This window comes from Ptychodera flava, chromosome 8, assembly GCF_041260155.1.
Source record: "Ptychodera flava strain L36383 chromosome 8, AS_Pfla_20210202, whole genome shotgun sequence".
NCBI classification, from domain to species: domain Eukaryota; kingdom Metazoa; phylum Hemichordata; class Enteropneusta; family Ptychoderidae; genus Ptychodera; species Ptychodera flava.
In genome coordinates, this window is record NC_091935.1 from 5293408 (window position 1) to 5437586 (window position 144179).

The window sequence follows — 144179 nt, forward strand, 5'->3', positions numbered from 1 at the left end:
CATTCGAGATCAGTCAACAGACAGCACAAACAACAAACGCAAAAATAGACTAGACAAGATACATTTCAAAATCAACAAAGAAAGACAAGATGCATCGCCTGTGAACAAACATATCATATACAGACCTCTCTGTGTACAAAGAAAGAAGTGATGTTCACTCTTGCATGCAATAAATCTCTTCAACCTGCTGATAGTATAATATTTCTATTGATTGCTGCATTTTTATACAGATAACACACTGTACAATCCAGCTTATGAGCATGAAATCAGTACCCTTGATATACTTGCAGGATGCCCCCACATTATAAAATTGCTTGGTGTCATAATTGACGGTGAGTAAAACACATATTGAAGTTACACGAGAACACTTCCCAAACTCCGTATATTTACGATACAAACGACAGAAAAATTCCTGCTTATTGCCAAGAGTTTCGGCTTTACTATAGTCAGTGAACCGTGTGTAACATTTTGACTGGTTCCTAAAATTGTTGATCTTGATGTACCCAAGAGAAGAAAATTGCTCTGGGAGCCGCTTTTCGGGCGCAAGCAAAGCTCTTACTTCCTTATTGGTACTAAAGTACGGGGCACTTAAAATGTTTGATTTTATTAGCTCCGCTGTCAGCGACGCGGAGCTTATCAAATAGGTTGATTTTCCGTCGTCGTCCGTCGTCGTCGTCCGTCAACAATTGCCTTCTCCTCTGAAACCGCAAGTCCGATTGCTTTGAAATTTTATATGCAGTTCACTTGGGGTGACCTCACTTAAGTTTGTTCAAATCGTGGTGAAATTTGCATATTTGTATTTTTGGGGCATTTTTTGGTGTTTTTGGTAAAAAAATCTTCTTCTCTGAAACCGCTGGTCAGATTGCTTTGAAATTTAATATGCAGTTTACTTAGGGTGACTTCAGTCAGATTTGTTCAAATTGTGGTGAAATTTGCATATTTGTATTTTTAAGGCAATTTTTGTCATTTTTGGTGAAAAAATCTTTAAAAATCTTCTCCTTCAAAACTAACAGTCAGATAGCTTTGATATTTAGTACATATGTCCCTAGGGATGATCTATTTCAGATTTGTTATTGTGCAGAAATATGCAAATTTGCATTTTTAAGGCAATTTTTGCCATTTTTGGTCAAAAAATGTATTTCTCAAAAAGTACTCAACTGATAGTTTTGAAATTTGGTATACAGGTTTGTATTGATGAACTAAGTAATATATATTGAATTTCTGATGAAATCTGTAATGTTGTATTTTTGGGGCAATTTTTGCCATATTTGGTCAAAAAATGTGTATTTCCAAAACTGCTCATTTGATATCTTTGCAATTTGGTATACAGGTTTCTACAGATTATTTAATTGATATTTATTGAAATTATGATGAAATCTGCAATTTTGTATTTTTGGGGCAATTTTTGCCATTTTTGGTCAAAAAATATGTATTTCCAAAACTACTCATCTGATAGCTTTGAAATTTGTTATACAGGTTCCTAAAGATTATCTTAATGATATTTATTGAAATTATGATGACAATTGCAATTTTGTAATTTTGGGGCGATTTTTGCAATTTTTGGTCAAAAAATGTATTTCTCAAAAAGTACTGGTCTGATAGCTTTGAAAATTGGTATAAAGATTTCTACAAATGAGCTAAGTAATATGTATTGAATTTCTGATAAAATCTGTAATTTTGTATTTTTGGGGCAATTTTTGCCATTTTTGGTCAAAAAATGTGTATTTCCAAAACTACTCATCTGACAGCTTTGAAATTTGGTATACAGGTTTCTATAGATGAACTAAATTTGATCTTTTGAAATTATGATGAAATCTGCGATTTTTATTTTAGGGGCAATTGTTGCCATTTTCAGTCAGAAAATTTTATTCTCAAAAAACTACTCATCAGATAGCTTTGGTTGACATGTTCTTAGGGATGATCCTATGTGATATATTCAAAGTATGTGAAATCTTCAATTGTGTATTTTTGCAGCTATTTAGCCACTTTTTTATGGCCACTGCATTGAGCTATCAAAGATTTCCACCTTCTTCATCAACATGTGTCAAAATAGTTATTCTCCACATAAACCAGCGGAGCTATATCGGCCGATAGGTCGCTTGTTAAGATAACGATGACGAATAGGTTCTATCACAGACAAATATAGACAGACTGGAAACGCGGCATGCCTTTTGTTCCATGGTCGTCTCGGTAGACTATTGGCTTTTCATATTAAAATGAGCTTCAGAGGTGTTAAACTTTTTGGAGGCTTTGTTTGTGGTGATAATTGCACGAGATTATGCGAAAATACGACGCGATGGCATCGTACTGCCAGTCGCGTAGCAACCATAGTTACTTTGTGAGCTCTCAGGCCAGAAACACTGCTTCACGCCAATCAAAACATAACACGCCAGCAGTTTCATAAACATGTCCTTCCTTGACGCACGTGTAAAAGATGGTATGACTGACCGTAAACCATTGAGTAAAACCAGACAGTATCGATTAAAGACTTTCAAATTTGGTTCAAACACACTCATTATATATTCATAAAATATTAGAGGAATGTTTAAAACGGTAAAACTCACTTTCCTGAAGCTCAAAACACTCCCGTTTTCGCCAGCACGTCAATTCCGCTCAGCACCACACGACAACAACAACACAAACTTTGCCGAACATACTTTCGCTTAACAATTGGCGAAAATCCGAAAATTATCGAAGGATGCATGGTCGGCACTCTTCGGAAAAGAGAGGCAAGAGCAACCTGAGGCGCGGCGAACATGGATGGGTTACGTACCCACTTCACGCCTTAAACAATACCCGTTGCGAGTCTGTTTCTATGATTGTCTGTGGTTCTATGTATTGAATAAAATATTTGTGGTTATTCCTTCAAATGATTTGAAAGTTGTAAAGTTGCAGATAAATAGTACAATCGATGTTCCTCGATGTTTATAGAAGTCCTTTGAATACTCAAACAGTATAATTTATGAGAAGAAAATGCATTTTAAAAAAGCTAATTTACTTAGAGGGAATTTCAAAATAGCTTGGAATTACGTACTTGGGTGATAAGAAAAACGTTTCTGGCAACAGAAAATGACGCCACCTGCATTTATTACAAACATTCTCCGATGATATATTTTGCAATAATATAACCCAATACGACGTTGACTGAGTCACAGTCAACATCGTCAGTGTTACTGCACTCCCATAAGTTGAAAAACTCATTCGTGACTGCTTGAACACTCTTATATTGCCTTTATCGCTTTTCCCGTCGAAGAAACTGCACAGAACGCTAACGGTAGGTTTTTTCTCGGTACAGTATGTACGGGTCGGTACAACTATTGGTAGTTTTTACACTCAACGTGTTCTGTAAGTGAGAACAGTGGACGTCGTATTGAGTTAAATTGTTGCAAAATCTATCAAAGAAGAACGTTTGCAATGGATGCAGTTGGCGTTATTTTCTATCGCCAGAAACGTTTTTCTAAACACCCAAGCACGTTGTAATTCCAAACTATTTTGAAATCCATTGTGAAATGTTACTGCAGGGGAGAAGAGTATTATCACAGAACTAATGACTAGCGACATGTACACTATCCTCAAGAGCCTTCGTCAAGAGAACGACTTCTCTGCTACCACTGGCGCACGACTACAGAAATTTTGTCTTGAAGTTGCAGAAGCCCTACAGTATATGACAACAATGAAGGTGATTGTTGCGACAAAACGCAAAACCGACGTTCAGTTCTAAATTTATCAATTAACTTTGAGAAATGAACATCTGACTTATATAAGAGGGAAGTTAATCATTGTAAGTATGAAAGTCACATGTCGAAGGATCCAAGACAGCTACATTAAACTGGTGCATAAATTCAAAAGCTGTCCAAATTTCAATCGGCAGTAACCGTTATAACTTGAGGGTTGCTATATTGAGTAAAAGCTGCAACAGTTGTTTTAAAATTGGCCAAATTTGTTAAATTAATTAGGAGCAAGGTCACTCCTGTGTTGAATAAAACCAAATCATAGAATTGTATCATCCGAGAACTCTTACAGCTTTGACAGAGGGGTCGTACTCCCGAGTGATTTTCAGCATCGGTGGAGAGGAAGTTCAAGTATAATCCGCCATAATTGCTTTTGATAAGTGTTGTTATGATAATTCCTAATCAGGTTTCTCTAGACTACTAAATTAACAATAACCATAGCCAAATCAATACGGGGGCTCAAACTTACAAAATATTGAACCCATAAAAGTTTGTGTAATTGCGAGGTATCCTCTGACATTTCTTGACAGGAATGTCTTTTCATTCTTTACTTATAAAATTTTAGCGTTTTTTCACCAGATCGTACATCGTGATGTTGCTGCTCGAAATGTCCTGATATCTCATGATGATACGGCTAAAATTGGTGATTTTGGACTCGCAAGGGATATTTACCAAGACTTAGTGTATCAGAGACATCCATCACAGGTCGGTCTTGAACATTTTGCTTATTTTTATAGCAATTGCGAATTGACAAACTTTCATAATGAAGCAGAAGTTATGACAGATCTTAACGTCATTTGTGTCACTTCAAACATGCATCACTTTTCATCTTTCAAACTGTAAACCCTACAACATAATGAAGATTCCTCTTTGAATTCTAGATCACGACTAAAATTCTTCTTCTCTGATGCAGCGTCATTGCAAGGTTCCGGTCCGTTGGATGTCACCAGAATCGTTAACAGAGAACATTTACACCCTATCTAGTGACATGTAAGTTCGCTTTGTTAGTCCCCACGGACACCGTCCGGGGGGACTTATAGGTTTGGTCATGTCCGTGCGTGCGTGCGTCCGTGCGTCCGTGCGTCCGTCCGTGCGTCCGTCCGTTCACGCAGATATCTCAGAGATGCCTGGAGCGATTTCATTCAAACTTGGTACAAGGATTACTTCATATGTCATACAGATGCACGTCAATTTGTTTTCTGATACGATCCAATATGGCCGCCAGGCGGCCATTTTATTACGATTTTTTCATGTACAGAGCCATAACTCAGACATGTTTCAACCGATTTTATTCAAAGTTGGTACAAGGACTTTGACCAATGTCATAGATATGCACGTCAATTTGTTTTGTGATACGATTCAATATGGCTGCCAGGCGGCCATTTTGTTACAATTTTTCATGTACAGAGCCATAACTCAGGCATATCTCAACCGATTGTATTCAAACTTTGTATCAGGACATTGACCTATGTCATGCATATTCACGTTGATTTGTTTTGTGATACAATTCAATATGGCCGCCAGGCGGCCATTTTATTTCATTTTTTTTTTCATGTGCGCCATAACTCAGACATGTTTGAACCGATTTTATTCAAAGTTGGTACAAGGACATTGACCAATGTTATACATATTCACGTCAATTTGTTTTGTGATATGATCCAATATGGCTGCTGTGCGGCCATTTTGTTACAATTTTTTCGTGTACAGAGCCATAATTCAGGCATATCTCAACTGATTTTATTCAAAGTTGGTACAAGGACATTGACCTATGTCATACATATGCACATTGATTTTTTTGTGATACGATCCAATATGGCCGCCGTGTGGCCATTTTTTAACGATTTTCCATGTCCTTAACCATAACTCAGACATGTATCAAGCAAATTTATTCAAAGTTGGTACAACGACATTGACTTATATTATACATATGTACGTCGATTGGTTTCACGATATGGTCCAATATGGCCACATGGTGGCAATTTTGTTATGGTTTTTTTCATGTCGAGAGCCATAACTCTGGCAAGTCTCAACTGATTTTATTCAAAGTTGGTACCTGGACATTGACTAATGTCATACATATACTTGTTGATATTTTAAACAGTAAGATCAAATATCGCTGCATGGCGGCGATTTTGTTACGATTTTCTCATGTACTGAGCCATAACTCAGACATGACGTGTTAGGATAGTATGAAAAAATGTTTTGCAACATCCTGTCAACTAATTCCCAGTTGACTCATTTAATGACCTTTAGGATAGTGGCCTACATTGGTTTTATGTTTTCATCACCATGGAACTCATTCTTGGTCATTGAGTACCATCTGTATCAAAGTATTTTATCACAGACCTAATGAAGATGACTCTATCCTCTCTGCGGACCTGTAATCAAAGTACCCATTAACAAGTGGGAACTGTGTCATCAACGAAGACTTGTTTTTTCTAAGCAATGTTTAACGCACTGTCACATATCTATACTATATCGATTTACAAGTTAGTTACTGTTGTTGTCTAGACTGTAAATATCCGTGAGAATTATTCTGCTCAGCCAATATTTTATTCTTTCACTTAATGTTCATTTTGAAGAAAACTTATGATTTTTTCTTTTTATCGAATTTAGGTGGTCCTTTGGGGTGCTTATGTGGGAGGTTGCCACATTAGGTAATTGATATTTACATAAAGTGACGTAATTTTTCTTACACTAACAATAGATAACCGAGAAACCTTCTCGACAGAAAATGAAATGTTTTTGGTCAAAGTGAATTGCGACTTAATTACAATGTATTCCCAGTTTATATTTGGTGTATCACAGTTGGTAAGACCTACCACAATATCGACAATGGACAGTTTGCGATTTCGGAGCAATGACAATACAATGGTTTAATTGTATTTCCAAATAATTTTGAAGAGTAGGGCGCTCAAGCAATATACATTTAGTCACCTGCTTTAACATAAAAGCTTGCAGTCCATGCAGAACTCAACCTAACTGTACATGTGTATATGATGTGTCTTGCAGGTGATATGCCATTCTATAATATCGACAGTGAACAGCTGGTTGAACGGTTAAAAGCCGGCGATCGTCTACCAAGGCCTCCAAACTGTTCTGAGGATTTCTATGAGTTGATGAAGAAATGTTGGCGTTTGGACCCAAAGGATAGAGTAACAGCAAATGTGGCTGTTCGAATTCTCAAACACTATATTGCTTACAAAAGGCTCCCTGTTGCTTGCTAAGGTGATTGTCGGAAACCGTAAACTTCAGAGCCGTTCTCCAAAGTTAGAAAAATGGAGCTCCAATACATTAAACCTCTATATTGCAAAATATTAACATTTAATTATTAACATATTTTTGATTACCATATGTATGTATGTATGTATGTATGTATGTATGTATGTATGTATGTATGTATGTATGTATGTATGTATGTATGTATGTATGTATGTATGTATGTATGTATGTATGTATGTATGTATGTATGTATGTATGTATGTATGTATGTATGTATGTATGTATGTATGTATGTATGTATGTATGTATGTATGTATGTATGTATGTATGTATGTATGTATGTATGTATGTATGTATGTATGTATGTATGTATGTGTGTAAGTATGTATGTATGTATGTGTGTGTATGTGTGTGTATGGATCTATGTATGGATCTGTGTATGTATGGATGGATGGATGGACGGATGGATGGGTGTGTGTGTGTGTGTGTGTGTATGTATGTGTGTATGTGTGTGTATGTGTGTATGTATGTGTGTTTGTAGGTAGGTAGGTAGGTGGGTAGGTAGGCAGGCAGGTGGGTAGGTAGGTAGGCAGGTGGGTAGGTAGGTAGGCAGGCAGGCAGGTAGGTAGGTAGGTAGGTAGGTAGGTAGGTAGGTAGGTAGGTAGGTAGGTAGGTAGGTAGGTAGGTAGGTAGGTAGGTAGGTAGGTAGGTAGGTAGGTAGGTAGGTAGGTAGGTAGGCAGGTAGGTAGGTAGGTAGGTAGGCAGGTAGGTAGGTAGGCAGGCAGGTAGGCAGATATAACTAATGTACTCTGTGTATATTTGAGTATGCGTGTGTGCGCGCAAGTATGTAGGCAGTTAAGTATGATGATCTTGTATCTAAAAATGCAATTTTATATCTTACATGCAGGTATATTTAACCTTTCTTAATTTGAAGCAAGAAATAAATGTCAATAATCTTATTTATCATCAAATGTAATGTGACAATATGAATTTCTGCCATGTTGGGAATTCACTTACATGGTGTATGTATATTGAGTATTTTGATTGAGTACACTTGATAATTTCTATTAAAATTAATGTCAAAGACTTTATCTTTTATTTTCACAATATTTCTCTGTATTTTCGTAATTTAGTTAAAAATTCATGATTCAAGCTAAAACATTACACAGTGTTTAATTGTTCTAGATTTGGTATGTATTGTATTTTTTTGCTAAACCAGGCCGTGTCATTAGAAATATGAAGCTCAAAATAATGTCACAGTGGCAATAATCTGATTTAATGTCAAGTCTGATGTTAATGTACAAGTTTTTGCTACGCTGGGAATTTTGTATGATTATGTTAGATTGTTTTGAGTTCTTGATCTTTTACTATGTAAAAGTGTTCGTATTAAAAATTTTGTATTTTGTTATTTTAGCAATATATGGCCATGGGAACAACTTACAGCGTAATTTGTGTGCTTCGAATGAGTATTTAGACTATTCAGACAATTCTATAGCAACCGAAAGGGCTAGGAAACAAACGTATGCTGTTAGCCAAATGCGGCCATCAAATGTTTCTCTATTATATAAACAACATAGCCCATTAATCCATTTTTCTCGTCGCAAAAATAAAGGGATTTCTCTGCTATCACAGTAACTTTCTGTTTTCGAAGACACGGCCAACTCTGTCTACGTTAGTTTTTCTCTAGCATTACGGGAATACGCTGACGGCTTGTCCAGGTAACACATGTTGTCCGAACTGTTAGCCTACTCGGCAGGGCAATAGGTCCAAAAGCTGTAACTTTTAACTGTTATTGTATAGTTGTTTCTTAGCATGCATCAGTGCCGAAATGGTGTATCCCATTTGACCCTAGCTTTCTGAAGCAAAACAGCTTATGGATGAGACTTGTCCTCACGTCATATCACAGGGCACTAGCAGGAAGACACTGTCGTCAGAAAGTTATACGTCATCTAGGGCCTACTAGTGCCGGGAACTTCTTTGTCATCGAGTGGCAGGTCATAAGCGCGTTTTAATCTTTTTGTAAGCTTTGCAACTCGTGTATTCATTGACATTTCACTTTTTGCTTTTTTCGCATCGTTATGTGATCTATGCCTTTTAACACGATGTATATATATACCTAATTATTGTCGAATAATCAATATAGGAGTACCGAACCCAGAGTACCAGTTCGTCTGTGTTCTTCCCTCGACCACTACAATTTCCCTTCGCGACAAAGAATTGTAACGCCACATTAAAACAAAAAGATCTGAACATTTGGGATCTTGTAAAACACACAATGCATGCCTTACATTCGGGCAAAAATGCCCATTTTATATTCCACCGTGGCAGTGAGTTACCCTCGACCTGCGAGTAACGAGAAATCATGAATCTACTCTGTAGTAGGTTCATGGTGCACTGTATTTCGCTATACAACAGGGACTAATGCCGGGTAACGTGAATACAGAAACGATGGAATATGACACACACTGTTGGCTCCTTTCAGTCTTGCCTACTGCCCTCCCCTGTCTGATTATCTGACGCCTTTCGACAAAAGGAAGTATTGGAAATGCCAAATATAAACTACAAAGCATCATTGACGTCATAAAGTCACGCAACAACAAGCTGTTCAGTTATACAAATTCGTTCCTATGTAGTGAGAAGCGAGCCAATAATAAGATGTAGCGTTTATGTCTAAAGCTAAACGAAGGTCCGTAGAGTGTGTCTCGCTTTGAGAGTACTTTTTTCAGGGTCAAAGGAATGAGTTATATTGCTAAAAGCACAAGCTACGCTGGCTTACGCATGAATGTAAGCACTTCAACCTCGAAATTTCTTGGGGTAAGTCACCTGTGACGCTGGTGTGGTGAAGATTAGAAACAAGGATTTTTACACAGTAATGAGGCAAATCAAGTTAAGACAAAAATACATTTCGAGCAACAAAAGCTCGTTGTTGAATGTTCTTTTCAAAACTGTTACAGAGAAGAAATTGTATGCTCTTTTTCTTGAGCAATTACCAAAAGTGCGTTCCCATAAGAGATCCACATAACACGATTGGAACTAATTTTGGATAATTGGATCTTCATATTTTTCAAGTTTCTCAAAATTGTTAGGTGCCCTATAGCTGAATCTGGCAATATTACAAACTACTCATAAAAACATGTAATTAACTTAAAAAGAAAAGCAGATGAGCTTACATTTGCAGATCAAACTGACATTACTTCACCATCCAATTATCCAAAATTTGTTCCTATCTAGTTACATAAAATTCCAACAGTTTATATATACGATTACTTGCTATTTATATATATATACGATTACTTACAAGGAGAATTCCCTAAAACTAAGATACTAAAAACTACGATAGTAATTTGATTTTTTTATCCAGGCCACCAGTTTATAGCACTTCGAGCGTGAATGTATCCACAGTCCCTCCATCATGACTATGGTTTATCGTATCAATCATCAGCTCTTCCACGCCGAGAATTTATCACATTGCGCCATCAACGTTAAAAGACACAGGGAAGTAGGCAGCCTGCAATCCATTAACGATATGAGAAGAACATTTACTCAAGGCGAGCTATATGAAGTACTCTAGATTGTGTGGACGACAGTGGTTTACACCATTGCTTCGCTCAAAAGGCTAGTGTTATGCTGAGTACGATAGGTCCATATAATAAATCGTCATATCAAAACCTGGAGTTCTTCAAACACCTGCAAACAGTAAACCATAGACATATGCTACATGTAATTCTGTGAATACGACCTCCACTGATTAGAAAGAAATTAAACATTACTTTGTTTACTTGTAAAATATGATGCCAATAAAAGTGCTCTGTCTTTCAGACATGTACTGGGCAAATAGCTATATTTTGGAATGAAGCACATCAAAGTCATGTTCACTGTTTGTCATTTAACTAGCTTTCGGCGACCATCATTTCGAAAGTTCTGGAACAAGAAGCAGTTCACCTTTCCATTTATATTGCAAAGTTCTCCTTTGCTTTTTTCCAAAGAATGGATAAAGTCGGCACAATTTTTTAAAAGTATGAACACGATTGGAACTAATTTGGGATAATTGGATCTTCATATTTTTCAAATTTCTCAAAAGTGTTAGGTGCCCTATAGCTGAATGTTGCAATAATACAAATTATTCATAAAAAAATGTGTAACTTAAAAGAAAAATGATATGAGGTCATATTTTCAGATTAAATGGACATCACCTCACCACCCAATCATCCAAAATTAGTTCCAATCGTGCTTATGACAGAAATACTTTAATTTTCAAAATTACGTAGGATGTGCAAGGACACTGAATAAACCCATTGAGGGCAAAACGAATGTACATCCGTGTGCTTCTCTCAATGTACGTCAATTAATGACTCCAAGACGTTACACGATTGCCAATCTGAAAGTATAAGGCTTAAAAAATTGTTTCTGGTCCTTGACATTCGCCAGGCCCTGTACTGATAAGTATGTAACCAAAAACGGACACGGCGCCCAGGTCCTGAAATGACGCGTGCGCTGACCAGAAACAATTTTTTTTTTTTTTTTTGGGGGGGGGACTAAGATGAAATACTGCTAATATCACGATCACGTGTCGATGAAATTTCGGCCAAAACTGTAATTACTTAGTCTGGTGGCACATCACGAATCTGTAAATTGTACAATTTTGAATGAAATCACACCGCAGTACAAATCTCCTTAAAAGCTTGGTCGCAATATGACGACAGAGTTTCCCGATTCGAACATAGGCTAAAGTAAGTACATTCTTTGCTTTGCTTCCCTGTAAAATTCCGAAAGGCATGTGGGCAAGCGGTTACATAACCAACACGGAAAATACCACAATATTTGATTTCTTGGACTATATGCTTCAAGAGGGTACCGTTCCGGTCACCACATATTCAATGAGTCAGTGTAATTAAACTGCTATAAAATACTAATGCAATGTACAAGTCATAGCTTGCTTTTACGACAGCCGCATGTCGTCAAAGACGGAAAATTTTGTAAGGAAACTTTGTTTTATTCCGAACAAAAATCCACACCCGCGTGGATGTAAAATAAAACATTTACTTCCTTTAACATAATGACACACTTTTGATGGTACACAATGTGAATCAAATCGAAATAACTGTACAATAGAACATCGCGCACGAGTTATATTTGCTTCCCCATCATAATATGATTTAAGGTAGGAAAACAAGGAGGTAAGTTTTCATGGCGAACGGATTCCAAAGATTTCTTCATTTTGATGGCACCAGAGTACTGTCGTGTTTTTGTAAATCTGGACAGAACGTTTGGTTTCGTACACGTCATCCAGGTTGTGCACCATCGTATCTGAACCCATAATTATAGACTTTTGTTTCCGTCCATTATTACGCGGGATTTTAACAGTTGTTGCCAAACTCTCGTCTCAAAGCTGACACGTTGACATTGAATACTGAGGTCATTATAATTGCGGTCATCAATTCCGTAAAAGTATTGTGACGTAATGAAACTTACACGGCAGCTTCGTGACTCATAAATCCATGTGAACATCACAGTCACAATCATTGTCCAGTACATTAAGATGACGTGTTTCTGTTATCCCGACTAACTCATTTAGAACTCTTTAGAGACTCAAGATTTGAATAAATCACGTAGGTTTTTTCCATTTTTTGTTTCTTAATGAGCACCACATTAAAATTTAAAGGTAGAAACGTCCTGACCAACCTATCATATTTCCTTTGTTACGGAAACGCAGACATATTTTGGTCGCCTGAAAAAGACTGCGTATTTTTCCGAAGCATATAATATTTAATATGGATTATGAATTGTTCTCATTTTTTGTGAACTCTTTTATTTTCACCTGTTATTTAATAAATCATTATTTGCTCATGATAGCGATATCTCTACTAACGTCTACTACCGTAATCAAAAACACAGTATCAATATTGCTAATATTTTAATTAAAGAATGACATTCCCGGGGCTTTAGGTTTGAAAACTTCTCGCGGTGTCAGTGTGGGAGTTTAAACGACTGGCACGAACCGTGTAACGGTCTTCAGTCGGCAGAGATGTCACCCCCGCGGAAATCCACGTGAGAACATTAATCACAAAACAGATGCGCACAGGAAGAGAAATAGATAGCCAAGACGTTTGCAGAGCTACATAAGACGGTGGATCTGCACGTTGCGCCGCTCCTTGGGTTTCTCAGGTAAAGGTATGTCATATTAATGAACAACCCGTCTGTGCAACGTTTTGGAAGTCTGCATACGCATATTTGTTCACATGTACCAAAGTTTCATATGTACATCCAAGGTCCCTCCACAAACGTTTGTGGAGGGACCGTGGTACATCGATCATCAACGGAAATTATCGTAACGAAATTTGGTTCTTTTCGTGCGTTTGATATTTTCATCGACCGTTAAAGTGTCCGGTAAACTGACTTATTTTTCTAGGTTAACTACTTAAAATTAATTCTGATTTCTCCTAATATAGCCATCTTTACTGTTAACCATTCAGCTGGTCCACGATGAGGGTTCTCTTGGCAGTCTTCAGCTACTTTGTCTACTTTGCGCTTGCGCAGAAAGACGCCAATACATATGGGGGCAGGCAAGCAATTGTTCACCTCTTCGAGTGGAAGTGGACCGATATTGCCGCGGAATGCGAAAGGTAAGGGGGCAGAAACTGAACACTTCGCAGAACACATTACGTATTGTTCGAATTTTACCGAATACACATATTTTGAATGCCACCACTTTATCTGTTATACCTGAGGCACAGCATGGAGGTAGGAAGGGACACCAATGAGCGAGGGTGACAATCAGATAAAAAAATATTAATAACGCGCCAAAATCAATAAGCACGTTATTCTCAGAGGCACGGTTAAGCCAGTGTGCATTATGCCTTGGCGAACAAATGAGTCTTTAATTCACGCTTGAAGCTGATAACGTTGGATGCTTGTCGAATGTCACACTGTAAGTACCGTTTTCGAAATATTTCATATCATCAATTATATTCAGGTAGTAGTCGAAGGGCAACACGTCATCAGAACAGGAGTTACAAGTGTTTCCGCTTGCAAATGGACACTCCTTCATTCTGGCGAACTTGAGGTTGTACATGTACTTTGAAGAGTGCCATCCTGCTTCAATGCGTGGGTTTCGCCCTATTACCACATTCACTGGTTGTGTTGCGGTATACCTGCGATCTCGCTACGCGCTTTGTCCCCCTTTTTGTTGCTTCTTCAACAAACTTTCGCTCGCACACTTGTTACGCATGCTTGTTTTTCACGTCCGTCTCAACCGATGATGAGATTGACCGACGTAGATTGAAGTAACAGTTTACATGAATATGCTTATAACTATACAATAGCAATACCGATGGAGCTAAATGCAAACTTACGTGTTTGATAATGTTGATACCCGAGGTCTGACTCGGGTGGGGAGGGGTCGGTTAGCGAAAATATCACTGCTTAACTATTAAAAAATCAAGGTATTGAGTATGTGGACTTTAAATTGTGCTTTAATGACGTCATTTCAACAGATTTCTTGGCCCAAAGGGATTTGGCGGCGTTCAGGTTTCTCCACCAAATGAGCACCGTATAATCTATTCGCCATCATGGGGTACCGAAGTGAAGAGACCCTGGTACGAACGCTACCAACCCATCAGTTACAAACTGACCAGTCGAAGTGGTTCGGAGGCTGAATTCACCGACATGGTACAGCGCTGCAACAGTGTGGGTGTTCGGATATACGTGGATGCAGTTTTCAATCACATGTGCGGAGAAGACGCAGGTAAGGGACCGAGCACAATTAACGGCAGGGGGGGGCGGAAGAGAAAATGGGGGGGCCACGAAAAAAAATGAGTGTTCTTGGGGTGGGCCATGAAAATTCCAAGGAAGGTAAGGGGTGGGCCACCAAAATTTTTTACACCATGACAGACAGAGAATATTTTTCAGCATTTTTGTTCCTTGTTGAAGCTGGAGTTCCTTGTTAAACTTCTTGTAGCGTGATGAAATACCAAGTCTTGAACCTCACAATGCAGTTGTTCTGTGTAAAATCAGCAATATTATGATTAAAATAGCACAACACAATACTGAAAAGTATATTCCCTTACAAAACTGAACTGCCTATTAGCCAGTCCACATAACTGTGTGGAACAGGTGGCATGGCTATTTGAGGGAAAATAGGCAGTCCATAGCAGCCCAACCTGCCACATGCCAGTATTGGAAATACGACATGTTAAAATTTGAACATTCATCACAAGCTATGCATGTGAAATCAGGCTCAGCCATGTGAAGTAACCATTCATTAGCAGTCCTATGAATTCATGACAGAAGGGAAGATTGTCAATGGATTGAATGGTAGCTTACACATGTGGCAGTAAAAATTTAGACATGCATTAATAAACTCCAAGGACTGACTTGTTTGTCAATTCTCATGTTTTCATATCCCTATTGTCTATTTAATTTAAATAAATTAGGCAGCACTCATGTGTAGAGTTGTTTTTACTTGAGTTAAGTTTTTCAGGTGAAATTACTCATGTTTGCACAATAGAAATGTCACATGGGTCACATGCACTGGTTACCAGTTAAATTGTTCTCAGACTTAAATATTAGTGGATACAGAAGCAACGGTTTGCCATTTTAAAGTGACAGTGTAAAGCTGTAAGTTTTGATTTTGTTAATATTTTTGTTATGTATTACTTTATTGGTTCACAAATTTAAGTTGAATTAGCTCGTTAATATTATCAATACAACCAACATACACTTTGTGTGCATGCATATTATAAAAGTCCACATGTTATTGTGTTCAATTAAAGTTTAGTCCAGACCAAAATGTGTTTACCAACAATAACAATGCTGACTTTACATAATACAGGTTGTGAACACTGGACATTTGAACGTGTTTTAGAAAATAGAATAACATTTGCAATACTGGCTAACATGATTTTGAAAAGAGAGAAAAAACCTGTAGTCGATGTACGAAGAACAAAATTTCTGCCAAAATTATGAAGTTACAGACTATCCCTTAAATATAGTTAGAATTAATTTAATTCATCTCCATTCAAAAAAAAGAGACCAGGATTTTCAGCATAAACCAATGAATATGACAAGAGGGAAGTAATGCAGATGGCTGCGAACGTCTGTGAGTAGTAAATTAAATCAGATAAATCAGCACAGATCAAATTTTAAACATCGTTTATTTTTATTTTCAAAATGTGAAATAATTAACACATGTTCACCGCTAAATATTCAATATGATCGGAACCTGCATTCTATTGAAAGGTACTCACATGGTTGGATCTGTCAATAAATTTTGTCAGATCATCACACAACGACGAACACACTTGCGACGGTTCTGCATCTGCCATTGTAAAACTTTCGCGATCACAACTTACATAAAACTTAATGGAACGCAGTACAGGTACTGTTCATCCCCAAACCGTTCAAAAATCGAGCCGGATCGACTAACGGTTCTGACGATGTATGATGTCGTGACTTTGGAAAGAGTTGCGTTTCCGGTTCCGAGAGTGGACGGCACGCAACAGGGTATGAACGTAAGGGTCCCGTAAATGAGTATGCTGGAATTTAACAAGGCTGATCAGTATTGCAACGGGGTTCACTTAGTGTGCTGGCTTAGTGTGCTGGACTTCCGTATTTTAACTGATCTCTTCATATAAAGTCATTTTTGCTTATTAGAAAAATCTAAAAGAACAGTTTACGCGTACTTGAAATGTCAAAATTTTGCGACGGTCACGACCCTTGACCTTTCGAATTTGAATTTCGTGTTCCCACGCGATCGTTATCGGACACATTATACGTTGCATCTCTCAAATGAGATAACGCATAGTTTTTTCAAGTATTAACGGCTGTTCAAATCTCCAGCTGAATTACGAATTATGGCTGATTTCTCAGTCATTTCTTCCCCCAGTGACGACACATTTTTAGTCAAAACAGCAAGTGAGTTAGGTCTATGTATGTTTCGGTGGGCATGAAGGTATATTTCCCCGCGACGTTGTTGGATGCAGTGACCGAGATAGCAAGTCGCCGTGGTGGACGATAATTTTTCATTGATCCGGTAAGTATGTGAAATGCATATTATAAAGGGCAATTACGAAATTAGTATGCCTTATAGAGAGGCTTTTCTCTGCACATTGATGTTTCCCTGGGAAGCTTGGCTTTGTATATGGCCCGACATTTTAACCTGAGCTTGAGGGCCAGTGGCAACAACTAGTCAAGTCAATACAACGTACACAAGCCCAATACATTTCTAGATATGTTACACTTTTAATGTGTTAATTTTGCACTCGCAAAGATGCATGTAAAAAATTCCTCTATGTGTATGTAACAAATCACACACATGTTCTGAAACTATATTGTAAATTTGTTGTCTTAATAAATGTTGCTATGTTCATTCTCTTCTTTCTGTTTCATTTCAGTGTGCATATCAGCCAAGGCCCAAGAAAAATTCGGCAAGAATAATCATGACCTACCTAAAGAAGTCTTCAATATCAAATTTCAAAACAAAATAGGACATGAAAGACGAGACTTGGCCAGAGCTAAATGAACTCTTTTAAAAACTAATCTTTGACTAATCACTTTTCACTGTGTCTATGAAATTTGTTGAAGCCAAAAATTTATTAAATTGGTCTTACAGATATATTTTGTGCTTTTTATTTTGAACGTTTGGAAAGGTGAGTCTGCTTGTGTTTGCTGTGATCAGGTGAGTCTGAGTTGCTTTTAACTCTGTTTGGCCTGTCTTAGTTTTAGGCCAAATATGGTTAAATTACATCTCTAACCAATTGTATCATATAATACATGTACACTAAAAGAGCCTGTGTAAAAAGTACTTGATTTCACTGGAATTTGATTTCACTTATTTGATATTTGCTTACACCTTGCAAACATGCAAATGTAACAATGTTTACCAAATTCGTAACAGCAACATCAATAAAAGTAAAATCTGGTGTCAAATCAGTACTTTTCATGGTGCTCTTTTTCTGCCAGGATGACCCTGTCATTCATATGTGCATTCAAAATAACCATTCGTTCACATACATGTGAACAGTTCAAAATAACCATTCGTTATTCAAAATAACCATTCGTTCACATTTATGTGAATGGCTAGCTGAAATGAATGTGTACTGCCTAACTGCCTATTCCCTATGCACATACAGTTAGCCATGCCAACTAGCCATGTGAATGCTAATTTCACATGGTACTGACAGGCATTCCTGTTCTATAAGCTAGCTGTAGGTGTTACAAGCAGTAAAGCTTGAACATGTTATTTTGTTTATTATTTATATATTTATTTGTTTATTATTTATTTCAAGAATGCAAGAATGTTGTTTTCACTAAAGCATATATTAAAAGTTATAAGGATTATATATATGTGTACAACTTTGTACCTATGTAATCTTTCTTTTTTTCGGGGGGGGGGGCCACAAAATTTTGTTGCCGGTGATGGGGGGGCCACTAAAATTTTTGCTGGTGTTTGGGGGGGGCCTGTAAAAAATTTTTGCACCACATATTTTCTCTTCCAGCCCCCCCCCTGCCGTTAATTGTGCTCGTTCCCTAAGGACAACATTCCCGATAGATTCAGGTGCTTCACGTTCATATGGCATACAGGCACTTTTTTGATAAATCGTATAATGTGAAAATGTCGCTTGCCACTGTTTAGTCCTCGCATCGACAATATTTATGGTCCACCCTCGGAGTAAACGGTGGATGTTCTCATGTGTTCGTTCATCGTTCAAGCTTCAGAGATAGAGCCGAACGACCAGTGAAGGAGCTTGACCCCAGCTCCCACTCTCGGCTGCAGTTGCAGAACTAACGTAAGAGATGTAACCTCCATAAATGTAATAATCTCCACAAATGTACTATCAACCACAATTGTAATAAAATCAACCACAAATGTAATAAAATAGTCAACCATTAATGTAACAACCCGCAACCACAAATGTAATAAACAAATTAACCATAAATGTAATAAAACTCAACCATAAATGTAATAAACTTGAACTTGCATATGTGATCATTTGTTTATCAATGCCCTGAGTAAATAATAACTTTAATAAGACTAGTGTAATGTTATTGCATACTTTCCTGAAACTAGGTTTCCTTTCCGAAACACAGAATACTTTGAGAACGCTATCAGAAAACGGCGAGGTACCGATCAAACCGTTAGATAATGGAAGTAGAACAGCAGTTCTAGACACTGATAATTACATAATAAGGAAGCGTCAAAATAACTCGTCAACCAGTGATACCACACAAAGTTTATGACAGATGACTCAAAACAATAACAGAGAAATATAAAACCTTATAACAGAAACTTCCGACACAAAACATGTTGACGAGAACATATATTTCAATCTAGTAAAAAACAATACGAACACTACCTTGAACACAGTAGAACAAAATTAGACATCCTGGCATCCCTACTCCCTAGTGAAGGAACAAACATCAAGTCGGACAACATAGGAATACAGACACTCTATCGATTATTCCACACAATTTATCCACTGAAGACGAATTTGAGGCGATTTTATACTTATTTCGGATTTCCCAGTGAAACAAGTACTTTCAATATCGTTTTACTAAAACATGTGGTTTGATTGTGAATAGGAGAAATACTATAATAATGCCTTCAACGCGTATACCGCGTAACATACCCGTTCTTTCATTGTCCCCATATTCAGGTAATGGTCAAGGCATAGCAGGGAGCTCCTACGACACCAGCAGTTACTCCTTCCCTGGCGTTCCGTACGGTTCAAATGATTTCAACAGGCCCCAGGGAAAGTGCACCAGCGGCAGCGGCCAGATAGAGAACTATAATGATGCTGATGAAGTGCGAAACTGTCACTTGTCGGGTTTAATGGACTTGGATCTGTCCTCATCCTACGTCCGTGGTAAGATTGTTGACTACATGAACAATCTGATTGACATTGGAGTGGCTGGCTTTCGTGTAGATGCCTGCAAACATATGTGGCCGACAGATTTAGCGGCAGTATTCGGTCAACTCAAAGACCTCAACACCAATTACTTCCCAGCTGGGTCAAGAGCCTTCTTCATTCAAGAAGTAATTGACCTAGGTGGCGAAGCGGTTTCGGCGACAGAGTACACAGGTATTGGCAGAGTGACCGAATTCAACTTCGGCAAGTTTATTGGGGAAGCTTTCAGAGGAAGAAACCAACTCAAGTGGTTCGACACGTTTGGAGAACCCTGGGGCATGCTTCCAGACGGAGACTCGTTGGTTTTTGTCGACAACCATGACAACCAACGCGGACATGGCGCAGGCGGTTTCAACACGATTCTCTCATTCTTTGAGCCTAAACTGTACAAGATGGCAGTGGTATTCACCTTGGCCTACCCTTATGGATTTACTCGCTTGATGAGTAGCTATGACTGGGATCGTCAGATTGAAGGAGGGGTGGACAAGAATGACTGGATTGGTCCTCCCCATGAAGGAGACTACTCAACAAAAGATGTTATTATCAATGCCGATGGCTCTTGTGGTAATGACTGGATCTGCGAGCACAGGTGGCGACCAATCACCAATATGGTGGCTTTCCGCAACACTGCTGGTAGTGAAAGTCTCGCCAATTGGTGGGACAACAGCAACAACCAGATAGCTTTCTCCCGTGGAAGTAAAGCTTTCATCGCCATCAATAATGATTACAGCGCCCTCAGTGCTACACTAACTACTGGTCTGCCATCAGGCCAGTATTGTGACATTATTCATGGTGACTTTGATTCCAGCACGGGAACATGCAGTGGATCGACAGTCACTGTTGATGGGAGTGGACAGGCCACAATCTATATTGATAACAATGATGAGGAACCCATGATCGCGATACATGTCGATGCAAGGGTAGGCGAAGCAAGTACCGGCATCCCTATCATTACCAATAATCCAACCAACGGAGTGACAAATCCCCTTGTGACAAACCCCATTATGACGGCAAACCCTGTCACTTCTGCACCACCATCAAAGGGATGGCAACGCACCGTGGTATTTGTACAGAAAGGAACAAGTAGCGGGCAAGATCTCTTCCTTCTCGGCGGCATTGGTCATGATGTGCGATCAGGTTGTACAGACGTGGCCTCCCTAAGTGCATGTGCTCTACCAATCAAGCACAACATCGGTGGTACAAACGACAAGTACAATTCCTGGAAGACAAATGATGAACACCTCGACTGGTATGGTGCTGAGAAAACCCAGGGTACCTACTGGGGAACAGCCGCTGCAGGGTCACCCATGGTCTGGACCACAAATAAGCAATCCCATGGTGCCAATGTAGACAGCGATGGGTATGGTTACACACCACTAAACCAGTGGGGTGACCACTACTGGATGTTGGACATTGACATGGACTGCGATCTTACCGAAAGTGGATGGTTTGAGCTGAAAGCCTATTTGCAAAATGGCGATGGTTGGGAGAGTGACCGTGCTCAGTACAACACTTGTACAGGCTCTGCTGGTGGCAGCAAGCCATACTCAAGTGGCAATCATTTTGCTCGGTGTGGATACATCAATGTCTTCAACTTCAATGACAACAGTTGCATTATAAAACAATTTTGATTCATTTTGGTTAATCCTACGATCAATGGACCAGTCATTTTTACAGTGGTTTGCATCAAACTGTTGGCAATACGGGAACTTGACATGCTGTCTAAATTGGGGAGTTGCCAACACTGTCAGGCATTAATTATTGTCTAGGTACTAATAACAGTCTATGACAAAAAAATAAACACCACAAAAGTTTACACATTGTCTGGATGGATGTCATGAACAGTCAAAACAACACCACACATCAACACAAATCCTGCTCAGAATGCATCATTTGCAAACCACTGTTTGAGCACATCTGGTGGTGTTGCTTTGATAACATCAGACCTCCTTCAAGACGATGTTTCAACTTTCGCAAAGTTGATTGCTGTACGGTCAACTGAAACCATTGCTAGAGGGTAATTACTCCTGACGATGTTGGCCAACTCCTCAATTTAGACAGTCTGTCTAGTTCACATATTGCCAACAGTTGAACACAAACCACTGTAATGACTTCTATGCCTTTTTCACTGTGAAAGATTTTCACTGTGAAAGATTTCCACTGTGTGAACTTTCAATTTTATCGTTTGGAAAAAATAATCAATAAAGATATGGTCACCGGGTGGTGATGTAATGAAATGCAGTCCAGTTGGTTTCACTTAGTAATTATTGAACACTGCAAATAGAAACTACACATATAATGATGCTATATATACAACTAATCTTGTCAAAGGTTCTGTATATATGATTGAAAGATCTAATTCACAATGGATAGGTGTGATATTTTTATTCAAGCAAACATCTGAATAAAATCGCCATTGTTTTTGTGAATGTATACATGTACACTGCTTCATTTCAATCAGTCTGCATACACAAAACTATATCTCAAGACAATTTGCTGCCAAATGAATATCATGGCAGTGGTTTCACAGAAGTAAAAAAAGAACTACTGTACACACCCTCTCTTCGAAAATTCCACCTTGAATTTGGCAAGTTTTTGAAGCTCATCATGTTGTGGACTTATGAGTGTCTTCGCGTGAATACAGTAGTGGTCATATGAGACACAAAATAAATCTTAAGTCAATTTTCTGCCAAACTGGCCTTCTTAATGTTGACTACTTTCTGCTGATATGTGGTACTGGCCATGCTCAACATTGGTACATTCAGTTTTATAAATATTCCCTGTAAAAGTGAAATGATGCCGATGGAATTTTCTGTGACATGAAATTTCTAGACTCAAGCAATCATGAAAAGTTGCCTGATCATTGTACTAAAGTAATCACTATCCATAGATGTCATAATATGCAGGATTTCAACACTTTGGTTATGTATTCCTGAAATATCACTGAAGAAAGAAACATTCTCCTTTATACTGCTGCCAAATAAATCTCTCATCTTTACAACTGCTTCATTGTAAAGCTAAAAAATACTTAGGCATCTTCATTAGTCTTTATGCTCTGAAGCACTGGTTGATTTGAATTTGAATTTGAATTTGGATTTGAATTTAGAAAGACCAACTAGAAATACTTCTGCAATGATTCTCCGAATGTTTTTCCTATTTCTTCCATGACAATGCGACACTGTTTCTCAACTTCTTCATTCTCATCTGTGAAATCAAAAGATTGAGATTTGTTACCAACAAATTGTTGGAGACAAAAGTCGACTGAGATGGATACGGCAGCTGATGAACTTTAGTCTCCTCCGGCTCTTGAAGTGACCAAACTGGTTTTTGAATAGCATGGTTTATTTGAAACGAGGAGACAGATACAAGGTCATTCTAGAATGGATGATGCCATGTGGCACTGCACCATGGTGGAGCTGTCTCGCATCAAACACTGAATGTTGTCTACCTCACATGGCAATAATGAAACAATTTTCGCAATGTCTGAATTCCCAAATCATTAACAACGTACAGGATTTTAAATTAATGTACTCCTTGTGTTCGAAACCAGATGCATTCCTTTGTTAATCATCAAAACAAAATTATGGTGATTTTGTTGCACCACACTTTTCAGAGACAGACTTTTGATTGTTGGTTGAAATACATGAACCAAAGTCCTTCAGTCACTGTGACTGAATAATGAGGTTTCAGACAGCAGTGTTTCATATCTGTAGTCATGCCATTTAGGTCTGACCTCAACTCAGTACCTCTTAGTCAAGCTCAATGTCATGAAGAATCATTGGGCAGCAATACATAAAATTGGTCAATCAGAGGTATTTTCAGTTCATGTCAAGTTGAAATGGAAAAGTATACTTTCAGCTTTTGGATGTTTGGAAGTTGGTTCTTTGCAGTGGCCAGCGAGATTTTTACTTTGAAAAAAAGTTTCTGGTGATCTTCACAGACCACCACACTAAAATGTAAATTTCAAACCCTGACGCACATATAATTGTTAAGAAAGCTAGAAATGTAGTGTGGCAGTACAAGGGCATAATGTGATCAGATTTTACTGATATGTTAACCACTGGAATGGTAAGAACTTGAGGCCATGAAAAATACTGCCAGTCCCACACCTTGGCCCACTGGATGTCAACTCCTTCAGATATGCAATTCTCTTATGAGTCACTGAATCAATTTCAATTTGAAAAGGCCCCTGGTTTTGCGTGTTTTCCTTTGCCATGTAATAACCACAATGAATGACTATTTCAATAAAATCAAATTGACAAAAAATAATACCAAAGCCAGCAACTTTTTAAGGCTCTGGGAAGGGAAAACCTGACTGGCCCGGTGGAAGAACTGTGACCTGACTGAACTTTTGATGTCCAAACCCTACCTTCAAGCAATTCAGCCAGGAATGGAATGGTCTCTGGAACCAATATCTGAAAATCTTCCTTGAGTCTGTGGTGAATTTCTTGCAAGACTGTCAGTGCAGCAAACCTCACCTATACATTAACGAAATAAAAAGGAATTATCTTAACATTCAACGTTTAACGAGTGAAAGAAAGAATAGAGTTCCTCACACTGCTGTGAAGTCTTTGTTTTCCAGTAAAACAGCACAACTGCCACAATAGCATTACATTCCCATTAATGTACATAATTCAAAACTGTTCACACAAATATCAATATGTGGAAATAGCCATGTCATTTAAACCTCATTTCACAAACTGTTAACCTCTCCATATCTACTTCTTTCCAAAAAACCAACAACATTGATATAAAATGTAATTGTGAAAAGACAGAGGCTCTGAGTATGGCTTCACTTTATGAATAACCAACCATATGTGTGTGTGGATACGTGTAACCTACCTTTGCGGAGTCGCTTCTTGTTTTCAACAGAACTTGGTAGTTTAGCGGTTTCCATGACGAATCATCACCGGCCGCAACAGCCAGCTGACCTATACACTGTGTCAAGTGAGATGCAATTCTTTCTTGGTAGGCCTCGGCTCCACCTTGCAAGTTTTCAATCTGGTCATCAGGGATAAAAAAATTTGCTTATAAACATCATGGCATTGTAGTGAACACAGATGACACAGAGGAGATAGAAAGTACGTACCTACTTTTATGGACAGAAAATCATCCCAGCCCTCATACATGTACTGTGCCAACAAAAATTGACAACACCAAGCGCCTTGAAAAGCTATCAAAATGGCAGATATGTCAACCACCAGGCCCTCTCTCACTTACAAAAATGAAATCTTTCAGTACACATTATTTCATGACATATCCTTTAGTCAGCCTAGTGCGGAGCACATGCAACACCTATAACTACTTTGAGAGATTGCGTTGTTGAGACAGTGGCACCTGAATATGGCATAGCACGCACAATGATGTCAACATACTCATTCTTTAGCACTCTAGCATCCCATTGAACGAATTATTTAATCTGTACATTTTGGGTCAAATTTATCAAACTCAGTTATCTTAGGACTGTCAGGTCTCTGTTAATTCAAACATGCAAGACCATACAATACATGTATCTGTACAAACAACAATTTTGTATTTTTGGTATCTGAGAATTTCAGCGTGCACAACAGTCACATACCTGGTCAACAAGTGGTTTCATCAGACATTCAAACCGTTCCCTGTTTACAAAGCCTTCAGTATCATACAGGAAACACTTGTGGAGACAGTCAATAACATACTGCAATAGCAACACAGATTTCACTTCACTTGACTCGTCCTCTCCAAAGAACAACTCATCTGTAAAGAAGAGCAAACATGGATCAAAGCGTCGCCTTGGATACAGCCAAGCAGCAAGCCTTTTTTTCAACTTTGTGCACATCAGTGTACTTCATTAAGTGCTCTCTTACAACTTGTGGCTGTCATCAAATATGTTTGCAAGTTTTTACCTCAACAATAGAAACTGTGGTGCAATATTTAAGTTCTTTTAGTATCCTCCCTAGCTGTTCAAATCTCTCTCATACTCCAATCCATGTGCCTGTATGTGCTCCAACTTTGACAGATGTTGGTACAATTTCTTCAAGAATTGAACTTTCTTCTTGAGGTGTAACACAGTTTAGAATGGTGAAAGGCATTTATCATAAATATTAGTTTTGTTAAGAAATACAGTATTGTCTGTGACACACACATAACTGCTAACAAACTTTGGTCTGTTTAGCATCTTGCATTTATAGCTATATTTGATTGCTGGATCCACATCCATGCAAAGTGGCCTGTTTAAACACTACTGTAACTCTACCCTATCAAAAAACAGTCCCATCCTATCATTTACCAAACTGATTAAATGCATGACTTTGGATTGATTTACAACATATAAACTACGTAACAACGGATGAGAGTGGAAAGTACAGCTTCAAACTCAGGAGACATCAAAATGTGTGCATCTTTCTTCTTGCTGGCTTTAATTTCATTGGTTCAATGTGGGATAACTGAATCTAGGCACATACACCTTCAGGCAAAATGCCTGTCAGGTAGAAATATCCACACTCTCAAACTTTAACATAGCTTTTTGGTCCACCACTTACAGGGCTCATTGTGGATCTCATGGAGTAACTAGTTTTTAAAGGCTTACTTTTGTGAAAATTAAACATTTTATTTTTCCTCATACAATGAACACAGGGATAGCGGCCATTTCCAGTATCGGTAAATATTTGGTAATTTGTTTCTCTAGTACAAAAAATTTTCAATTTGACCCTTATTCTGTTTTTATTTCTCTGTTTCCAGGAAAACACCGATATTATTTACAAAAAATCGCAGCAAAGATTATTTCTGCTAAGGAAGCTGAAAAGCTTCAATGTCAGTCAATGTATACTTGAACGAGTTTACAGAAGTCTAATAGAAAGTGTGATAAGCTTTAACATCGTAACGTGGTATGGAAATCTCACTATAAGAAATAAGCTTAAACCTTAGTAGTGTAATCAATACGGCAAGCAAAGTTATAGGAACACAGCAAATTCCCTTATCAGTTTTATATCACAATTCCATGAATAGAAAAACACGTTCAATTCTTAATGATAGCACATATCCACTTTATAGATTGTTTCAGAAACTTCCATCTGGGCGCAGATATCGAGTGCCTAGAGCTAGGAGAAATTTTTACAAACATTCTTTCATACTGTCAGCAGTATCTATTTTAAACAACACAGAATGAGTTGAACTCAATTTGAAGTTTTTAACCACTTTTTTGTTCAAATCACTTTCATGTGCTGTTGATCAGCAGTGTCTTTGTAATTGTGTTTTTTTTCGCGTGCCATTTAACTTTTTGTATTTCAATATATTGTGACTGTGTATTATTACTGCGAGTGATAGAAAGACAATTTTCCATTTTTTGGACAATAAAGTTATTCTAATCTAATCTAATCTCATCTATTCTTGGTTTTGAAAGGGAATGATTTAAAGATTCCATACAAAAAGTGAGAGCAAATGTTCAGGTCTTTCAATTTCGAGGCGCATACTACCTTACCAGTGTGAAAATACCATAAAATTCTTCACTAACGTGGCACTCCATTGAATGTTTATGGAGTGTCAGATCAATTTTCTAAAATACAACCCCATACAATTTCCTTCATTTACTTGCTTTAGATATACCTTCTATAAAGATACATTATGGACTTAACAAAAAAGAAAGACAGCCAATAATCTATATAACATTAGACACAAAATCTACTGAAAAGTGACAACACTAGAATACAAATTCTCGTGTTCAATAAAACTTTCTGACCTGTTTTTGAGGTATTGTTTTCATCTAGCAAACTGGCAGAATGTTTGATGATGTGTCCCGCAAAGAGAGTGAACAGCCCTTTCAGTCTATCTGCAATGTTGTCCGTCAGCCTGTAGAATGTAAGCAGTCTGTCCTTGGCTGTGTCGGTGTGGGTGGCCCAGTCATACAGCTGAGAATATGGAATAAATGATTTCGAATGCATGAGACAAAACTAGTGAAAGCTTGTCAGTAATTTAAAATACATATGCCAGTAGTTGACTTCTAAGTCAAAGTGTGGAAAAATTTGAAGAAAATAATCAAGTAACAAACTTTACACCATAGAAAATGTCCATGTTGTAATGTGATTATCTTTTTTTTACAAGATACATGAAAACCAGGGGTCTATCCCCCTCCCTCCAACCTCCCCACTGCTATATACAAGACCTACATTTACTTTCCACTACCTTACATATGGAAAGGATTAATTTCAACATCCTGAATAATTCAATGTTCATGAATTATGACAAAAATCATACATGATAACCATTGATAGACAATCTGTATATCTCTTAGAACTGTAAAGCAACTCAAACTGCTGAAATTGCCCAGATTAAGGCAAAAAAAGTTATGATACATTCAAACAATCTGTCTCTGCTTATGATCATAGGAGTTAGATGGGTTTGTTGTAAATTCAAGAGCAATGGATGTTCTACAGGTAAGGCTTGGCAGCCACAGCATCATTGATATCAGCAGTGTTTTCTCCAGGTGCAATTGTGTAAATCCCTGTACCTTATCAACCCCCCCCCCTTCAATTAAACATAAATGCACATGTCGCCCTCTAACAATGAGGCTTAAGATTATGATTTACACAGAGAATTTGTAGCAGCATTTCACTTCATGACTACTGTCTATGATGTACCATAACATAGTTGATGTAATCCACTATCTGTAGCCACAGTAAAGTGATACGAGCTTTCTTTCTCCTGCAGGAGACGATAAAGCTGAAAACGTCTTTTATTTGATATTTGATCAATGCTGTAACCTTAATATGCTAATACCTTGAACAAAACCTTATTTGCATAACTTGAATTGCATAATTTATTATAGTCCTCCTCAATATGAACCAACCCCCCCCCCCCCCCTTTCACTTTCCAAGCAGAGGGCATCCCCCACCCCCTTGTGAGAGAAATCTGGAGAAAACAATGAACAGAGAAAATGCTGTATGAAATCCAATTACTTTGTTAACCTACATGTATGCATATTGAGCTGGAGATAGAATGATTAAATGTGCAAGTTTTACACATGAGAATCCAAAGGAAACATTTTACTTCTACTCACCTTGAAAAACAATGGTTTAAATGTGGCCTCAGATGACTTAATGACAAGAGCTAAAAATGCCTGTATGACATCGCCTTCGATTGAAGATACCTCTTCGAAGCTTGCCTGCAATGATATGAACATACATTATGACAAATGCACAACTTTTATTTCCCTATCATGTACTTGTACCAACCAATCAGGTTCTACAACATTCTCTTCCACATTTTCCTGTAAGGTGATCTAACTCTGACACAGAAAACAATACTGCCATCCTCAAAAAATAGGTGACGAAAAGGGTTATGTTATGCTTGGCAACAAAATCACCCCCTTCCCCCCCACCAAAAAAAAAAAAAATTCTCTGACTTCAAAACTTGCTGAATTATCCATGAACAGTCCTTTTCTTTCTTTTAACATAATAAAGCTCAAAATGTTAGAAAACGTAGTGCTGCGATGGTATTTTACCCTTGGATTGCAAAGAGCCTAATATCTACTTGATTTCCTTCTACCTGCCTGTGAAATTAAAAACCCACCTATCATAGAAAACAAAACTAAAGTTACTGTACACGTTTTAATTGAACATACCTGTCACATCTAATTTTTGATGATGATTGTGTTACTGTTGTACAACATTGTTTGGATGACAGTTTGATGTATTGTGCCATAGATCAACTTCAATTCAATTCAATTCTATTACATTTGTCTCTGCTGTACCTAAACATTCTTACACCAGGACATCAGGACAGATATATAAACTCACACAGACTTACAATACTTTCCTGATCTGCTGCTTGTGAGCACTCATGAAGTTTTCACATACCTGGCACAAGACCACTAATTCACTTCCAGGTTCATTACCCATGAAGATAGTTCGGAAGAAAAAATAGTGCAGACCTTGAAGTTTTGATAGCTGCTTGGATGCTTATTTAGTTTGAACTTTAATGTTAAGTATTTTTGTAAAGATATTTTTCTGCCTGAATCAAAATGCAGACTGTTGTGAATAATGGCTGAAGCATTCTGTGGTAATATGTGGAGTTCTGAGGCCATAGAAATCATAACAATACGCCTGAATTTTGTCAAAAACACCACTGAGGGCGCTATTTTCATCGCTATCTCAAAGTTTTCGTGGACTTGCCCACACAAAAAATTCATCAGTAGTCAAGCTGACATTGACCTAACACCTGTCAAGAGGATTCGTGCTGCTGAATGTTTTAAAATAGGAAAATTGAGCTCAACCGCTACTGTGGTGGCCCATGGGAAATTAATTACTGGTCTTGTGCCACCTTTTTTTGTACAAACTTACGATTTAATGTTTCCCTTAGAACTTAACATTGGACAGCAACACCGTGAATTTCAATTATCAGCAAATTTTACAAAGTTTCTGTTTTGAATAGTTCCAAAACCTGTACGATAACCCCTCATTTTCAATTTTTGATTTTCAAATAGAATGGTTTAAAGTAACCCTAAGCAAAGTGAACGCAAATTGAAAATCTTAGTTTTGAGGTGCATGGTACCTTAACTGAGTTACAATATCAATGTATATCAACTGGTTCCTATTCCTATTCACCATGACCCACAATTATTATGGGATCTCATTTTGTAGCTTGGTTTGACACTGACCTGGGCATGAGATGTTCTGTAGTCAAAAGCTGTTAGAAAGAGATTCAAGATGCTGGTTTGATGAGCGATGAGATCTTCCTTCTGCATGGAGGTGATGGAATCTCTAAGCACACACATCAAAGGACCAATGGAACGCTGTATAGGAATAATAAATGTGAGGTCATCACTTTTCTTTTGTAATCATTACCTTGGTTCACTTACACACAATGTACTACAGTACACCCTAGCATTTGCAGTGTTTTTGGAATAATTATTTTTGATGAGTTGTGAGAAGGTAAAACTTCATGTCAATGACACTGTCGCTCTCATACAGTTTACACCACAAGCTCAAAAGTGTGTGAAAACGGTGAAAATTCTAAAATCCAAAATTTGTCGCTCCCATACAAGTCTTATACATTATGAGGATTTCATCAAAATTTGCATATATCTACACTATATCATCATCAGGGACTTTGTGTTAAAGAAATTTTAAAGACTTCTGATGAGTAGTTTTGAATATTAAGATTTTTTACTAAAATACACAGAATTATTCTTAAAAAGTGAAAACTTTGAGATTTCGTCATAATTTCAAGACATCTGAACTTGATCAGGCATCATTTCTGACAATGTTGACTGTAGTGGAAGGGTGTTGTTTAGAGGCTGTGAGAGAAATATTGAATGATACTCTGTGAAAGAAGAACGCATAAAAACGGTGTCACTGGGGCTTTAACATGTACTGCTAATGTTAGCGTTACTACAGAGCCTCCTTCCATAGTAAGTATTATAAATAACTTGTTGAATGACTATGTAAAAGTAGATGCTATCTTCTTGTCAATTTGTCAGTCACTTTTGAATTACTGTACACATCTGTATATTTTCATTTTTTTTGCTGCTGAGCACATTACCATTATCACAGAAAATCTGACAATACGGTAGATGCCATACAATCAACATGCTATGAAGTGTCTAACACTGAAGAACATCTTCACTTACTGCATTAGTTTCGTAAATGCTATGGTAGCACTGTGTGATGCACGGCAACAGAACCCTGGCTGAAACTGTGCTGGATAATTTCTGACAGATTGCTTTGAGTCTCAAACTTAACGGGGAACTCTCGTCTGTCTCCATGGACGACAGAACTGCAACCTGTATGAAAAGCAAAAAAGGTCAAGCGAAGTCGTCACTTTCGAAAATTGACATGTACAATAGCATTTTCTGCTTAACCTCTGTGATTTTGAATTTAACGAGTGAAACAAATGCTTCTTGTGATATTTCTTTTTTTTTTTTTTTTTTTTTTATATTTTATAATTTTATTTCGGGAGAATTAAGTTTAAACAGAGATCAAAAAAAAGGACGCTGATACATTTACAGAGCAATAAGTACAGTTTAGAGACAAAAAACTAAACCATGGCATTACAGTTGAGAAGAGACTTTCCCAAGTTACAGATGCTTTACATTATGTTTCAAAATTTTCCCACTTCAGTAAAGCTTTCTCAATACAGTTATTTCTTTTGGAAATATACATTTCAACTCTCTTCATGATTCGCACATTTGTTTTCACAATATTAAAGGATGGGATCCTATTCTTTACCTTGCAGTCGTAAATAGTCTTCTTAGTGACAAGAATTAGGTGATTCAAAAGTGAGTTAAAAGATGCATCTCCTGAGAGAATTTGTTTGGTCGATAGAGTAGGAGGTGCATCAAGTGCAGAGCCCCATAGGAACAAAAAGGTTCTCCATAAAGTTTGCACACATTCACATTCTACAAATAAATGAAGAATGGTCTCGTCAACTTTTTGACAAAAAGTACACAAGTTACTGTTAACTCTGGGGGATTCATACGAAGCAAAATACGGTTTGTATAGAGGATATTATGATTTAACTTCCATTGGAACTCTTGTAATTTTGTTTCCATTGTAACTTTAAATGGCAGTGCAAAGATATGACCCCACTCATCTTTATCTACAGTTAAAAATTGTGAAAAATACAGAATACTCTTTGGGGGAATAACAAAACATGTTGTGAAAAGTTTTCTAATGGTCTTTAGAGCACATTTTGTCAGTGGCATAATTTTGTTGCTGATTATTACACTAATAGGTAATTCTGGTCTAATTACTTCAACATTACATTTCTTCCATTTCGATGGAATTGACTGTAAAATACCTTGCCATTGTAAAAGATGATTAAGATTACAACCCATATCTGATAAATCAATCCATGTTTTTATATTATTATAACGGTTAAAGATGTCTACAATATACACTATACCCTTGTGGAAGAAAAACTTATCAAAAATTGACTGATTGTTGATACGGATTTCTTTGTTGTTCCAGATGATTTGTTGTGAAATACCAAAGTTATTACAAGGGTTTATCTCACTCCAAAATTCCAGCATTTCTTTGAAAAAACCTGGTAATTGAACAGGGAGAAATTTTACACTGTAATTACATCTGAAGATGAGACTGCCACCAAGTGGTTGTAAATAAAAATCCAGAAAAAGTTTCCACGGTAATTTTGTCTCTGAAATGTAACGCTTAATCCATGAAATTCTAAAAGCTTTGTACAATGCAAAAATGTCTATCATACCTATTCCCCCTTCTCTGATATCACCTATTAATGAGTTCCTACTGACCCTATCTGGGCCATTCCAAATAAATTTGTGAATAACACTGTTAATTATTTTGATATCTGAGAACATGATAGTAATAAGGTTGAAAATGTACAGAAACTTTGAGATTATCAATGATTTAACTATTTGGATTTTACCAATTAAAGTAAGCCCTCTGGATCGCCAGTGGCAGAGCAAACGAGAAATAGAGTCGAATGGACCTTTAATATTTTTTTATAAGCAGAAGCATGGTTATATGAGAAGAAAATACCGACAATTTTAATTGGGGTGTCAGGCCACCTTATACCAAAGAGTGCATCCTTTCTATGCCTCCATTTACCGAGCCACATAGCTTCCGTTTTGTTACGATTTATAGAGAGACCAGATGCTAAATGAAAACTGTTTAAAAGAGAAAGAAGATTCACAGCAGATACTTCGTCTGCCAAAAAACATGTTAAGTCATCTGCAAATGCAGCATTCTTGATTTCCTTGTCAAAGATACTTATACCATGAATATTATCATTTTGTCGAAAGGCAGCTAAAAGTACTTCCAACCCAATGATAAAGAGAGCTGGAGATAAGGGGTCTCCCTGACGAACACCTCGCTGTAATTCAAAATATCCTGTTGAAAGGCCACGGTTAAGTACACAACTAGTTGGATGTGAAAAAAAACATGTATCCAATTTATAAGAGAAGGGCCAAAGTAAATACTTCGAGAGCTTTATATAAAAATGGCCATTCTAGGCTATCAAAAGCCTTTTCAAAATCTATGGCCATTAGAATACCAGGTAAGTTTTCCATTTTTGTGTACTCCATAATACTATCTATAATTCTTACACAGTCACCAATTTGACGACCCTTTATAAAAGCAGACTGGGTCTCATTTATGCAAGATCTTGTCTAAACGTCTAGAAATACATTTTGCACCAATCTTGTAATCAACATTTAAAAGTGTTATGGGCCTCCAGTTTCTAACGAAACGCTTATCCTTTCCTTTTTTTTCAATGAGAGTGATAACCCCTTGTTTCTGACTATTTGACAATTCACCATTCTCATACGCTTTGTTTAAAGCATTAACCACATAGCGACCTATAAGAGGCCAGAATTTAACATAAAATTCAACAGACAGGCCATCATTACCTGGAGTTTTATTAAAAGGCATACTAGAAAGGGCCTGTAAAGCTTCATTGTAGGTAATGAGGCCATCACAAGAAGCACTGTCTTGATCAGTTAATTTTGGTAACTTAACCATATTGAAAAAGTCACTTATAGAATCTGAATTCTCAGAATTTTGTTTACTGTGATAGAGTTTTGAATAAAATGACTTAAGCTCTTTTGAAATCTCTTGAAAGTCTGTAATCCTTCTTCCTTCATCATTGATAATTTGGGTGATGTGGGACCTTTTAGAGTTGGCTTTTTCCAAACTGAGAAAATACTTTGTATTTTTCTCCCCTAACTCATACCAGTTGGCTCTGGAACGGATTATGCTACCTTCAACAACATGATTTAATTCTATCTGCAATTCCTTTCTGATACCTTCAATATCATCTCTGATTTCATAGAAGGATTAGAAGCTAGTGCTATCTCCAGTAGAGTAAGTTTGGACTCAAGATCTGAGATATTATCTCTCCTGGCTTTAGCTTTTTGTTTCCCAAAACAAGAGAAGCAGACTTTATTGTATTTTAAGAAATCCCAAATCTGAACAGGATCCTGTGAGTGATATTCATCTACCCAATTTTCAAAGTTGCTGTAAATAAGATTGATAAACTGATCATCCAGAAGAAAGCTGTTATTGAACTTCCAGTAGGAACGTCCTAGGCTGGCTCGACTATCACCAATGGAGAGTGTAATTGCAGAATGGTCACTATAAGTGCAAGAAATAATACCTGTATCTGAGATAGCTTGCTGCAGAGAGCTACTCACTAAGAAAAAGTCTAAACGACTCTGAATTAACTCGGGACGCAGCTTGTGCCATGTAAAACGGCTTGTGGATGGATTACGGACTCTCCAAATATCAGAAAGATCAAACTTGGCGCACAGCTCATTCAAAATAGCTGCTGACTTTTTCCATGTAGTTGGGTTTCCCCCTTTCCTGTCTAAATTAGGATTGATAGTCATGTTATGATCCCCTCCCCAAATAACTTCTCTATCTGGTTCTATTTCCATTGCATGAAGCATTTCAGTGATCTGTGAAAGATATGAAACATGCTCAGTTTCATTATTTGGACCATAACAATTAATGAGCAAATAAGGCTTTTCAAAAATATCAACTGAAATTATAATAATTTCTTACTGGAAATCACATTTGTCTGATAGGAAAAATTGACCTAAAAATACAACTATAAAAATTTCTACACAATTTGAAGAAGTCTAACTAAAGTTACCTTACACAACTTGCATACCAAATCTCCACCAAATCTGACATATGGTTACATAGTTTTAGCAATTTGCAGGATTTTTCCTTTTTTAACCTCATTTGCATATTTCTGACACTGACACATTCATTTGAACAAATTTACATCTCCACTCCCAGGTGCACCTGTACACCAAATACTGAGATGGTAGGTGCAGCAGTTTGGAAGTGTTTGAAATGGACGGACATACATACGGACTACGGACTACACATACATACAGACATACAGACACCCCTGACTTACCATAAGCTCTCTTTGGTATATATACATATACCAAATGTGCGCTAAAAAACATGTAAACAACATTTTGTAGGTCAGCTCTGACGAAACCAGTTCAGGTCACATTTCAATCATCTGACTCGCCTGTCATGTGACCATAAGGTGACTCACCTTTGTAAGAATGTCCAGTAGGTATGGGCTGAGAAAATGGGGTAGACCTTCAACAACCTTGTGTAATGCTGTCACAGCACTAAGCAGGAACAGATCATTGCTGAAAGGAATAAAACAGGACACAATGACAACTTATTTTCTGTCTTCTGTTGCATTCAAGGATAACAACATGCTTGGGAAAGGCAGTATTCCTTGACAAGTAACAGTGAATCTTTAATGTAAAACAATCATGAAATGCATAGAAGAGAAGAGACTGACGATCAAATATAGTGAGAGTATCATGAAGTCTGATGATAACTGAACAAAAAGATGAAAAAGCAAGTGATCATGTGGAAAGTAAAAAATGGCAAGTGATCATGTGAAAAGCAGAAAAGGAAAGTGATCAAGTGAAAAGTAAAAATGGCAAGTGATCATGTGAAAAATAAAAAATGGAAGCAACAGTCTGGCTGAATTACTTGCTGCTTGTCAACATCACATGGCTTCACCTTTGAACGAAAACGGAAAATTCACACGTGTGTATACAACTCGTGTTTTAGTTCCGCTGACATACCTGGAACGCTGTTCATGAGAGTCTAGAGCATCTAAGAGTGGCGGCATAAATCTGGCCAGATATGGAATGCAGTGTGCTTTAAGAATACTGCAGAGTTCAGCAAGACACAGCAAAGCACTTGCAGCAACCTGCAAAGAAAAATACATCAAAATTCTGCATGAAACAATGAACTCACAGCGTTCACAAACCTAGTATTAATCCTTGCTTAGATTCTGCTCTAACTTTCAAAAGTTTAATTCGGGAACATATGATTTTACTTTGCCTGGGTGCATTTTGCACGGATTTATTCATCTTTACAATTAGCAAACACTGATAATTGTGCCCTGCTGAAGTAATCATTCTTGCTGTGCAAATTCATATGACTGATGCATGTGCACAGCATCAAGGTGTTTCCTTTAAACTGGAATTTTGATGAGTCTCAGCGATTAAAAATATAGATTTTGAATTAAAATATGCAGGAATATGAAACATAAAATGATTTAAAGATAAGAGTTATTTTGCTTCCAAACATTGTGAATGGTCCGATTTTTGTCATGAATTGCACAATCTCCAAAGAACAATATATCATAAAACAATCTTTTGTGGAATGTTACACAACTGGATGAAAAACAAATAGGTCACAGGAAAACGAAATAGGAATGTTGTAATGTTCATCTCCTGACCTGACTATTTGTGGCTTGATTGGTAAATATCTGGGTGACCACTTCAATGGCTGGTTTGAACTGCTGTGGGTGTTCAGTCCCTATCATCCTACACAGCAACTTCAGACTGTACAGGGCTGTTTGCCTGTTGACGTCCACTTCCTCGGCATCGCCACAGACATCTTGTGTCGCCTTTGCAGCAGAAAGCAGCTTGTCAATCATTTTCAGAAGCAGTGCCACCTGCAAAGGAAGAAAACAGAAGATTAAATACTTCCTCACTTTTCCTCCGCAAGTTCTACCTGAGAGAAATCCAATGCCCCTACACAGCAATATTGAAAGTTGATTAATTTTGAACAGGCCCAGGTGCCATACCAGATAACTGCTATATGGAAAACCCCTACTGGTCTACTGATCTGCATTCTTGCATGTTTTACAGTGTATATTGACTGATATATGGTGTCAATACACACCATAAAACATGCATGAATGCAGATTAGTGGACCAGAACAGGTTTCAAGGAAACCTTCGAACTAAATGCACATGACTCTGTATCTCAACCTAACCAAAGACCCCCCTAGGTTACTGGTGATAAACGTAAAAGGGCTGTGTCCATTAATCTTCAATCTTGCCATGAGATACGCAGTCTCATGACCAGTAGCAGGTTATACATGTGCATGTGTTTGTCATCCACATTTTAGACAACATTTCTAATTAATTTCAATAACTCCAGTAGAATCACATCAAATGGAATTAAATGCACATTGCAACAGTTCCTGATTATGTGAACATTTCTTAAAATTCTGCGATCAACGCTCACAGCAACTCTACTTCACATTTAAAACAGTACTCTTACATTCTTCATAAAGAGAACTAGGTCTGGTCGCATTATGCTACACATTTTATTAACACAATAGAAATGCCATTGACAGAGATGTATGAGAGGAGGAGAAGGAGCATGCAGTGTCTGCGGAACAACACAGAGATATGGGAGGGGCAAGCATGTTGAGGGATAGATACTACATTACCTCATGATGGTTGAATGGATCCCTCTGCTGGGCCAACTTATTGTTCAACAGTTCCAATGCTTTCCTCCGCACTGTGGTGATGTCATTTTTCATCAACCCAGTGACAACTTTGATGAACACTTTCCTTGGCAACAAAGCATTTACCTGTACATAAGTGGTAGATGAATACATCCTTTCATGAGCAACACTTCTGAATGAACATTATGCTTTTGCAGACACGGTAGTGCAAATAAAGCTAATCAACAGGACGATTGTTTATATGGTATCTGGGTAATTTCAAACTGATATATTTCACAGACAATATGTGGCACATGAGGTGATATGTCACAAATTAAAAGTTTTGTCAGTTCTGCACTATTAATAATAGAGAGTTATCTTGAAATAAATAAATGAAATTCAAAACAAAAATATCTTTAAAAATATACAATTTCTGTGTTCGAATCCCACAGTGTGCATTTTTTAAGTCTGTTACTTTCACGGATTCCGTCCAACAAGCAAACATGGCACACATTTTAACAAGGTGGATGATTCAGTGAAAATGACCAGTTTAGCAAAGGATTACTCACTTTGTCCAGGATGTCATAAGCTCTGTGAAGCAGTGCTTTCCAAAACTTCACAGTCGGTTTGTTGTGATTGGCTTCTAGGGCCCGTGCAAGGCTGGCTATGTATCTCAGATTCTCCTCCAAAAGACTGCAAAATACCAAAAACACCATCTTGAAGTTGATTTGGGTCAGCAACCATTATCCAAGCAGTTTGTTTACAATATACTATATACAAATCTACTATGAACTTAATCAAAAAAGATGGTTTTCTATTTTCTGCTTCCCTTACTTTCAAAGTACAACCAAGTAATAATGGCATTTGTTTTTGACTAATGTAACTTTGGTTTTACAATAAAACGGTGTTGTGTTTGGTATAATTAATTAGAAATTAACTAATGACAGCAAATACCTTTGGTAAAGCACCTTCATCTTGCTGTTTTTATTATCAGATAATTCTGCCACCTATTAAATTAAACAAAAAGACATTCAAAGATTAGGTACATGTATTGCTGCATGTGAGTTTCTATTGTCACAACTAGTTTTATATGATCTACATTTCCCCAATGGAGAAACTGACAATGTTTCAAATATGTTACTTCGAAGTGCAAGCACAGCCGAAGAGTTGCACATTGGGAATGTTCTACATTTAGCCTGGGAACTCTTGTAGAATGTGTTGATATTTAAACAGAGCAGAAAACAAAATCAGACTTGAGTCTTATTCTTTTGAATGTTTCTCTCCAAACATTTACAGTGAATTTCAAAATAGCTTGGAATTACAACGTGTTTGGGTGACCAGAAAAACATTTCTGCTGATAGAAAGTAATGTCCACTGCTTTTATTACAAACGTTCTCTTGAGATATATTAACCCAATACGACGTCCACTGTTCTCACTTGCAGAATATGATCAATGTAGGAAACACCAATTGTTGTACCGACCTGTACACACTGTACTAAAAAACCTATCATAGCGTTCTGTGCAGTTTCATAGACAGGAAATGTGATAAAGACAATATACGAATGTTCAGCAACACTGACAATGTTGACTGTGGCACAGTGAATTTGTCTTGTGTTAAATTGATGCAAAATCTATCGAAGAAGAACATTTATACTGAATACAGATGGCGTTATTTTTTATCATCAGAAGTGTCGATATCTAGCACGTAATTCCAAGCGATTTTGAAATTCACTGCAATTACTACTGTGTAAAAGAAGTACATGTATACATCTATATGTACATGTATATTGCAAGCAATTCATCTGTAACACTCATTAACAGCTGACTATTTAACAATGAAAAGTGACAGCCTTTGCCCAAAATGCTTCAAAAACAGCAATACTAAGAAATTTTAAAACAGAAATTGTCTCTATTATTGATTAAAAACGTTTCTAAGTTGGTCTCTCTTGGCTACCACTGCATGCAAATTTACTGAATTGCCATCAAAATGAACAGCAGAGGTTAGCGAGCAGTAAATCAGCAATGCTACTTTGGAAATAATGGCAAATTATTACATATGTACCACAGTTTACTTGCATCGAAGCATGCGCATACTACCAGTATTTGCACTGCAGAGCAATACTAAAAACATTATGCCATTTCTTTATGGTAATGAGTATTTACCAATTTTAACCCGGAACTATTTTTGTTTGTAAACACAAAAATTATTGTCTATAAGATTTCATTTCACTTTGATTTGGTGCTAGTTATCGTAAAATGGATGGCATTACCAATAAAAATTACGACAGAGAAAATTGCATGTCCTTATCTCAGAGTGAGGATGATTTTTATTATCCGGAAGAACACTTTGTCATCAGTGAAGCAAAAAGACAATGGGCGACGTCGGCGCAGCCACAGTTACGTGTGGTTTTGATTCAGGGTGGGGCAGAGTGGCCATGCATGGCCACCCGTAACTGTGGGCGCAGTGGAGCGAATTAAACAGTTAACATCTTCAGCTCAGAGAAGTTATTGCCAATAGTCTTCTCACCGAACATTCCCTGTTATCAATCTTTAAGAATAGTTAGAACGTCATTTTTTGCGTGCAGTTTACTCTGTGTCTGTGTGTCCTACACACTATTGATAACTGTGAGCGCTTGTGTGCCGTGGCGAAGACAGAAATTTGATCGTTTGAGAAGTAGCGTTTGCCGTATCTTACTCTTAAAATTCCAGTAAAAATCTTTAAAGTGATATTTGTATTGATTATTTAGAAGAATTTCACGCTAAAAGTGTGTAAAGTTCTCTTCGTTTGACTATCTATGGCTTATGTAAAGTTGCGACATATGTGTGAGCGATGGCGAGCAGAATTTGAGCTCTCCGTCGTGACGTTCCTCTGAGGTCATCCTTGATAAACAAGTAAACAATACTTAGCCAATCAAAATAGAGGGTGTGGCCGATGAAAAGTGAAAGCTGATTCAATGCCTCATTACAGTGATGTCAATGTTATATAACTCCGCAGAGTCATGCTAAGATTTATGAAGTTGCGTTAAAGGATTTGACACACAAGTAGTACACAATACTAATCGTCGATTCTCTCGCTGAATGATGCAAATGAAAAATATAACATATGTAATAATAACAGAACCCCATGACCTGTGAGAGCAAGCGTGCCGTACTAGCGGTATTTGCGTGAGTGCTGCAGTGTATTCGGTTGTCATTTCACTCACTTCGCTTGTGAAAGGACTGCCACCGAATACACTGCAGCACTCACGCAAATACCGCTAGTACGGCGCGCTTGCACTCACAGGTCATGGGGTTCTGTCATATTATCAGCAATTCTTCAACTTTGAGAGCTGCACATCAACATGAAGCACCCTCACTCGACACAAGCCAATCTCACCTGTCTGATGAACTCTGCACTGGACAGTATGTGTGGGATGAAACTGACCACAGTATACTTCAGCTGACGCAGCTGCTTGGCAGTGTGGCTATCAACATCAAATATTGGATGACTTTTCTGTCCGGGTGATGTCTTCTTTCTGCTAATCATGGTAGTCGTCTGTGGTTCTGAAGGAAAAAGAAAGCTCTCCATTTTTATGAATGAAATCAATTGATCTCTGCAATAGTTCTTTTACCGGTTCCAGGATGCACCACGCTAAGGTATATAAAGCGTGCATCACTCACTGAACTTTCTAGCTATAGGGATATGCAGCCTATGTTACTCACAGAACACCATCGCAGGTTACACCTTGACCAATATTTTAGTCCAAAATGGATACAAACAGAGTATTTTTTCAGCATTGTAAATTTGTGTTATTCTTGTAGAATAATCTATTGTACACCACAGAATTGGTATGTTTTTGTTGTTTTGAGTGTGTATACGGTGTTTGAGACAGCAACAGCGATGCATTGTGAGATAACCAGGAAAAGGTCTATTGCATGACTATATGTAAGTTGTATCTTTGCATGTACTGTACATATCAAGTATAGAGTGAATGATACATGACCATTCACCTTTGATGAGTCATTATCATCAGATTTCTATACTTCAACCTTTCACCCCTGCATCCCTGTGAACAGGTCCACGATCATCATTGATAACAATAGGTCTAGACCAAACCATGGGAGTAAAAGGGTTATTTACGATACTTATATTGACATCTTCAAGCACTTGAGGTGCATGAAACAATTCATTATACTCACAAGTGTGTCATTCTCTCAAACAAACTGACACAATACAGTGTAAAAAACTGTTGGTGAACAATGATAATATATGTTCACACATTTTTTTTCCTGTAGGATGCCTTGATATCTGATTGATACACAATAACCGAGCAGACTTTAGAAGTCATCCAGTGGAAATTTACTTTCCCAAAGTTTAATTACTGTGGTGTCAATGACCATTACACCACAAACTCAACACTTTGGTAGAAAGTTCACATCAGCACAGGAGTGAGAACAAAACTGAACTTCCTGAAGTCTGTTCAGACATTTAAGGAAAAAATAAACAATCATACATGCTACTATCTACATATTGAAATCTTGGGAATTATTATTCTGTCTTGACTTACTGTCCTCTTTATCCTCCGGAAGTGTACTCAGGTATTTCAAGATCGTTATCATACTAGACACCTGAACACTTGGTTTATAATGTTGGCAAATTGCCAGACAGAATTCAACGTCTCTGCTTACTTCTGACTGTAATAAAAACAGAATAAATAACTTAGTATGAGAAAAGGACATCACAATGGAGTTCAGCATTGTTAAATAAGGAAAAAGAAAATCACTTACGATGGAATACTACTTCACTCAACTGCACGATGTATAAATATATATCTACAATATAAACATGTAAACAATCAGAAGCCATTTGATTTCTTATTTCACAAAAAGATTTTGGACCAACCCTATTGCTGAAAGGGGTACAGTTTGAACGATGTAAATGGTGATAGGGTGGTTGGAATAACTCGTTCACTATTAGTGCTTTGTGTAATCCCATTTTCAAAGGGTAAATTTTGCTCAGAACTGAACCTATCTGAACGTCTGCAAAGTTCGAAGGTGCTAAGGAATGCACTTGGATAACTAAAAGAATACATATGTGAATACCATCAAACAGCTGTTTTATGATTCAACATTGTCGACTGCAGATGGAACGACAGCAGCAAATTTCAAATGTCTACCTTGTCTTCCAGGGCATCAGAGAGGTAGGACTTCTTGCACACTTGATTAACAAGCACCAACATAACAACCATCCACAGGAATCTATTGGCACCCAAGGTGTCTATAAGTTGACCAAACACAGGCAGTCTGCGATGTTCTGGGATGTGTGGCAAAGCATCGACAAACACCTGAATCACCATGGCAACAACATCCTCAATGGTGCCACCTCCAAGTTTATCTTGCAGGGTCTCTTTCTCACTGGCCTGGGAAGAGAAAGAGGGAATATTTGGTTTTCATGACAAATAAACCAAATCTTTAACACTAAGACATTTAATTTTACAGAGTTTCATCCATGTTTGGCTTACAAACAACTTATCTTATCCTCTTAAATCTATCAATGATTCCCTATGATGTCTTTCTGTATCATGTTCCTCTATATTTACTCCCTAAACACAGTTTCTCTGTGAAATGCCCTCTCTTATTTGTTCATATATTTCATCCATACTGTTTTAATATCTTATGGCCTTGTAGCAGTAGTTTGTCTTGCCCTGAGACTAAGCTATGGACAAATACTCGGGTTTATTAATCAAAAATAAAACAGATATCATGCAAACTTTTTGTCAATTCAGCCTGTAAACATCAACAAGTTGCACCAACTACAACTCTCTTCATATGGGGACAGTTTTTAAATGTTGTATTGAGCGTAGTATTATCTTGATATCAACTGACACTGCAGAAACGTACAGTAACTTTGTTTGCTGATGCAGTATGGATCGATCACAAATTCTACACAGAAACTGCAAGCACAGGATTGAAAAGCCGGTATCATGTACGCATGGCAACTGTGTCAAGTTTAAGTAGCTTCGTAATCTTCTGTGTTGCTTTGTAATGTCTCAGCGCACAAACTAATTTTCTATTTGAATCTTTATTCAGGTAGATTCCCACAAATTTTGTCTCCAATGCCAGTATCACCGGATCAAAGCTCAAAGATTGACAAACCGTCCCGGCATATACCTTGATCAACACAGGTATGATGGTCACAACAATCTTGATGATAACTTGAAAGCTGTATGCGTCATCTTGTCTCAGTAAGTTGGCTCCCATGAATGTGAAGATGGACATGATGTTGTGCAATACATGCTCCTGTAAGGGGAAAGGAGTAAGAAATAAAATGCTGGCTTAAGTTATGGATCTATAAAACCCTATATTCATCATCTTGTGAGTCATATGTTTGGAAATCTCTACACTGATTCAGAGTTGAAATTGTCCATTTTCTTGGGGATTACATCGACACATTAGGGGCCGTCGATAATAGAAGCTGACGCACAAGAAACGTAATTCCTTCGTTTTACTTGAAACCCCGTCCCTCCCCTTAAAACGACAGTTCTTATGCGAAATAATTTCGTATTATGATGCCATTTCTGACAAACCCACTCGCATCTCTCCTATCCACATGCCCATGAAAAATACCGGAAGTGCACATTAATTAATAACCCTCCACTTTACGTGTTTCACTTTATAAGTCAAAGAACATTTTAATATATGTCGCACGTAGGAAAATGTTTTACGTGCATGTTTCACGTTGAAAAAAGCATACAAGTTTTATTTTATATTTATGTCTTTTTTTGTCTTTTCTGTCTCCGTATTTTGTGGTCATTCTGTTCTCGATGAACGCGAAGGTAGTATTGTGTTCTCGCTACAAAGTCCCACTTCGAAAACAATATACAAAATCCTTATGCGATTTTGACGCACACAAAACGAAATGAGCTTTGACCCCCTCCCCCCCCCCCTAAACGAAAGAATTACGTTTGTCGCGCGTCAGCTTATATTATCGACGGCCCCTTACTCAATCACATACTGTAAGGTTCACATAATGTACTGTTCTGTAAATTTTGTTTTGGCGTAGGATATAACTGACACAACTGAATTCTGCTTGACGCATTTATAAGCATTTTATGGTAAACTGCAAGGCTTAGCTTGCAAATTCATCATCCACTTCTAGCAAACACAAGTATGTTAAATTAATATCATTACTGGCTATGGAAATGTATCAAAAACCAAAATTTTGAAAAAAAAAGTGAAGATAAGATTGTTTTTAAAACCATCTCTAAATCGTATTTAATACTTGTATTTAATACTTGTATACAATATTGTTATTGAACTATGTGTCTTGGAGACGAGATATTTCAGCTGACACAATCAAACTCACCTGGATTATGCTTTAAAATCTTTGTGGTATAATTCACTTCTAAAACAATTTTATCACTCAATTAAATTACACATACATTGTATACGGTAGTACAATATACATGCATGCACACATGAAGGAAAGGATTATAACTATATATGCATGGACTACCAAAAGTTGGCAAAGGAGTAAATTTAAGATCATGTCTTTACCATGATTGATACGAATCAAAGGTAGGAGATCAGGTTTTTTAACTTACTGGGAAGAGACCTGCTGCGAAAGCCAGTAATAACATTGCATGGTGGTGAGTTTGGGGGTTGTCAGACAAGCGTATGCATTGGATGACCATCTCCACATTAAACTGTTCCTCACTTAGTACGTCTGGGGTAAAGAACAAACACAAGATTGGTGCTGATAGATGTAAGTGTCATGAGAAAAACTCATTTGTTTACAAGTCATGCAGTCTTTTGTCTTCGCAGTTGTATAACTTAAAATACATAGTATGTCTAGGGTAAAGAACAAACAAGATATGTTGACAAGCGTCATGAGAAAAACTCATTTACTTGCCAGTCATGCAGTCTTTTGTCTTTGCAGTGGTATAACTTAAATTATATCATACCAGTATATTGATGGCGCAAATGCAGCGATCTGATTGGTCGAGACGCGAAAAGAACCGTGGTATATTGGCGATATACCACGGTTGGCATACGCGCGAGCTCTCAGCTTGAGCAAAAACCCGTTTTTGATGTTCCATGCCAGAATTTCAATATACTGTTATGATATGATAGCAATAAATCACACCCAGCGATGGTATACCACGAGATTTTGACCGTGGTATACCGTTGCTGGGTGTGCTTTATTGCTAAAATACATTATGCAATGACATTTTTAGATGCAATAGCTACAAAATGGCAAAACAGAAGAACCAGGAAAACCTAACACAAGGATAAAACTGAAACCCCATATCAGCTTGATAAGTTAAAGCAGAATTACAGCAGTTCATCATTTTGAATGGTGGGACACTTTACAGTTCACTTGAAACTGCAACAGCAATTTGAGAGATCTGGCACAAATGAGACTGGCATTGGCAATGAAAAACTCTCCACCACAGCAGGGCACACATATATCTCTACTGTTACATAGTAGTGTTATCAACAAAATTATTTGAAGAAGTTAATCCACATCTCATTAGGTTTGCATGGAAGCAAATGAAATTTGTGGCAGTACAGGAATATTATACATTGTAGATTTTTTTATCAGTGTACACATACCTTTCGGAAGAGGTTTATTTTCTGGTGATAATTTTTCACAGATTCCATGTATACAACCAAGGGCAAGCTGTTTTATGTACTCGACAGAACTTTGCTCAGCCGTGTCTATGTCAAGACATCTGGAAGAAAGTACATATTAGATGAATGAATGAGACTGCCTAAGTAAAATTTTAATATTCACTGAGTGGAATAAAAATCCTTTATTATATTACCAAAATTCTATCTACACTGTCCTTGTTAGAGAACGCTTTTTATCAAAAACAATTTGGTTGACATGCATCAAAATTTTAAAGTAAAAGGGTTGACCAATTCACCCCTAATTCTGTGTCAACATGTCCGGGAACACCAATGATAACAATGGGAATGGGCAAAACCATGGTGATAAAAGGGAGCAAAATATTGTGTTCTGATACAACTATTAGTTCTGTTTCCATGAGATTGGAAGATTTATCACCAAAGGGCACTATTTCCACTTTTTTGGAGAGTGATTATTCATTCATGAAATGAAACTTTGGCAGCAGATATCCCACATCAACATGAAACATCACATCAATGTATAAGCAAATATTAATAAGCCAGTGAAAAATGTACAAAACAATCAGCTGAAAAGATGAAGTGGGAAATGAAAAAAACAAATTCACATAATTTATTTATGAGAATGAGTTCTAGGCTCACCCTTGCATTTCATAGAACAGAGTAAAGAGCGCCCTCAATAAATGGACTTTCAAGTCTACGATTCCACCATACAACCCATGAACCTTTCAAATAAAGATACATATCACCTGTAAAACATATTATTATTCATCCCCCATCTTTGCATGTGCACAGCAGATTAAAAGCTGACTGAAAAATATGATGGGATAGAATTATGGTCTGGTGTTGGTGATTACTGTTCAGGCATACAACATAAGAATATACTTACTTTGATATAAGGTTGAACAGTGAAGGTATCAGAAGCTGACAATTATTGATTTTCTTCTTGTGCTGCAAGAACTCCAGAATCATAGTAACTCTTTTCCAATCTCTTCTCTCGGTGATGGGTTCTGTGTTTGTTGAGGGTTTTTCTTGCCTACAGTGAAATAGGAAAAGGCATTCAATTAGAATGACAAAAAAAAATTGAAAAGAAAACGAACTAACATAGTTGTTGCATGTGTTTTATTGACTGACATGAACCAACAGACATGATATAGGTCCTTGTGTGTACCTAGTTACATTTCAACTGGGAAACAAAATGTGATCTATACAGTAGGTTTATCAATGGTAACTGGAGATCAAGTATCAATAGAGGCTTACCGCTTTACTCTCTTGACCTGTTTAACGCTGGTCACTTCTGTGAATGAATGAATTTTGTTCAGTTCTGTGATTATCTGCTCTGCCTCAAGACGTAACTGAAATGAGAAACATTGCTCTGTAAGTGACAGAGAATTTAGTATCACTGCTGCTTTTTTCTGCTGCAAACTAGTACAAAGGTTTACCTATGCTCTTTTTATTTTTCATGAGTTAGTTTCAGGGTCATTCTTCCTTCATTGCCACAAAAGGGGTCTTTAGAATCAGAATAGCAAGGCTCGTGTCATTTTCTTGCATATCACGGGGAATGTTGTAAGGTTTGTTGAAGAGTAGAATTCAGCAGACAGGGTCTTCTATAACTGATTACCAAATGATTGGACAATAGCTATGTACAGTGAAGTGTAACACTATAGCAAGAGATGGAAGCGGCACAAGTGATATGAATAATCTCTTTCAAGGTGACCTGTTTCTTTGGAAGTATGGGTTTCCAATTAATAAGGACAACTTCGGAGGAAGAAATTTGTTCCTCACCAGTTAATCCCATCAGGAAATTTACAGATTTAACAGAGTCCCCAGTCGATGTTACAGACAGTTATCAAATGCAGCCGTCACAAGTAATGATAATCATAGGAGTGTTATCACTGAGTATTCACGAGTAAAAACATAGGATATTGGAAAGAAGACACAAGAACATATTTCCTCACTAATATAGAGCATTGGCAAAAAAGCAACACAGTACATGGAAAATTGTCATCAACAGGCATAAATTCTGAATGTACATATGTGTGGCTGGCCGTCTTCCTGCGTCTTCGCATAGCTATGCATCTCTGTCTGACTGTATCCATATAATCACTAGAAATAAATGGGAAAAAATATTGAATCATTGTGTTCAATCTTTTAAAACTTTGGCAGGAAAAAAAGGCAGGCTTACCCCTTTCAGAGTCTTGTTGATGTTGGTGGTGGTGTCTACAGTCTGACTGTCAAGGCCAAGGTCAAACAACTTACACAACAAAGTTTGCTTCAGGGGGTCTGCTGGCAAGGCAGTGAAGAATTCCTTTGTGATCTAAAACATATGAAAAAGAAGGTGGTGAAAACTGTGATGAAGGAACAAACACAATTAGACCGCATACACGAAGGTGCAAAGTGTTTTGACCCTTTCAACCCAATATCTCTCTCTGGAGATCCCACTTTCACCATAGGAAACAATGGGATTGGTTCAAACCATGGACGTGAAAGGGCTAATTTTGTAAATGTAAGGAAAGTCTTATACACAAGAATGGATACTTTTTAGTTGACCTTGATAAAGATGATACATGTCTGTCATCGGAACCTAAATTTCAAAGTCTGAACCTAAATTTCAAAGTTGTCCATTTTCCTAACCACTACATGACTGTGTTCTGGTCTTTGTTGACGTGATTCCATCATACACTGTATTAGCAAGCTACACTCACAAAATTCTGGTTTGACTAGGTTCTGCAAATTATTTAAAAACAAAGATTCACATCTTCCTTGCGATAAAACATTTTCATTTTAATACCATACAAATCCTGTACACGAACATCAAAAATGACAGGATGTACATAAAGGTCACAAATAGGTCATACAAATCTTGCTACCCTCTAGTAACAGCAAAACAATCATAACATGAGATGCTTACCTGTTGACAAACAACCTCCTGGGGAGATACCACTGATGGGCTCAAACCGTGTGCAAGGCTCAGGGCTCTGAAGAATAACAAGGCTGCTGAGGGAGAGTTCCGTAAAACTTCAACAGTTTTCTCTGTGTACTGCCGCAAAATACAATTAAAGACTAAAGCCTCTCCTTGAAGCAGTTTCTTCTCCAGTTCAGCCTTGTCTACAAGTTTTTCTAACACCACCAATAATTTAGTCAAAATCATCTGCAAAAGAACAAATTCATTACTGTATTATTGTTATGTTTGTCTATGAAATATTTCATGCATTCAACATCATCTTATTCCAAAGCAGAGAGCAAATTCTCCTACAAACAGTACATACATATGGACTATCATGCCCAAATGACAAACTGGATTTTATCTATGTAACAAGGCATATTTGAAGTGACTATGTACAGCAATGATAAATTTGTGTGTAGTTTTGCAATTACATCATCCAGCAGGGCACTTAAATGTTTCTTTCACCTGGCAATGAATTTCAGTGTGTACAGTAAATCTTTAGAAAACATGAACAAATGAACAACGGTGCTCACACGTTAAATTGTTCTTTAGTATATAACACTGATGCAATAATTTTTTTATACCTAAGTTTACATGTATTTAGTAAGCAGTGAGAGACATTGTTATGTTCTGGCTTGACTGGATATCACTATTGCTGGGCAAAATCCAAAAATACATCTTTGTAATTGCAGTCCTATGCCACACAGATGAAATTGTATATACACATGTATACTTTTTACTTTTGTATTTTGTACACAATAACACTGATAGATAAAAACATTAAGACATTCTAAGTTGTGTGGCCACACACATTGGAACTTCTATGTACCATCCATTGTAGTGGCCACTACAATTATTTTCTCATATCTTTTAATAATAAGTTCCAGAGAGCACCATCTCCAGAACTAGTTTATAGATCACCATTTTGAGTGCCCAACTGGTGGCGAAGAAAACGTATGACAACTTGTTACCATAGAAACATGACACATCCTTTCATCCCTCCATTCTCCCTATGGCGTTAACCAGGCAAGAGTAATCATTAAAACATTGGGGGCCGTGCCAAACTTGGTGATAAAAAGCTTGAACCAGAGAACTAAAGCAATGAGCATTTCGTCACCTTGTTGTTCACATCTGCCAGGATGTCCAGTAGTGTCCGTTGAAGATGCAATGGTGTTTCTTCATCAACTATACAGTCCAGTAACCAGTCTAGAGTCGTCTCCATTGCAGGACGCTTGGCTCGACTCTTGGACTTTTTCCTGGGTGTTGGAGTCGCAGGACTGTAGCTGTCCCCAACATCAGAGAATACAACTCCAAGGGCCTTAGAAGTAAAATAAAAGCATTACAAACTTGTTGAATTCATTTGGTTCAATCCTTTCATACCAAATGTGTTTGTACATCAGCCTGCCTACTATATTGAAAACCATGGAATGTACCAAGTCTGTTGGTGGAAAAGTTATTCATCATACAAAATTTCAGATATCATTCTTAAAATAGTGTTCAACAGTGTTTCACCATGTTAAGGTAGAATGCACCTTTGGTACAGATATTCAGACTCAATTTTTTTCCAAAACGTTTCGGAACTACCACTTGTGGGGGTTAATTTTGAGACTCCTGGTGTAAAGTAAACTTTTCATCATCTTAGTTTTTGAAAAAATGTAAAATTTGATTTTTCCTCACAGAGTTTACACCAGAATAGCACCAGTTGGAATTCAAAATATTGGTAAATGCTGTTTCTTTGTAGCTCTATCAGCATCATTGAACAAATGCTGTACCAAGAGATGGCATGTAGACACTGTCTAATACGAAAAATAAGCCTTGTTTGTGGAAATTACATCACCATGGTGCTGATGACACACTTGCCTTAAAATTTGCATGAAACCGATCTTTCTTGTCGAAACATGAAACTGATATTTCCGGACTACTATCATCCACTTGCTCATGAAACATTATTGCTATACCAGTGGGGTTAAGGAATTTATGAAAATTAAACATTTCATAATAGGCGTTTACAGTACCATGAATATCAATATCTTACTGTCCTTACCTGTGAAAGGTGATTGGGGTCTGCTTTGAGTTCCTCTCTCCGTTCAACCAGTTTCTGTATCAGTACCATATATGGTTGGCCCTCATTTGAATATGATTTGTGGATGGTCCTGAGACACAACGAAGCGGCTTGTCTGATTGGCTGAATGGGACATGACAGCACTCCCAGCAGAGAAGGTACAACTGCAACAGCAAAAGATATCACCGTCAGTTTTGTCTTTTTACAATGAATCTGATAAAAAGTAAACCACTGGGTGCATCTCCCTGAGTGAGAGATGAGACATTATGATAAGTTTACTACTTACATGTTATGGGAGTAAACAGCTGCAATTTGAAATATATCCTGTCGATGGCAAAGTCTTAGCTGATGTAGACATGGAACTAGATAAGCAGTGGGCTGAGAGATGGTAAAAGGACTCAGTACAGAACCCTATTTACCTGTAGAGTGCTGACCACACAATGGATATCCATCTGCCTCACTAATGTTGCTGAAACTAGCATTCCCAACATGGAGAGCTCGCAGCTGGACAACAGCTGACGCTACAGGTCGGTCCTTACTATGGCACGCCCAGATGGAAGACAAAAAATTCCAGAGTCTTGGCTTTTCTTTGAAGTGATGCTAAAATAAGAACGTTTCAATCCGCAAGTCTAGTCAATTTTTCATCTTGTACGTCTGTAGGACAGTAAAATTTGTGTCAACCACAAAGAATTGAATAATCTAATAATAATAATAATCTAAACAATGAATAATCTAGTGATTTAAAGTATTGTCACACATCCAAAGCCACCATGTATATCTGAGTATATTTGCTGATTACTCCTTAACCCTTTGAGCACCAAAGTCCAATTTTGTTACCCATATCAAAATATACACCAGTCAATTTTTTTTCGAATTTTTGCTATAATTTGATAAAAATCTGAAGCCAATAAAACATGACACTCATTTGGTGCAAAATTGTCAAAAAATTACACAAAATTCACAAAATTGGTAAAATGTTGCAACGATAATTTTGGTGGGGAAAATTGCATCACTCAAAGGGTTAATGTTTTTCTTCATTTGGGAAAGGAAAACATGAGTGATGTAATGACCATGTCACCACAAGTCTTCTGTGAAATATCCAATGTTGTTTGTTCACATGAACAAGTCCATACAGACAGAGCAGACAGATACAAAACAGTTCTGACACAAATCAAATTATTTGTTTTAAGAGGATGGACTTGACCTCTCTGTATGTGATAAATCTGATTGATTTCATCATTCAAGCATGAGAGAAATTACAGAATTTAGCTGCCAACAAATTGGAAAGATGCACTCACCTCTATAAAAGTCTTCAGCAAATTCCTAAACGACGAAACACTGCTTGTCCGTTTACTGTCAGCTGACCCCGAGGTCAATAGGTCAAACAAGGTCAACATGATGTGACTATACATCCCTTCATCTTCTTCTCTTCTGTCAAAGCGCCACCATCTTTGACCTAAAAATGGAGGATAACCAGGTAAATGATACACTACAGACCCATTTGTGTTTACTTACTCTTTACAATATTCCTAATATTCTGAATTTTCTTACTGAGTGAACTAGTTCACAAACTGCCAATCACAGCATGTTGCAACAGCACATCGTGTAAAGTAATGGCCATAGGCTTTGTCTAAGACCAGCTTAAAATTGACAACTTTTAGGATTTCTCATTCAGTTAGATGAAAGGTCACTAGAAACCTCTTTATTTCAGCAGCCAATTGGTATACCCTCAGGGTATTTACTGAATAAACAACACAGTTTGATTCAAATTCTATGTTTGATGTGCTCAGTGAATAAGTACAAGTGTGTACAATTGAAAAAACTTGGACAAAGCTAACAGAAATTGTATAAATCTCTACTATCAAATTAATTTGATTGTTGTATTATCAGAATCAATTTGATCATTATTGTGATTTTAAAAATTTAGTACTGGCACATACAACACATTGATTGACTTCATAGTGGACACTCAATACAAGAGTTCTACGAGAATGAATAATAAATAGACAATTTTCAGATCAAATATTGTGAACTTTCTAACAACATGTTGAACTACATGTACTAGGTCATGGAAGGTTAATGCCACAATCGGTATGAAGATCAAACAACCTAAACTAACTTCTAAGTACCTTTCATAGACTCAGGAACACTGATATGAATGAGAACGTGATGAAGAAACCAGGAGATGACGGCAACGGATTCAGGACAGCCTCTTCTCTTTGAATGTTTCTTCTTCAGGATTGTGAGAACTTCGACATGGGCTTGGTATGTTGACAGGACATCTGATTCCGTCTCCTTGTCATTGTCACTGTCTGCGTCATCATCATCTACAGTCTGTAAAATGACAATTGATGTCAATTTCAAGTCATACAGGATATGTCAACACTAGAACCAACATACTTTTACTCCAAAATTACAACAGTGCAACATTTTCAGCAAACAGCAGAAGACGATGCTCTTCAAATGCCATTTTGTCAACAGACTGATTCTGTACGTACCAGACATCACTGTTATCCTTCAATGCTTCCATCAAAATTTCAAACAACAACAATTTTTGAGCTTTTATCCTACAATGTACTTCTTTGCACTGACATTTCAGTTCGCCTTTAATTTTGAAATACATTTTATACACTGTACTGTAACTCCTGCTTTGATGTAATGTCATAATTTTGCTCCACTTGTCTTGTTCAGATGCCTGACATGTGTATTTACAGTATCCTGTGCAAATGCTTGGCGACTACCATCGCAGTCACTGCATGTATACAGAACATGCAATTACCTTTGAACCCTGACCCCTGACCCCTGTGCACTATGATTTAATACTGAGGTTCACCTCAAACTGGGGTTCAAAGGGCAAGTACTTGTACTTTGACCCTCCTCACAAAGACTTCAGCAAGTACTGATGAGAACCACATCAATTTTGCAGTTCCCTTTTATAAAGCAAAGCTGTATACACAGTCAGATCTTTTGTACTATAATAAGACACTGTACTGATTAATAATGTTTGTAGCAGACTTACAGGTCTCTTTGGTTCAAAGTTGACAACTTCTTTGACATCTTGGCTCAGTGCTTGCACCAACATCATGGCTGTCCGGAGTTTGAGGTCATCCTCTGTTGCTATGACAAGCAATTGGACTCCAACGAACATCAGGACGTATCTTGATCTGGCACTGGTTGTTGGGCTGGTGAGTTCTCTTGAGAGCATCTCCAGCTTTATGGATCAATGTGGATGGAGGTATAATATTTTATTTTAAAAAAAGTACACCGAACGTTATTTTAAGTTTCCACTTCTACAAAAATGTACATGAACAGATACAATATGAAAGATTTCAGATGTCAAAATTTACCAGATATTTGTAAAATTGTAGATCACCTTAGTGGTGATCTAGCATACATGTACAGGGTTTTCTCTCAACTGCACAATTGCACAAATTGCGCATTTTGAGCCACTTTCTGCCCTTTAAAAGTTACTGACAGTGCAAAAATCGCGCACAAAACACAGCAAGCAAATACACCCATATGATGGTGACCCAAGCGCAAAGTGTAGTGACCTGTGAATTTGTTGTTGTTTCTGCCCCTAAAATGTCAAGTCTGCCCCCTAATTTTGATGAATGGGGCAGAAATTGCCCCTTTCAGCAAACATGCAGAGAAAACACTGCATGCACAACATCGCATTCTCAGTTATTGTACATGCTTTACAAACTTCTTACACTGTTCTGATTTTGCTAAATGAGAACTCTTCACACAAATGTAAGATTTCCCTTCTTGCAAACAGAATATGCAACACATTATGACTTATTATAAATATCATACCACATAATTCTTTTCTCCCTATTTTTGCCAAAATTGAAAACAATTTAAGGGGCAAAGTCGCATTTTTTCATGAATTTTGTTTGATACAAGATACTTCTTATATTGTTTGACATGTTGAAAGATACTGAATAAATGGGTGACCATGCATATATTTGACCCTGGTTTTAGACAAATTAAATGAAACCATCGCGAAAATGAATTAATGGTCATGACCATTAATTCATTTTTGCGATGGTTTCATTTATCGTGTCCGAACCAGGGTCTAATATGGTCACCCATTTATTCAGTATCTTTCAACATGTCAAACAATATAAGAAGTATCTTGCATCAAACAAAATTCATGAAAAATGGCCGACTTTGCCCCTTTAAACTCTGCTAAAATTAAGCTAACACAATGCATAAATATGGAATTGTTTAGCAATAGCGTACCCCTCCTGGCCCATAATTGATGAAAGAAAACTGTGCACGACACAATGCACTAGATGAAACCATGCAGAGAGCAAAGTTTGCTTGACTCCATTGTGGACTGACAGGAGGTACATTATTGCTATTATTTTCTATTTTTGGCGGTGCCTGTGAATTTGTAGATGTAGAAAACATCTGACACCACAACACTGAATAATCTGATACATTATCAGTGATAATCTCGGGAGATGGCATCAAAAAAAACAATGGCATTGATAAAGCTTATATAAAATTTAAAATAGTGTATGATATTGTATCTGAGAAACAAATCTTAAGGCAGAATATTAAATAAATAAATATTATGTTCCCAAATTTACCGGCCATCCACACATAAAAACAATACAAGAACAAAAGAGATTGTACTCACCACAGTTGCTCTTTCTTTCTCTTTCATTTTCAAAATATTCCTTGCCAGAGTTTCAATAACAGCATGATTGATTCTAGCCATGGCTTCTTTATCTGTAGCAGTCTTCACAGACTTGTACGCTATCAAGATAAAGGGGTTTTCATCATTATTGTAAGCACAGCTACCTGTATAATTACATGTGACCATCTGTCGATGCGGACTGGGATGGTTCCTGAGACTATCTGACAAGCAACATGCAAAACCTAAATTGTCTCTTGTATTGATCACTTTTACATTCATAAAAGAGGAGAAAACAGTGAATGAAGAATAAGAATCACAGTACGACACTTGCAGTGTGCCTGGAGAATCAAATTGGCAGAAAAATTGGTACAAATGTATCCTCTCAATATTTGGAATTTTACCACTCATTTGGAGTTCTTATTCACATATAAACAACCACTAGTTCCTGGTTTTTTCTTTTCACCATTGTCCCATTTTTCAGGATCATTTGCATATTTTGGGACTAACATATGTATTTATCAACATCCTATTGTTGACCTACAGTGCATCTGTACACCACTAAAGACAAACATACATACATACATAGATACATACATATATACATACATACATACATACATAGATAGATACATACATACATACATACATACACACAATGTCAATGGATGCTGACATTCAATTAGCGCTTCATACTACATACTGTATACACTGTATATCGTTTTCCTCATATTGAATTTATAATGACGAACGGTAGAAATGTCGTAATATGGTGCTCTGACAATATGATTCCAATTTGCCTTTTTTATCTAAATGTTAGAGGTTCTATGTAATCTTTAGAGTTGTATATGATTCAATGTTTTGGAGTGGAGTAACAATGTACATCTCAAACATTGCATTACATACATGTACATCAAACAGTGTGATATACGAACATCATATTCATCACATTTCATTTCCCAATGTCTGCGACATCCATTGAAATATTGAACTGAAAGAAACTCACCTTCATCTAAGTTACACAAAATCTTACTCTGCTTTGCCAATGGTGAAGTTGATATTTGCTCTGCTATCTGTCTGCCCAGCATGGGATATTTGACGTTTGTCAGGTACAGATAAGGAAGACTTGTCAACATACATTGGTCCTTCAGGGCTCCGGCCTTGGCTATCATCTGCCTACTACACAGTATGGCCATGACATCTGACCCAACGGACCACCTGAAAATATAGTGCAATGTTATGAGTGGGAAAATTTTCAGAGTTGGTTGATACTAATTTCTGAGACTTAAAGGCAGGGGGAGCCTATAAATACCCCCTATCTCCCTGGGGATTCATAATCCAACATGAGTGGCACATGGTAACAACGTCAACGAATGCTCCCGAAAATCTGGATCTTTCAACAACCATGGTGTAAATTAAAGCACTGTTCCAACATATTACGTTTTGTGAATACTTGTGGCATCACCCTGTTGGCGAAATTCTCTCATTTTTTCCATTTTAAGTTGATTTTTGATGCCAAAACTGCTTCGATGCTGTGTTCGAAGCGTCCAACAAACAATAGATGAAAGCATTCAAACAGCTGCCAATCACGAGGGGACGCGCAAAGGTGCAAACGATCAAACATTTGTTGTGTACATGGGATCGATTAGGATGTCAACAATAAATAAACGATTCTTACTACTGAACGAAAAAACTTGACCAACGGTTACTGAACACGCGCCTCAATGAATTCAGACACAAACGGACTACTTCATGGTTTCAAGCAGATTGCCTCTCCCTTTTTGTTCGTTGATATGTGTACCTGTAGACCTATGAATGGGTGATGTTTTTGTTGACCTGCAGTACGATATTTTACGATAGATCGCCTTTGGAAGTATGTTGTGGCATAGCCCTGCGTACGATGACGTGTATTCCCGGCGTTATACGGCCTCCCACCACAGCTCTGCTGATTACCATGGACAAAACCGGCAACATGCGGATCCAATTTGGACGGAGCACGAAAAACTACTTTCTAACTGTTTTCCGCCGAAATCAACTCGATTCCGATCTACATGTATGCAGCCTACCTAAACCATTCAACCGCTCACAGACTGCGAAAAAAATGCTCTCGTGACATCCAAAACCGTTGTTTGCTCGCGATGCACGGTCAATGGCTCATGCAGTGGACGGGCATTGGATACGTTCATGCCACGATTACATGTGTACGGGTGCCCATGAGCTTCATTATTTCCTGTCGGGTCGGGGCGATGAAACTAAATCGTGATTGATTCATCTCTGTCGGATTTGACCAAAAAGAGACACTTGACATAGATTATAGCATCAAATGTTGACCGTTCAGACTGAAACATGATAAAAGATCTGAAGATCGCCGTGATCGGTGATGTCGTTCTTCTCTATACGTTTTTCTGAGCTAGTTTTTACTAAATTGTTCGAGTATTAGCTGACGTTTTTTTGAAAACTTAATCAACTTTTAGTTCCCAACCAGGGCACAACATTACCTTTTTTACTTTCATGGTAACCTAGGATGAATTAAATCGCAGATAAATAGACTTTATGTTCTTCCTCGATTGTCTGTGACTGATTTTGCTATCTCCATATCGATATTGCGTTCGCACTCGGGTGTCTTGAAACTTACGTCATTCACTGAAATAGTTTTCGGACAAACTCAAGAAATTCGACAACTACTAACGAATAGTCGGCAAAATTTACAGAGACAAGCAATAATAATTATGGTCATTTTACCGTCTTTTTTACCATTTTGCCGTCTTTAGATAAGCGGACCTGTTTGACGGAAGCAGTATATAACGATTTGAGTTCCCATTTTTTACCCTACCGTGTGAGTGTAGTATTCGAATGAGTGAGATCATAATCTTACGGTGTTCCGAGTGGTCTGGAGATTTTTTATAATATACAATAAATTGACCTTATCAAAATTATTGTTTTACATTGCTTGGATATTGATATTTTTTCCGTACGTTTTGACTGTTGATTTGAAGTCTTTTGATTCTCCATTGGCAGCAGCACTTGTACGGTTACAACCGCCATGTGATGACCAGAGTGTGATTGTAAAGTTGTCGGGAAGTTGTCAGAAGAAAAATCATTTTGTATTTAGAGGCTTCAGTTCGGGATTTTTCAAGATAAACAAATCATTATACATTTCCTACGTCTTTGAAACGGGGATTACGGTAATGTGATGAATGTGATGAAAATTTTGTGAACGTCTTTGCAATGTGTTCCCACGATGAGTGTGAACTGATTCTTTGTTAGTAAAAATCGTCAGAAATGGTCCAGTGACCGTGATAAAATAAACACAGATGCAAAACCATTGCGAGGAAGATAGTAAGAAATTCACATTGCAATATTTGCTGTCGTATTTCTCAGCAGGAATAATCAATTTTACACGTTGTGTATAAGATCAGCAAGCAGGTGTTCGGCGGTCAATTGCTTCTATCATAATGATCTTGATCGCAGCTATTTGGCGAGAAGACAGCGGGTACTTATAATCTCGCAAAATTATTGATATCATGTCTTTGTGTTGAAAATTTTCGATCGGAGGCAGCTCAAATCAACAGCCGTGATATATTCGGAATCGTGTTCTCACTGGACACCGAACTACCTGCTATCAACAGTACGTTATGTACCATCGGCGGACATTGGTCGTAATCTTGTCTAATTCTGCCCCGCCGTTTGTACAGTCCAGAAATTTCAAAGCTAGATTTTTTCACCCTGACATATAATACAGCGACCTTGCACACTAATGATCATTCCACTGTTTCTGTTGGGGTTTGTTGGTTTTTAATTTGCTCCGTGGCCCCGGTAAGATTTTTTCAATACGATACAAAGTTTGAAATTTTTTCAAGGTAAATTTAGTATATTCCCAGTTTGTGGGGTAAAGTTTTCTGGAGTGAAAGTTTGAGTTGACGCTGATAGAGTAGACGTCGAGCCCGGCACAGTTGACTGGGACCCGGTCGGTTTGGGGTCGTTTAGTCCAGAAACCTGCAGCAGAGTTCTGTATGATCACCGTTCGGCATTTGGGTGATTTTTTGGTCAAAGTAATGCAGTAACAATGTACGCCAGATTTTTTGTGTTGTTTTTGTCACAACTGTCATGTGCGTATACGGACGGTTTTCGATTAAAAACGGTAGTAATATCCAGTGCTCGTAAATGCGTGCAAAATTTATTCATTGACTGTTTACGCAGCAGTCGTAAATGCGACTAGGATTTACCACTACGTAACAACTGTAAGCACAGCATCAATAGTTCATACGAAAATTTTGTGCTGAATCGAGGGAGATAACAATTGCGGTAGAAAAGGTCAGTCCATCATCCGTCAAAGTTGTTGATCGAAAAATCTTCACTGAGCGCCACTACATGAGTGGCTGTTATAGTTGTACACGTAGTTCTGTGGGCTTTCCGCTGTCACTTGTTACGAGCTATGTTCAAAGTGCGTCAAGCTACGAATATTTTCATGTACTGAGTTACAGACATCGGTGAAGTACCGGGTACATTGATTTTGTTCAAAACCACTGCCTGTTTGTTCCTCGTGTTGTTTTTTGTGTCCCTAACGTCGACTGGCTCTATGTGCGTACAAACATAGCAGTCGGGATTAAGATTTCCTGGATAAATAGATTTATTCCGCCTCTGACGCAAAGATACACACTGTTTTACATGTGCCACTCCTAGGCCCTGGGATCGATTTCCATACCTTTAATGTTTATATTGTATGTACCATTGCTGTATAACTATGATAACCAAAAGACAAACAAAATCACTAGAAAGTATTCATGCTACAACTATGATTGGCCTGATAACGGCTTACCATGACGCCTGCTTGGAATTTGCATTCCATTTCTTCAAGAGCTCAAACAACGACTTATAAAGGACGTCTCCTGGAAACACATCTGTTAACCTCTGTGAAAATATCAGGAATCATTGCAAATGTTGTTATCGTCGGAATCAACAGAAACACTCAAAATATGTACGTAAACTACAAATAAAATTGAAATGATAAAAGTGCTACAAACAATTATTTTGTAGTTATAATCAGGATAAGTATGTGATAATTAGAATAAGACTGGCAAACATGGATATTGTAACAGAATACACCTGATTCAGAAATTCCCAATAATTAAGAATCAAGGTCAATACACATGAAAATCTGAGCTTTGTCACATTTTATTTGGGATGGGAATAAATGTACGTATTCACCTCTTTAAGGCTAAGCACTGCCTTGACTACCCCTGGGTTATCATCGTTTAACCTCTGTAGTAAGGATTCTCTTAAAAAGTCATCTGTCTCCTCACCCTGTTACAAAGAAAAACATTTCTCAGCGTTAGTATTCTTGGCAAGATTGGAGTGATGCCAATGCTACATGTATGCTGGGTACAATTCAATTGCACCCTAGGGGGTATGTTTGTATTTACTCATCATGAAGGGCACCCTTAGACAGGTACATAATTTCTATCATAAGAACAATATTGCCCGTTGTGCTACAGGTCTTCGGTATGTGTAATTCTTGCCATGAGCTCATTTGTATGCAATGTAACTAAACCACAACAAAAACACCGCGATCAATGTTGATTTCAAGGCAAAATTGGCGTGCCACTGATTCAAGAGAGTTTTCTCTTTCTTCAACAGTACAAGGCTGATGAAAGACATTTCAAGAAATCACCACACTGACAGACTCAAGTTGATGAGTTAAGAGTAGATGGCACATTGATTTAGACTTTTCAGGAAACATAACAATCTAAAATTTGAAACAGATCTCAAAACAAGATATCATCTGGCTAGGTTCTTGGTCTCTTACCTGTTCAATCGTTGACTTGAGGTGCTTGACAGCCATGGCTCTGACCTTTGAACTTGGATGATTAAGACTCAACATCAGGGAGGTTTGGCACTTCTCAACAACCTGTATAGAAAAACCACATTACCACAGTTTTTAACCTTTCATCCCAGTTCCCTGTATACAGGTCCAACTTTACCATAGAAAACAATGGATTTGGGACAAACCATGGTGGTGAAAGGGTTAAGGCTGATTTTCAGTTTTAACAATACAGTTACTCGGTGTGTATCTGTGGAACAGTATAAATGACTCCACTCAAATTTTTCATGCCGAAGATAAATTTGAAAATCATCTTGGATTTTGACATTTGAAAACTGCAGTCTTGCAATAGGCTCTTTGATGGTACACCACGAAAATTCTACAGTATCAACATTTAAAGCGTCTTTAGAAAAGTAAAATTCACACGAATGTACCTGATACTTGGGTCCTGATACTGCCATTGAAATAAAGTGCTGTACAATCTCTCTGTCTTTCTTATCATGGTCTTCTTGCATCGTTTCTTCCAGGGCCTTGTCAACCGACACAGGAAACCTGAAAAGTCATTGTCAAAAAGTCATTGTCAAAAATTCATATTCAGTGCTTTTCAGTATTTACTGCTGGTTAAAAAATAGCGTCAATGACACTGTAGCTCCCATCCTGGACTATTTAGTGTTTGTTCTCTGGTCAGATATTTGAACATGTGTGAAAGGGATAAAGTGCATGAAGTGAAAATACTTAAATGAAATGTACTGGAGACAGTGAAATATGTTTAATGTAATTATTCAGAATATAAAATGGAAAAAATACAGAATTAGATATATCGAATACTGTGATACAACCATTAACTCAACAAGTCATTTACAATGACATAGTCCCCACTTGTAATAGCAGTATTAGTCTTGATGGGGGAGGAAAATGTGGTCATTAAGAAGTATCACTGGAGTGTATATGTTGAGATCTATGGGCACATAGGTCTATATCGTTGTTCCAATTTGAAACACATGAGGCATGTCTAAGTTATGGTTCTAAATCGGGAACAAAGATCAGACCTCTAGCAGTATTGGCCAGCCAAGAAATACATATGCGCATTATAAATGAGGTACAAGATGTGACATCTTAAGGTCTAATATCCTATCAAAATTGGAGGGTATAGAACTTGTGGTTACTGAAATATGCATATATATGTATAATTAAGGTCAAAGGTCATCGAGGTCACATGACATTTTGAAAAAAAAATTATATGGCTAATTAATCCCTATATGCCAAAAAATCAGATCTCTAGCTGTATTCGCTGCCCAGAATTAGATGTGTACTTAATTAATGAGGTAAAGCGTGTGTTGTCATAAGGTCTCCCATCCTACTAAATACAAAGGACATAGCACTTGTGGTTACTTATTTATTGACATAAACATATATTTTAGGTAAAAGGTCATCGAGGTCACATGACATTTGGTAAAAAATTTCTCTCCTATAGTTATCCCTATATACCAAAAATCAGACATCCAGCTCTATTGGCTCGCTCAGAATGAGATATGCGCATAATTATTGAGTACAGTATGTGGCATCATAAGGTGTCCCATCATACCATACATGAAGGCTGTAGCACTTGTGGTTACTGAGTTATGGACAAATATGTATATTTGAGGTCAAAGGTCACCGAGGTCACGTGACATTTTGTCAAAAAAATTGTTTTGCTAAGTTATCCCTATATACCAAAATCAGACCTCTAGCTCTATTGGCTCGCTCAAAATTAGATATGTGCATAATTAATGAGGTACAATATGTGGCGTCATAAGGTGTCCCATCATACCATACATGAAGGCTGTAGCACTTGTGGTTACTGAGTTATGGACAAATATGTATATTTGTATTGCTAAGTTATCCCTATATACCAAAAATCAGACCTCTAGCTCTATTGGCTCGCTCAAAATTAGATATGCGCATAATTAATTAGGTACAATATGTGGCATCATAAGGTGTCCCATCATACCATACATGAAGGCTGTAGCACTTGTGGTTACTGAGTTATGGACAAATATGTATATTTGAGGTCAAAGGTCACTGAGGTCACGTGACATTTTGTCAAAAAAATTGTTTTGCTAAGTTATCCCTATATACCAAAAATCAGACCTCTAGCTCTATTGGCTCGCTCAAAATTAGATATGTGCATAATTAATGAGGTACAATATGTGGCGTCATAAGGTGTCCCATCATACCATACATGAAGGCTGTAGCACTTGTGGTTACTGAGTTATGGACAAATATGTATATTTGAGGTCAAAGGTCACCAAGGTCACGTGACATTTTGTCAAAAAAATTGTTTTGCTAAGTTATCCCTATATACCAAAAATCAGACCTCTAGCTCTATTGGCTCGCTCAAAATTAGATATGCGCATAATTAATTAGGTACAATATGTGGCGTCATAAGGTGTCCCATCATACCATACATGAAGGCTGTAGCACTTGTGGTTACTGAGTTATGGACAAATATGTATATTTGAGGTCAAAGGTCACCGAGGTCACGTGACATTTTGTCAAAAAATTTATTTTGCTAAGTTATCCCTATATACCAAAAATCAGACCTCTAGATCTATTGGCTCGCTCAAAATTAGATATGCGCATAATTAATGAGGTACAATATGTGGCGTCATAAGCTGTCCCATCATACCATATATGAAGGGTGGTAGCACTTGTGGTTACTGAGTTATGGACAAATATGTATATCTGAGATCAAAGGTCATCAAGGTCACATGACATTTTGTCAAAATATCCGAGATATCTGCGTGAACGGATTGACTCACGGATGGACGAACAGACGGACATGAACACAGACCCAATCTATAAGCTCACTGGACTTCATCCGTGGGGACTAAAAATTGTGTCACTGCATCCTTTTTGCAATATGAATACGATGAGAAACTAAATTTTATTTTTCGTGGCCTTATACATGGGAGTCTATGGAGATCTGCCTTATACATGGGAGTCTATGGATGTGTAAACTAAAAATATGCAAATTTCACCACGATTTGCCCAAATTTGGGAAAGGTCACTCCTATGCACTTCCATACCAAGTTTCAAATCAATCGGACTTGTGGTTTCAGAGCAGGAGATTTTTTGACCAAAAATGGGAGAAAATTACAAAAAAATTCATGAAAAATAGCAAGTCCAAGATACTGACCCAAGATGTGCACAATCATTTCATGTCAGCCCAAAGTACTTACATGCTAATTTTTCATGTAATCTGCTCAGTGGTTATTGAGTTTTTCAATTTTGACTGTTTTACATTTTTTCACTTAATTTGCATATTTTGGCAATGACAACTTCATTTGAACAAAATCTCATCTACAGCCCATCATCCATGTACACACCAAATATCAAGATGAAATGTGCAGCGGTTTTGGAGTTTTTGATGTTGACGGACAGACATACAGACATACAGACATACAGACATACAGACATTTCCCAAGCCTATAAGAATAGCTTCCATTGCCATATATACATATGGCTATGGGAGCTAAAAACACTTTCCATTGTGATGTGACTACAAGATACACGTAGCTTACTTATCTTTAGTGACTCTGTAATTTTACACCTGAATGCCAATGGGGGTCCTGTCTTCCTAGCATTAGTAGTTATGGTCTGCCTGTCTTTGGATGCCATTAAAGATAAGGGGCCATGGATAATTAAAACACGTGCATGGCAAACGCAACTTCTGTGTTTAGGGGGGAGGGGGTTTGGCTGTATTTCGATTACCGTGCACAAAAATCGCACTACAAGTCTTCATATCGCAACATCTTGCTACATGATTTTATGTATCACAAAATATCACATTATATCATTGGGTGTGTACCAGGCCAGTACGGTACCAGCGCTACACCAGCATTCTTTTGACATACATGTGAATCAGTGCATAAGTAAAATAACATCACAATGATTTTTGATACACTGTCTCATTTCATTCTATTGGTTGGGTCATTGTTGATTTTGCATTGAAAAGACATTGATTCTAGAGGGGGGGTGGGGAGGGGTTCGGTAGCATATTTGTGATTTCATAGCGACATAATTACTGATTGTTGGTATGCAGATAAAGAATAAGGCTTGGTTGGATTTTCGCACTTCCAAGCTTTCGTTTAGGGGAGGCAGTTGAGACTAAACGCACTTAGTTCGTTTACCGTGTGCAAGTTTTAATTATCCCCTCAATAAACAAATATATCTATATCACTTTGGATAATGCTGAATCATAAGAAATACAATAGAAGTACTAAAGATGACTCCAAATTGTAGTATGGGTGAGTATCAAACTGGTATACTTCCAGTGTTCTCTATGGCTTAGAAAAATAGACAGATGACCAAATCACATTACCTTGCATAATTTGCATATTCTTTTGTTGTGAAAATGTATTCTTTTGTATATGTATTTGCATATGAACAGATTGCTCCAAAAACTTAGAGGCAGCCCACCCATAAAAATTCCTTTGTGGAGAACCCAGATGTGGAGAACCCTGACTTCATGTTGAATTTTGAGTCGAACACACATTTCTTATTAGACTGCATAACACTTGCAAGGTCGTACACCAACGGCTGTACTTGTTCTGAAACAATGGCTTGATTTTGCAAATGGCAAACTAACATTAACAAGTTCAAAGGGAATCAATGTATCCACGATCAGAGTATGAAATGCAGCTTGTTCAGTGTAGGCAGAGAAAGTGTAATAATTTTGATATGATAAAATGCATGTAACTGCATTGCAGAGGAACATTATGATCGCAGCAATCTCACCTTCTTTCAGTAGCTTGAATGATTGGAGATAACTTAGTCTTCAAAAATTCACAGTTCTCACTGGTGTTTCTGCTAGTCTCCTCTTTGCAGAAATCTACGAACTCTCGTAGAAGTGACCTGGTGAGGTAAAGGAACATTGTGCTGTAGATCATAATATGCCCTGTCTGAATGAAGTTATCTGATTGGCCAGCGGCAGGGAATATATTATGATCTAGATGACTACAGCTCTGAAAAGTGAATAACACACTAAAACTGAAAACCTAAGCATTATGCTAGCAGCGGTGTGAGAAAAAAATTTGCACTCCCTAGCGCCTGTACACTCTTGCTGATCATAGCTTTCCAAGCATGCAGCAAAGCCTTTGGTTGGTTATGATTATACAGCATTTACACACGAAACAGTTCAATGATCCTACCCATCAGACAAGCTCGTCAAAGCTGTGATATGGCAATAGAACAAAAGCACTGTAGTTGAGCGGTTGGAGTGTTTGCATGCATCTGGCAGTTCCAATACTATAAAATGTATATTTTGAGTTTTGAAATCAAACAAGATGTTCAGATGAAAGAGATAACACTACTACACAAAAATAACAGTTACTGTAGCCTTGTGCCACTGTATTATTAAGATGAATGGAAAAATTAATTTTCTTTGCTCACACAAAAAAGTTATTTGTTTAATCCAAACAGCGTAATACAATTTATGGGAAGGAGCTCATGCCACAATGAAAACAATGGATAGCTTCATCAAAACTTGCATAATTGATACTCACTTGACTAACAAGTCTGTTATCTCAAGTTCAATTGAAACATCACGGACAACATTCTCCAGCAAAAGAGCGAACTGCACTGGTCCAAATGACGCATCATCTTCACCTTCACTACTTGTTGCCATGGCCACAGTTTCTGTGACACTGGCATGAACCAGCTGGGGTATGAACAGCTTCATGAAGGGTGTGATATTGTATGACTGTGACAGTTGTTCTAAGATCTGTATGATGCCAGCCAGCTTGCAAAGCCGCCTGAAAACACTACAAAAACACGACACGAATTAGAAAAGAAGTGTTTCTGAGTGAATTTATATGTAGAAGGTTGTATGTGAGAACTCCAATTCTGCTGAATCAAACAATTATCTATTTTACACATGCTTGGCATTATGAATCTTAGGTTTTTACCTCAGAACTTTATATATTGGAAGCATGTTTTCTTTGTTCACAAAAAAGCAATTAGTACAATCCAAACACTCAAATAAGATAGTTGATAATGTTGATAAACATCAAGTTACGTCTATGCCTTTCAAAATATGCCAACAAAGGTGAACATGTAAAACAGAAAAATACGATCACTGTATACATGTACTTTGTGATATTTTGGTGGATTCAAATTTGGATTTATGGTAAAACACGTTCACAACGTTTGTTCTTGATAACACTTACCTCTTGGGAAGTCTATCTACTTTCTGAGTTTGACAAATAATGGCTACACATGTGACTGCTTCTGTCGATACGTCAAGCGTGATGTGCTGAAAGAAAATATGATAATGTCAGTGAAATTCTAGTTTAGTTTAGTCTAGTAATTTTCAGTGGTCTGTAACGCCAAGATTTACGGATGTAACAACACATGCGAATCCATGACGCCATTTCAGTTTTTCAGCTCAGCTTAGGTTAATCCCACATCTGTACTGGCAATCTTCCTTCAATAACTTGCAATACATTGCACAAAATAATCTGTACTTGAATGTTTGTTACACATGAGAATGTGGAAAGTGTGATCAGACTGTGAGGCAGAAGAATGATAATGAAGAGAACAACTTGACATGTGTTTGTACTTTCATTACTCTGTTCAAAATGGATCATTCACACTCATTAGCTGAAGTCAATTTACAACACTGAAATAAAGATACCAGGCCGAAGAATCAGGTTTAATATCATTACGGAAGTGTAAAAAATGGTCTCATGCATGGTTATCTACAATATCAAAAATTTGTTGTTGCACAATTAATACAAATGATTTTGCTGAAGGTTCAAACTTCCCAAAGCATGCATATATTTATTTCATTGTCCCTGTACACAAATAGCTAAACCTTTCATTAATGTTGTTGGGGCTAAACAGATTGTTTCACTAAAAAGGGTGGACCATGGCATTGCAAATTAAGGGGTGAACCGATATGAATTTCACAAATTCATAGACTTGGGAAATTACCTTGCAAATGCTTCGCAACATGGGTTTTATGAGATTCATCTTCATGTTGGCTTTGACAGCTAGCTGACAGATGATCATGTAGGACGCAGCTTTGTAATCGTTCACTTTTGATTCCAATCCCTTCAAGATGTAGGGTAACAGAGCCGAGATTAACTTCTCTGAAACAGTATCGGCAAATTCAATGGCACCTACGATGGTAGTGGCATAGAAAGACAGGACTACTCGCAGTGTTGTCATCTTGGAATCAGAGAGATTCCTATGTGCCTGCAAAAGAAAAAGAACTTGTTTCATGACGTAGTCCATGATTATACATATACACTGGATACATACAGACTACAGTATGGCACCTTCTAGTAGTCAACCAATCACATAATGCTAAAACAATTAAGCTAAGCATTACAATTATGTGATAAAACCCGAGTACGAGGGCTCTTCTGGTATATAAAGTCCAACCCAACGATAAAATGTCGAGGGCCGCAGGCCGAGACAATTTTATCGCAGGGTTGGACTTTATATACCAGAAGAGCCCGAGTTCGAGGGTTTTATCCGACTTAAAAACTATCGCCCCTAACTGATATATTTTCGTTTTCAATGTGTTTACGTCAACCGTCCCTTTGTCAATGTAACATGTGTAGGATATGAATTAAAACTTTTATTTGTGAAATAGCCTTCCAATGTAATGGAACATCCTATAAATGCCCTAGGCCACATTATATAAATGCCCTAGGGCACAGCAGATTTTTTGTTGCAGCTGGTTTCCGCTGTGTTACCAAATTTGAATATTAAAACGTACCAGATGTCTACAGAATATGACATGTTCACTTTTGATTGGACAGTTCTTTACTACAGCGCTGTCATTCGTTTCTGGAATTTGGTGACCAAGGCTTTATGAGTAAATAAACACCCTGAATTGAGCACTCTGATTGGTCAATCAACAGTAGATAGTTTTAATTATGTGATAAAACACATGAAGATGACTATAAATTATGACTTTAAGGACTGTACCTTCAAATCAAACTGTGATGCTTGCTACATTTAAATAAAACTTTGAGATTTTCACCAATGTTTTCGATCGAGTGTTACCATTTAATTGTGACATGCAACAACACATACCAGCAGATATTTCAAACAGTAATGAGTGCGTGTCAGGGAGCTGTAGCACTTGTAGAGCCTTGGGTGAACACTGAAGATAAATCACAATTTACAGATGATGTCATTCCTTAATTTCAAAGGTTTCAACAGTAGTTGCTAACTCATAACCCATACGTTTGTCCTCACCTTCACAAACTTTGGAACCATTTCACAGATGAAATGCAAGAAGCCAAGGTCTTTGTAACAGCGATTTACCATTGTTGATTTTGCCAACGGAACTCCTGGTTTCTGTAAGCAATGATTAAAAATAGACTGTAAATCTAGTAGAGTATATATAAAGACATTGTACTACCTGTATGTTGGTCAGAAATAGAAGTGACAGTTATCTGAATTATTTGTTGTACTCAGAATGACTGATGATTGTTTTATGAGGTAGTCCATGATTATACATACAAACTACAGTATGGTACCTTCTAGTCAACCAATCACATAATGCTAAAAAAATTAAGCTTTGCGTTACAATTATGTGATAAAACACATGAAGAGTACATATAAAGACATTGCACTACCTATATGTAGGTCAGAAACAATTCAAGCGTTCACAAAAGTCACAGATGAATGGGCCATACTTATTTCACTGTGACAAATGTTTTAAGCTGAGTCTCTGTAGGTCAGCTGGCAAACTCATCTCCACTGAGTATCTGAGTGATCTTACGTATGTAAGTGTAATTCATTTATTCCAGAAATTCTTATGCATCCAAGAAAATCAAAACAATTTACTGACTTGACTGCTACTCTGGCACTCTTAAAAACTGCTTCCGCGCTCTCATGAACTCAGGGGAAGGGTGCCTTTTGAGCTAATTGTAGGCATAATGACTCAAGTGTGTTCTTGTAGACTCAAGAAAATAATACATGTACTGATACAGGGCCAGAAACTGCTTCATCGACTAAAAAAACAATATACAAATCCTTAACCTGTTCATCCCCATTTCCAGTGAACAGATCCACAATCACCATGGATAACAATGGATTTGGGCCAAACCATGATGGTGAATTGAATTAAAAGTGGGGTACTGATACCGACGATTAATACCTGCAGTGGGTGGAGCCAATTCCATTTGTTGGTTTCTTCACTGATTGGCAACAGCTGTAGCATGCGTACAAATATCTTAGTGTCATGATATGGAATAATACACATCATAATGTCGTCTACATTGTACAGATGAATATGGAATCTGTTGATCAGCCATTCAAGGGACTTCTGGGCAGGTTTCAGCAGGAAGTACGGTGACAAACGCAGAAGGAACTTGGAGATTTTCTTGTCCAGTGTTTTATTGACCTCTGCAGTTTGCACAGACCGTTCTAGTGACTTTGAAGCTTCATCAAAGAGAGTCATTTCAAATTCTTCAAAAGCTGGATCAATGCCAATTAGTTCCTCAAGTCCATTTACACCTGTTGGAATCACAGAAAGATTGCAAAGTTAAAGTTAAGGGTGGTACTCACAAAACAGTATAACCATATATGGTCCCTCAGCAATTTCAATGGGTTCTTCTTGATATATCAAAGCAATCATACTGGGGAATAATAGATATGTGAATGTTCCCATACACACCCTTTTCTCATGTTCCTTATCCACAGCAAAAACACTGACTACATATCTTTCTTTTGGGAAATTAAATTTCATCACCCTGACATTCTCAGAAATGGTCAGTGTGTTACCATCATCTTAATATAATTTTCTGATCTGTGGTGTGAGGACTAAATTATCTTGAAACCTGTTGTAAAAGTCAAGTTAACTTTCAGACTTCACTGCATCATAGTTAGAGAAATGAAAAATATCTCCTCTTTTAATAAATGTCAAACATCTGTAAACTTTAAATGATTAGTTCTCAAAATGCAAGAATTTGCAAACTGATTATTTTTTATTCTTGATTTTAGGGAAATTTTATGGAGTTTCCTTTTGCAATAACAAGCAAAGTTTTATAGCTCTAAGAGAACTTTTAAACTTACAGTAGCAAAGGCTTTCAAATTAATGAACAAACAAGCAAAAGTTGAGTATGTTCTTCACAAGCTATACACAATGAAATATTAGTATGATAGATCCACAGGTCCAAATTTCTGTCTCTAGGGGAACTTCAACCTTTCAGTTTCATACAGAATGGCTGGGAAAACTAACACAACATTTTTTGTTTGACATTCGGAATGGACATCCGTGATGCCTTCCATGGGAAACACATGATTAATCAATAACATGGTAGCCTTTCATCTGAAAGTGAAGTAGAATTATTCGTTGCACAAGAATTGCCAATATATGGACACAGGAGAGCTTTTTGATATGTACAATATAACAATTGATTTCATTAGATACATTGACAGAATCCTTGACACTCTATTACCCATGGCTTCCTCAGAGAAGTACTTGAGAATTTCATTTTGCTGTGCAACAAAGGTTCCACACTGCCAGCTACATATAACTCAAGGAAGGTTGAAAATCAAACTGATAAGAGTAAATGTTGATCTGGACACAGATACTGGAAAAAAGATAGTTGAAAGGATAAACTTACCAAGAGCATAGAAGGTATCTCTGTTGAGGGAGGCTGCTTCCTTGGGATCGAACAACAGCGATGCTTTGTCCTTGTCTCCTGTCAAGAGACTACGTGTTTGTGGTAGGGCAAGCCTCTTCAGCTGATTGGCCAGAGATGTCATGCTTCAAGTTTTGCTCGTACCGATGGCCTTGCTAGCAAGCTGCACAAAGATAATTTCATAGGGTTTCAATCATTTCAGTCTTGAACTGGTTGACTGGATCCAGGGCGAGATCAACAAAGCGTCAGTTGGATTGAAAGGTTCTCTTGTCACACTGCATTCACAGTCCGGTCTCATCTTGCTGCGGTTCCGTAGCCCTGCTACTCCCCCACATAACCAGCCAAGGAGTGGCAGGGCTACGGAGCCGCAGCAAAGTCTCATCGTGCCAGACCTCCAACCCCCTAGCTGCAAAATTGTAGCTCTACGGTGAGGCGGTCGGTGAGTTTGGTTTTTGCGACCTCGCTCATTGGGAGGTCGCAAAGACGAAACTCACCGAACAGCTACAGTATTTTGCAGCCACCAACCCCCTTGCTGTGGATCCGTATCCCTACCATTCCCTTTGCTGGTTGTGTTGGGGGAGTGGTAGGCAGTGTTCGTGCTACCGCTCGCCAGACGGCAAAATGGCGAATTGATTCACTCATTGGCGACTCAGACGGTCAGAACAATCGCCAGACTGGCAACTCAAAATTTGTACATTCGGTGCCTTTGTTCTGCGATGTTCTGTTGCATTGCGGTGTTTTGTTTTACTTCTTGGGAAGTCTTTCGCCATAGTACTATCGTACTCATCTAAGTATAAGCCCTGTCACTGTTCTCAGAGTATAATGGGTCGTACAAGTTGGTAAAATTACTTTTCAGATAAAAGAAGCTAATGGGACATCGAAGTTCCCGTGATAGTATCGTGAGCAAAATGGCACGTATACCCAATACATGTGCTTGTGCCCCTCCGAAATGTCCCCCGTTACTAAATAGAATAGTCCCACTCTAGTTACGTCCGCCATTGTTCATGTTCACGCTGTCCTGTTTTCCGGGAGGTTGTCAACATGCAATTTCAGTTGTTTTCAGCGATCATCCTTTCATCTGTGAAGAGCGGTTTTACCGGTGACCATTACAATTAGGGATTTTAGGTCACGTGACAATTGTGTTGAACGTACGCGTTCGATGCAGGTCTAGTCCGAACTTTCGCGTTAATTCTTAAATAGACCAAATAATCAGAGAAAATGAAACTGTAGTGTTGAAGATTATTATTTTAACTTCATTTTGGGAAATTTTCACTTTTGTACTACGATAAATGGCAAAGCAGCACGACTACAAACTCACGCGTACCGGCGATTTTGGCGTCCATTATGAGCGTTGTGCCGTGACCTCGAATGTCCCGCGAAGGAGATCGAACATATACCTCTTTGATAGGCTCTCCGCATGACTTATTCTGATCGCATCACTATTTTTTGGGTTGGTACGAAAGTAGAGATCATGGGCTTCATTTTGAGGGGGCAAACGTTAAAATCGCCGAGAAAAACTCAATCTGTGATCAAACTTTGTGTTTCGTTTGTGTTTTTTTGAAAGAAAATCTTGATTTCCTTAAACGTTCGGCCCAAAATTAATTTTATGAATAATATTAATTGTATTCTGCAATAATTACGAGTCTGACGATGCGAAAAATGATGCTTAAGGCTCTTTTTAGCGAGTATGGTTTCACCCCAACTTTACATCCGGGCACTCCCAGGAATCACATACAAGTAATCGGCGCTTCGCCGCATGTTCTGTGTCAGGAGATCTAAGCTGAGTTCCGACGTTCATGATTTTGCAGCTAGATTTGTCTGATTTCTTATCTAACGCAAGGAACTAGAGAAATATACTTTACCAGGGTTTTACATCACTTTTTACTTTTGAGAGTCCCTGGGACCCTGGTGTTAGAAAATGGGAGTCCTACATCAAAATATGGGGGTCCCAATTTATTTCAAAAGAATATTTTATTGTTTATCCATGCCATGGTCTTCACTGTGTTCAATTAGTGTTATAACACACAGCAAATGGTTGCGCATTTCTTAAAATTATTCTTACATGAAAATTCTAGTTCATACTGAGGTCCCTCATTGATCAATTCAAAGAACACTATTCATAATTGAAATGATCTCATAACTTTAATGACAGTTCACAAGTTGTGAAATTTGAACAAGTATTCAAATTTGTCAAATTGACAAGAAGGTAATTTCATACTCTGAAATGGCATTCACCTAGCAAGTCCAGTAGGTTGAGTTCACACTCTGCCAGCAGCTCCTTCAGCAAATAACCTAGCATTGTTTATGAAGTCAAAATCATCTGTGATGGGGCCAACCAGTTTGATGAACATTAGTCTATTAAGCCTTTGAGGACTGAGTCTATTTCGTGCCCACTGTTTGATGGCATTTTGTACTGAAAAGCCCCTTTCACATGGGGCAGAGGACACTGGTATAACAAGAGCAATTTTAGCAAGAATGGCAAGATCGGGATACTCCTCTGTAAAATCAGTTAGCAACAGCTTGATATACATATCAAAATTCAGTGCGTCCGTGTGAGATCTTGTGAAGTGTTTGTAAACAAGAAAGTGTGCCCTAGCTCTATCAGCATCAATACCTGGTGTATTGTTATGATGATTCAACAGTTGATCAAGCTGGTTGACCCCATAGTCAGGTAGGTTGGCCAAATTTTCAGGATATCTGTGTGGGTTTAGAATTACATCAAAACATTCCAGAATATTCATCTCATCATCTGGAAATCTGCAATCTAAATTCTGCAGTAGTTTGTTGATATAATTTTCTCGTACACTACAGAAGCTCTGTCTGAGTGGCTGATTGTAAGTGATTTGAATGTTTTTGTATGTTTTCTGACCATTGCCAGAGACATCACCCAAAGCATTAAAGACTTCTCTGACAGTGTGTGAATCATTAGTCATTGTATTCAATGTGTCCCAGTAGACTGAACACTTTTTTTGATATGGGATAGGTTGACAGAATCTTTCTGAAATGTAAGGCTCAAAATTCCAATCACAGTAAGGACATCAATCAATAAGGCAGTGAATAGCAGAAACAATGAATTGGAGACAAATTTCAACAGCCCATCAGCCTTTCCCCCTTTTTTGTCACTTGCAAGTGCCAAGGCAATTGGCTCAAAACTGATGAAAATCATCTTGACAGCTGATTCAACCGACAACCAGCGAACAGATGTAGGCTCAGTTATTTGTTTTGCCTTCCCATTCAACAGAGTTTGAATTTCTCTAAGTTTGTCATATCTCACACTAGAGTCATTAAAGTATTTATACAATGAATGGATTATATTATGATATTCTTTGCAATATTCAATATCTCTTCTCTGCCTGCTTGAGAAGCAGCAAGATTCAATCGATGTGCAACACAATGCACTTGAACAAGGTTGGGATTTCTGGCTTTTAATTTTTCACCCAACCCGTTCAAACGACCGGTCATTACGGCCGCCCCGCGTCTGTTCCCAGTCCATATATTTTGTCTACGGCCGCGTCACAGATTTCTTTCCTAGTCAAAAATTCAATCAAGGCGTTTTCGATCCCTGCAGCAGTGGCAATTTGCTGGTTACCAAGGAAAGAAACATTCGCCTCGCCATTCTGAATATATCGAACACATATGGCAAGTTTCTTATGAACGGTTATGTCACAAGTCTCATCAACATTATACCGATGAAATCACTTGCAAGTTGCATGTATGCTATGAATCAGGGACTTCTCGATCACACGTTGAATACACTCTTCAAACTCCATAACTATCTGAGGACGTTTGTAATATTCAATGTCTAAGCCGTTCAGATTCTGTAGATGCATGATGTCAGTGAATACATCGCACGGAAGGTCACGTTTAGCAATCAGGTAAACAGTACGTAATTGTGCAGCGTACGCCTCGAGTTCTTTACTCATACCCTGGCACCTAGGTACCTGCCGGTCCTCTGCAGATTTGCGAGCAGTAGTAAATTGTGACCTCAAGCTTAGGATTTTAGCACTTGTGAGATGACTTTTCGAGTCCTGATGACGAGTGAGAGTTGAATGTTGAAAATTAGAACAACCTTCCGTGAATGGGCATGTAACATTCGATTTCAAACATGCATCGCATTCCATGACGTTTCGCTCTTCAGAATATCGAAGCCATTTAAATCTATCGAGCCAACTTCTGTTGAATGTTCGTAATTTTGCTGACTTGGCCGGGGGATCTGATGTATCAGTATCGCATGGCGTAGCTGCTGTTTCGGCTCGACCGAACCTACATCGTGCTGGTTGCTGCGGCCGTCGAAAAACTTTCGCAGATCGGCTTGTTTTGGGTATTTGACACGACCCGCCATAATGCATAATGTATTGATCGCCGCAAACAAGAAATCGACCAATTAAGAATCAGTTTACATTTTGAAAGTCACTTTTTACGGTAGTAAAATTTGTTTCGCGGGTACCATTGGTCATCAAACAGTGGAGGCCAATGCACTACGGAGCATTCTATTAAAGTATGGGTCGGTAAGGTTTACTGGGATGTGTTTTACGTGTTCAGCAGCTTCGCGAGATATACACCAGGAACAGATATTTGTGCGTCCGAAGGGACGCGTAGTTTAGTTTTTGAGGGGTCCTGGGTCCGGTTTTATGCGTAAAGGACGCAGAAATGCGCGTCATGTAAAACCCTGTTTACCCTTTCAAACGTTATCTTGTTCGAAGTAGTTTGACTTCCGGGTGATATTTTTGGATAGACACTGAGTGAGAAGTTGTCAAGCCAGCACTGCACTGCAGTGTAGGCATACGCACGAGCACCACACTTTGCCGATACTATACTGAAATTTTAGTTTCTATCTTTAGTTCCCGAGAAGGGGACTATTTTGGTTCTCTCTGAAGAACAAGGCCATAGATTATTAATATGTTCTTTCCTCATTGATGGTGTCCCAGACTTTGAAAAAGTTGTATTTATACTGGTTTGTATTTTGGACCGCTGACTTCGACATGTTCGAGGGTCTATGTTATTTCCGGGGCAGCTTAACTTTGCATCCAGTTTAATGCAGTTGTTCATTCTATAAATGCGTGTTGCTGTTTTACGGCATTGACAAAGGGTTGAGAACGAAGTTTTTTTGACTTTTTGGAAAAGTTCTTTGTTTTAACTTTAAATCGACATTAATCAGACATATTTCATAATCATTTAATAAAAGTTGTAATCACACAAAAAAATTTTAAAAAAAATTCGAAGTTCGAATTGAAAAAATCTAAAAAAATATTTTGTTAAATTTAAATCAAGTTCTAAAATGTCACAGGTATCATTTGATTGTTTACAGGTATTGTTGTTTATTTGTTTACCTTGTAAATATAAATCTAAACTTTTTCACATATGCAAAGTAATTTGATGGAATATGATTATCATATTTCTGTAGATGTTCACGATACATAATGCATACAGCGATCAATGTCACAGGTATCATTTGATTTTTTACAGGTATTGTTTTTTGTTTACCTTGTAAACAGCATTCTAAATAACCTTTTTCACTTATGAAAATTAAAAACCATTGAACATTTCGTCAGCAATATCCACAAAAAATTTCATCAATTTTCAATAAGAAATGCTTGAGTTATTGCAAAAAGCACAAGAAATGCAATTCTAGTTTCCTCAAACAATGTTCAAAATGGGGTCACCTGGTGGTTATGATAACTACAGGTGGCATAATTTCTAAACAGGAGAAAGTTTTTTTCAAATTCAACAGGACATATCTCTGCATGTACTGAACCGATTTTCATCAAACAAAATGCAATCAATTGGTCTTGAAGAGAGCTTTCTTTTGATATATAATTTATTATTATTGTAGCTGTCTATCAATTTCATGTAAAATCCCTATTACAATTTTCACTGCTATGCTGTTGTTTAACAAGACACGGACCGTTTGATCTTGGAAAGTTTTTAAGTAGAGTTGCTTTTACCTGCAGCCAATGCACATGCCAGTTCACGGGTTCACACCATGCTCTTGAACGTGAATGGCAGCACACATGTCTTTGTTTCACGTTTATATTTTATCTCAAGGTATGATTCAAGCTGAAATGTCACCAAAATGTCACTTCTTCATCGAGGGATTATGCAAACCAGTTTGATTTAAAACAGCTTTGTAAAACACTGTTTACTTAGGGACCGTCTCAGATTGTCGCAGAAGTTCAAGAAACGAAATTTCTTCGTTTAGATCAAAACCCCCCCCGGATCCCCCCTCCCCTAAACGAAACTTCAAAAGTGCGAAATGTTCATGTCTGCCTGAGAGTACAATGTTGCATTTTGCTATAGCTAGTAAAGACGTATTCCCCTAGCCACATTACAACAACAAACCGAGGCTTGGTCAGCAATGCCCTAATGCCAGCACTTGCAAATGCAACTCCGAGTAATCGTCATACAGTACAGTCCACGCAGAACCTGTCATTGTGCTCGCATTTTGCGAGCACAATGCCAGCACTCTAAGTGCATTATGCCAGCACAATTGGGTGAAGTGCCAGCATTTTACGAGCACTGTGCGAGCACTTTACGGGCACTGTGCCCGCACTGGACAAAATGTGCCCGCACGATGCGGGTATTGAACTCAAAAAATGTGTGCCCAGAGGTAGTTGTCCGTGACAACATTGCTACACTTGCCTAACTGAATTAGCGGCGGCTGGGAGTAACTGAATAATCTTGAGTCCTAAAACCAGCTCCAAACTCTCTTGTCTGCCTAAGGCAACTCTAAAATCCATAAAAAATCTTAGTCGTAGACAGGTCACAGTAAGATATTATCACATGCGTACAGTATGCGTACAGCTCTGAAGAAATCTACCTCAAACTCTGCTGGACCTCGACACTAGACCTCTCACGGATCGTGGTCTAAGGTTGAAACACGGACGTGTAGACCGTGGTTGGACGTGCTTTGTGAAAAATTGCAACAAGTGAACATTATTGTGGCCATTACAATAAATAAAGTTCATGATACGTATTAGTAATATCACAGGCACAGACACATATGCCAGGGGAATTTTCTGAATGAATTCTTCGTCATTTGCCGTATAGTAGACATCGTACATGAACTAAAGCATGATTGCGAAACCTGATACATAGAAGAACCAGATTGTAAACCATTTTATATTAGGGAGGGTGAAGAATAACAAGTTTTGAATTGTTGCCCGGTCAATTTGTTGTATTTGAAACAACGCATCCTTTTTACACAGGTAAGGAAACGAGAGCGCCCAGGAAATAACAACTAGCATCGAAATAAAATTTGTTTTTGAAATCAACAGCTTGTATTTTTGTCCTGAACTTTTTACGATTACACGAACGACTTTGCTCTGGATCCGACTGTCTATAGTAGACACTGCAGTTAGCAATATCGAGTCACTATCATACTGAAGTAAAGTCAGCGGTGATGGCGTAGGAAAATGCAAGTGTTTTCATTGGCTTACTGATTTTTCGTGCTAATTCTGCCGTGTTTGTCGCAAAAAAATCGAACTGAAGTTTCGAAGGTAGCCGAATCGGCGAACCATTTTGCTGAGATGCCAAGTCCGAGTTTTGTAGAGGGACCGTGGTCCATGGATGTCACGTACAAAACTACATCCGCGGTCTGTCCGGTGCTTGTCCCTTTTCAAAAATATCTGAGCCATCACGCATGCACTGTGTTGAAAGAGGGTCAGTAGTACACTCTACGACTAAACCAGGCACTGAGATGCCAGAATGTGAAACGAGAAAACCCAGTTCCAAAATGACCTATAAGTCGCGAAAGTATCCAGACTGCAAACTGCATGCCCTGTCCGATTGGGCATTTCCAAGCAAATATGGCTACCGCTAAGCCCGAATGTAGCCATCGTGTAAAATACAATTCTAGGCTTCGGTGAATTAAAGCAGGCGGCTTTATCCGACCGGGAAATATGACGACAGAAGTTCTAAACATTTATACAGGTCCTGTATTGTATTACGATGTACCGTCCCTCCAGTTTAGTGTAGAAAGTTAAAAGCATAACATTTTTTTAAAAGTTATATCGATGCGATACATACTATTAAATCTGAGACTCTTTCTGTCAGTTTTGGGCTGCTGGTCTTCACAGCAACTTGCGTCTATCGGCTTTAAAAAACGTTCAAAATTTTCGTGGTAGACTTGAGTCGAACGTCCTTGGACCAGAACTGCGACCCTTGTTTCGTGACGAGTCAAACATACATTGAAATGTAAATGTACCAAAATTTACAAATTGAAGTGACTTGACTGAAGTAATTTCGTGGTCAACATGTATTTGACGTTCAGAAGTGACAGATAAAAAACGTGAATAATTCCCTTTTGTCGAATTAAAAACCCTCTGTGGGACCGTGGTCTGATAAAGTCCCATGGGAGCATAATACTTTGAGGAATTCGCCTGCTATTCTTGGAAACTGCTGGTTTCCATAGCGACCATGCGACGTATAGACCATTGACTGTTGACCGATGCGGTCTCGTTCAATAAAACATTTTACATGCCGAACTTTCACTTTGAACCAAAGATTCGAGTCATATAAAATGATGGAAATAGCAAAAATACCTCAAAAGTTGTCATTGTCTGAGTAAAAACGCACCATACATTTTCCCATACATATCAAGGCTATATACTGTCAACGTAATTCAATTCTGCAAACTCAAAGACGACGAACATGTTCTTCAATAAATCGCATAACCCGTGGAGAACAATACATTTCCAGAAGTTCTCCGTATGGTGAAAATTGGTGTCATACATGCATCTCCGCGTTAGCGCCCCGACCAAAACTTTTATTGCAGTTTTAATCAGGTGTAATATTCAGACAATCGCCGGTTCAGATTTTTTAATTTTTAGGGGGTGGAAATAAAAACATTATCTTTGAAATCCTTGTGTGAGTCTCATTTATTCCAAACTTTTACTCGTAATTCCTTCTTCAAATTTGGTGGCCCTTAAAAGGCCAACTTGTTATGTGGCACATTGACTTTATTTTGTTTTAGTTTTTGAATAGTCAAATGCATTGTCGACATTTAAAACTGCGTCAAACAACGATTTAATCGCAAGTATTTTTAAATCGTACCGACTGTAACACGAACCTCGGAAAGTTTAATAGAGAATTTTGGTGCTGATGTATCCGTGGATCAAGGCTGATACCAGCATGCATTATCAAAAAACATCCAGTACGTTAGTGTTTCTACAAGTAGTGATACGTCTGCTTTACTTCAACACTAAAATGTCGCGTTCTTTGACACGTTGATGCGAGAAGCGACATCGTTCTTTCGTTACGACTACCCATTGCACTGAAGTTATGACTGAAGTTGGCAGTGGGGAAAATGCCGCCAATGGTAAGAGTACCCATGTTTCAGCGTGGTTGAGTTCATCTAAACAATAACCCACTTGCAGATTCGAAACGTTAAGTTCGTGGATTTATTTCTTCAAAAAATTAAGAAATTATTTTTGTAAAAAAAAAATATTTATTCCTTTAAAAGTGTTTCCGAACTTGATAGTATACACCAGCAATGTGATCGCAATTATTTAAACAATCATGCCGACGCGAATCTTTACTGTAAATTGTTGCATACTTCGATGACCTTTGTGACCCATCGCCTGATCATGCTGATTAGTGCGTAGACGCTAGTGAATAGGCCGAGGACAATGTTTGCTCTGGGTGGCGATTGCAACCCACGTCAAGTCTTCAAGGTCATCTGGACGACAGTGTAGCAAAATTTGACGTGTTTCCCGGGCAACTCTTCCCGTTTCGGCCCCAAGCTTTTGTTCACAATGTCTTCTTCTGGTACCTCAATGTATTATTCGATGTGGAGGGAATGTCGTCGCCCGAACGACTGTCTATGTCAACGACAATGAAGACCTGTGGTGACGTAATAGACTTCACTGTGATATACTAATAACGTTCAGAGTCGGAGTACGATTTAGAACACACTGCACCGCGCGTATTTTACAGAGTTTGATTTGATCAACGTAAAAAACGACATGAAAAAGACATATTTTTCTGCAGCAAATAGTTGGGGGCGGGAAACATTTGAAATTCGGTTCGTCAGGTGTCGACTCGAACGGAAAATACTATCAGAAACTGGCTCAGTGTTTTAGTTTTCGTCACTAAAAAGTTTGGGTTGGAACAGTTTTGAATATCGGACTTTTTTGGCATGGTATTGTCTGACATTATCACAAAAAAGACGTGATATTTTCCAAGATTTTTGGCCCCGATTTCGTTCGGAGTGCATGGGAACAATTTGACAAATGGACCTTATCGGGTATTAGCTCATATGTAAAATATAAGCAGAAGCCGTATTTTTTTGTAGTTTTTTTTCAGATGGTCGTAATGACCCGGGAAACAAATTTTAATGTTGGACTTATCGTGAAGCACCGGTGGCGATGAAAAATTACGCAGCGTCACCGTAGTTTGTATGATTGCGTTGGCAGTATGATGATCATGACTTTCTCTACATCGACTACCATGTTGTCCATTTAATATTTTTCGTACGGAATATCCGAGGAACGTATCAAAACTTCATTGAGATTTCGGCATGATCGGCAAGAAAACAAGTCGAGCGCTGTCGCCCAAAACGAATATTTTGTTTTCATGTCTGTGGAGAAAATTCAAGTTATTACTTACGAACATGGTCAGTTTACTCCACTCACATTAATCATTTTATTTGTGCCACTAATAGTGATAGTTGGCTAGAAAAAATGCTGATAGAGACGTTCGGCTGGTGAAATCATTGAAATTTACGAGGACAGGTTTACGAAGCAGAACCTCAATCGCGATTTTTGTGCTTCTCAGTTCAATCGTTCCGTACATCGAAAGGAAAAACCTAACCATATAAGAGTATGCGTCTTGTAGAATTTTGGTCTTTCCAGGCGTCACACAAAACAACCTCACCTGCATGTACATACCGGTAATATCATTGTGATAGAGGGACCGCGATTACTGTATATCGAGAAAGTATGACGCGCTACAGGGGAGTAAGCAACGAAACGTAATTTCTGACCTCCTTTCATTTAATTGTATGGCATAAACATGATAATGTGAACCGAAAATGAGAGTCACGATTACGATTAGGCATGAAAAAGAGGAAGAAAGCCGTGAAACTGTCACAGAAGTTCAGCATTTTTAGTTCTAAATCGTCTTTTTTGACAATTGAAAAAAGAATATGAGCTCGTATAGATTAGAGTAATTCAAGTTCACAGGCATCACTCTGCCATGATAAATCGTCTTCCTGTTATAAAGTACACATTTTGAAAAATAGAAAACAGATCAAGAATTTTTATTGTTGTGTTGACTTGTCTTCTACGATGCGTTACGGTTATGGCAACAACTTACATGTACCTATCGTCACAATCGCAGCCTCACTCAGTTTCTTCAACACCATGTTCTCACGACCAGTGATGTCATCTTATTTGAGAAATTCGATAATTTTCGATCGGACTCGATCTTCACAGCGCACCAAGTCAGAGTAACCCAATTTCACAGTAACAGATCATGCATTGTACGTAAAGAGTTTTCACTTTACCCCCGGCCTAAAATCGTACTAGTATTTGTAAATGACACTAAACGTCGCAACTCCCACCCAATCAGCAATGGGTCAAAGTTCGGCTGAGCCGATGACAAAACCCAGCACTACAGTAGCCACTTGTACGTCCACTTGTTGCAATTTTTGTCCACAAGAATGAAACTCTTACAACTTACATTCTCATGCAACAGCGTTCAACTCAGCCATACATTCAAGGTCAAGGTGTGAATGTGCCTCACATTGCAACAATGCCCGCACAGTGACGATGCGCGAATCGTGCCCGCACACTGCGGGCACACTGCACTTTATCTGCCCGCATACTGCTGGCAATGATGCTCGTTTCGTGCGCGCACAATGCACTTTTTATGCGGGCATTGTTCCCGCACCAGTGACGGGTTCTGCGTGGACTGTACTGTACGGTTCAGGCGATTTACCCATATATGGATATCCCTCACTTGTTATAGGAAACCCTGTCCAGTTCTGGCCGTTCCAGTATGCATTGACTGTGTTGATTGCGTTGTCGCAGACACTTGCTTTGATTCCTTACAGCGAATTTGGGCTTCGGTTATATCAGTCTGTTCACATGGTGGTTTCCTCACCAGGTAGACATATAGCTAGAGTCACTCCGGCGAGAAACTTCAACATAGGGGCCCAGGCGTGTTCAATCATATTAAAACGACTATGACTAGGTGCATAACAAGTGAGAATAAAGACATCTAGTGGTTAGAGCAGACGCTTATAAATAGCACATTTTAAAAAATGATACTTTTTGTCTTTGAATAATTTGATGAATGAAAGGTTTAGGATACAATGTAACTATCAGTAAATTGTGTTTGGGGAACGAACAAGATGGAAACAGTTACAAAGTTGTTGGCACGAGTGTGTATTTTTTTCTTTAATTTAAAATAAACACACGAAAACTTGTGATCACAAAATAAAAGTGCCAAAGTGAAGTTCACTAATTGAATGGAGGTCAAACCCCCTCCCCCCTAAACGAATGAATTTCGCTTTTTGAACTTCTGCGACAATCTGAGACGGTCCCTTAGCTTGGAAATTGTTACTGAGTTTTGCTGTCTTTTGGCCATGCACGGACGTGTATCAATATCAGTGTGATCATGGCATGCCATGCCACGTTCATGAAGATCTTGAGGATGTTACTCTTTTCTGTATTTTTTTGTACTTCACAATTTCTTTGGATGACGTTTGAAAGTTCAAGTGGTGTTCAATAGTCATGCATGAGTTTTGATACGAAGCATTCTTTTTATTGAACTATTAAAGCAGCACTGAGGATACATATGATGATGAGAAAGTGGCAGACCTGAAATACTTGTTATCATTACTCTTGAGTATTTAATGATATCACCTTTGACCTTCGAGATGAATGTGTGACCCTTGACCTCACCTCTCAAAAGAAAAATCTGGCTACTTGTGTTCACACTGTATTAGCCAAAAAGGCTAATCAGCTTGAGTAGCCAGAGCAAACCCTGGGTAGGGTACGGATCCGCAGCAACCAACCCCCTAGCTGCAGCATGCAGTACAGTCAGTAGGTTAGCTCGAGGTTTCGCCTGGGTATTTGGGTCGGACGGCAAAACCAGGCGTCCGACCCCCATGCTTGAATCTCTACCCACAGTGAAGTCAGGAGCGGCTCATTTCGCGAGCAGAGAAAGCGAGCATTAGCAGCCTGTCAGGCTAGCCCTGCGTACGATGCTGTGTGTTCCGCTACAGCTAATCGCCCCACTCACATGTGGTAAGCGGGGCGATTAGCTGTAGCGGAACACACAGCATCGAACGCAGGGCTACCTGTCAGGCGAGACTGGGCAGTGGTGACTGGTTCATTCCTACAAATTTCCACAGCAAAACAAGTACAAGTATGCAGTCTAATGGGGCTATATCATGGATGTACCTGTAAAAGATCTTTGAATGAGCAGAGCGGAACAGAGCATGGAAGTTGTTGTTGTGTACACCGGCCGTCGCTCATTATGTTGGTCATGTAGACGGTTGGATGCTCATAATTCACATGTTTAACTTGACAGAGAAATGTACTTAGGTGACCATGAACAATACGGTTACTTACAGTTTGACTACTTGGTCGATTTTATTTGTACGCTGTTCTGGAGTTTTCCCTGCCAGTATTAAATGTACATGCACAGGCCGGCCACACACCACACGCACGTGTTACCCCTAAACATCATTTCCCGTCAACCATTTCGACAGATCGGAAGTTGATACGACTATGCGGTGGGGGCGCTACGGAGACATCGCAATCATTTTTGCTGAAACTGCAAAGGTGGAAATCCCGGGGGTGGAATATTGTGATTTGACCTTGATATACACTTTGAATTACACATGATTAACTTGACAGTTTTTCGTTTTAGCAATTTTGACTCTCCTCAATTACCTATCATGAAATTTCGAATCAGCATTATTCATGCGTGAGACTAATAACGTTTCGCTGATTACTTGACCAGACAAGCATTGCTTCTCTCATAGACTACTAAGTATGGTAAATCAACATTTCAGTGAAATTCAAAAGTCCGATTTCTTGCACACACATCCATTTGTAACCACCCTAATTTAATTAAGTACAAGAGAACATAAATACACAGATTTACCTATTTTTGTATTGATAAAAATTTATTTATAGTTTCATCATAGACTAGCATGTATCGTGGAATCAACATTTCGGTGAAATTCCAAAATCAGATTTCTTGCACACACAACCATTTTTTAATATAATCAAGTACATTAATATGAATACTCAAGCATAGATAACAAACACATAAAACGTTTTATTTTTTGCCTTCCACAACAAATATTTCTAACATTACAAAAAAAACGACGGAGCATTAGGGTAAGTAGGTTTGAAATAGCGCTGATCGCAAATGACGTCAGTGTTCTCTTCATTACCTAAATAAACATTTCTCCGCATTTTCCGCATAAACGACGAAAATAAAACCTGCGAGTGTTTGGCTATTTAGCGTCACAATTATTCGTATGAATTGATGACTGAGACTACAAGCTGCAACAGCAGCCGCGCATACAACAACAAAGTTTGTCCGAATTCAGCATATTTGTCCGAAAGTCGCGCGCGTGCAGCTATATTTAGTAACAAATCCGAAATCGCGATCAACGCTATTTGTGCAAACACGGAAAACTTCGGACAAACCCCCATCGGTTTAGCGCAGCAAACGCTGCAAAGACTGCTATACGATGCGAGTGACCAGAAAACAAGGGAGACTGCTGTCATTTGAAGTCGCCGTCATTGCTATCCATGTACTTGTTAAGGTAACAGAAAGGACACAAAGTTGCACTGAACAAAACCAGAAGAATCCCTAACAGTAAAGTCGCAGACGACAGCCTGAGCGCGTGAGACATTTCATACGCACTGCTGATAAAATTCAGGCTTCTGAACATTTGTTTTACCTCGTTAGCTTTGTACGGTTGTGTAAAATAAAGCTTTTTTTATAAATATACTCTTCTTTCAAGTGAAATATTACTTTTTAGGAAATAGCGTCAAAATTTTTACTTAAATTAATTTTTATCATTAATACCAAATTTAGGTTTTTTACTCCAAATATACACCCACTTCATCCTTCGCGTAAACTAGACTTTGGAGTCTCAGCTTTTTGAAATATGTATGTAGGATGATGGGGTTTCCTTGTCATCTTTGATGAGTATATTGCTTTGAAAAAACAAACTGTTTGCAACATGCATGATTTAACCTGCTCTAAGATATATCGCAAATTTGTATTTTTATCATTATTTTGCAGTTTATTGAAAATCGGGGGTTAAGGTTTGAAGTTTCAAATTATCGATAAGCTTATTTAGCCCCAATCACATTCAAAATACGACGTCCGATAATACTGAGATAGCAGTCCGATTACTTTATTTTAACAATATAGGCCTAAACTTTACTTTATTGCTCAACAACACACCCAGGGAGTGTGGTAAGGCAAAAATTACAAAACTCAAAGATGCATACTTCTACCATGGAGGTAGCAGAGAAGGAGTCACAACTGAGATAATTGCCTCCATACTTCAACAAACACTGGACGAAGCTCCTGCTGGGGGAGGAACCAGACGCTGTACAAACGCAATGCGCGAGTGTATCTCTGGACTCCGGAAGCCGTGGCGTGCACAAGTTTCACACACCATAACGGTGAAGACGTACCAGCAAAACATACACACAACATGCACGATAGTGTTATTTCTTGAGATGTCGTCGAGTTACTTCTGTTTACGGTGTGCATGCCGTTTTGATAAGTTGCATAAGGCCTAATCTTTTTTTTTTCATATGTTGTTTTTGATAAATTTAAAACTAAGATCTATGCATGGCATAATATTGTGGCTGCATAGCTGCTAGCTGTGGGTCCATAGCTGTGGTGTTTTCGGACGGGATTCCTGTCTTTTACGGGCTGGTTTTGACTTTTTTCGATTTTAACGGCGGGGTTAAAATCGTAAAAGTCAAAACCAGCCCGTAAAAGGCAGGAATCCCGTCCGAAAACACCACAGCTATGGACCCACAGCTACATAGCTGCATGCAGAATAGTTACGTCGGCCATGTCCGCGTAATGTGCCATGGTGAAGTTCAGATGCGTGAAAACATACCGGGGCATTCGAAGTTTTAGGGGGGGATAAAAACGGCTTTGAGTCATGTAATATTCTTCAAACTGGAGAAATAACATGATCGGGAAATTTGATCTGGGATCAGGAAATCGTAAAAACTAAGGGCATGTAAAGAAGAAAAACGGAGGGACAAAAGTAACTCTATAGATCTTTGATAAAAAATGTTAGAAATTTTAGCAAAAGTGACTTAAGTAAATCTTTTAGCCACCATTGAATGCACCATATACTTTTTATCGAGGAAAAAATGTGATTTTATTCCATATGATGACTCTTAATTTTGATTGTCAACGGTAATTCGTACAGAATGACCACCCCTACTATTACAATCGACGAACCATTGTCTAAGAATGCGCACAACTTTGCGCAGTGGATTTGTGCAGTGCACAGTGTCTCAACATGGAGTCAAAAATTGGCAACTTTGACACTGCTTCCGTCGTACAGTTTGAGGATAAACATAATAAAGTTTCGAAAGGTATGGTAATAAGATTTGGTAGTGCTCGTCATTTATGAAATGGCTTTGGGCGAATTCATTAGTCTGTCCGAAAACTGTCACACGTGAGTCTGAAGGTTCCCAAATAAATTGTGACCCTTGACAGCAACCTCTGACCTACTTTTTTACAAAGTAAGTTGTCATCGTCAACAAACTACAAACCCAGGGCTACAAACTCCTGGCTACAAACTTCTCCGAGCATGAATTTTTGCTCATCGTTTCGACTTTCGACGGACCATGATTGAACACTAAAGATTTACCGTGTCGCACAGAAGATTTGGAAAAGTCAAATCAGCATAATACGAAGGGTAAAGAAGACACACCAAGTATGAAGCCAGTGTGACTGACTCGACACCTCGCGTCTATACCTCGTGGAAACCGGATGTGCTCACCAGACTTTACTGGAGACAGCACATAATCGACAGTGCATGAAAGCTGTTGCAGTGTTGCCATTTGGCTACCATTTTCCGTTACAGTAACTGTACTAGCAGGTAGGTTTTTAAATAATTTATGTAATTGAACCTTTAGCCTGCCAAGGTCAAACCAGTCATCATCAGGTCAAGTTGGGTGAAAAAATTAGCTTAGTACATCAATTGTTAAAACCAGTGAGACACAACATCCGGTACATTGCATAACAGACCCTAAAGGGTCTATGATTGCAAATTGAACATTCATTTTAGGGTGCCCATGAAAACATAGATTTACTGTAAAGATGATTTTTATAGACTATTAAGGGACTGATCAGCTTCTTCAGCCTGGGATGGATCCATGGAGGCGTGTTACCCTTGACTTTGATAATGGGGTTCATTATGTTTTTGCAATGCTCAATGGGGGTTCAGTGTATTTTTTGAATTAAGACACAGGCTCATAATTGCACAAAGTGCATCATACCAGCCATGAATTGCATAATTCACTTGCTGTTTTTGGCTCGCCCTGCAGGCACAGTAATTTTAATATCAGAGATATATATATCAATAAATTATTTTCAGATGCTGGGTCTAGAATGCAGTGAGAGTATACTGTCAACAGTCTTTACCATCAAACTGAGACATTGACCCTACTGGCATGTACTGTAGTTATGTATTTCCGTAGCAATATTATATGTTATGGAAACCCTATGAACATGTCCTAGTATGAATTTCAAGCTCTGTGATAGACCAGAAAGACTTCCTTTGGGGCCGTCTTGACCTTCTCACATTTTGATAGGACCTGCTACATATGCTAACCTAAAAGCTGACCATAAACCTAAACCCCTTCAAGCTTAGAATCCGTTTGCTGTCTCCAAGGAGACTACATCAATATCTGAAAAGCAGCAAAAATGATCACATATCCAGGATCTGATTTTGCCATGATAATGCATTGAATGAATTATATATACGTACTCTCAATACTTGTTCTCTGACAACAACAAAAAAGCAACCTTCATTCACTTTAAGTTTGTACACACGGTGTTCTGAGAATGCTTCTCAATCTCATTCTTCAGCAGAAAAAAATATGAGTGACAGTGAAGATGAGATTGACGGAACAGAAACATCCTTTAAGGCAGAGTTGGTCAAAATCGTTGAAGAGTTGACCCGAACGCAAAGCGAAACAGATTGCTGTCTTCTGGATGAGGTGAAGTTCCTGGTGGCTGGCGTCGTCGGTTGTGCTGCCAATGAAAGAATTACCACTTTCTATGACCTGTTTGCCGAACTGGAGCACAGGGGGGCAATTTCAATGGAAGATGCAGGTTATCTCGCTGAAGTTCTTCACATCATTCACAAAGATTCACTGGCTGAGAGACTCCGTCAATGTCCATGGAAAAGACTGAGAAGAGGTACAGAACTATTGAGTTCCACAATGTAGCATGCCAGGTGTAGCTGGTAGATTCTGTCCCGCCTTACAGCACCGCAGTGCCTTTCCACACATGAACTCACCAATCGGCCATAAGTAAATTAGCACTTTATCACCAGAAGTACTTGTTTTATCTTTAGCCAAATACAACTTTAGACTGCAAGATGATTTTCTGAAAGAAATGTTTCTGCCATACCATCAAACACATTGAAATATAGAATAATTATAATTGATAAAATTTAGTGTTTTGAAAAGTAAAGTTATTTTACAAAAAAAAATCACTGAAACTGGAAGGTCACATTACATGGAGTGTATTGTTTCGAAATGACAAGAATTGAGGAATTATTCCATCTACCCCTCATTTTAAGGGACAAAGTTGCTTTTTTAACCTTTTCATGATATCAATAAACCATGGAATACTTGTATTGAGTCATTTAGTGTACAAAATTATGACCATACTGTACAACTGAAACAGTGTCACAAATTACCCTTGCTGAAAGTGAACATGTGACTTTGTATGTGACCTCCAGACAAAATGGATTTTTCCTATTCATACCAGCTTTTCTATTACCCTTATCTATATGAAAGGCACTGCCCAAAAGGTTTCATTACAAAAGTTGCATATCTTCAGCCATGCATAATGATAGTTGTGCATTTGGATTTTTATACTTGATTTTTTGATGCAGACCGTAAAATTATTTACTGAATGTTGACATGAATCTTGTCTTGCTGCAAGCAGAGTTAAAGGCTGTGCACAGTTGACCAGTATTTCAGAATGTTTCAAGAACTTAAAGAGTACTTTTCATATAAAATAAAATCTATCAATGAATGCTCAAAATAACAAAGCAATACACACACCAAACCTTGGTATATTTTGTGAATTTGTTTTATTTTTGGTACAGGAGTTACTGTAAGAGTTTTTCTCTCGTTCTCACATTTTATCTCCAGGAAATAGCTTCACAGAGTTCTTCCATAGGAGAAAATACTCTGGTAGCTACTCATTGACACCTCTCCACGCATTACTTGGAGTTTGGTTACTTTTGATGATTTTGACTTCAACGTACTCTGTGGTGGCATTTTTCAAAACCAGAGTCAGTTCTCAAAAGACAGGTGAGATGATTGTTACAAAATGCGTTGAATAATTCTCAGATGAGAATAATCAGCTTGTGAAAACACATGAGTTGTGATTTCAGCAGAAAATTCTCATGGATCTTAATTATGAATATCGGTACAAGGAAGCCATGTTGTATTATTGTGAGCAAGTATTTAGATCTTATGAATCTACTACATACCTGCATACAGATTTAATATTTCTGAACGAATTTAGTTAGTAATTGTATGAATATTTATGTTTGGTGACACTTAATCATATGAGTAATACATAAAATTAGTTCATTGATTTATGATTCTGTCTTTCTTTTTTTCTGTGTGTTCATAGCTTCAAACATGTTCTTCAATGTTCCTGCAAAATACAAGCAATTCTATGGCCAGGATGTTCACTTACAGAAAATTGAAGAGTGCGTGGAGAAAAACGACCTGTGCATGTTGAAGGGCATTCAGGGTAGAGGGAAAAAAAGCCTGATGAAGACGTTTGTTCACGACAATCGAGGCAAGTATCCCGGAGGTGTGTTCTGGCTGACCAATAGGGCAGACATCATCACTATGGCTGGGTACATCGCCACTGCAGAACACGAAGTCTTGTCCATACAGAGTAACCAAAATTATGCGTACTTTGAGAGCGCCATCAGATACGCATGGGAGTATCTGTCGAACCAGGATGAGTGGCTAGTCATCTTCGTTGATGTTGACTCCCTCTCAAATACAGACTTTAAAGAAATGCAGCGACTTATCAACGAACTGACCCCGGGCATGAACGGACAGCGTCGCCATGTTCTTTACTCGGCCCAAGTTCTTCCAAAGCACTTGCCAACCGACGTGCATGTTTATGAAGTTGTAACCGGCCTCACCCAAGAAAACGCACACAAATACTTCAGCGATGCCATCAAGTTTTCCAGCACCATCAATGAAACGGAAAAACAAGAACTGCAGAACATATGGGAAGTCACCGGATGCCATCCGTATGCCATATCTCAGGCGGCAAATTTTATCAGGGAATGGAACTTCACTCTGGAAGCATTCCTTGATTATTGGAAGCACACTTCAGTGGAAGAATGGCTTGCCATCTTTGGGTATAAACCTGAACATGAAACCTTGGAAAAACAGCTTCTTCTGCTGGACGAACTAAAGACCAAGCCATCCAGTGGCTGTTAACATGCTGTTGGAATACATCAAACGTGGCAAGGATAAACAAGAAATCGCTGACTGCAAACTGCATGAAAAGTACAAAGGGGTCAGCCTCAGAGCCATCCTTCAAGATCTTAAGAACATCTCATTTGTGGATGTTGAGATGGACACAGAAAACAAGAGCTGTTCATTTTCCATTCCAGCTATCCTGAGGCTGGTCATTGAGATGGCCTTGATTCAGAGGGGGGAACTGGAAAACTGGCATGTCTGAGGGATTTTGCAATGAGGGGACCATGCCAATGTACTGCTGTGCCATTTTCACGAAACCTTGAGCAAAGGTTGCTGCCAAGTGTCAATTGTACACACATTTCAATTCAACCAGGGTACATTTATGTAACAGGGTTTATTGACAGCCAAAATGGTTGCCAGCATCAAAGACGGCCAGAAAATGAAAGGCATTTTGCAAGTTCCATTTTGATATCTACCATAATCCTATCACACCCACCGTCCTTTGTAGAGCTCCATCTTCAACAATAAATAGAAGAGAAATTTACATAAATTCAGTGGTGAATTGGTTAAACGTTTTGCCATCAACAATTTGACAGAATACTTTATGGAGAAAAGAATTCTTAACCAATCAATGGTACATCATTGTACGATACTTTATTTCACAGGTAGATTTACATTTTGTAACGCACAGTGACACGCACAGTACTCAACTTCTTTGCTGCTTCATCCTTGCCTTAATTTCAAACAACTTCAAAGACTCAAAGTCCAAGAACATTGGAAATTATCTTTATCATATCAAATCTAATCAAGTGATTCAAAAATTTGAGAATTTCAATACAATTTTCATTATCAGAGAAGGTACGTATACAGCATACTTTTAGCGCAAATTTTTTTTTATTTTGAATGAAACAAGCATAACATGCCACAGTTTTTTTAAAGTGTATAAATACTTCTCCATTTATGTGAGTTTTGTAGTTTTTACGATGTAAATACACGTATGTTTCCATGTCTGTGTAATTACCCATCATACATTGCTAGATGACAGTACATTGCATTGATGTCGCTAATTCAGAAAATAGGAGGAATATTTTGAAAAGCACACACAATGGGAGCATAGTGAATTCAAGCAACATGATATGTAGCTTTAGCTAGGATGTTTGTTCATCTTCACTCCATGTCTACAATAAGCCACGTAATCATGAAACACTTTGTGACGCACAATTCTCTGTGACTAATGAATTGACCAGATATTGTTGGTAGAACAAAAAATAATGTAACTCTATATCCTTCAGGGAAAACATTCTGTCCAGTACTTAAAATAATTGGATTTTATCATTTCAAAGAAACTCAAGAAAATATATTTTTGGAATATTTTTAAGCACGTCTATTTATCAGAAAAGACTATTTTCTCTGAAAAGAATAATATCTTCCATGGGTTGCCATGTTTTTACAATATTGATGTACAGTACTTGGGGATAAGGTTTGTTAAACATTTTTTACCGATAGGAATACTGCTAGATGAAATGCTGGCCCAAGTTATATTTCATGCCTGTCACTTAAAGTGATTGACAGATATTTTTATTGTGAATTGAACCCTCTCAGGCCTAAACCCCTGTATATAGGGGTTGCTCTTGTAAGTTAGCAGGAAGTCACACCTGAAAGGGTTAGGAAAGAAGAGGAATAAGTAAAAAAAGCAAAATGTTCCTTTCCTTTTTTTCTGTACAGCCATTCATTATTTTGAAACCGTAGACTTACCCCATGTCCATGAGCTTATTAATGTCTCTAGTGAATTGATGGAATAAATTTCAGAAAAAATTGTAATTTTTTATGGCATGGATAGTGTGACTGTGTTGTGACTGTAGTGATATGATGGCAAAGTTTCTATGTAGTTACAAAAAATTGATAGCATATATGCTTATGCCCTAGCAAGGCAAATACAAATGAGAGCTGACGTGAAGAAAGGAAGAGAGAAAACAGTCACACAGCTGTCACACACACACTGACAAATATAGAGACAACAGTTAGGTGACTGGTTGGTTTGTCTATTGTAATCTAGAATCCTGTATCAAGTGTCACCAGTGACACTCAAGTAGGGAGAGATGCAGGTAATTTTCACATCATTTTGAACAATAAACAGTCACTATGATTGGCTACTGTTTTAAGATAAACTCAAACTATGATATTTTGCAGTTTTTGTCTTACGTGACTTACTGTATATCAACTACCGTGTCTGACCCTAATCTGTTCGTCATGCTGAAATTTCATTTTTCTTTTTGTAAACACAGCTTGTATGTGTGTAGTGATCATTGTTTATTGTTTACAAATGAATTCTGGTCCGGACTTTAATACAATTTTCAACAATAACAATGGAGATAATAATCATGTAGGTTGTGTTGATATGCTAAGTACTTGGCATTAAATAACAGTTTATGGATTCAATGCAGAAAGTGTAGGGAAACCACAAAACAAAAGTTCTGGAAAAATAGCCAACAGATACAGCTTATGGAGCTTCAAGCCATACAAAAAGTGATGAGACTACAAGAGATTTACAAACTTCAGTGTGATTTCCCCCTGCCTCTCCCCACATCTTCCACATTCTCCACCCTATCCCCTGCATGGTGTGTTTGAATTCATTATTTCATGCCGTTAGCATCAGTATGGTTGAAATTGTGCCACTGAATCTGCTATAGATTCTCTTTATTTCAACTTCCAGTATCACACACTGTCTTTGTTCCTGTCTCTCTCAGTCACTTTGAGGAAATGATGCACTAATATGAACTCAATCAACCTTTTTTATCAAAATAATTTTTCACTTCTGAAGTGATATAATTAATCTGGTTGTTCAGCCACAGCAAATGATCATGAGATCATCCACCACCATAAATTTGAAAATTAGCAGTTTCAAGGCCATTTGCTAGGCCCGGAGTAATGCTTGAATATTTAATGCCCCAGAATGAACATTTCAAGCAAGTGACCACACATGGGTTGTGCAGCGGTAGCCAATGCCATTAACTCGCATGTAAGGTGTCACTATGCCGGATTTCAAGATCAATTGTTAAGATTGTTTCTTGGCATAAAAACCTACAATAAATGCTGACTCAGCGGTTTTTCCAGATAGCGTTTTGATGACTGTATCATAATTCATCTTCGTTGCTTGGTCAGCAATCCACTTGTTTCTTCATAAACTGAAAAATCATTTGTATAGGAACAGTTAGGAAATTAACAGTCACAGAAAATGACTACGGCAACGACAATGACAATGTTTTATCAGGTTCATACTTATTTCTAAACAATGCATCTCTAAAAGTAAAGCGGTAACATTCATTTTTATCATCGCATTTTTCATCTACTCACTGTTACCTGTAATATATAATTTTCAAAGAAATACATAATATTTCTTCTTTTGCGCCGGAGGAAGGGTCAAATATACAGCGCCACTAACGACGAGTTTGTCTCTCTCCCCTTGTTTTTGTGGTTACCTGATTGTCGAATGCGGATAGAGTTGGAATATTATTACCCCGCAGTTATTTTTATTTGTAGTCCATTTTAGTAATGTTATTTCCAAGTGTCAACAATGGTTATCTCAAAGTGGTGATGTTTGCACATTCCTCCTTCACTTGCTTATTTCAGGGGATGCAACTTTGCAGGGTAAATACTCAGTATTGACAGGCAGTTTATACGCACGAGTTCACTACAGTTAATAAGTTTTAAGTAATGCAATCAGTCGTGTAATAGAGTTAACCGATGTCACTCGAAGTCTTATCGATAAAGGCCTTGGCCGTGACCACGAGGGAAAGGGTTCGAGTTTCTGAATTTTAATGTCGGTAATCAGACACAACGACTCCAGTTGGCTTTTCAGTCTCCCCTGTCCAGCCTCCTCTACGGGCTGACAGTCCGTGGAAGTTATAACACTGTCTTAAAAGAGGCACTGCAATTAATCTCACGTGATAAAGCATTTGTATTATTTTTAGTCCTTACAGTTTTTATAGATTTAATTATCCTTTTTATATTTTGCTGTGATTGTTTAAAGAACCAATGGAAGATTAAAAGCTTATTGGGTCATCTTCCCATTTGGGCTTGTAAATGGGAAATCCTTCATTGTGAATAAATAAATATATAAATAAATAAATAAATAAATAAACGCTGCCCTTCGGTACACGACCAAGTGAAATCACGGTAATATTCGTGGCAGTATTAAGAAAATGTGGATAAGTAAAATAAATGCATAGCTAACGGGACATTTTTGACATCAACCCAATATCACCCCCCCCCCCCCCCCAAACGAAGTCTGTGAACCAAATGACGAATTTTTTTTCTAATTCCCCGACAACACAATGAATTGCTGAAATGGATTGTAAGAAATTTACTTAGCTTTTGAAGACAAACGTTCAAGAACAAAATCTGAAAGGGGATTGAGGATGACTATATTATGTCCTCAAGATTATCATTGAACGTATCACACTAAGATCATCCCTATAGGGTCTATGGTATGACGAATGTACATGGTTTCAATGGCGTAACCAAGGCAAATAGTCTGTACCAATTGACTCGCAATGATTGAAACGGAGCTAACACCCTCCCACTCAATGCAATGAATTCCACTCGTCATGTGCATTTTGAGAGTACATCATTCTATAGTTCGTTGAAAGATCCGTCGCTCGAGGACGCTCCCTACGCTCCCCTGTAAGAGGGGGAACGTAGAGAGTGCCCTCTTCCAGTCTATAGTTCCTTCAACTTACAGATAAAGGCACTGACATACACATAGAGATTGGTCGACAGCCAGTGTATGCCTGAGACTGGAACGGGCAACAACGCTATAAATTGACGGAGTGATGAATATATGGTTGGATGGGTGGGTGGATTGGTACCAATGCAATGAAAATTTAGCCGTCCAATGTTGAACTGATTCAAATTACTGCAATACTGCACTCGTCTTGAAGGTTAGTGTAAATAATAAATGTTGAGGGCGCCCTTTTGTCGAATGTTTTGCACTATACACACCAGTACTTACAATCAATAAATATAAGGAGTAATTGTATGTTTTAAGTACAGGTTTTCGACTACTTGTTTCTTAAAACAACTTGAAAGACTTTATTTAACTTTAAAAACAGGAATAACATCATGTATTAAACTAACCGAAGTCCGACCAACAAGAAGTACTGTGAAACCTGTGATTGTGGACTGTGGCTATAAAAATTGGCAGACGACATAGTAAGGGTTTCAATCGGTAGTAGGTGGTTGACTCTCGCCAAAGGACCGAAATATTATCCTTGTCCTAGATCCGAAACGAATTGAAATATACGTCTGTATCATGTTGACTTGTATACATCCTAGGTTAAGTCGTTTCAAAGCCAGTAATCCATGTAACCTGTCGGGATAATCCGATTTATTGTATTATCGCATCATCATGGAGGTTTTGCAAAAAACTCAAACTAGGGATCATCAAATTAATTGTTTTACTTTCGAATTCATTTTTCTGAACTGTCCTGCTGGCAATAATCATGCAGGCTTTACATTTGCTTCCAAGCGATACTAAAACTTCCTCATATGATGCTGAGAACTTGTAAAACATCGAAAATTGAAGCTATCTGGGTTTACATTCAGTTTAGTAGGCGCCTCCTAAGTGCAAGGCTTTAACTTTTGTTCAACTTTCCCAAATGAAGCTTTCAATAATTACCAATTCAAGAATAATATTCGGGGGTCACCGTACAAAGTTTGGAACTGGAGAAATAAATTACCTGGTACCATCTACGATATTTTACGTTCAAAGTGGCCGCCGTTCCTGTATTAACTCTATGGGTAAAAATAAAATTTTCGAGTTTCAAAATACGAAGATAGCGAACATTGTTCTTGCTCCGAGAGCTTTAAAATCAGTCTGCAACAGCAGTGGACAGGAAAAGTATTTGAAAATTTTGAGAGTCCGAATGTCTGTCCCCAAGGCGCATTCTACCTTAACCGCACGAATCTAGGGCAACAACGATGTTAGGCGAAAAAAAAATAAATTGTGTTGTTCCGATAACATGGTTTTCAAAAATAGGGTAGGTAGTCGACAAGAATTTTTTTTTCCAAAATATTTTTATTTTTAAATATACATTTTTCAGGGCTTCAGGGCGGTCAAATAATGGCCACAACATTTCCAGAAAAATGTATCATACATATGAGAGGAAAAAACATAAAAGACATCCTCGTTCAGGCAAAATTAAATGCAAAGTAAAGAACGCGTGATTTTACGAGTTTTTCCTTTCTTTTTTTTTACTTCCATGTTTAAAAAGTTTAGGGTCGGCAGGTAAAAAATATGGTAGGTCGGGTCATCGGAACAGCATAATTTTTTTGTTCGGCCTTAGGTGTGTTCGTAAGACAGAGAGAGTTTTTTCGTAAACCTTCTGGTACAGCACAAATCGAACAGCATAACTCCATGTACACGGATGAGTATAGTAACATACGTGCTAAGCTCAGGTAGGTAAAATTACTCAAAATGTATTAAATTAGGGTAGAATGCACCCCTAATTTTTGGAAACTCATTTTGTTAGAATTCGTTTCTACTCTGCTTGTGAGGAATTGAAACCTCTGGAATAGATAGAATTTTTAACGTCTTGTTTTCGTGATAATCAGAAATCTAATTCTTCATATCGAGTTACATAGGATATACTGGCTGATTCAATAAATATTTGCATTTTTGTCCAAAAGTTTGTACAGCGGCCCCTGGTTTTCATACTTATTGTGTAAGACAATGATTAAATTTTTCGTTGAGGAAGTTTGAACGAAAGATTAAACTTTAAGTTTATTCAAGGTGTGTGACTCAGGGAGGATTTGTCTTCAGTTTAAGTGATGGATTCCCAATTTTCTTACTCGGAAGCTCACTGGATTCGATTTAAGGTAGTAAACGCCTCGAAAGGACTTACACGTTTTCTGAAACTTTCTTCAAAAAAATTTTAAACCATTTTATTATCAAATCAAGAATAAAAATAAGGGGTCACGGTGCAAAGTTTGATAGATCAAATATTTGAAGTTCAAAATGGCCGCCATCCCTGTGTTAGTAACTCTATAGTATGGGGGATAAATTTTTCGATTTTCAAAAAACTAAGACGGTCAAAATAGTTGTTACTTCAAGAGTCTTAAAATGAGCCCCAACAGGCAATCTATCAGAAAGTGGTTGTAAAACGATTTAAGAGTCCGAATGTGTGTACCCGAAGCGTGTTCTACCTGAAACGTCTGTACGACAAAGCACATGATGCTGAATCGCTGCTTTAATCGTCACACCGAAGCCGTTGTCTGCATGAATGGCTGTCGTAAATTATTGTCACTTAAAATTTAGAACAGGTGGACAGGTAAGCAAACAGAAGGGACAGCCATTTCAGCTTTTCAAGAAAACAGCGGTTTACGATCGATTTCTTGGCTGACGGGCGGGCAGTGTTCTTATCGCATGAACAGGCTTGTTTGCCTTTTCTCATCAGCGGGCGGGGTTATTCTATTCTCTAGCTCAGCAGGTAACTTGCAAAATCCTAGAGGTGCGCATGGCGTACTATTCGATTGTTTTCGGGAGTTTCAAGTTGATTATCATGGAAAGGGCAAAAGCATGCTGCCAAAGAGAGAGCTGCAGGGAGTCTTTGTAGTGGGGTGAGTGGAAGAATGTTTTCTGATGGGAAAAGGGGGAACTAGTCGACGGGATATTTTATCATAGCTTGACGACAGTTGACGAAAGCTTTCAATTTCCCCCTAGAGTTCAATTTGTTAAAATACACTAGGATAAAATATTTTCATGTTGAAACATTTCCGATCAAAATCGAATGGCAGTCTGCCCCTGAAACAGATGACTTTTAAATGACTGACTGAAAAACTTATTCTTTTTCATCTACTGGAGGCATGATAATTGAATGCAAGAAGGTTGCTCTCTTGCAAATCAACGCTTCTGTTTACCACAACAAATGGTATATTTACCGCATACATGTTGCCGTGATATTAACACATTCCTTGTATCCCAGTGGTGCTTGAAAATACAATGGGTTGCACAAGCTTATATATCAATCAAACCAATCGAATTCCAGAAGTCGGCTTTAATTGTAAAATATACATCAACATTAAGAAAGATACAGCGTCAGAACGTACACCAATTCAAGAACTAATACACACATTTAACTTTGCTAGGATACAGCTGAATGACTTGCCGCGGAATGGGTTCCACTCTCGACGTATTTCATATCTAAGTTAATAGCCGACCTTTGGCGATTTTATATCTCTATTTGGCTGTGAAAAAGTTCAACCTCAGGTAAATGTATTTTTAAAGCAAGGAGCGATCAAGAAATGGCTATTTTTAGAGGGTTTTTAGGGTTGAAATTAAACGATTTTGGACACAAGCAAAGGCACTCAGCAAAAAGATATGATTCCAATGTTTCATGGTCAAACATCTGTAAATCTATTTATTCCGTTAAAGTTTATTTGCTACAGAAAATCCTCCAAGATTTATAGCGTGACATGGTTGTTTGTAGCTAGTCTACACGCATCAACGCATCGGGGACTTTTTCTGTGTTTGTTGGCGGCTCCAGCGAGTTCAAAGTTCGCTGAAAGCATCTTAGCAACCATTCAAATTCGAATAGGCAGGCATATCGTTGTCCTCCACCCTCTGTTGACCAGTGGGAGTCCACGCACTGCAGACACTGATCCGACCACTGAGGTTCGCAAGCTTGCCTCCAATGAGAGACAACGCACTGCATTGGATTCCGTCGGCTTGACACAGAAGCAGTCACATAGCCCAGGTAAGCCACGATTAACCGGTGGAAAATCTTATGAAGATTGATTTGTAAGGTTTTTTTTTCAAATACGTTTGTAATATGCTGTCCGTGGGTTTTCCGACGTATTGAGGTCACTGTGTTTGTGTTTGTACCAGATCACGAGTATTTGGCGACCTACTAATTCTACATGTGGATATATCGATCATTAAAAAGTAAACAGGTTAGCGGAGCACCCTCTTTTGTTTGAAGACTTCAACAGGTAGTGACTTTAGAAGGCCGAATAACACAAATCCGCCTAATCCCGCAGCAATCGATATTGGAGTTAAAACGAGTCCACTCGGGCGTTTTACTACTTAAACGCAAAACACTCGATGCTGTTCAACGAACGCGTACTAAAGGTCGAAAATCGCTTACATCCGTCACTGCAATGTCAAAACCTGTCCAGAAGTCTACAGGATATGGTATTGTCGTCCGGATGTAGATGAACAGGTTTTATTGTATGTCCCTAAAAATAAAAGAGCTGGGCTCCCTAATTGGGCCATAACTTATTACATGGACCTACCACACGTCCATGAAGTTATACCAAAGTCATAAAGAAACAGATGTTCCTTTAATTATTCGGTCTATGTTACCTTCCTGTTTTCGAGCTAAACATGAGAATTTTGCAATCGAAGAACGGACAAGATCGACTCTAAACTTGAAAACTACTTTTTTCCTTTCTCGACAGCTTTACATCGCACGTTTTCACGTCTTGTTGCTGTCGTCATTAAAAACCCAACGATTTTTCTCTTTTCTTTGCCACTTGTCGACCATGCCGATCTCAGAGTTTGTGCAAAGGTAATGGTGTCGTTGTAATCTGACGCGTCGGTTGCCATGACAACCCGTGCCACTCACCTAAAAGTGAAATGTTACACCGCTTTGTTATGTTTCACCTGTGGCGTGTTGTGAAAAACCCACAGCAAGTCATAAACTTTGCACTTTTAGAGTTAGTAAGTCAAAAAGGCCACTCTAGAGAAAATCAAACAGGCCATACTTGCGAGTGAATGCAACAGGCATTCAGGTATAGAATTGACAAACGTCCGGTCCTAATGTGTGTTCTTTCGAAGTGGGGGTTTGTTTGCTAACGTGTAAAGGGTCGTCCTTGCAACATATCCTGTACGAGACGAACTGATAAAATGTTTACCCGAGTCCAGACCAAGAGAACATAGCGTCGTTGATGTTTATTTTACTTTTGAGCTCAGTTTCTGCAATTACGGTCGGAATTGGTAGCTTTCTAAATGTTGATTGGCTGATGACAAATTGACGTCAGTGGTCACAATGTGCGCCTTGGGTGGTGGTGTTGTTGCGAGGGAATGTCGTTTGCTGTGTTCACCTGTACCCTTCCATAAATTTACGAGCTGAGAGAACTCTCGGCGACGTGTTGAAAGAAGTTTCGTTCACGGTCTAATGAACCACGAAGGAGACAAAGTTGTACATGTATCACGGGCTGAAGTTATGAAAATGTTAAAAGCGGGTATTTTGAAGTTACCGTTTTTGATTCCATTGCTGTGAGAAGTGTCGGTGGTAGACGACACTGTCTTCGGTGTCTGTAAACAAGGAGGAGGGACCGTGCTGTAAATTTCACCGTAAGGTAACTTTGCGATGATCAACAAGGTGTAAGACGCACTTTTCACATTATATTAACTCCAATTCAGTCCTGGATAGATATACACATTGCAAAGACCTACCTGTATTTCTACCAATATACAAACCTACATAAATAGATTCCTGAAAACCAGACCCCCCTAGGTACTTAGGTCGAACAGTTGAACAGGCCGGCTAAATTTAGAAAATTAAGGATCATATGAAATGCCAGTCACAATTATTTGAGAAGCTGCGCTGTATTCTCCAAATTGAATGGTATGGGACTGGGAGATAAATGACAACGCTTCTCCGTCGAGCAAGGCTCCGGTAATTTAATTTTAAACACCCTCTTTGTGCGCTGAGCCAGATTTTGTCCACTTTAAGTGAACTGAACAAATTAACCGTGGACTTTGTTATGTCGGTCTCATGCATGGATAGACAGTGCCTGGCAAATGACGTCAGCCAAGGCTGATCCATTGATTCCGAGTTAATCTGTATGTACACATTGCTGAAATGGTGGGATGGCTATCAAAGACTTCAAAATCAAGAGGCAAGAGTCCCTGTATTTTATTGTTTTTTTTCTAAATAATGAAATGCTTTCACAAAACTGGACACGCACTGAAAGAACGCTGAAAACTGAACTTTGAAACTGCGGACCTGAATTCAGTTCGTAAGCGATGACAGTGTCAACTCAACATTTACCATAACGCGGGGATTATAACGCATTTTACACTTGTAGGCCCTTGAAAAATTTACAGGAAGACCACTAATTTTCAGAAAATGATTTGACTGTAGTTTTCTGAGATTACAGGCATCGACGGTGATGACCCACATTCGACCCGAATGTGGCGCATGTGCTGAGCTTGGAGTTCTGTTGTCAGTCCTGTAAGGGCGCTGTGAACGAGGTTTATACGTTGATGTGTAAAAGTATAATTGTGTAGTTGATCGGTTTTTCCAACCTACGGATTTAGTGAACCTTCAAGTTTGGACGTTGATCTCACTTCTTTGTTTTTTTGACTACGACAAGCATGAATACGACATCTCTCCCCTAGATTTCGTTAGTATATGACTACCGCAATATCGATTCTTTTACATAAATGCATTAGTGTCTGCCCTCTCCTAAAGCTTGGAAAACTTCAGTTGACGAACGAACATTGCGAGGCAAAAAGATGACTTGTGACGCGCACGTTTTGTGAAGTTACGAGGTGAAACATGACAAAGCGCTTCGTGAAATGCTTTATACCCTCAGGGCAAGTTAAGAAAGCTAGACTAAGTGTACCTGTCGACAAGCTGAAACAGGTTTATCAACACCGTGAGGTAGTATAGTAAGACCCAGTTTTGTCTCTATGTATTCGCGACACGATTAAAATTTCCAGTCAAGAATAGGACAACAACAAATCAAGTCGCTGTAGATCCGAAGGACATTTGGATTTCAGGCGGTTTTTGAATTCGACCGAAAAAGCCTAGCTGAGCGTTCTTCAGGTGACTTTCCCAGCATGAATCACAATAGAACAGCAGGGCGTGTGACGTCAAATTGCAGGCCACGATTTTGAAGACCACTACTTTATCATGCAAAATACTGGGGCAATTTAGAGGCGACTTTAAGAAGCATAGTGTCAGCAGTGATATCCATCAGTATTTTACAGCATAACAACCCTGCATATCACGGTTGGCGGGGTCAGGTTGAAGGTGAGGCTGGCACTGATAGATAATTTGTCACTAACAGAACAAACACTTCATGCAAGGTGACGCTAGACAGCAAAGAAATGCATCGGTTGCTTCTCGACCTTACCCACTCCACAGTCCCTGTGCCCACTGTGCCCACTCTGAACTTTTTCTTTGTATGTACGCTGACTTCAAAAATTAAAAATTATTGCTTGATTTAATTTGATGCCATCGTAAGGTCACTGTGTCTACATTAAACAAACAGTATGTTTACATATCTATATTGTTTACTAAAGTTGTTCTATAATATTGTACACAAGTTCTTTTGATATCACCAGGGCCGTACAACATGCAGGTAAGAAAGCAAAGATCTCAGTTCACAGTGTCATGCTGTGGCTTTGATGAGTGACCCTTTCGTTTTTTTCTGATGTGGCACTCAGTTATAACCCTTCACTTGGAACCACGTACTCGAGGATGTGCATCTTGACAACCGTGTTCATGTTTATCGTTCCCAGGGCAAAGACTGGTGTGGAGTGCGTGAACTGTAAAGGTTGTTGCTACGAAGAAATGCCTGGAGTCGAACTGCAGCGTACCTTGTAAGCTGTTTATCTGAATAGTGTAGGGTACACAACAGGTCGTGTACTGGTTTCAGCTGTAGCGCAACGAATAGACATCTGTGCATAATCCTGTGTTCCGTGATATGCTTGATAGAGGAACCACCTGTTGAGTTCTAACATGGCGACGCTGAGCGAGAGAAACCTCCAAAACTTGGATAACCAACCCACCCGTAAGATGTCGGTGACTTCGAGAAAAACGTCGGTCAGTTCGGGCTCGGGGCAGACATACCAGCCGGGGCCAGGTCCAGCCCACCGATGGCGGAAACTATCCCGCACTATGTCCATCGCAGTTGGGCTCGGTCGACGGGTATCATACCTTGGACGACCCTCGATTGCCGGTACTTCCGACCATGGCCGAATACCGCCGAGGATGGAGGTCAAATTCGAGAATACGTACCGTTTGAAGCCAGACGATGGGAAAAAGTTCAGTGCAGACAAAGTAAAGAAATTAACACAAAATATTCTGGACACCGAACTGAAAGATGTTCGTTACGATCCGACCTCATCTGCCATCATGGTACAGAATCTGACCGATGTCATCAAAACAAGGATCAAGGAATTGAACTTTCACCGCTACAAAATTGTAGTCAACGTGTACATCGGCTCGCAGCGCGGGCAAGGTATGCAGATGGCCAGCCGAGCAATTTGGGACGCAGAGACAGATAACTTCGCCTGTGCAACATATTCTAGTCATTCTCTGTTCTGTGTTGCCATGGTGCATGGAATATATTATGAATAAAAGACAACTGAGTGGAAGCCAGTTAAATTCAGACACCTTCAAGCAATTATTTTTTGCGGACGTTTCTTAATCATGGAGCCGATCAAACTATTGACAAATGGGGCATTTGAAAACAAGGTGTCTTCAAATTATGTTTAGCACGAATGATCCAGCGAGTACCTTGGAAATGATATCATTACTATTTGTCCGTACCTCGCCCTGCAAATGTAAATATATATTTAATAAAAATCGTTAAAGGATCAGTATGTAATCAGAGAAAACGTTTGCTGACTTAACGACGTCCTATACAAGCATGGTGATCAAATGAAGTTTTCAGTCGTAGAATTACAAGTCCTGTGGACGCAATTGTTCCTATTGGAGTGTCAGAAAATCATTGTCATGCATGTGCATTGTTCTGACTTGAAACACGTTTTGTTGTATTTACTTTAGCCGGCATTGCGTTGTTCTTTCTTTCCGTCCGTTGTTCCATAGTTTCTTTTTAAAATAATAGCAGTTTAAGTTGTTACAGAGATGATTCAAGGTCAAAAGTGTAACCATTCGTCAAATGACGAAAGCAGGATCGTTTCGAATTCCGGAAATAGAATGACATGACACGAATTTTATCCATAGACGCATAAATACAAATATTGAAAGTTTCTCCAAGCTGGTTAGTTTTATTACCCCCTTCTTACCTATCCATGATTTCAACAATGTTTGTTTGTTTCTTTTTTATATCAAGATTTTATTTTTTGGGTGGGGAGGAAAAGGACGGAAAAATTCAGTGGAAATCGATAGTTGACCCCAGTTGGAAGGGCGCAAATCATGTAGGTTTTTTGTATCGATTGGTATTATGGGTTGTGTGAATAACGCGCGTTTTAGGGATATTGTCCTATTCGACACCGTTGAACATAATCGGCCAGCAAGGCCAGGGTTGGTCAAAACAACGACGCTCGAGAAGTTTTTCTCGAGGGTCTATGGTCAAAAAAAGCTTTGTGGCAGCGCTAAATGTTGGCCAACAACTCAATAGAAAACATCGGACAGCTTTTTTTGTATATTAATGCAAAATGTATGTGTGGTGGGAAGGGGTTCTAACGATTAAATAATGGTTTGACTGTATATTTGTTGAAGATTGAATTTGTTAGGTGAATTGGAAGTAAATGTATTTCGCTACTTGCTCATTTTCCCGTGACTATTTGATCCATCCATCCATCCATACATACATACATACGCACGCACGCACGCAAACATATATGCGCGCATGCATGCATACATCCATCCATCCATTATCCATCCATCCATCCATCCATCCATCCATCCATCCATCCATCCATCCATCCATCCATCCATCCATCCATCCATCCATCCATCCATCCATCCATCCATCCATCCATCCATCCATACATACATACATACATACATACATACATACATACATACATACATACATACATACATACATACATACATACATACATACATACTACATACATACATACATACATACATACATACATACATACATACATACATACATACATACATACATACATACATACATACATACATACATACATACATACATACATACATACATACATACATACATACATACATACATACATACATACATACATACATACATACATACATACATACATACATACATACATGTCTATTATCGAGTATAATTAGCTATGAGACGGCGATTACATTCTATAAATAATAGTTTGAATCGATGGTAGAATTCCTCTTTTTAATAACATTTGATAGGCCTACTTGTGGCGGCAAAAAGGAGACTACTTACGATTAAAAGTCGGCAGTACCTCTGTTGTATTACTTGAAAACCGGATCAGCAACATGACATCTAAAGCGAGTGGCATACAGTTCCCAATATCACATTGTATTACTTAATGACTGCAAGGTATACGATGCAATAATTGTCTGTTGCGCGCTATCGAAAACCGATCACTAACAGTGCGAGAATTCAACCAACGGAGAGACACAAAAGTATGTTTGCAAGAAATACAAAAATAAGTGCACATCTTGAAACAGGTAACGCTGCGTGATTTATTAATATCCATATTGAGTGCATATTAGTGTACACCCGTGATATGGAGTAATTGCTTTCAGTTGATGTTATTGAAAAAATGGTTGTTGGTGAATTTATTCAGTTACATTGCGTAAATCCTGGTGTCCTCCAGGACTCAGGCCATTCTTCTACTTAAATCTACTGGTACCAAAAAGACTGTATTCATTAAAAACCCAACCAGATGTGCAAATAATCATACTTTGTCAAGGTATTAAAAACTTCTCTTTAACACGTGAGATATACGGTTGAACCATAGACCCTCGAGAAGAAGGGTCTATGGTTGAACATATAAGAGTTTTAATCTTGACATATTCTTCCCCTTTCCCACGGGAACAAATTAATTTCACCGAAGCTTCTCCAAAATGAAAATAAATACCGACTGTTTAGATGTTATTAACAATCTGTTTGGACAAGGCCGGTGTCGATTCGCAATGACAACGTCGCTATTTGACGGGTTTAGAGCACTTTTCGAATCCACACATCTCATCTTGTCGACATGTAAATTGCTTCAGTCAAGCAGAGGGTCACTCGTCAAACACCTGTTGACGTCGATGTATATTGTTTACCTCCCCGTGATGCGTCCTGGATGTTCAACTGATATTTGACATTACAGCCACCTGTGAACACGCTGCATCAACATTCATTAATACCTTTCACGTGTAAGACCGCCCATGCATTGCAAGGTTAGGGTATAAGCCGCGCTTATTAAAATCTTCCATAAGCACTGAAATGTAAAACCCCGTGTAAAAGTTCAGGTTGCCTACGGGCCGTTAGAGACGCGGTTAAGGGATCACGCACATGCAGTCCCTCCTGTGTGCGGATCTAGGCTCAAACTTCTTGGGGGCTTGTTTTGACAAGGCTTGAGTTCAGACAAAGTAAAACAATACACCGATAACAATGCTTTCCCGGCATTGTCTCTAGACCATGGTCTACGAAACCTCCCACAGATTTACTTACAGTGAACCTATCTCGAAGCAAGTACACAACTTTCATTCATCGCCCCACTCATACAAAAAGCCTTTCGCTTTCAACTCGGCGTTTATCTGTGGAAATTAAGCATTAGCTCCGAGACTCAAAGACGGCCTCTTTCATCAATCTTTACAAAGTCCAAGGAAGACTGGGTTGTATTCAAGCAGTCTGTTCGAACGCATTAGTCAATGTTGATGAGGGAGTGAAGTGTCTGAACCGTGACAAAGTTTTGTTTGCGTTTTGATGAAACTAAACATCTTGTGTGTGGCCCACGGATACAGGGCATCCGGTATTAAAAGTATTTGAAACTTTCATAAGAGATAGATTGAATGTCAATAAAAAGTTTTGGTCGAAGGCGGAGAGTATGGTAAGGTAGTATGCGCCTCGAAAGTGAATGACATACATTTGCTCAATTTTCCTCAATGAAACTTTCAACCATTCTCTAACCAAATCCAAAACAAAAATCAGGGGTCACCGTGCAAAATTTGGTACTAGAAAGATACATTACCCAAGATATCTCGATATTCGAAATTTAAAATGGCCTCCATCCCTTTGTTAACTCTGTGAGGAAAATACAATTTTTGGAAAACTTAAACGGTGAAAATATTTCTTGCATTAAGAGCTTTAAAATTAGTTCCATCACATGGTAGACCAGAAAAGTATTGATAAAATTTGAGAGTCTGAATGTTTGTCCCTGAGGTGCGTTTTACCTTTACGTTACAGTATTTCCATTACTTTTCGAAACTTTTAAAAACATGGTTTCTTCTCCCAAAACCACATAAGTATCCAAATAAGGTGTTCAACTTGTCAATTCATCCTGTATGCGTGTAATATCCAATAAACGTGCACGTTAGAAAATGAATTTTAGTCCAAACAGGTGGTCACTTGTTTACAAATGACGCAGCAGTGTATTCGATGTTACGTTGCAGGGCCAATGGGTAGACTGGCCCCGGTCGCTTGGCTTTTCTCCTGCAGCAGGATATGGCTGGCCAAGAGTGTGCCATCGTGTTTACCCAACGATCAACGCCACAGCCTGCCAGAGTATGTTGCTTCAATATCTCGATCTCTTCACCACTAACGCGACAGTCAGCTAAAATTTATTCTTTCAATTCACCTTGTTTTGATATATTTATATGCCCACAGAGTTGAGGCAAGTCTGGCTAATACGTTGCATTTCAACACACTTTCAAACGAAGGAAAATAATATAACTGTACTATTTTTCAACGGCAAAAATAATTAGATAATCCCTACAACAGAATCTTACACTACCCAGAGGTATTTGATCTTTGTACGATAGTGACGATAAAGATCTTGGCTAATGACTACAGTCGATCAATTGACATGGATCACCAACCAAATTAATGAGTACATGGCTTAAGTGATAATTGATCAATATAAATGCATGCTATCCCTTCATCTTTAGATTTATAAGTATTCTGAAGTTCCATAAGTTGACCGCATCTTGATCGAATTCGTGCTTTTAAAGACACCAGTATAAAAATGACTCCCTCTCTGATTACAGAAAATTGTTGACATACATGACATCAATTCCAGTGAATGTATTTACACTTTTTAATTCTGTACTCAGTCTGTTGAGATTCCCAAGGGAGCACCTCATTTATTTTACAAGTATGTGGTAATTGAGGCCTAATTCCCATGACAGGCTGTCCAGGATTACAAATACAGTCACCTATTCAGGTATGTGGTAATTTAGGTCTACCTCCCAAGGCAGGCTGTTCAAGATTAGAAAATACTGTCGAGGGCTCGTGTATATCTGATCTCCAGCCGCTCACAACGACGAAAGTTGCACGAGCTCGCGCCATGGGAAATACGAACATGTTCTTTACTTGGTTAACAAATTTTTCTCCTCGTCTTTGTTTTGATAATCTACACCAGCCTTATACACTGACGAATGCAGTACGAATGGCGACGTGCCAGAAGAGCTGACAAGCAGCTTGGCTGATGCTTCTATACTCTCCGTGGATGGAGTGGAATCAATTATATTGGTATTTTACCAAGTGCTCATGAATACCAGGGCTGTGTCTGAGAGCACTTCAGAGCGAAAAAACACCCTCCTGTTCATTTACCCCGAAAAGCATAAATCATGTTGGAGAGTCTAAGAGACAATGCTAGGCTTGGTGATATGACAGAGATAGGGAAGATGAAGAGCTGAGAGGGAGAGAAGCGAAACAGGCTAAATAGGTATCATCATGAAAGAGATATGGTCACTAACAGACAGAAACATGAAGGCTGACAGCGTTGAGAGATGAAAATAGATGGTCGAGGTGACTAGATTCTTACTGACAGGCGCATCTGACCATCCATGATAGAACGATGGTAATTTTACCTGAGATAAATGTATACCCAGTGAATACTGACAAAAGACCATACACTGAGGGACAGACAGACAGACAGACAGACAGACAAACAGACAGACAGAGCAGGCAGATAGACAGACACAAAGACAGGCAGACAAGCGAGATGTCTACGAAAGAATTGAACCAAAAGTAGACGAAGAGTGACACAGACTGACAGACACATGAACACGGACACACGGGGCGTCAGAACGATAACTCTTGACAAACAGTGGGCAAGTGTAAGCTGCCTGATGTATCTGTATCTAATAGAACACTCGTACATGGACAATAAATAGCTAGGAGTGGCGGTTTTACGACCACCATACTAATCGATTCTAATTTGTGGAGCTGAAAATCCTAGCATTGGTGACCTTAGTAGAAAATCATGTACTCTAAGTATTAAAAAGGCTGAACGCACGATCGGAGTTTATGACCTGCCATGGTTGTGTCGGATTAGTAAGGCATTCCTTCGAACAACGTTAAGTTACCATGGCGCTTTCTTGGCAAGATTTCAAGGACGAAATTCTTTAGGTACTGTAATCAACAACTACGTCGCAGCTTACTGAACCCTTGCGTTTTGCTAATTGAGTCCGTAATCGCTTCCTATTATGCCCAATTACGATGGTAATAGAGCACTCTAATGTGTTTTACCTCAAAGTTTAGTGTCTTTGAAGTTGTTAGAACGAGCCACCAATTACCTTATCCTTTCATGATGTCATTAATGTTTTCAAGCGTTCTTGAAGAGTAACTTTTCACTTGAGAATAAAACTGACCATACGAGTGTTTGCCCGGCGAAGCTATTAAAGTAAACCATGCTGGTCATCTTAGTCCATGAGCCAGATAGGTTATTGGTACCATTTGGGTGGGCAAATTCCCCCATACATTTTCTGAAAGCCCGAAATCTGAACTTTCTGAAAATCTTTGGTGGACAGGTCGCAGAAGTAGCTTTCTGTCTCAAAAGTCGTTGTCATGGCAACAATACTTACAATCTTAAAAGCTAAGAATTTTAGATAAAACTGATTTTCTAGGGAACGGTAAAAGATATTTACGTGATTTCAAGACAGACACTGGTACCTCACATCATGGCCTTTCAATTGACCCCCTGACCTTAAACATTCTGGGTCAAGGTCAATAGGTCATGCCCATAACATCTCAGAATTTCGATAAAATAGAGCATTTTTCATAAATACTTTTCTGCTACATTAACATAAAATATGATAGAAACTCAAAAACTTGTTCAGACATAGGCACAGATATGTGCTCTTTGAAAATTAGTATGTTATGTATCAGGGATGTTGTTGGTAGTGAGTAATTACCAAGGCAACCATCAGTGTGTTTTCAGTTATACATGTACTCTATGAGCCAGGCCCCAATTATGGTCAATTGGTACTATTTGGGGCAAGCAGAGGGCAATCTCACACTTTATATATTTTTGAAAGTTGAAACTCTGAATTTCTGAAAAGTTTTGGTAGCTTAGTAATGGGTGAAAACCGTTGCCATAGAAACAAACATCTGAATTATTTAGAAAGTACTATTTTATATAAAAGTGAATATCCTGCTTTATGAAATGTTCATACCAAAATTGATAACATAAATATGATATGTTACACATTCTAACTTTCACTCAAGATGTGACCTTAAAGTCAAGGTCAGGCGTACACGAGGTCAAAGTTCAAAACATGGAAAATTTACATTTCAGGTGACTATGCACAGAAATAGTGTCTCTTTTGTTGTGCACTTTTTGACATTTTCAAGCAAGGTGCACTCTTGTCAGCAAAGATGCACTCTTGTCTTTGATAAACGATACATGTTGCTTCTACCGGTATTAAATTTGACCACATTGTCTAATGCTCTTTTCAAACCAAGGTCAAGGTCAATGAAAGAACAAGGTTAAACATAGAATAATGTGGTGATTTCTATGGTGTTACGTATATGTTTTTACACGGAAAGAGTATTTTATGGTACCAGTTTGTATTAAACGTCATAATTATCAATGATAAGCAATATCAACAAGCTTATATTTAGCTAACAGCCTACAGCTATTAGCTATAGCTATACACGTATTGGCCAATAATGTATATCTTCAGAATTTTCATACTACTGTAAGCAAACATGTGTCATTTTAATGTTTTTTCGAACGTTTACGTAAATGCAAAATCATTAGTGATATGACATCTGAACTTTAACGTGACAATTTGAACAACGTACTGAGCCCCAGTAGTACTTATACCTTTATATGCGTGGCCCGCACCTGATCTAACAAAAAAATAGACAGTCAGAAATAAGTTTTTAATGCTGCTTGACCTCAGCCGTAAATATATCAACGATAGATAACAAAATGAAATGTGTCTGATAGAGCTAATAATAAAACTACTGTTTTGAACCGCTTGATCAAAAGTAAATAGCACTAAATAAAACAAACATATTAACGTTCATCGTTAACTTACTAATTACAATGACCAACGACCAATGTTATGTTGACTTTCTATGATCCTCTACGTTTTCCCTGGCAAAATGCAATGTGCAAAAAGTATGCAAGCCACACCACCAAAAACTAATCAGTTCTTGCCATTTGCTAGCTGAATCTATGTACCAGATTTGATTCTGATCTGATAAGCCGTTTTTGAGATATCGGACCAACACAGCTGCCAACAGACAGACAGACAGACAGACAGACACACACACACACACACACACACACACACACACACACACAGACATCGCTGCGACATATGCTCACGTGTGTAAACACGTGAGCAAAAATGGACGCTCATCATGAAAATCGACGCCGAACAAGTAAGACAAGGGAATGCTTCTGAAATGTATCAAGAGAAAATTATCAAATTTAAGCGATCTAGATCTGCATGTGTATGCTACTCAGCTGTAGAAAGTCTTAATTTTGAAATTGGCGAAGGTTTAGACATTTAATATCTAATTTTACGGAATCAGTGGACAATGTAACCCTGTTGCTGACTGGATATCAACGCATTATATCATCGATATCAAGACATCAACTATCAACCAAACGCTTGAACAAACTAACTGCGCATCGACTTAATGTTTATCAGATATTTATCAAATTTCCGATAACGTTGTATTAGATTTTTCGCTTTGGGTCAATTTTAATGGGCGCAGCTAGCTGGCAAGGTACGCATACCCATTACGGACAAGTGGTACCAAAAGTATTTCGTGGTTCAAGATTACCCCATTGCTTTTGTCATTTTTGATATATCCCTTGGACCTGGTAAATTTCTTAGTTACCTTGAATGATAATGATTATTGGACCTGTTTTGATGTCTGTTGTTTAGTAAATTAAAAATAAACTTTCAGAACCGCTTGCATGGCTTCAAATCCTAACGGAAGCCTGAGTGGTAAATGGACAGGCTACACAATTTTTTGTGTTACCTAAAATGTGGCCAGATGTCACGCCCTGCTGTCAAAAGTCAGTGGAAAACTTTGAACAATAATAGTTCTGTTATTCAGATTCTGGAAAAAATCCTAGCGTTAGTAATGTGCCCAAAAATAAAGACAGCTAGGGTGGGTTTTTTTACTATTGTCCTGGGACATATACTATTTTGAGATGAGAAATAATGCCTGTCCATACATTTTAAAGAACAAAATAAGAAAATTCGGCGTACTTTTTAAAAGAAAACTTGGCAGAAACGTAAAACGACATATATAGCGAAGGAAGAAAATATTTTCTTCTTGGGCGAACCTTCGTCGGAACATATTCGACGGGTTTGGAAATGATGTGAATGGCTCCAGCGGAATCAGATTCACTGACAGCTGAACGATAACGACCTAACGTCGTGTGGACGGCAATGAACGACTCTGGACATTTACGACCATACAATCGAATTCCATTTTCCAAATATTTTGTTGCACGGTATCGGCTCTTTCCTTGACCAATTTTCTTTCCTTGACCAATTTTCATTTATGTGGGGAAAAATTACTGAACTCTACAAGTATCTCCATCACAGCGCTGTATCTGAACTGAACTCCATCTTGTCACTTGTTTACGCCCTGGCTGTCCTTCGGTCTTACAAGTTGTGTTCATATTGGCCATGATATCGAATATTTGTCGAATATTGTAACAACGAAGCATAAGCTACGACAAATTTTCCAGCTGCTGTCGCCAATCACGACAAGGTAATGTTGGTACAGGTATGCCAGCTATCAAACACAAGCTCAGACTGTGCATTCTGTAAAATCAAGGGTTTTTGTAGCAGACCCTGGCAAGCCTATGTGAGCCTGAGCTTGCCTGGGGCAAGCCTGTGGCCTGCCCGAGGCTTGCCTTTTGTTGCATTAGTTCTGCGGGTACTGTATTGCAGCTGCGGTGGCAGTGTGCTTCTGCTGCTACAATACCCCTTGACGTTATAGCCATCATCCTTTCTACAGCATTTTCCCAAAGACTTATGTTTGCCTCAAGTCTACTGCTTGATGTAGGGGTTCTCGTGTTTAGCCCTTTATTACATATTTTGTTCTTTCACAAATTATACATCTTTTTCTGATAGACTCCAGTATTTACATTTGTAGCATCCCTTTGTGACACCCTAGACTCAGATTGCAGTTAATAGTAGATTGAACTGAATTTTCACATTCAAGTCTACTAAGTGTTTTCTTGTGGGAACACTTTTTCTCCGCGGTCTAGATTATACAATATGTAATACAGTTTCAAATTTGCGAATTTTGGTTGCTTTGAACAAACCTTTCCAAAATTGAGTTCCCCGAGCTTATTAAGATGTGAGCCATAGCACCTTAAATGATACGTGGACGTAATATTTGCACATTTTTTGCCTGCTTGTTTTGATTAACATCCTCTGAAACATCCATTACGTTAGATTTAACAATTTTTTCACAAACATAAATCGAGACAATGGTATTGCGTGAAAAAAGAAATGCCACTTAATGTTTTTTACTTTATTGAAATATATATTAAATTAAAGATTATTTAGGAGGTGACTTATTGTATTTTAATCACCAAAGATTAAGTGAATTTCCATGTCTGAAAAAATAAGTGAGCATATGACCACAAAACCAATAGGATGTACAACAAATGAATCACTCCCTTGGAGTACTAGTGAAGTTTAATTTCAAGATGTTTGATTTTATTACCTACACAACTCACTTTTCAAGTTTTATAAGAAATATCGCATAAAGCTGAATTATTTTATATGTTGACGATTTCTTTGTTACTTAATTACTCGGATATCATATGCGCATGATATGTGTATTGTACATGCCTAGACAAAATTCAAAACTTTGAACAAAAGGCGGATAGATTCAAAAAGGCGAACTGAAGTTGCAATTCTACTTGCTGTAGCAACATGTGTAACATTGAAACCGACAGTCATTAAATCAGCGCAACTAACTGGACCAAGATATTCACGACACAGCGATCATTTTTCGGGAATTAAGGTGGTTACGCAGTTTTTACCTCCGCTGTCAGTGACGTGGAGCATATCAGATAGGTGGATTGTCCGTCGTCAGCCGTCATCTATCAACAATTGTTTTATTCTCTGAAACTGCTGGTCTGCTTTCAAAACTGGTATGCAACTCATTTGGCTGAGTTCAGTTAGATTTGTTCAAATCATGGTGAAATTTACATATTTGTATTTTGGGGCATTTCTTCCTTTTTATCAACTTTGAAATATGTTATGTGGGTTCCTAGGGACAACCTGAGTGAGGTTTATTCAAGTTGAGAAGAAAAGTTCGTAATTGAAATTTTTGGGCCTTTTTTCGTTTTGGTTGAAAAACACAATTTTCTCACAATTATCTTTAAAGGTTCCCAGGTATGACTTCAGTTTCTTCAAATTTTGTTAATACTTGCATATTTATGGTAGAGATGAAAAACAAGAGCCATTATTATATAATAGTAATAGATGCATTTGCAAGGATGTCCTTGTTCAGTGTTCCTAAAATCAACATAAGCAGATGTATCAGTATTACAAAGTTTATTTACAACAAAACCTGACCCTTTTTATTTTAAGCAATACATAACAGCAGAAGTCTATCGGCTGCTAGGCCTCTTGTTAAAGCTTTTCCCATGTGACCTAAGCTCCGCCCCAATGGAAAATAACAACCAAAAGCATTTATCTGGAGATACAGGGTAGCTCAACATGAAATCCGGAAAAAGTTGTAGTATATCGGTATCGCTTGAGATCAGACTACTTGTCTACTCGTTGACAAGCTTATAATCATCTCCCACTAACTATGTTGGTCCGACACAGATACTCATTTTGATAAGTGAACATGTTACTTCAATCATGAAAACAAAAACATAAAACTTTGCCAAATTTTGTTTTTAAACAATCAAACACACTTACGTATATAACTACGTTGGTCCGACACAGATACTCATTTTGATAAGTGAACATGTTACTTCAATCATGAAAACAAAAACATAAAACTTTGCCAAATTTTGTTTTTTAAACAATCAAACACACTTACGTATATTTGCCTTTTGACCTCTTTTACTGTCGATATGACTTTAGTTGACATTGCTGTGTACTTAGCACACAAAAGTTATGATTTTATAACCATTAATATACATGCAAAGGTATGTCCAATGTCGCTCTATTACTGTATCTGAAAATGCATTGATGGGTTGCTATGGTGATTGCCGCCCTGTCAACAAGGTATATGATAAAAAACACTAGTCTTTTAAAGAGATCGCATTAGCTCTGATAGCTGACTAGGTTTTCATGTTTGTACTTTTGGTTTGGTAAAAATGTTGCAAAGCTATTTGCAAAAAAATCCCACCTTAAACAATTTCTAAGTTGCTGAAGGCAATGCCTATTGACCTTGACCTACAAATCTAAAGGTCATGGGGTCAATTAAGAAGCATGCGAACTATATGCATTCTTAAATCAATCAAATATCTTTTGTCGTGTATTTGATAATCTATTTTACATAGTATGCTTAATTTTAATGCTTTTGAATGCTGATTCCATGACAACAATATTTACACTGAAAGCGTATTCAGCAAACTGTCCAATGAAGATTTCTCAAAATTCAGATTTTCAGGTTTAAAAGGCGGCTTTGTTCCCGATTCAAGTCAAATGAAAGCAAATTGACAAAATTTGGGGTCTGGCTCATAGGCTACATGCATAACTGTAGAGTGTGTAACATATCCTATTTATGTTATCAATTTTGGTATGAACATTTTCATAAAGCAGGATATTCACTTTTGTATACAATTGTACTTTCTTAATAATTCAGATGTTTGTTTCTATGGCAACGGTTTTCACCCATTACAAAGCTAACAAAACTTTTCAGAAAATTCAGAGTTTCAACTTTCAAAAATATATAAAGTGTGAGATTGCCCTCTGCTTGCCCCAAATAGTACCAATTGACCATAATTGGGGCCTGGCTCATAGAGTACATGTATAACTGAAAACACACTGATGGTTGCCTTGGTAATTACTCACTACCAACAACATCCCTGATAATAACATACTAATTTTCAAAGAGCACATATCTGTGGCTATGTCTGAACAAGTTTTTGAGTTTCTATCATATTTTATGTTAATGAAGCAGAAAAGTATTTATGAAAAATGCTCTATTTTATCGAAATTCTGAGATGTTATGGGCATGACCTATTGACCTTGACCAAGAATGTTCAAGGTCATGGGGTCAACTGAAAGGCCATAATGTGAGGCACCAGTATGTGTCATTAAATCATGTAAATATCTTTGCTGTTCACTAAATAGTCAGTTTTGTATAGTATTCTTAGCTTTTAAGATTGTAAGTATTGTTGCCATGACAACAACTTTTGAGACAGAAAGCTACTTCTGAGACATGTCCACCAAAGATTTTCAGAAAATTCAGATTTCGGGCTTTCAGAAAATGTATGGGGGAATTTGCCCACCCAAATGGTACCAATCGACCAATTTTGGGGGTCTGGCTCATGGACTATCTAGCTCTATGATTACATAGCTCCATGGTCAGTCTGTACAGAAGGGAAATCCCGACTCCCGAAACCGTCATTTCTAGCTACAGTGTTTCAACATATATATGCACGCAAGTTGACGTGGCTGACGACACGATTTCTAGTAAATTGATAAATAAACACATTTATAAAGAAATTTATCGAAAAACATCATGTGATGAGCTTATATGAAGACTTATGACCAAGAAAGGATAACTCATCGACAAAAATTCACATATTTTAGGAAAAGGGAACGATTAATGAGACGCTTTGGTATGTTGGGGCATGGAGGTACTACCTCCATGGTTGGGTAAAGTACGGGTCATCGTAGGTGTGATTTGATAGGCTAAACGCTGTAATATTCTTTTCTAAAGTCGTGGCAACGTATCCGAAAATGAAGGTGAGCATCTAGCATTTCACGCGGTCTTTTGTTCCCTGTTACTACTTTTAGCGCCCATTTATTTCGCATTGTGCAAGAGTCGAGGAGAACTTATGCAAGCCAGGACAAGTGAATGTATGCCAAACCGTGAACCCGACAAACAAGACCGAGCGCGAATCAACGGTCGTGATAGCGCCACCAACGTCAAAATGCACGTCAGAACCTGTTTACGAGTGCTGTGTTCTATGCAAGACGACTATCTGACAAAACCGCGGTTTAATAGCTGACAAAATCCTTGTTACCAGTAGCCTAGGAAGGCTTTTGGCTAAATCGCTGCAGCTCAAGAAAAGTATCACTGTACTGCGTTTTTTGTTGGTTCAAACATTTCCGTAATTCTTAAGAAAATATTTTCTTCTTTTATATAGGCTAATCCTGATCATATCATTTCGCCTATTCATCTATTTTATAAGTGTATTTGTCTGTTTGTGGGTGTGTACTAAATTTACATATACGTTGAAATAGCTTTATATAGAGAGATCAGGGCGTTTCAAGAGTGAGAAAACGGACCAAAGATTGTGTACACTAGACCTTAGAGCATAGACAGTGGAGCCCTTCAGCTCCACTGTCTGTACTTGTATCAAATGTTTATCGTTGACATTATTAAAATCGTACATCTCTCACATCGAGATGAAATACATCAAATGAATACAATGTATTCATAAATGCATATCATTATCTTATATATAATGCATGCTAAGTCAAGAAACAGGCAGCCTGCAGCCTGTCTCGACGAAAGTAACAGCATGCGCATTATCGCCAGAGCACTGAAACTTACGCCGACGTTGGTGGCGTTGTCACCAACCAATGCGATCGATTCGAGCCTGATCGCACTTCTACAGCTTAGTCCACCAACCAAACTTCATGATTCCCAATTCCTTTAAAGCAGTTAATTGTAGTGACTTGTAGCAGTTTTGTTTCAATGCTAACCATATAAGGAAACAACAATGATATACCCTTCACTGATCACAGAGAGCCCCGCCCGTATTTTTCGTTCATTATATTAGGCCAAAGTAATTAAATTCTTTGTTTTGCGTCCACTCTAAATGGGAAAAGGTACGCGTCTACGCGGCTGAAAAACACACAAAAGAAAATTAACACAATGTAATTGATCGCAGCAAATAACAAATTGTAACAAAATTTTAGTTCAGAAAAGCTAAGCGGTCATGTCCTAAATTTCCTATTCAAATACACTGTGTGTGTTTTTCATGAAAACCTTAAAAACCTACGCGGGTGGGGACGCAAAACAAAAAAGAATTTAATACTTTGGCCTTACTATTACTTCAGCTACCGTGACTACTACTAATACTTATGCTGCAGCTGCTGCCGCTTCTAGCACTAAACGTTATATATCGTCAATAGCTTAATCAGTTAATTAGGGCAATAGTCCTGAACATCGTCATACACATTAAAATTTACAATCAAAATACCACCCAAAAACCCTACAAAAGCTGCACACACGTCTGTCAACATCCAAACTCCATCAGTTCCAGAAACACCATGAGTTTCCTTTATGTCCATCATACCTGAAATCACTTTTATCGCAGATTCTCCCTGGAAATGGTACATAAAATACAACTTTTGGTTATTTGTCATCGGTAGAGAAGAAAATGTGTTCTCGTTGACCTTTCTTCATAAAACGTGAATGTAGAGATGTCTCATAATAAAAAAATTGACACATCAACTGACGTAATGAATGAGAAACTTTGACTTGAGTATGCGTTCGATTTTGTTCTAGGCGGCACGGGGAAAATGTTCCCGCTGCAAGAGAAGGAAAACATAACTCGCTTGCCTAGTGAAATGCCCATTGGATATCGGATTCGGATTCAGGGAAGAGGGTTCGTTTGAGAAACGAACTACAGAGGGCGCGTGCGTTTTAGGCCATCGACAGTCGTCGTAGTTCAGAATTACACTTATTCAGGTTGTTGTTCATCGAATTCGACTGACCAAGATATCGCACATCGTAGAGGCAACGTACGCACTATAGAAAGAATAAGCAGAGAAAATTGTTATGAAAGAAAAGTCTTAGCATTTTTGTGAGATACTCTTGCATAGGTTGCATTCACAAACACCTCTGGAGAGGACGGGGAGGAGAATCCAATGAAGTTCTCTTTATTTTTTCAACCCCCCTTGTAACAAGCTCAAAATGCATTCGGATGCCCCTTTCTGACTTGCTATAATTTTGAAACCCCCTCTGAGGGACTGGACATAAAATATAGGCGGATGCCAGTGTTTTAGGAGGTGGGTCGCATTTTTTCCCGCAAGCATTTTTGAAGAGTCATGAAATTTCACGCATGCCTTTTGGGGAGGGTCCTAATTTTTTGTGCAACTATAAGAAGGCAAGATATGAGCTGGCCGATATAGTGCTTTTGCCCCAAAATATCAAATCATAATACATGAGAGTATATTGGGTAAATTATTAACAGTATCCCCTCAAACAAGATACATCTACACATTTTATGTTTGAAAATTCACGTACACGTACTTTTGATTGAAGTGGAAGGTAAAAAGTGCATGTGTGTACAAGAAATTTGATTTTTAGATTTCAGCAAAATTTTTTATTTATTATACATGGTATTCTATGACAAAACTATGAACAAATTTTCCAATATAAAACTAGCAATATCTGTGCATTTATAGACGTTTGATAATTGATATAAATGCACTTGTTTAGAATAATATGGTTACAAGTGCATATGTGTATAGAAATTTGATTTTAGAATTTCACGAAAATGTGGACCCATTATCCATGATAGTCTATTAGAAAGTCAAGAAATATTTTTTACAACACTAAATTAGCTAAATCTAAGTTTTTATAAGCGTTTGACTATTGATACAAATGTACTTATTGGAATAGGTGCTTGAAAGTGCAGATGTGGACAACAAATATGATGTTGGAATTTCATCCCAAAATATTAATTCACTTCTCATGGTACCCTATGGGTAAACAATTAAATATTTTCCCTGACAAGATTTGCTATATCTGCGCATTTATATGTAAATGTTAAATATTGATTTTTAGGCTGTAATGAGTATCTTGGTAAACAATACTACTGCTGTCTGTACAATTGCAAGCTAAACATAAATGAAGGTAAATATTACAGCTGTTGTCCCCTTTTGCGATCACAAAAAAATTGGAAACAGGATGACTTCCCTCGCCTGTCAGGAAAACTGAACATTAACATAATTGTATGAAAGGGACATTAGCTCTACCTTTTGGCCAATCATGTATGTTTTGTTCTGTTTATGAACTGCATATGTCTTGTTCAACTTCCCACAGCATGCTAGAATAACAAAATTCTGAATACTCTGTATATGTGCAAAGGCCGTAATCATTGTTACTGATGACAAATGAATTGTAGTCTGGACTTGAATATAATTTTAAGGAATAACAATGCCGACTGTACACATATGGCTGTGTTGATAGGTTAAAAACTAGACTTTCAAAACGCTTCAGGGTGTACAATAAGAAACCGCAGTGGATTCACAAATAGCCAAACGTTACAGCTATAAATTGACAACCCAACACATATTTCGTATCAATCAGAGACAGTTTTGTTTCGAGTTCCCCTTTAAGTTCCAAATTTCTTCAAGTGCCCCGACATACCATTGATATTTTCAAATCCCCGGGTCAAGTCTCCTCCTCGCGAAGTGTTTGTGAATTGAGTTAATTTAAAGCCCAAGTGTTAAAGTCACCTGTGTCGATATTGATTATACGTGGAACGCGGGAAATGGTGCATCAAGACATCATCTTTTGCGCACGGTGTTATCAGCGGAATAGCAAAATGCCCGGCTGTTGAGAGTCTTCAAGAAATTGGGGCATTGAAATCTAAGTGTGGAAGCATTCACCGGTTGTCATCGTTGAGGGCGTAAACTTACCCGCGACAAAGGTTGTAGACATACCAACCTGTACATTCTGTACTATTAGGGAAAAGTTGACCCTGACGTGGCACAAGAAACTAGAAGGGCAAACTGTTCTAGATCAATCTTCTTTGGCCTTGTAAGGCGATGCCTGAGGAATCTGATCAAGATTAGCAGGGGTCGGAAACCATTTCGTTTGATGGGAGTTTCAGAACTGTACTGCCATTAACGCTTATCTACGTTTCTGACAGACGATGGTCGGAAACTGTAAATCGTAAAAATAACTGTAAATAGCCTAATAATGATATCACGATGACGCGTTTTTACCGATATCCTTACACACCGCATTTTACTTTCACTTAGATAGAATCCACATACATGAGAACTTCGTGACATATGAATCAAAAGATGCAACGGACGGATTCTGTAGTCATGAACACTCTAATTTTCATTGTTTCATCACTGGAAAGCTCACCGCCGAAACTAAAAAGGTATTCATCACAAACATTTGATGCTATTAACACGAGTCTTATCTCAGTTTTTCAGACGACGTTACAGCGAAGATTTATGGCCTTCTATTTTGAGCATCCGCGTACATGTGTTCTTTTGGGATGAACCATTTGATGTAGGGGTGGACAGGATGAGGATATCAGTGGTCATTTCCCAAATCCGTGGTCATTTTCTAACGGTGGTTGCATACATTTAGCATGCGTACTTTTCCGTAAGCATATCACAATTTTTTACTAATTCTCCAAAAATCTGACTGTTATCTGAAAATACAGCAAAAATACATTTTATACTGATATTACAATGCAAGGAATTGCAAGGAAATGTTTGCATTTTTAAAAAAATTGACTATCCTTCCGAGATCTTATGGCTGATTTTATGACGCTACATAAAAAAATAAGGCTGAAACAACAATACGCCGAGCGATATAGCTAATATATATATGGGAATGAACTCAACCAGTAATTCTTTAGTATTTATGCGTTGACCCTTGAAGTTGATTGAAAAAATGAAACGGGCCTTGTTTTACCAAGACTCTTTTCTGAGTCCGAAAAGCCTCATGGGGCTCTTTGAACATCGACACCTTTCAAATTGGACCAGGTGGATAAGTAGCTCTCGTCAAAATCATGAGACAATTCGGTTCAGTTATTTTATATGAAGCAAGCTAATGCCGCGATAAGCTGTTATATCATATTGAATGTGGATCCTGCCACAATATGTTAATTAAACCGACTGAAAAGTACAATAGCTGTAAATGGTAGTATTTTCATTACTTGTTATTCTAGGAAAGAAAACGTTTCTTTTTCAGTCTAAAGTATGTTGATTTACAAAGTACCACGTGACCCTTAGGAACACAACCCATTGTGAACAATGTGCCATCATTAAAGTGACAAATGCATTCTCGTTCTGACTCAATTGTCTACAAAAACATTGGACAACACGCACATACAGGCTGACAGGCTGAACTGATAATTTGATCACTGGGCAATTCAACATGAGTTTAGTATTTTGCTTACCGAAAAAAATAATGGAAATTTATAGTCAATTCGGTTTGAAATAAGGGGGCGGATCCAGAGGAAAACGGTGACACGTATATGTACAGCAAGCTATCAATTTCTCCGGTCAGATTACAATTTTATCTTCTGAAATCTAACTCGTGATGTTTTTATTTTACTGGGAATTCGATATTTTAGAATAATGAAGTGTGATGCAGATGAGTACATGACCGTGAAAGCAAGCACATGACACGACAATGTCGTCATTTCCTATTTTCAAAACCAACAGTAATCGGAGACACCGTAGGGGCGATATTGTAGTGCCCTAGGAATTCATCATGGTTGAATTCCATTGGGTTTAGCCATGGACCGCATCATCGGTACGGTGCACAACGCCCACATCCTCCCCATCGTGTTTTGCCACGTGTCTTTTTCCTCACAGATAAACGACTATGTTTAACCCTTTCACCCCCAGTTCCCTGTATACAGGTCCAACTTTACATAGAAACAATGGATTTGGGACAAACCATGGTGGTGAAAGGGTTAAGGCACTGACTCTTTTACAAACTATTTAGCGGCATCAGATTTCGTGTAAACAAGTATTTATTCCCGCAGGCAAATATTCAGTGATTAATTTGAAGTATGGTTTTTCACTTTCTCCGAGTAAACAACTTGAAGGCTTGACCATTTGGAGAGCAGATTCAGCAGATTGTTAGACTATTCTTGATGTCTTTATTGGCGTCGATATTTTCAACGCCAAAACAACATAACTTTGAGCTGTACTGGCGTTAACCTTGTATTGCATTTCCGTTTTTTCTTCTGTCTGTACGATGACGTTTAACATGCAACTTCAAAATCACTTCAACTCCCAAAATATCGTATCACTTGACAATACACCCTCTGTGTGCTCAACGTCAAGCGTTGACACTGGAATCCTTGTCCGGACAAGAAATACGATTGAATAAAGGCTGGCTAATACTTTTGTATTTCGACAAACTTTGCGATAAGAAAGTGTATCGTTCTTGAAAAAAAATAAGTATCATAAGTCACAGCTGTTGTCCCTGTAATCTTGATACAAAACCTCAAACTTTATGATACATAGGACGTGAATCGTTGTTGAAATTTCACGCGACTGACACGGGTTGCTATAATCACAGAGTCTGTGTATATATGTGAGACTAGTCGATGACCTCTGTACGGTGTTTGATAATGACAAGGGATCAGCAATGCCACGATATACGAAACAAACTGCCACGAAAAACGACCGCCGATTCGACAATACGCGTATGACGTCAAAGACTTCTTTTAATAGCAAGAACCACATCATGAGAGAGAAAGTCACTGCTACAGTGGTGGTTTTTCCCGCAAGATTCTGTGTCCGGTGATCCACATAATTCTTTGCGAATATTTCGTCATCAAATCTGTAAAATTTGAATGGTGTCAATATTTACGGATATTATTAATCAAATCAGCTGTACATAATAGGACTGCGTTTGCTTTACGCATTACCAGTTTCAGTACGCCGAAGGCCCTTACTTGTATGACGTAATTGCAACCTGGAGGGTATGGTTTAATCATTCATTTTCATTAACTATTAATAATTCATTAATATAAGATATGTGTAGATAGTTTATCGTCGATAATTCCCCTCTGTGCTATGTCAAATGTACACACGTGATATCAATATGCCAAAGAGCTTGGGAAGACTTGGACATACAGTACATAAGGTACTACGTGCCTCGAAAGTGAAAGATTTAAATTTTGCTCAAACTTTCCTTAAGAAATCTTTCACCCATTCTCTTTCAAAATCATGATAAAAATTGGGGGTCACCATGCAAATTTTGGTTCTAGAGAAACCAATAAGCCAAGATTTACCGATATTTTATATTCAAAATGGCCGTCATTCCTGTGTTACCTCTATTGAGTAAAGACACTTTTCGAATTTCGAAAAACTAAGTTGGTGAAAAGTTTTCTTATACCAAGCGCTTTAAAATGAACCCCACAAGTGGTAGATCAGAAAAGAATTGTAAAAGTTTGAGAGTCCGAATATCTATCCCCTAGGGGCGTTCTACCTTAATGATGGCAGCAAATACACATCAACAACAGGTTTTCCTAATATCGATGACAGCCCATTTCGTGGCTAAAGTTTAATCATAGGCAATTTCTGTTTCCCAGATTGAACTTCGAGGTATGGAAATTTATTCACATATGTACGTGATGTAGGGATAAGATGTTGTGAGTCACCAAAGGCCTGACTCACATCTTGAAAATATATTAAATAACATCGGCGCTAGAAACGAATTCAAACCCTGTTGAGATTTTCAAAGTAACAAAGATACTGATGTCCCATGTACGTACAATATGCACAATAAGTTTCAGTTGAGGCAATGAAACTAAAGCTATAAATATCTATTGCATGTGCACTGAAAAGAAATAAAAAGCAGACCCTGTTTGCATAAGCCGTAAAAATGTCGAGTTATGCTCACAGACACCAATTTGCATTGATTTCTCTCAGGGGAATATTGCCATAGCTGTGCATATCTTGGAGCAATACAAACTGTCGTATATTTTGATGTTTGAGACGTGCTCGATTCAACAGCAATTTTGATATCTTGATGTTCGTGTAAATAATGAAAGCCTACATCAAAATGAGCGTTGTACCGATAACAGGATTTCATCCATATCCAGTACGCTTTGTTTCTGTTTAAAGTAATAGGAACCAAAGGCCTAGTATGTTTCCTGCTGGTGCGTCCGATTATTAGCACACAATGCATCATGGTTCGTTTGTTACACAGCGCTGTAAAACTTGCCAATTTAACATGTGCGTGAGTGATTTACAACCTGCCTGTAGTGGCCTTTCAGCTTGTTATCAACAGCACATAAATGTTCACTACAAACTTTCAAATGATATTCATTATAGACTTGCACCGATTCATGCTGCAAGAGAATAAATTTTGCAGCCCAAATCAATTAACCAGTAAAGGAGATGTGCGTGATGTTTCGTTAAACTGTGAGCGCCTTTCAATCGATTTCTTTTGCAGATTGTACACCATCCATACTTAAAGGTATACTGTCATCTGTTCCAATTTTGCCACAGTTACCATGGAAAGAGAAAATCTAACCAATCACAGATTTTAAGCGGGTGGCCGCTTTTTAAAAATAGCACCCTAACATGGGCATTTTGAATACCAAGGAACACCCTTTGACCATATATGGGCATATTTAGATTACAGGTGACTGTATACCTTTAAAGTGAAACAGATCTCTGACGATTCCTTGGCGATCACATGACAATTGCGAGTGCGTATAAAATCTATAAAATAAAAAAAATGAAATCGCGTCGACGCCGCTGCAAGGTGGCCGTGGAAGAAAGAAAGAAAGAAAAAACAAGAGAAACTGGCTAACCTCGTTATGATTGGAATACGAGATAAAATCGTAGATCCATTAGTGCGACTTTCCACGATATGGCAAATAGTAAGGTTGTCTCTCATCAGAGTCAATGATGCATACGTCATTTCGTCTGATGAGATGATCTAAATGTTGTGGAAGTAAATACGGGTACGTATAACACTCCTACACATTTTCTAAATATAAAAAATAGTACAAAAGTATAAAAGCTATGGAAATACAACACATTGTGCACATTGCGATGTTGTTGTTGACAAATGAATCCAGAGTGAATTTGTTTGTCTGCTATAGCACTGACCAATATACTCATACAAGGTGTCTTGACAAGCAGGTAACTGGAACTTTCGACGTTAGAAGACTATTAAAGTAGCTTTTTTATGGATGGCAGGATAAAATACTGGTAAAATCCATCAAAAAGATACAGTGTAGTTAATGGAGCTAGTCAGACAATTTGCAGTCATAATGATCAATGTAATACACAAACAAGCCTGTGAGATAGGAGAATGTTTTATAACCTACTTGCGGTAGAAATTTTATGTGCTTCACATGTGAATGATGCCTGTATAGGTCACGTGACAGCCTTATGTTAACAGCATCAAACAGGAACCTTAGGCCAGGCGCTAACCTTGCTCACTTCCTATGTATATCAATTTAAAAGATTATCCAATTATCTGTCATATCGCGACATATGGTTCAGTTTTTTCTACATTGCCAAATTAACCATGCAAATTAGTGTCACGTGTTTCAATGACGTCTATCATATTTAGAGGTTTTCAAAATGTTGCTACATTTGCCAACAAATCGCAATAGCTAAATTTAAATTATGCAAGTTTCATTCACCGAAACAGATAATTTGCTGTCATTTACTTAGTAATTCCTTACGGGCATATGTCTATAAAATTTGTCTCTCGTCCAGACATTAAATTTCAAATAAAAAATTACCTGAAATACACAGACCCAAGTAAAGTCCTCAGAATACCCACTCATCTATTTTAGGTTTTGCATTTTTATTTTTGCAAAGTCATCGTTGTTAAAATTTGATTACATAAATAATAAAAATAATAATAACATTCTGCTGGTACATTGTCATTAGACAAAAGTAAATATCCCAGTTGAATGTCAAATTAGACTCACTTTTTAAAAAAAATTGAACGCTACGTGTGACTGACTCAGCAAACATTAAAATGTGCTATAGATGATCGGCTGTTTCAGGGTAAAAAAACCCATAAAAACTCGATCGAGCTTTACAACGAAACCACGACCCCTACTCAGGGTTTCCATAGCGAGCTATATGTTTAAGTTTTTCACTCTGATCAAAACAGTCACTACAAGCGTACATTAATCCATCATATTCTTTTAAATATCTGTATTTAAAAACGCCTCGTATCCATAACCTCTATTACTTTTGAAGACAACTCCCTGCGTGTTTTCAAACAAACAGTGGATATTACTAATTTCAAACCTAATAGTCCCAGGCTTTGTTCAGCATAAAGGCCAGTAAAACAAGAGGAATTCTGCCAAATTTTGCTCTTTCCATGGGCGCGGCCAGAGGCCAATCCATACAGTGAAACAAAAGTGCTCCGGCCTATGTACCGATTTTCCTGGTACAGTGTTGTCGGAAATATTATTTTTTCTCCAGCGTTTGACATTCTGGTGTCAGGTGACGGAACTGTAAAACTGTTGTTGTATGCATCTAAATTTATCACAGTGATTACCATAACACGAAACACATCATCTGCACGTAAACAGAGTGTCGACGACAGAACACGTCGGTACACATCTAACAATTGGACGGCAAACATTTCCCCACTGGCCGCTTTTAGTAAATAATTAACCTATCAAAGGTTAGCGATGGCGATGTCACCTGCTTGTCAGGATCGTTTCCGTCGTAAACTCGGTACATATTTACAGAATGGGCGACAGGAATTATAGTATCAGGTCACGATATATGCCCGTCTTTCGAAGTATCAATGTTGTCAAGGTCGTTAGGGTTTGGTGTGCGAAAGATATCGATACGATATTCTGGCATGACGAGGCAGATGACGTTGAACTTCACAGCAACTTTCGTCATGTAACGAAATTCAGAAAGTCACTCGAATTCGGCAAAAAGACTTGGCCCTGTTAAGTACAGGTATTTCTCATTTCTATCAATTATTTTACCCTGCTTATGGAAGAAATGCGTCACTTGGGTGATCTGACAGTCAATACATCGATGTGCATTTTAAAAATAAAGTCTTTGCAGCTGTAACTATCAATAGTAATGCTGTGCCTTATCATGGTCTTCTCCAAATATCGTGCAAAAACGCTTATTGCAGAGTTTTCAAATCGTCAGCCCGGTCCTAAAATTTGCGATGTCTAATGTTATCATTGGAAACAATCTCAGTCCGGAGGAAAATGTTGATGCCATCAATAAAATAGCATACTGTATGCATTTCGTTGTGTTTTCAAGGAAATACAAACAAACAAACAAATAAACAAACAAACGTTATTGTAACACAGTTCTTTTAGCCATATGACAAAACCTTTCTTCTATTTAGTTATTAGTCAGATTTACCCGTGAATACGAGGGACAGTTCAATAGCGTCCGACGAATGCATATGACCTGACTCTGATAGTTTCCCTTTATCCTTATGCCTTCAGCCTTGTTTTAATACAACACTATGGATTCGCAAGGCAGGGTAAATTGTTACATATTGGCCACACTGTGCTGTACTTTCTCCTTTACGCCTACACGAGTAGAGCCATAGAATACTGATGATGCGGAAATAGACGGAAATAAAAAAAACTCGGCAGTGAACAGAGTGAACAAAACGTCACTTTTTATCAAACACACGCGCAGACACACACACAGTCACACACAGACTCACACAAACACACACACACATACATGTGTGTGCATGTGTACACGGCATGGGATTGGCTGACACTTTCGAAACTTATATTAAATTGATGCAAGCTGACAATATGGCATTATGTCATTCGCAGGCAGTCCAATGCTTCACACTTGCGTAAATGGAGTATATATATCTTTCCTTGAAAAGATCTTCTTTTGACGAAGAGATACAAGGAAGGCGTGCGTACGCCACGGAGGTTTAATAAACTAGCCAATACCCGAAAAGATGAGAGGCGACGTATCCTGGCTTTTGATGTAGATTGAAGAGGCGAGTATTCAAAAATTATGATGCAATGATGACTTTTCCAAATCAAATACATGTATGGGTGACAACAAGTAATCTGATTCATTTGATTGGCCTGAGCTTCGATCTATGTACGTACATAAACGCTGCTCTCTCTCTCTCTCTCTCTCTCTCTCTCTCTCTCTCTCTCTCTCTAACAATTTTACCATTATGACACAAGAACACTAGACATGTGTGGAAATTGTCTAGTATTTGAGATTTTCGTGGACTACACAAGGGAATAAATCAAACCTACATACTACACTCTTTAATGATAAAATTTTAAGTTCACCCAGTCGGCCATATCGCTGACACCCACATTATCTACAAAAAATGCAGTAATTGCACGGCATCTTGCCGAACAATAACAGGCTCAAACGCATTTTGTATGTATGTATGTATGTATGTATGTATGTATGTATGTATGTATGTATGTATGTATGTATGTATGTATGTAGGTAGGTAGGTAGGTAGGTAGGTAGGTAGGTAGGTATATGTATGTATGTATGTATGTATGTATGTATGTATGTATGTATGTATGTAGGTAGGTAGTAGGTAGGTGGGTAGGTACCTACGTAGGTAAGTAGGTAGATAGGTAAGTAGATAGGTAAGTAGGTGTAATTAAATTATTCATTTATTTATGCTTTTTTTATTCATTTATTTATTCATTTATTCTCTGATTCTAACTTCTGCAAAAAACATGTCATCAAGGTAGCAGTTATATTAATCAATCTATACAAGGAAACTGTTACCGTAATCATATTCAAACAAAAATAGAAATTGGACTTTGCTGGTACACAGGTTTCCTGTCGACGAATGTTTAATTGTTGCTTTTATCTGTTTTGTTTGTTTGTTTTATTACCGTCACCGATGAGACTTTGGCTGTAGTCAGATGCTACTCATGTCTATTTCTCAAAAGACAGTATGTTTCTTGGTTTCTATTGACGTAAGACATTTGTGTGAAAAAATCTTTTGTTTGCAATTGTATGGCGATGTCTTTCAAGTGAGGTCAACATGTCACAGCCCCGCCTATACGATGACGTTTATTGTAAACACAACCTTATACGGAAAGATATTGGACCGCGTTATTCAGGTAAAAGGGTTTCAACTATGTTTCTATGGTTTATTGAAAAAAGTTGGCACATCTATTTGAGAATAGGCGAACCTTGGCTGAAGACAGGTTCCCAGGCAGTTAAATGCAGTGTTAGAGGAAAGGGGAAATGAATGGTGAACCCCTTTAAGTCACCAGTAACCAAATTTCATTCTCACCCCTACACAAAATGGTTTATTCCTGCTGACAAACCTTCCCATGACATCGTGACCCGAACATTCTATTGTAATGCAACGACCACACCACTGACGACAGCCTATCAGCAGGTACACTTCGTCCCTCCCTTGTTAAAACCCGGCTTTGAAGATTTTGCATACAGACTGTTTTCAGAGTAGCCAAGGGCTATCTGTGTCAATAGACCCATTCACAACGAGTTTACGCGAAGGCACGAACCATTACAGGAGCCACAACAAATTTCTCGTAGAAACGTGTTTTGTTTTGTGTTTTAACTGGAGGATATAGCGTTGAATTTCTACCACTCTGATTGGTTGAGTCAAGCGGACACCTGTTTTCGACTGAGGACTTTAACACGTGGTTTGTCAACGTAATTTTACCTCCGTTCTCGATAATCCGTCGTGTCTCCCTGAATACGGCCTCACAGCACAAAGAAGGACTTCCCCGACGTCACGTACCGCCTCTCTCTCTCTTAGCTCATCTACTCAACCAATAGGTCGATTGAAAATTGTATATTGTCGTCGGAAGCCACACAAGCAGAGAGCACACGAATGAAGGATGTCCAGGGACAGATGGCGAGACAGCTCGAAGCGGGAACAAGCAAGAATGGACAAAAGCCAGGGAGCGAGAAGGGCAGCACTGAGAAACTAGCCGACAGTGTTGATACGGCACCCAGTGTCATTGTCGACCCTGACACGGGAGTACAATATGTACGTGGCCGTTTGATGGGAAAGGTGAGACGATATTTTAAAGATACCGAGCTCTTTTATGCACCATTTCATGTGACCATAACCTCGACATATTGTATATCTGTTATCGTTGAAAACGATCTCGAAACGTAAAAGTGTTTATTTTTAATGGACTAGATTTCTCATCGGTTCACACGCCAACATTGTAGAAAGTTATTCATTAGCTATGCTGAGGTAACGTTGTTATATTATCACCCGTGAAATACACTGTATACACCGCCGGATCCGGGTTGGCCTTAAAATGACACAGCCGCCAGACATACATTGTGAAAACCCGCCGTTGAAAAGGCTTTGAGAGAGGGAACAAGACGCGTCTTGTTACCCCGAAGTGGTTCCAGTCCATTCGAGAACAGGGCATACCGGACCTCTCAAACAAAGGACAACCCTGAGAACTCTCTCAATACTAGGAAACCAATCAGCCGTGCTGCGCCACGTCTTTTTACCTTGTAACAGCGTATGTGTCGTATACTGGCTCTCGGTGACCTAGCCTTGTTTGTTGTCGGCTTTCGGCTAGGTAGGTCAGTCGGCGACGGTTTCATGTATACGTTCACAATAATAAAAGCTTGTCAAGCAGAGCTTCATAGGGCCTTATTGGAATGTCACCCCAATTGGGTGTCTTCAGGAGTTCCGTTAGTCAGTCATTCTTTATCCCTATGCTATCCGAATTCTAAAGTTGTGGACCGATGAGGTCATATATCATAGCGAAACTACAGTGGTATGTTACTAACTCGTTCCATCCCACGGTATCACTTTGTACCGGGTTGGCCAGCACAACCCAGGCATGGCAAAGTGTCTGCCCGAACTTTGCTTTAATTAGATTCCAGACAGTGTTGTCCCTAACTGTAGACTTCACAACACCAGCAATGATTTTAAAGTCTAGCATATATACAAAATGTTGATATATTTAACGTACGTCATGATTGGGATTTTTGTCCCTCAACAACTGGAAAATAAGTTTTGGATATTTATACTCAAAACTCGACAGAGTTTACCCCGTGGGTAAACTGAAAATTGCAAAACTGCGCTTTTACACTTTCACTACGGTTTGCGTTTTTCAAACGCCATATTTGCCTTCTGTAATGAGCAAGCTACGTGTGCCTTTCCCAGGGACACCCGAGTTGGGCTGTCAATATCACTTCGCTAGCATCAATTGACCTAGCTTATTCATAGCGAATGTGCTTCCATCGCGCTGTTAATGTTTGATGCACGGCCTCTGCCTTATTCTCAGTCAGCAGAACGGACATATCACCACATAATTTTTTTTTTGGTGTTGATCACTTTTAATTGCTTTAACGATTATAACCCGATAATGCCATCTTCATTTTGTGCTAATGAGACGTCAATATACAAATCATGGACAATTTACTCCAGACGTTTAAATAATTTTCCCGCCATAAAGCGGTCTGCTTTGAATACGCACACATTGTAGGTCTATACATACCGGAAATCGCTCATCGCACAAAAAACCTGAACACCCCTCCCCCCCCCCAAAAAAAAATCAAAACCCGTCAAGATCATACGTTTATGAACCCTGGATAAAGAAACAGAGTCGTGATGATGCGAGATTTCAACCATCGGCCACTGCTAATTTCAATCATGTTTGGAATTCCTCGTGAGGTTTAAAGCCATCAACAAAATGGCGTGTCCTCACGCAAAGCCGAGAATAGTGTCAGAATCACGTTATTGATCGCCGAATAAATTAGGTTGGTTATTTGTCGAGCTGCCCGTTATTTAAACAAAATGCTTATCTACCATTGCGAGGACTGACGAACAGTTCGTGTATATATATTTTAGTGTTCACAAAAGCCGGAAGAATGGCCGTCTAAATGATAATCTATGTATACTTTGTATACATTTTGCAGCTTTTGTAAAGCCAACCTACTTTTCAGTGCTGCTTTATCTGGTTGATTATAAATGGTTGACATTCACAGGCCTTGAAATCTACCCCTTGGACTGTGTATTTATATTATATACTTGTAACAATGGAGCTTCAGTTTATATCAGCGGAAAAAACATAGATGTATACTTTCAGATAAAATTTAAACGGGGCGGTTTACTGTTACAAAGCATCTGATCACCAGATTATGGCGTCAAATTTCGGCCTTGCGACCGGTCGCCTCTTCCTCGTGGAAAACAACAAGGCCGAAGAGAAGTCGTTCCCTCGCAGCCTAAAGTGTGTACCACCCGGATTTTGTCACGTGGCTGATATGAGACAGAGAAAGCTCATTGTGTTGTCATTTGGTGGTTATACCTCGACTGTCTCATTGTCAGTCGGGGAGCGGAGGATCACGAGTATCGTGAAACAGAAGATTCATTTAGCATCACAAAGAGTACAAGGCATTCAGTTGAAGCAACATCCGTCATTATTCCCAGTTTCAATAAGGAAATCAGATTATATCTAGCTCTCGTATCCTTTCTGTTGACACGAGTCTCAATTTATGTCGACCCTTCCTTTAAAAGTTTACTGAGAAGACTAGCTTGTCAACATGTCTCCGGTCAATACAAAATCCAACTGATACAGCATAGAAAAAAAAAAACATTCCAGGAACATTATCCGAGAGCCGTATATTATTGAACTATAATATTGTAAATAAAAACTGTATTTCTAAAGTTCCCGCTGACGCAATCCAAATGATATCAATAAAACAGAAGTGCCATCAAGGGTCGTGGTCATGGAAAGACAAACCCATGGATAGTGGAACGCTTGGTATTTGTTCTTCTCTTTGTGACACATATTAAACGAATGCTAGAATTTCCCAGGGATATAGTGTCCCCAAGCGCAAGCAATTTGCCAGGCGACCACAATCATAAAAAAATATTACGTATCGCAGATATTTGGCATGCACAATTTAGTTTCGCATATTGAATTTTCTCGTTTCTGTATTACTTGTTTTGGGTAGTTTATACCTTTTGAGTTGAAGACTGTGCAATTGCCAGATTCGCGACGGACGAGAGTTCCACCGTTGCCGTGCACATAGAAATCATTCGTTACTTAAATGATTATTACTAAAAATTAATGGTTAATGCGGAAACTTCAAAATTAATGCGCATAGTATACGAGGAAGTGGTGAACTAGTAAAATTTCCAGACTGCAAAATTAGCATATTTTCTATTGCCATTTGCAACTGCGGAAAGGAAACAGTCTAAATATAGAAAACATTATGGAATGGAAAATAAGATAGCGGTAAGTAATGTAAGCCATAGCGTGATGTGTCAGTCGAAGTCGTGATCGCGTGACTGTGGAATACGCAATCCGCAATAGAATCGTACAACGACTTAAAAAATATCAATCCATGTCCGGAAGACCTCAAATCCACTTCATACCAGTTCTCTTCATTTTCATATCGAAAGTGTCACGCAACTATGTTTTGTTCGAAATCACTAATAAGATTCAAGATGTCCTCAAGGCGATTAGGGATTCATTCTGTCCTCAATGACTAAAGATGTTTTTGATATGTTAGCTAATTTCAACAATGCATCTATAGTATTAAAAGTGAAATTCCTTTTCATCTAGGATTTAAATATTTATGGAACCTATAATATAGGGATACAACATTTTTTCGGTGACTCAAACACTGACTCTAAGGCTAAACCATTCTGATGTCGGATATCATTAGCACCCTCCTAGGACTTTCCAGCACTACTATGATTTCAGTTGACGGAAAGGGGAACGCTAAAAGAAGCCCCCCCCCAATCCCTCAACAACATTTATGAGTTTGTGTTGAGGCAGTATGTTGAGCAATGAAACACGAAATTGTCGCGTTAAACGGTTAAGGGCAAGACAGGTCGGTTCTTACACTTTAGCATATTAATCATTAGCTCTAACGTACTCAGTACTGCAAGTGATTTACTTGTAGAGGCCGAGTGTTTCGTTGGTTTTAAAAGGTTTATAATCTGTTTCTTCAATCTGATAAAAACTCCTATTCCACACAAGAGCGAATTGTGATACCCCATTCGTAAATTGATATATCTATGACAATATTCAATGCCTGGAGTGCACTATGACACATTCTTCAGTGCTCTCAAAGGCATGAAAATTATAGATTACAACAAGGGCTACACAAATCTATGTTTATTTTCTTGATATTTAAAATGCAGTTTCCTATTATCCTCCTGAAGTACTTTTGAACTACTCAGTGTTCATTTTGTAAACACAGCCTCTTCCATGCTTAATGTGTTTAGTTATCGCCGACAAATAGTCCTGGAGCTGGCTGGAACTCCTTTGTCAACAATGACATTGTATATTGTACACATAGTATTTGCACAGCTAATACGGAGTTTCTGCATAATCAAGGCAAAAAAGAGAAAATATTATCAAAGTTATTGCTATTTTCCCTTTAGTCCATAAGATATAATATATTCAATTTTTGTATAAAATTTACAATGTGCAGTACAGAGTGGACAAACATTTGTGCTTCGTGACCTTTATTTCGCTACATTCGTCTTCAAAAACAGTTAACGTTTTCTTGCGTGTACACATCCATCAAACCTACATAGAAGGCTGTGTAATGATCATCTTTACTACATCAATAGTGAACTCCGATATCCTAAAATTGATATCAAACTTCATGCCAAACCTTAGTGAAGATTCAACCAGATCATATCAATACTGCATACAATTCACTCGAAATACTAACCTGAAAGCACTTTCTGCTGTGTACATCATATGCCACGCAATAGGCGTTAAAATTCTAGGGGTAGTGAAAAAAACCTGCCAGTTTATGTACAATAAACAGCATGTCATATGATGCCATATTTATAGTCTAGCTTATATTATGGCTGACGACAGATGAGTTATTTCGCCCTAATTATTACCTTGCTGAATACAATATCTCCGCGAAAACTAAAATGCACGTGCTATACAGGTTAGTTATGCAAATTAGATGACGTTTAAATGACTTCACTTCTCAAACGTGTTCTACACTAATGCTGCACTGTAAGTGAGGCTACCCACAATCCCCTTGATTTGTGCACTCAGACACTGTTTGCTAAAGGCTTCTTCACTTTTATTAGTTTCTCAACAATTTCAAAGTTAGAATTCAATTTCAGGATTATTTGTTAAAACTATGTTCCAAAATTATCGATTATGTTTAAAATTCAAGAGTAAATTAGATAAAAAGTTGATGTTTGAAGGTGCTTAATATTGTACACCTGTTAAGATAAAGTTATCACCAACTGAGATGGTCTCATCAGACCTCCTGTCAGACATGCAAATTTCCTTTGTCATGAACACTAAAAATCAATACCCCTTCTTTTGCCAACACAGATGCTACTTGTTTCCCGAGTTTCCTTGAAAATATTGTGGATGCCTGTCAAAAGTCCATGTCGACAAAATTACAAAATTGCTATCTCCTCCGCGGAAAACGGGTTTATCTTCTCATTTATTCACTGTGGGAAATCAGAAAATTATGATTATCGAAACTATGATGTCAGAATTGTGAAATATGGACTGAGCTCTTCTGTGTTCAGAAGAAATTTACTTCAGATCGTGGAGAATTGTGGGTAGCCTCGTTTACTGTGTGCCAGTTTGTTTTTTATTGGCATGGCGCAAGGTGATTTTGTTGCTTTTTCATGTCCTCGAGTCAAAGGTCAGTATATTATAGAATATCTCAGGCGACAAAACGTAGAATGAGAACATAAAAATATATTGCTTGTGTTATTCATGAGCAAATGTGATCGAAAGCTATTGAGACTGAACATGACTCCAAATCGCAAATGGCTTCGGATAAGTTATCGTCTTTGCATCCATCTCGTCTCCATATAATATTGTTCTTCCTCTGCCAAGAAAATTTATTTGTCGCCAGCTTCTCAAATAACAGCTATCATAACTAATAGCCAGCATTACGATTTTCATAAAATTCAAGGAATCCATTGACGTATTTTACTGCTTCTTTGTGGAACGAGGCATTTGTGCAAAACAACACACTGCAATGCATGCATAACGCGGTTTATTTACGCGATTTCCTAGAGTTCAGACAGGATATGAAATAACCAGAGAGAGAAAGTGACAGTTCAACTGGATATGATGACGTATTCAAACGCCGCCAAGTCGTCCTTCTACCACCAACTTTCAAATGTCATTCTATTTTCAGGGTGGTTTCGCACGATGCTATGAGCTGAAGGACGCCACGTCGGACACGCTGTTTGCCGGCAAGATTATACCGAAAAGTCGAATCTCTAAGCCACACCAGCGGCAAAAGGTAGGAAGAAGGGCATTCTTATCCCGTCACTTACACCTGTGTCTGCATAAATTGTGGAGGAGATGTCCCCGGGATGATGTGGGAGAAATTGAATTCAGAGTTCCCAAAATGCAAGAAAGACCGACAGATAACAGTGACGACTCGCCATGGGGGATTCTGGCGTAATAAATAATAAAATAATAAACGAATTAATTAATTCATTAATATATTATTGGAATCATAACTTCCTTGTGGGATTTTATTTTTTCGATGAATATCACTGTATTCATATGACTCGTCGTCAGGTGAGGACATTGAGGGAAAATATAAATAAGAGAAAAGCATTTCAAATTGGTTTGATTGAAGTTGCATGCTCGGCCGGAAGTTTGATTGTGGCCCTCTGATAAATTCAACTCTGGAGCAGATTGTTCTTACGTGTCGTTTATTTAAAAAACGGGATAGACAAATTACAGGTGATAATAATAGACCACCAGACGGCGTAATATTTCTGTCTTTTGTTTGTCCGATGATAAAAAGTGCCTTTTGACTTTCCCCCGTCACAGCTGGAACGCGAAATCCATTTGCATTCTCAGTTGGACCACCAAAACGTTGTGCGTTTCTTTAAGTACTTCGATGACGAAGACCATGTGTACATCATACTTGAACTCTGCAATAAAAAGGTTGGTAATCCGCTTTCTCGCCTCGATGCTGAATTTCACACTAGTGTCTCGGTATTGTCATCTGACGTAACCAGTCCTATAAACAAACAAGATACACCTGCATCTAGTGAAGTTGACAAGAAATGGAGTTGTTGAGATGCTAGATGGCTTAAACATTGCAACACCTGCCATTGAAATATCTGTAATGATATTAATTATCATGTTAAAGGATTAAAGGAGAATAATTGATGTCAAAAACTAAAGCCCTATCCTTATTTAACCCTTGTGGTAACTGAGTGCGCACATTTGTACAAGTATCATTTACACCATACGTGTACCATAAAAATCCCTCTAAAAATACGTATCCGTTTCAGTACATGTCCTCGACTCGTTCGGCCTTGAAACGATCATAGGAGTTCAACTATTCTCGTCTCATCGTTCATAGAAAATCATTCCTTCTGTGCGTGTGTCCAATAAAAAACATGCAGAAACAAATTTCAAATGAAGCTTTTGTGTCAACTTGGCACAGTGCATAACTTTTGAACATGTTCAATACCCGGCAATTAAATGATATATCGTACAACTTGTTAAAATTCACCTGCATGGAATTTCATCACCATATGATGAACGGTCGGGATGTAGAATGGATAAATTATTAGCAATGTAAAGGTAATATGTTTCCTGTTGGCAACAGCAGCCGTTAGTGAGTATAATGGATTTGTTCCACCCCCGCCATACGGAGATCCTTTGAATAATTTATTCCTGATATTCTTTTTAAAAGCAGCGTGGAATCAATTTCATGATATTTTTACTTTTGGTATTTCGTTACCGATGCCGTTATCGAGACTTTATTTGCTTTCTGCAGTCTCTTATCCATACCCTGAAGCAGAGGAAAACACTTACCGAACCAGAGGTTCGGTTCTTCCTGCTTCAAATCATCGAGGGTGTCAGATACCTCCAGAGTGTGAACGTAATCCACAGGGATCTCAAACTTGGCAACATCCTGTTGACTGACTCGCTGGAGATTAAATTGGCAGACTTTGGATTAGCCACAAAGTTGGAATTCGATGGAGACAGAAAGAGGTAAGTAGCGCGGCAAACGCCGAGATAAATATGCGTGGGACCGGTTTCATCTTTGCATGATTTCTTGCCCGCATGCCAATGTTATAACGATCGCTTTATAGTTTAAAGAGAATATGCTCTCGAGCTATAGTTTGGCTCACTTTGAAGAATGAAAGTTTCTTAAATCCCAACTTTCCGAGATTCCATACATTGGAGCAAAATTACTCTAATATTCGTGTGTAGCACTACAAAGAACCAGCGTACTAACTTGCATTATTCGTTGCTTAATATTTTCCCGCTGTAACTTGTTTATCAGCGGGTCACGGTGATAATCTGTTCCAATGCAAAACATATAATCGGGAAAATTGAAAACGCGATTAACAAAACTATCATCGGCACAGCGTGTTTGTACTTCGGGTGTATAAGCGAAATGGCTTATGTGTAATTTGATATACAGAACATAAATTTAGACGCGTTTTCTTTGCGAGTGCTTAAATTAGAATTAAACTCTTCCCCTGGCAGGACGGAATGTCAACATCACATAAGTGCACGGGTGTAAACCACTCTGAACCTTGGGTCTTATGTTTTTCAGAGGTATTTACTGGTCATGGCTGGTTAACAATTTTAATGGCGTATCTCCGGTTTGATCACACACATTTTGTAATGTCACCTTGAAGTTTCAGCTTTCAGGAGGGGATGTTTGCGTTATCGGTGTTTGACCATCAACAATCGGTGTCGTGTTCTTTCTTGAGAAGACATTTTCATAAATTAATATTTCGTTATTCTCCTGTGTAGGACGATATGCGGAACGCCAAATTACATTGCGCCAGAGGTCCTTGAGAAAATCGGGCACAGCTATGAAGCAGATATCTGGGCTATAGGCTGCATAATGTGAGTGGCAAATCTTTCCTCCTCTAACGAACTTCAGCATGCACATAAACCTTTAACCTTTTTTCAGGATTTTCCAAAATGCCATGAAATATTTAAAAAACATAACGTCTTTCTGGAGGTATGGCTATTGTCAGTGCCAATCTTTGAGAATTATAGGTGACTATCTTTACAGAGAAAAGTATTAGAGCATATACTTTATGCTTAATATACGTGGAAAAAGGTTGAAAAAGGAAATAAACAGTTTATAGATTTTTAGTAGGCGCCTCGAAAGTGAAAGTCTTAAACTTTTACTCAAACTTTCCTCAATTAAACCTTCAAATATCCCCTTACTAAATCAAGAGTAAAAACCAGGGGCCACCGTAGAAACAAATTACCTGACTTATCGATATTTGAGATTCAAAATGGCCGCCATCCCTGTTTTAACTCCATGGGAAAAAAATTAAATTTCAATCTCGTAAAAACTGAGACTGTGAAATTTTTCTTACTCCAAGAGCTTTAAAATGAGCCTCAACAAGTTGTAGACCAGAAAAGAATTGTAAAAATTGAGAATCCGAATATCTGTCCCCGAGGCGCATTCCACCTTAAGCGTACATTCTTACTGAGCATTTGCTCCAAAGATAACAATGAGGTATTATTTCGTTCTCATGGAATATTGTTACTTGAATAACAGGTATACAATGCTCGTTGGGAAACCGCCTTTTGAAGGTACAACACTGAAAGAAAC

The 144179-nt window shown here is 38.2% G+C and overlaps 5 protein-coding genes and 1 long non-coding RNA gene across 9 annotated transcripts in view; 5 read left to right on the plus strand and 1 right to left on the minus strand.

The window, feature by feature from the left end:
* The window catches only part of LOC139138258 (insulin-like growth factor 1 receptor), a 13536-nt gene extending 4449 nt beyond the window's left edge, over nt 1-9087 (plus strand). The window contains exons 5-10 of the mRNA XM_070706566.1: nt 231-332; nt 3522-3679; nt 4311-4436; nt 4645-4721; nt 6348-6388; nt 6744-9087. Coding sequence (XP_070562667.1) covers nt 231-332; nt 3522-3679; nt 4311-4436; nt 4645-4721; nt 6348-6388; nt 6744-6958 — 719 coding nt within the window. The 3' untranslated portion in view covers nt 6959-9087. The remainder of the gene's footprint in view (nt 1-230; nt 333-3521; nt 3680-4310; nt 4437-4644; nt 4722-6347; nt 6389-6743) is intronic.
* A 3947-nt stretch (nt 9088-13034) lies between these two features.
* On the plus strand, nt 13035-21605 carry LOC139138262 (alpha-amylase-like). 2 transcript variants are annotated; one of them, XM_070706571.1, is made up of 4 exons: nt 13035-13124; nt 13427-13576; nt 14447-14697; nt 19607-21605. In XM_070706571.1, the coding sequence occupies exons 2-4, from the start codon at nt 13437-13439 to the stop codon at nt 21487-21489; spliced, it is 2274 nt and encodes a 757-aa protein (XP_070562672.1). In that variant the 5' UTR covers nt 13035-13124; nt 13427-13436; the 3' UTR covers nt 21490-21605. The 2 variants fall into 2 exon arrangements, with proteins under 2 accessions (XP_070562672.1, XP_070562671.1); XM_070706570.1 differs by having other exon boundaries at nt 13079-13124; nt 13403-13576.
* A 925-nt stretch (nt 21606-22530) lies between these two features.
* On the minus strand, nt 22531-86547 carry LOC139138261 (HEAT repeat-containing protein 1-like). 2 transcript variants are annotated; one of them, XM_070706568.1, is made up of 44 exons: nt 86422-86547; nt 72827-73007; nt 71356-71714; nt 70449-70550; nt 69171-69434; nt 68405-68490; nt 67742-67999; nt 66975-67091; nt 62630-62747; nt 62181-62282; nt 61583-61678; nt 61194-61285; nt 57381-57592; nt 56378-56496; nt 54752-54943; nt 53862-54066; nt 53031-53188; nt 52152-52332; nt 51715-51896; nt 50788-50988; nt 49635-49874; nt 48909-49040; nt 47984-48078; nt 47613-47759; nt 46691-46809; nt 45679-45800; nt 44246-44374; nt 43252-43494; nt 42643-42769; nt 41472-41638; nt 39049-39101; nt 38664-38787; nt 38098-38241; nt 37094-37312; nt 36432-36559; nt 35882-35981; nt 31464-31616; nt 30492-30626; nt 28893-28997; nt 27576-27744; nt 25437-25594; nt 24701-24859; nt 24228-24336; nt 22531-23062 (listed from the first exon to the last, which is right to left on the minus strand). In XM_070706568.1, the coding sequence occupies exons 2-44, from the start codon at nt 72966-72968 to the stop codon at nt 22974-22976; spliced, it is 6552 nt and encodes a 2183-aa protein (XP_070562669.1). In that variant the 5' UTR covers nt 72969-73007; nt 86422-86547; the 3' UTR covers nt 22531-22973. The 2 variants fall into 2 exon arrangements, with proteins under 2 accessions (XP_070562669.1, XP_070562670.1); XM_070706569.1 differs by lacking the exon at nt 86422-86547 and adding an exon at nt 86251-86387.
* A 2908-nt stretch (nt 86548-89455) lies between these two features.
* On the plus strand, nt 89456-95709 carry LOC139138259 (uncharacterized). Its single transcript, XM_070706567.1, has 4 exons — nt 89456-89954; nt 90947-91279; nt 92245-92406; nt 92735-95709. Exons 2-4 carry the CDS (start codon nt 90958-90960, stop codon nt 93565-93567), a joined length of 1317 nt encoding a protein of 438 aa, XP_070562668.1. The 5' UTR covers nt 89456-89954; nt 90947-90957; the 3' UTR covers nt 93568-95709.
* Nucleotides 95710-102035: 6326 nt separating this feature from the next.
* Nucleotides 102036-108075, plus strand: LOC139138260 (uncharacterized). Its single transcript, XR_011553568.1, has 2 exons — nt 102036-102302; nt 106082-108075. It is a non-coding gene; the product is annotated as an uncharacterized lncRNA (long non-coding RNA).
* Nucleotides 108076-133958: 25883 nt separating this feature from the next.
* Nucleotides 133959-144179, plus strand: part of LOC139138264 (serine/threonine-protein kinase PLK1-like) — a 16887-nt gene continuing 6666 nt past the window's right edge. For both annotated transcript variants that reach the window (XM_070706572.1, XM_070706573.1), the window contains exons 1-6: nt 133959-134649; nt 140757-140864; nt 141407-141523; nt 142368-142585; nt 143360-143455; nt 144126-144179. The exon at nt 144126-144179 is cut by the window's right edge and continues 325 nt beyond it. In XM_070706572.1, coding sequence (XP_070562673.1) covers nt 134467-134649; nt 140757-140864; nt 141407-141523; nt 142368-142585; nt 143360-143455; nt 144126-144179 — 776 coding nt within the window. In that variant the 5' untranslated portion in view covers nt 133959-134466. The remainder of the gene's footprint in view (nt 134650-140756; nt 140865-141406; nt 141524-142367; nt 142586-143359; nt 143456-144125) is intronic.

Bases quoted from the DNA above. Each gene is read 5' to 3' on its own strand.
- LOC139138262 (XM_070706571.1), top strand. From the start codon at position 13,437: ATGAGGGTTCTCTTGGCAGTCTTCAGCTACTTTGTCTACTTTGCGCTT. The intron at 13,577-14,446 runs GTAAGGGGGCAG...TCATTTCAACAG, and splicing joins ATTGCCGCGGAATGCGAAAG to ATTTCTTGGCCCAAAGGGAT. The intron at 14,698-19,606 runs GTAAGGGACCGA...CCCCATATTCAG, and splicing joins CATGTGCGGAGAAGACGCAG to GTAATGGTCAAGGCATAGCA.
- LOC139138261 (XM_070706568.1), bottom strand. From the start codon at position 72,968: ATGACATCTCTGGCCAATCAGCTGAAGAGGCTTGCCCTACCACAAACA. The intron at 68,491-69,170 runs GTAATTTCCCAA...ATTTTCTTTCAG, and splicing joins TGTTGCGAAGCATTTGCAAG to CACATCACGCTTGACGTATC. The intron at 30,627-31,463 runs GTAAGTGAAGAT...ATTCCTATACAG, and splicing joins GCATTTACGAAACTAATGCA to CGTTCCATTGGTCCTTTGAT.
- LOC139138259 (XM_070706567.1), top strand. From the start codon at position 90,958: ATGAGTGACAGTGAAGATGAGATTGACGGAACAGAAACATCCTTTAAG. The intron at 91,280-92,244 runs GTACAGAACTAT...TTTTATCTCCAG, and splicing joins ATGGAAAAGACTGAGAAGAG to GAAATAGCTTCACAGAGTTC. The intron at 92,407-92,734 runs GTGAGATGATTG...GTGTGTTCATAG, and splicing joins AGTCAGTTCTCAAAAGACAG to CTTCAAACATGTTCTTCAAT.